At 42.3% G+C, this 144,179-nt stretch overlaps 3 protein-coding genes across 3 annotated transcripts; 2 read left to right on the top strand and 1 right to left on the bottom strand.

The window, feature by feature from the left end:
• Positions 1 to 25,177: 25,177 nt before the first annotated feature.
• LOC311128921 (trace amine-associated receptor 13c-like) lies at positions 25,178 to 26,134 on the bottom strand (the record flags this gene model as incomplete). The annotated part of the gene is made up of 1 exon (XM_084161156.1): positions 25,178 to 26,134. One exon carries the CDS (start codon positions 26,132 to 26,134, stop codon positions 25,178 to 25,180), a length of 957 nt encoding a protein of 318 aa, XP_084017282.1.
• A 17,696-nt stretch (positions 26,135 to 43,830) lies between these two features.
• Positions 43,831 to 44,781, top strand: LOC311129487 (trace amine-associated receptor 13c-like; the record flags this gene model as incomplete). The annotated part of the gene is made up of 1 exon (XM_084161777.1): positions 43,831 to 44,781. One exon carries the CDS (start codon positions 43,831 to 43,833, stop codon positions 44,779 to 44,781), a length of 951 nt encoding a protein of 316 aa, XP_084017903.1.
• A 24,835-nt stretch (positions 44,782 to 69,616) lies between these two features.
• On the top strand, positions 69,617 to 129,664 carry LOC311128725 (trace amine-associated receptor 13c-like; the record flags this gene model as incomplete). Its single annotated transcript, XM_084160970.1, has 2 exons — positions 69,617 to 69,941; positions 129,027 to 129,664. The coding sequence occupies 2 exons, from the start codon at positions 69,617 to 69,619 to the stop codon at positions 129,662 to 129,664; spliced, it is 963 nt and encodes a 320-aa protein (XP_084017096.1).
• Positions 129,665 to 144,179: the final 14,515 nt, after the last annotated feature.

The raw sequence follows: 144,179 nt of genomic DNA, 5'->3' as shown, positions 1-144,179 counted from the left end.
ATTATTATTATTATAAATCACAGACAGTGTCACCAACAAAGCACCCACACACCATAACACCTACTCCATCATGCTTTACGGTGGGAAATACACATGCAGAGATCATCAGTTCACCCACACTGCGTCTCACAAAGACACGCGGTTGGAATCAACAATCTCCAATTTGGACTCATCAGACCAAAAGACACATTTCCACCAGTCTAACGTCCATTGCTCGTGTTTCTTGGCCCAAGCAAGTCTCATCTTCTTATTGGTGTCCTTCAGTCATGGTTTCTTTGCAGCAATTCGACCCTACACCCAAACGAGGGCACTACGTTCATCCACCTTTGGCCTTCTAGCTCCCCTACCTCTACGGAAGCACAGTTCCCGCTCAGCCCAGTCAAAGATTTTCGCTGCTCTGGCACCCCAATGGTGAAACAAGCTCCCCCTACCCCCCCCCCCCCCCCCCCATAATAAAAAAAAGTGGTTGTCCCACTGGCTATCATAAGTTGAATGCACCAATTTGTAAGTCACTCTGGATAAGAGTGTCTGCTAAATGATGTAAATGTAAATGCAAATGTAATGAAGGCCTGATTCACACAGTCTCCTCTAAACAGTTGATGTTGAGATGTGTCTGTTACTTGAACTCTGTGAAGCATTTATTTGGGCAGCAATTTCTGAGACTGGTAACTCTGATGAACTTATCCTCTGCAGTAAAGTTAACTCTGTGTCTTCCATTCCTGTGGCGGTCCTCATCAGAGCCAGTTTCATCATGTTTCACATGACTGGGCAGGGGTGCAGCCATGAGTGGTCCTTGGAGGGCATAGGCCCACTCACTTGGGAGCCAGGCCCATCCACTTGGGGGCCAGGCCCAGCCATTCAGAATGAGTTTTTTCCCACAAAAGGGCTTTATTACAGACAGAAATACTCCTCAGCACCCCCCATCCCCCTTAGACGGTCCCGCGGGTGAAGAAGCCGGATGTGGAGGTCCTGGGCTGGCATAGTTACATGTGGTCTGCGTTTGTGAGGCCGGTTGGACGTACTGCCAAATTCTCTAAAACAACATTGGAGGTAGCTTATGGTAGAGAAATTAACATTCAATTGTTTGGTAATAGCTCTGGTGGACATTCCTGCAGTCAGCATGCCAATTGCATGCTCCCTCAAAACTTGAGACATCTGTGGCATTGTGTTGTGACAAAACTGCACATTTTAAAGTTGCCTTTTTTGTCCCCAGCACAAGGTGCACCTGTGTAATGATCATGCTGTTTAATCTCTAAAGGATCGGGAACTTTTATTCAATTTTCGCCTAGGACGACATACCCAAATCTAACTGCCTGTAGCTCAGGACCTGAAGCAAGGATATGCATATTCTTGATACCATTTGAAAGGAAACACTTTGACCTTTGTGGTAATGTGATATTAATGTAGGAGAATAAAACACATTACATCTGGTAAAAGATAAATCAATCAAAAAAACATGTTTTTTAGTTTAGTTTTTTTAATCGTCTTTGAAATGCATGTTAAAGGCCACAATATAATATTGCAGTTGAGGCGCAATTTCGATTTTGGCCACTAGATTGCAGCAGTGTGTGTGCAAAGTTTCAGATTAATCCAGTGAAGCATTGCAATACTGGACTATTTTGTATCAAGTCTGCTCAAATGTGCCGAATTGGTCAATTGATACATTTTCAAGTACATAACTATAGAGAACATACAAAAATGATATGGCAATACAAAATGTATGTTTACACATTCCCAGGAATGTCATACATGATGGATCATTAGCTTATACACTAACTTTCACACATCTAGATGGCCGGGCGGGGTGGTTGTGGAGCCAGAGACAGCAGGGGTTCAAACTGTAGAACCCAGTTCCTACATTTGAATATAACAATTGATTTTATCAAACAAAACTATGCTACATTTTATCTCTGGGACCCTTAGGATGACAGATCAGAGCAAGATTACTGAATATAAGTACATTATTTACCTTCAGAGGTGATTGTATCAAACCAGTTGCTGTGATAATTGTTGTTGTTGTTGTGCACTCTCCTCAAACAATAGCATGGTATGTATTCACTGTAATAGCTACTGTAAATTGGACATTGCAGTTAGATTAACACGAAGTTAAGCTTTCTGCCCATATAAGACCTGTCTATGTCCTGGAAAATTTGCTGTTACTTACAACAGTCATGCTAATTACATTAGCGCACGTTAGCTCAACTGTCCCGTATACGGGACACCGATCCCGTAGAGGTTAATCAGCTTCTTGATATGCCACACCTGTCAGGTGGATTATCTTGGCAAAGGAGAAATACTCTCTAACAGGGATTTGTGCACAACATTTGAGAGAAATAAGCTTTTTGTGAGTGTGAAAAATTTCGAATAATGTTTTATTTCAGCTCATGAAACATGGGACCAACAAAAATATAAACGCAACATATAGTGTTGGTCCCATGTTTCATTAGCTGAAATAAAAGATCCCAGAAATTATCCATACACACAAAAATATATTTTCTTTCAAATTCTGTGCACAATTTTGTTTTAATCCCTGTCAGTGAGCATTTTATTGTGTTGTCTCAAGTGCAGGATGGGACTGGATCATCGCCTATGGCAGACTGATTCTGAACTGGACTCCATATGCCTCTCTACCCGCACCCGACAGTGCGGACAAATAGCTCTCCGGTGGCCGCCTGCTCCTAGAACGCACAGAGCCCGTATATCCACGCCTGTCTCTGAACACTTGTCTGCCTATGAACACTCGTCGCTCCAACACAAACATTGAACTAAATTTAAGGACTCTTTTCCTTTTACCCTCAAAGTTATCATCTACAGATCAACGTCACTTCTGTAATGATGCACTTTGGATGCGTTATGATTATGCAGGATATGAGAACATTGTGCTGAACATATAGAAGTAAAAGGGAATTAATATGGGGAAACTGTGACACCTACCTGTCTCTGATATTTACGTTGCATTCTTGTTCCCTAGGATGGACTTTAACATTCAATTATCTGGCAACAGCTCTGGTGGCATTCCTGCAGTCAGCATGCCAATTGTACACTCCCTCAAAACTGACTGACTGCAGGAATGTCCACCAGAGCTGTTGCCAGAGAATATGATGTTCATTTCTCTACCATAAGCCGCCTCCAACGTCGTTTTAGAAAATTTGACTATTTATCAGTCTGATGACCTGGAGATATAAGCTGTTTGTCAGTCTCTCTGTCCCAGCTTTGACACACCTGTACTGTCTCCTCCTTCTAGATGGTAGTAAATAAATAAATTGGTCATTTAGCAGACGCTCTTATCCAGAGCGACTTACAGGAGCAATTAGGGTTAAGTGCCTTGCTCAAGGGCACATCGACAGATTTTTCACCTAGTCGGCTTGGGGATTAGAACCAGCGACCTTTCGGTTACTGATACAACGCTCTTAACCACTAAGCTACCTGCCGCCCCATAGCGGGTAAACAGGCCATGACTCAGGTGGCTGAGGTCCTTGATGATAATAATTTAGTTCAGTTACCTTCGCTTTCTTGGGTACAGGAACAATGGTGGACAACAGACTGGGATAGGGAGAGTTTGAATATATCCGTAATCACTCCTGGGCAAAAACCAAAAAACGTTCACCCAGGACCGAGTTTGGGAAACCCTGATCTAGAGCATATTATAAATAATATATTAACAAGATGTTTGAATGTTAATTTTAAGTGGATGGCGTATAAAACATATCTTCATGAGAAGGCCATAAACAGTACCTAGAAATGCCTTATACTGTTAGAAAGTTCAGATTTGTTGCTTTTTTTTGTTATTTATTATTTATCTATAATTTATCTATGACGTTTTGCACTATTATGCACTGCTATAGTAAATAGTATGCAAAATAGTACATCATAGATTTCATTTTCAAATGTCATATGCTATGAAAAACCTATTCCTGAAAAATGGGGGAATAGGGTTTGAACGTTTTTTTAAATAATATACATATACTCACAATCAACTATAGAAATGACATGCTATAAGACTTCAGCTGCCTTAATACTGTAATCATCTTTTATATGAGTGGTCAGTTAAAATCCGACTCATTTCCTGAGGCACTGCTCTCATTCATTGCTGTCTCTATCCCGCTGTGAACGCACCACAAGAGTTGATTACTCTACTGATTCGTCACGATCTCAGCTTTCATTTAATTCTAATATAAAGTTTGTCACTCAGTGATGAAACAAAAAGTGGTTTTGTATCACATCTTCAAATTGTATCCGATGTATTTATTTTTATTAAATTCGATGTACATCGATGTGTTTTTTGTCATAGAACGATGGGACTACTTCCTCTCGCTGCAGTATACTCTTAGCTTTGCAGCGCAATTCAGCTTGTGTCTCTGTAAGGTACCGTTCCGCCACAAATTGACGGACAGTCTGATCAGCGAATGAGCGTTAAGACGGGACTCCCGAGCCTCCAATGGCTGTGGATATCATTGGAGGGCAATTGATTTGAAGCTGGGAAGCGGGGCTGTCAGTCAGAACTGTCGTGAAGCGATTTGGCTTTACATAACTTGATATGCCTTGATAAAACTGTTACATTAAAACGAAAAAAAAAGGCCCCTATATGGGGGAATTAACATTTAAGAGGTTTTAATACGAGATCATTTCAGTATCACGTATTAATGTGATCATTATTTATTTTATTTTTATTTTACTAGGCAAGTCAGTTAAGAACAAATTCTTATTTACAACGACGGCCTACACCGACCAAACCCGGACGACGCTGGGCCAATTGTGCGCCGCCCTATGGGACTCCCAATCACGGCCGGTTGTGATACAGCCTGGAATCGAACCAGGGGGTCTGTAGTGACGCCTCAAGCAGTGAGATGCAGTGCCTTAGACCACTGCGCCACTCGGGAGCCCAACATGTTTTTTTGTGTGTGTATGGCAGCACTGCACCACCATACTTTGAAGACCCAACAGTTGAAATGTTTCCTACCTGCCAAATGTTTCAGATACAAATTGTGTCTAGTACACATCAAATATGAACTTCAATTGAAAGCACAACTAGGGACAGTTCAAAAATTACTGGGTGGGGGGGGTGTAACTTTTTTTTTGTTGATTGGGGGAGGGTTGTGTGGATAATTTTTATGTCACAGGGGAGGGTAGTACGTTTTTTCCCTGGTTTACATTCTGCATTTTGCAGGTTTTCACATGACACAGATAATATAGAGCTGGCTGGGTTTTCCGTGCATCGGCAGGACAGAGCAGCTACGTCTTGTAAGACGAGGAGTGGGGGTGTGTCTCTTTTTGTCAATAACAGCTGGTTCGCGATGTCTAATATTAAAGAAGTCTCGGTATTGCTCGCCTGAGGTAGAGTACCTCATGATAAGCTATAGACCCACTATCTACCAAGAGAGTTTTCATCTTTATTATTCGTAGCTGTCTATTTGCCTCCACAAACCAATGCTGGCACTAAGACCGCACTCAACGAGCTTTATAAGGCCATAAGCATACAAGAAAATGCTCATCCAGAAGCAGCGCTCCTACTGGCCGGGGACTTTAATAAAGGCACATTTTAATCAGTTTTACCTAATTTCTACCAGCATGTCACATGTGCAACCAAAGGGGGAAAAAAACTATAGACTACCTTTACTCCACCCACAGAGACGCATACAAAGCTCTCCCTCGCCCTCCATTTGGCAAATCTGACCATAATTCTATACTCCTGATTCCTGCTTATAAGCAAAAACTAAAGCAGGAATTACCACCGACTCACTCAATACGGAAGTGGTCAGATGACGCGGATGCTACGCTACCAGGACGTGTACTCAGAGCGTGCGCGGACCAACTGGCAAGTCTCTTCACTGACATTTTCAACCTCTCCCTGACTGAGTCTGTAATACCTATATCACCAAAAAACTATCATGGTCCAAACACACCAAGACAGTCGTGAAGAGGGCACGACAACGTCTATTCCCCCTCAGGAGACTGAAAAGATTTGACATGGGTCCCCACATCCTCAAAAAAATCTACAGCTGCACCATCGAGAGCATCCTGACTGGTTGCATCACTGCCTGGTATGGCAACTGCTCGGCATCCGACCGCAAGGCGCAACAGAGGGTAGTGCGTACGGCCCAGTACATCACTGGGGCCAAGCTTCTTGCCATCCAGGAACTATATACTAGGTGGTGTCAGAAGGCCCAAAAAATGGTCAAAGACTCCAGTCACCCAAGTCATAGACTGTTCTCTCTGCTACCACACGGCAAGCGGTACCGGAGCGCCAAGTCTAGGTCCAAAAGGCTCCTTAACAGCTTCTAACCCCAAGCCATAAGACTGCTGAACAATTAATCAAATGGCCACCCGGACTATTTCCATTGACACCCCTCCCGCCTTTGTTTTTACACTGCTGCTACTCGCTGTTTATTATCTATGCATAGTCACTTTACCCCTACCTACATGTAAAAATGACCTTGACTAACCTGTACCCCCGCACATTTACCTGGTACCGGCACCCCCTGTACCTAGCCTCATTATTTATATTTTATAGTGTTACTTTATATTATATTTTATTTTTTACTTTAGTTTATTTAGTAAATATTTTCTTAACTCTATTTATTGAACTGCATTGTTGGTTAAGGGCTTGTAAGTAAGCATTTCACGGTAAGATCTACACCTGTTGTATTCGGCGCATGTGACAAATATTTTATTTCATTTTATTTTATTTGGGGAGTTTCTCCCATTCTGCTCCGCAGATCCTCTCAAGCTCTGTCAGGTTGGATGGGGAGCGTCGCTGCACAGCTATTTTCAGGTCTCTTAAGAGACTTGTCCCAAAGCCACTCCTGCATTGTCTTGGCTGTGTACTTAGGGTAGTTGTCCTGTTGAAAGGTGAACCTTCGTCCCAGTCTGAGAAACGGAGCGCTCTGGAGCAGGTTTTCATCAAGGGTCTCTCTGTACGTTGCTTCGTTCATCTTTCCCTCGTTCCTGACTAGTCTCCCAGTCCCTGCCACTGAAAAACATCCCCACAGCATGATGATGCCACCACCATGCTTCACTGTAGAGTTGGTGCCATGTGTCCTGCAGACGTGACGCTTGGCATTCAGGTCACAGAGTTCAATCTTGGTTTCATCAGACCAGAGAATTTTGTTTCTCATGGTCTGAGTCCTTTAGGGGGCTTTTGGCAAACTCCAAGCGGGCTGTCATGTGTCTTTTACTGAGGAGTGGCTTGCGTCTGGCCACACCACCATAAAGGCCTGATTGGTGGAGTGCTGCAGAGATGGCTGTCCTTCTGGGAGGTTCTCATATCTCCACAGAAGAACTCTGGATCTCTGTCAGAGTGACCATCGGGTTCTTGGTCACCTCCCTGACCAAGTCCCTTATCCTCCGATTGCTCAGTTTGGCCAGGTGGCCAACTCTAGGAAGAGTAGTGGTGATTCCAAACTTCTTCCATTTAAGAATGATGGAGGCCACTGTGTTCTTGGGAATCTTCAATGCTGCAGAAAAGTTTTTGGTACCCTTCCCCAGATCTGTGCCTCGACACAATCCGGTCTCAGAGCTCTACGGACAATTCCTTTGACCTCATGGCTTGGTTTTTAATCTAACATGCACTATCAACTGTGGGACTGTCACGCCCTGGCTCTGGGACTCTGTTATGTTGAGCCAGGGTGTGTTGTTTCTATGTGTTTTGTGTGCTAGGGTGATTGTCTAGTTCATTTGTTTCTATGTTGGCCGGTGTGGTTCTCAATCAGAGGCAACGTGTATCAGCTGTTACTTGTTGTCTCTGATTGGGAACCATACTTAGGCAGCCTGTTTTCCACAGTGCGTTGTGGGATCTTGTTCCGTGTTGGTTTGGTGTTGTAGACCAAGGACTTCACGTATCGTTTGTTGTTTTGTTCGTGTGGTGACTCTAATAAAAGAAGTATGTTCACTTATCACGCTGCGCATTGGTCCACTGTATTCGACGAGCGTGACAGAAGATCCCACCCTAACTGGACCAAGCATCGTGTCCAGGAGCCAACGCCAGAGGTGAATCTAGCGGATATCCACCTCGACTGGGTCAAGCCGCGGGAGGAGGAGAGAGGCTGGACTTGGGAGCAGAGGAGCGAGAGTCTGGCGAGAGCCATGGAGGCCTGGCCCACGGAGAGGAGAGACGCCCAGATTTTTTTTTAGGGGGGGGCTCACGCCGTGGACGACGGGGCAGCAGGAGGCCGCCAGGTTACGGGAGTCACTGGTCACCAGGGGGAAGGAGGATGTAGAGGCACAGCGAGAGGTACTGGGGTGTGTTGCCAGTCCGGTCCGGCCCGTTCCTGATCCCCGCGTAGGGCCAGTGGTGTGTGTCCCCAGTACGGTCCGGCTTGTTCCTGTCCCTCGCACCGAGCCTGTGGTGCGCGTCGCCAGCCCGGTCCGGCCTGTTCCTGCCCCTCGCACCAAGCCAGTGGTGCTTGTCGCCAGCCCGGCCCGTTCCTGCTTCCCGCACCAAGCCAGTGGTGCGCGTCGTCAGCCCGGTCCGGCCCGTTCCTTCTTCCTGCACCAAGCCAGTGGTGCGCGTCGTCAGCCCGGTTCGGCCCCTCCCTGCTCCCCGCACCAAGCCTGTGGTGCGCGTTGTTAGCCCGGTCCGGCACGTCCCTGCTCCCCGCACCAAGCCAATGGTGCGCGTCGTCAGCCCGGTCCGGCCTGTTCCTGCTCCCCGCACCAAGCCAGTGGTGCGCTTCGTCAGCCCGGTTCGGCCCGTCCCTGCTCCCCGCACCAAGCCTGTGGTGCGTGTCGTCAGTCCGGCACAGCCTGTGCCTGTTCAACCGGTGCCTGGTCCGGCATTGGTCAGCTGCTCCACTCCGGAGCTAGAGCAATCCACTCGACCAGTGTTCAGTCCAGCTCCGGCCAGCAGGGCCAGACCGGACCAGGGGTACTTTGGGGGGTTAGAGAGGGAGTGGGGGTCATGCCCGGAGCCGGAACCGCCTCCTAGGAGGAATAACCACCCGGCCCTCCCCTGTTCGGTTTATGTTTGGCACGGTCGCAGTCCGCGCCTTTGAGGGGGGGGGGGGGGGTACTGTCACGCCCTGGCTCTGGGACTCTGTTATGTTGAGCCAGGGTGTGTTGTTTCTATGTGTTTTGTGTGCTAGGGTGATTGTCTAGTTCAATTGTTTTTATGTTGGCCGGTGTGGTTCTCAATCAGAGGCAATGTGTATCAGCTGTTGCTTGTTGTCTCTGATTGGGACCATACTTAGGCAGCCTGTTTTCCACAGTGCATTGTGGGATCTTGTTCCGTGTTGGTTTGGTGTTGTAGACCAAGGACTTCACGTATCGTTTGTTGTTTTGTTCGTGTGGTGACTCTAATAAAAGAAGTATGTTCACTTATCACGCTGCGCATTGGTCCACTGTATTCGACGAGCGTGACAGGGACCTTATATAGACAGGTGTGTGCCTTTCCAAATAATGTCCAATGTATTGAACTTACCACAGGTGCACTCCTATCAAGTTGTAGAAACATCAAGGATGATCAATGGAAATAGGATGCACCTGAGCTCAATTTCGAGTCTCATAGCAAATAGTCTAAATACTTATGTAAATAAGGTTTTTCTGTTTTAATTTTTTTAATAAATTTGCTAAGATTTTAAAAATATATATTTTCGCTTTGGCATTATGGGGTATTGTGTGTAGATTGATGAGGAAAAACATAAATCCATATGTGTTATTTCATAGGTTTGATGTCTTCACTATTATTCTACACGGTAGAAAATATTTAAAATAAAGAAAAACCCTTGAATGAGTAGGTGTCTCAAACATTTGACTGGTACTGTATATACAGTGCATTCGCGAAGTATTTGCTAAAATCTATAAAAACCTATTTTCGTTTTGGCATTATGGGGTATTGTGTGTAGATTGATGAGGAAAAACATACATTTTCCACACTTTGTTACGTTACAGCCTTATTCTAAAATTGATTACATTTGTTTTTCCTCATTTACCCAAATATGTATGGGGATCGGAAATGATGCAGACAATTACATTGATGGAAGCTACAATCTATCTGCAATATTAAAGCTGATCTACGATTTTTTTTTTATTATTGTTATTATAACAATTCCTATTATTTTTTAAACAATTACGAGACAGCCTACAGGGAGGAGGTAAGCACTCTGACGGCGTGGTGCCTGGTAAACTACCTCTCCCTCAATGTTAGCAAAACAAAGGAGCTGATTGTGGACTTCAGGAGGAACCAGGCTGGACACGCCCACATCCTCATTAACGAGGCCGCCGTGGAGACGGTCAGTAACTTCAAATTCCTCTGCATACACATCTCAGACAAGCTGAAATGGTCTAACCACACAGACACTGTGGTGAAGAAGGCACGACAGCGACTCTTCAACCTCAGGATGATGAAGAAATTTGGCCTGTCCCCGAGGGCCCTCACAGTATTCTACAGAAGCACCATCGAGAGCATACTGTCGGCTGTATCACAGCCTGGTACGGAAACTCCACCGCCACGGACCACATGGCACTTCAGAGGGTGATGAGAACCATTGGGTGCACTCTGCTTGCCCTAGAAGACACCTACAACACCAGGTGTCGCAGGAAGGCCAAGAAGATCATTAGGGACCTCAGCCACCACCCATGCCCTGTTCTCCCTGCTTCAATCACTCAGACGCGGGCATCACGGCAAAAAGGAGCATCACGGCAAAAACTGGGAGACTGTCCAATAGTTTCTACACTCAGACCATCAGCCTGCTGAATAGCCACCACTAGTCAGCTACCTAATCCTCCTCCCCCCTCCCCCCTGGAGCCACCACTAGTCAGCTACCTGCTCCCCCCTCCCCCCTGGAGCCACCACTAGTCAGCTACCTCCTCCCCCCTCCTCCTTGGAGCCACCACTAGTCAGCTACCTTTTGCCCCTCCCCCCTTGAGACACCACTAGTCAGCTACCTTCTCCCCCCTCCTCCCTGGAGCCACCACTAGTCAGTTATCAATCAATCAATCAATTTTATTTTATATAGCCCTTCTTACATCAGCTAATATCTCGAAGTGCTGTACAGAAACCCAGCCTAAAACCCCAAACAGCTAGTAATGCAGGTGTAGAAGCACGGTGGCTAGGAAAAACTCCCTAGAAAGGCGAAAACCTAGAGAGGAACCAGGCTATGAGGGGTGGCCAGTCCTCTTCTGGCTGTGCCGGGTGGAGATTATAACAGAACCATGCCAAGATGTTCAAAAATGTTCATAAGTGACAAGCATGGTCAAATAATAATCAGGAATAAATCTCAGTTGGCTTTTCATAGCCGATCATTAAGAGTTTGAAAACAGCAGGTCTGGGACAGGTAGGGGTTCCATAACCGCAGGCAGAACAGTTTAAACTGGAATAGCAGCAAGGCCAGGCGGACTGGGGACAGCAAGGAGTCACCACGGCCGGTAGTCCCGACGTATGGTCCTAGGGCTCAGGTCTCTCAGTTGGCTTTTCATAGCCGATCATTAAGAGTTGAAAACAGCAGGTCTGGGACAGGTAGGGGTTTCGTAGCCGCAGGCAGAACAGTTGAAACTGGAATAGCAGCAAGGCCAGGCGGACTGGGGACAGCAAGGTGTCATCATGCCCGGTAGTCCTGACGTATGGTCCTAGGGCTCAGGTTCTCAGAGAGAAAGAGAGAACGAGAGAATTAGAGAGAGCATACTTAAATTCACACAGGACACTGGATAAGACAGGAGAAGTACTCCAGGTATAACCAACTAACCCCAGCCCCCCGACACATAAACTACTGCAGCATAAATACTGGAGGCTGAGACAGGAGCGGTCCGGAGACACTGTGGCCCCATCCGAAGAAACCCCCGGACAGGGCCAAACAGGAAGGATATAACCCCACCCACTCCGCCAAAGCACAGCCCCCGCACCACTAGAGGGATATCCCCAACCACCAACTTACAATCCTGAGACAAGGCCGAGTATAGCCCACAGAGGTCTCCACCACAGCACAAACCTGGGGGGGGGCGCCAACCCAGACAGGAAGATCACGTCAGTAACTCAACCCACTCAAGTGACGCACCCCTCCCAGGGACGGCATGAAAGAGCACCAGCAAGCCAGTGACTCAGCCCCTGCAACAGGGTTAGAGGCAGAGAACCCCAGTGGAGAGGGGAACCGGCCTGGCAGAGACAGCAAGGGCTGTTCGTTGCTCCAGCCTTTCCGTTCACCTTCACACTCCTGGGCCAGACTACACTCAATCATATGACCTACTGAAGAGATAAGTCTTCAGTAAAGACTTAAAGGTTGAGACTGAGTCTGCGTCTCTCACATGGGTAGGCAGACTGTTCCATAAAAATGGAGATCTATAGGAGAAAGCCCTGCCTCCCGCTGTTTGCTTAGAAATTCTAGGGACAATTAGGAGGCCTGCGTCTTGTGACCGTAGCGTACGTATTGGTATGTACGGCAGGACCAACTCGGAAAGATAGGTAGGAGCAAGCCCATGTAACGCTTTATAGGTTAACAGTAAAACCTTGAAATCAGCCCTTGCCTTAACAGGAAGCCAGTGTAGGGAAGCTAGCACTGGAGTAATATGATCAAATTTCTTGGTTCTAGTCAGGATTCTAGCAGCCGTATTTAGCACTAACTGAAGTTTATTTAGTGCTTTATCCGGGTAGCCGGAAAATAGAGCATTGCAGTAGTCTAACCTAGAAGTAACAAATGCATGGATTAATTTTTCTGCATCATTTTTGGACAGAAAATTTCTGATTTTTGCAATGTTACGTAGATGGAAAAAAGCTGTCCTTGAAACAGTCTTGATATGTTCGTCAAAAGAGAGATCAGGGTCAAGAGTAACGCCTAGGTCCTTCACAGTTTTATTTGAGACGACTTTACAACCATCAAGATGAATTGTCAGATTTAACAGAAGATCTCTTTGTTTCTTGGGACCTAGAACAAGCATCTCTGTTTTGTCCGAGTTTAAAAGTAAAAAGTTTTCAGCCATCCACTTCCTTATGTCTGAAACACAGGCTTCTAGCGAGGGCAATTTTGGGGCTTCACCATGCTTCATTGAAATGTACAGCTGTGTGTCATCCGCATAGCAGTGAAAGTTAACATTATGTTTTCGAATAACATCCCCAAGAGGTAAAATATATAGTGAAAACAATAGTGGTCCTAAAACGGAACCTTGAGGAACACCGAAATGTACAGTTGATTTGTCGGAGGACAGACCATTCACAGAGACAAACTGATATCTTTCCGACAGGTAGGATCTAAACCAGGCCAGAACTTGTCCGTGTAGACCAATTTGGGTTTCCAGTCTCTCCAAAAGAATGTGGTGATCGATGGTGTCAAAGGCAGCACTAAGGTCTAGTAGCACGAGGACAGATGCAGAGCCTCGGTCTGACGCCATTAAAAGGTCATTTACCACCTTCACAAGTGCAGTCTCAGTGCTATGATGGGGTCTAAAACCAGACTGAAGCATTTCGTATACATTGTTTGTCTTCAGAAAGGCAGTGAGTTGCTGCGCAACAGCTTTTTCTAAAATTTTTGAGAGGAATGGAAGATTCGATATAGGCCGATAGCTTTTTATATTTTCCGGGTCAAGGTTTGGCTTTTTCAAGAGAGGCTTTATCACTGCCACTTTTAGTGAGTTTGGTACACATCCGGTGGATAGAGAGCTGTTTATTATGTTCAACATAGGAGGGCCAAGCACAGGAAGCAGCTCCTTCAGCAGTTTAGTAGGAATAGGATCCAGTATGCAGCTTGAAGGTTTAGAGGCCATGATTATTTTCATCATTGTGTCAAGAGATATAGTACTAAAACACTTAAGTGTCTCTCCCGATCCCAGGCCCTCGCAGAGCTGTGCAGATCCAGGACAGCTAAGCCCTGGAGGAATACGCAGATTCAAAGAGGAGTCCGTAATTTGCTTTCTAATGGTCATGATCTTTTCCTCAAAGAAGTTCATGAATTTATCACTGCTGAAGTGAAAGCCATCCTCTCTTGGGGAATGCTGCTTTTTAGTTAGCTTTGCAACAGTATCAAAAAGAAATTTTGGATTGTTCTTATTTTCCTCGATTAAGTTGGAAAAGTAGGATGATCGAGCAGCAGTGAGGGCTCTTCGGTACTGCACGGTACTGTCTTTCCAAGCTAGTCGGAAGACTTCCAGTTTGGTGTGGCGCCATTTCCGTTCCAATTTCCTGGAAGCTTGCTTCAAAGCTCGGGTATTTTCTGTATACCAGGGAGCTAGTTTCTTATGACAAATGTTTTTCGTTTTTAGGGGTGCAACTGCATCTAGGGTATTGCGCAAGGTTAAATTGAGTTCCTCAGTTAAGTGGTTAACTGATTTTTGTCCTCTGACGTCCTTGGGTAGGCAGAAGGAGTCTGGAAGGGCATCAATGAATTTTTGTGTTGTCTGAGAATTTATAGCACGACTTTTGATGCTCCTTGGTTGGGGTCTGAGCAGATTATTTGTTGCGATTGCAAACGTAATAAAATGGTGGTCCGATAGTCCAGGATTTTGTGGAAAAACATTAAGATCTACAACATTTATTCCATGGGACAAAACTAGGTCCAGAGTATGACTGTGGCAGTGAGTAGGTCCAGAGACATGTTGGACAAAACCCACTGAGTCGATAATGGCTCCGAAAGACTTTTGGAGTGGGTCTGTGGACTTCTCCATGTGAATATTAAAATCACCAAAAATTAGAATATGATCTGCTATGACTACAAGGTCTGATAGGAATTCAGGAAACTCAGAGAGGAACGCTGTATATGGCCCAGGAGGCCTGTAAACAGTAGCTATAAAAAGTGATTGAGTAGGCTGCATAGATTTCATGACTAGAAGCTCAAAAGATGAAAACGCCATTTTTTTTTTTGTAAATTGAAATTTGCTATCGTAAATGTTAGCAACACCTCCGCCTTTGCGGGATGCACGGGGAATATGGTCACTAGTGTAACCAGGAGGTGAGGCCTCATTTAACACAGCAAATTCATCAGGCTTAAGCCATGTTTCAGTCAGGCCAATCACATCAAGATTATGATCAGTGATTAGTTCATTGACTATGACTGCCTTTGAAGTGAGGGATCTAACATTAAGTAACCCTATTTTGAGATGTGAGGTATCACAATCTCTTTCAATAATGGCAGGAATGGAGGAGGTCTTTATCCTAATAAGATTGCTAGGGTGAACACCGCCATGTTTAGTTTTGCCCAACCTAGGTCGAGGCACAGACACAGTCTCAATGGGTATGGCTGAGCTGACTACACTGACTGTGCTATTGGCAGACTCCACTAAGCTGGCAGGTTGGCTAACAGCCTGCTGCCTGGCCTGCACCCTATTTCACTGTGGGGCTAGAGGAGTTAGAGCCCTATCTATGTTGGTAGATAAGAGGAGAGCACCCCTCCAGCTAGGATGGAGTCCGTCACTCCTCAGCAGGTCAGGCTTGATCCTGTTTGTGGGTGAGTCCCAGAAAGAGGGCCAATTATCCACAAATGTTATCTTTTGGGAGGGGCAGAAAACAGTTTTCAACCAGCGATTAAGTGCTGAGACTCTGCTGTAGAGCTCGTCACTTCCCCTAACTGGGAGGGGGCCAGAGACAATTACTCGATGCCGACACATCTTTCTAGCTGATTTACACGCTGAAGCTATGTTGCACTTGGTGACCTCTGACTGTTTCATCCTAACATCGTTGGTGCCGACGTGGATAACAATATCTCTATACTCTCTACACTCGCCAGTTTTAGCTTTAGCCAGCACCATCTTTAGATTAGCCTTAACGTCGGTAGCCCTGCCCCCTGGTAAACAGTGTATGATCGCTGGGTGATTCGTTTTAAGTCTAATACTGCGGGTAATGGAGTCGCCAATGACTAGGGTTTTCAATTTGTCAGAGCTAATGGTGGGAGCCTTCGGAGTCTCAGACCCCGTAACGGGAGGAGTAGAGACTAGAGAAGACTCAGACTCAGACTCCGACTCGCTACATAATGGGGAAAACCGGTTGAAGGTTTCTGTCGGCTGAATGAGCGACACCGGTTGAGCATTCCAACAGTATTTCCCTCCAGAAGCCATGAGAAAGTTGTCCGGCTGCGGGGACTGTGCGGGGGGATTTATACTAACGTTACCGTCTGTACTTACTGGTGGCACAGACGCTGTTTCTTCCTTTCCTACACTGATATTGCCCTTGCCTAACGATTGCGTCTGAAGCTGGGCTTGTAGCACAGCTATTTTCGCCGTAAGGCGAGAATTCTCCTGTATATTATGAGTACAGCGACTGCAATTAGAAGACATCATGTTAATGTTACTACTTAGCTTCGACTGTTGAAGATGTTGAAGATGTTGATGAACCACGTCCAGATAAAGCGTCCGGAGTGAAAAAGTTGAATAAGGGAAAAAAGTTGCGATGGAAAATAACGTAAAGTTGGCAGCTAAAACGCACAGGAAAATGACTCTTCTGTCTCGGGATAAACGTCCGGGGTGAAAAAGTTTAACGAAAAAAGATGAGTGAGGACAAAACTAAAAAGTTGGTAAATTTGTTGAACACAGAGATTGATTAAACGTTTATTAAAAGTAAAACGTGAATAGTTTGGCAGGTAGCCAAGTAGCAACAAACAGCACAGCAACAACAATCAACTTACTGCTCCCCCCTCCCCCCTGGTGTCACCACTAGTCATCTACCTGCTGCCCTCTCCCCCCTGGAGCCACCACTAGTCAGCTACCTACTCCCCCCTCCCCCCTAGTGCCACCAATAGTCAGCTACCTCCTCCCCCTCCCCCTCGAGCCACCACTAGTCAATTACCTACTCCCCCCTCCCCACTGTAGCAACCACTAGTCAGATCCCTGCTACCCCCTCCCCCCTCCCCCCTGGAGCCACCACTAGTCAGCTATCTGCTCCCCTCCCCCCTGGAGCCACGACTAGTCAGATCCCTGCTACCCCCTCCCCCCTCCCCCCTGGAGCCACCACTAGTCAGTTTCTGCTCCCCCCTCCCCCTCCGGAGCCACCACTAGTCAGCTACCTTTTGCCCCTCCCCCTTGGAGCCACCACTAGTCAGCTACATTTTGCCCCTCCCCCTGGAGCCACCACTAGTCAGCTACCTCCTCCCTCCTCCCCCCTGGAGCCACCACTAGTCAGCTACCCCCCCCCCCCCTCCTCCCCTCTGGAGCCACCACTAGTCAGCTATCTGCTCCCCCCTCCCCCCTGGAGCCACCACTAGTCAGCTATCTGCTCCCCTCTCCCCCCTGGAGCCACCACTAGTCAGCTACCTCCTCCCCCCTCCCCCCTGGAGCCACCACTAGTCAGCTACCTCCTCCCCCCTCCCCCCTGGAGCCACCACTAGTCAGCTACTTGCTCCCTCCTCCCCCCTGGAGCCACCACTAGTCAGCTACCTACTCCCCCCTCCCCCCTGGAGCCACCACTAGTCAGCCACTGCTCCCCTCTCCCTCCGGAGCCACCACTAGTCAGCTACCTCCTCCCCCCTCCCCCCTGGAGCCACCACTAGTCAGCTATCTGCTCCCCCCTCCCCCCTGGAGCCACCACTAGTCAGCTACCCCCGCCCCTCCCCTCTGGAGCCACCACTAGTCAGCTACCTACTTCCCCCCTCCTCCTTGGAGCCACCACTAGTCAGCTATCTGCTCCCCCCTCCCCCCTGGAGCCACCACTAGTCAGCTACCTCCTCCCCCCTCCCCCCTGGAGCCACCACTAGTCAGCTATCTGCTCCCCCCTCCCCCCTGGAGCCACCACTAGTCAGCTACCTCCTCCCCCCTCCCCCCCTGGAGCCACCACTAGTCAGCTACCTCCCCCCTCCCCCCCCTCTCCCTCCGGAGCCACCACTAGTCAGCTACCTCCTCCCCCCTCCCCCCTGGAGCCACCACTAGTCAGCTACCTCCTCCCCCCTCCCACCCTGGAGCCACCACTAGTCAGCTACCTCCTCCCCCCTCTCCCTCCGGAGCCACCACTAGTCAGCTACCTCCTCCCCCCTCCCCCCTGGAGCCACCACTAGTCAGCTACCTACTCCCCCCTCCCCCCTGGAGCCACCACTAGTCAGCTACCTCCTCCCCCCTCCCCCCTGGAGCCACCACTAGTCAGCTACCTACTCCCCCCTCCCCCCTGGAGCCACCACTAGTCAGCTACCTCCTCCCCCCTCCCCCCTGGAGCCACCACTAGTCAGCTACCTCCTCCCCCCTCCCCCCTGGAGCCACCACTAGTCAGCTACCTACTCCCCCCCCCCACCCTGGAGCCACCACTAGTCAGCTACCTCCTCCCCCCTCCCCCCTGGAGCCACCACTAGTCAGCTACCTCCTCCCTCCTCCCCCCTGGAGCCACCACTAGTCAGCTACCCGCTCCCCACTCCCCCCTGCTACTCCCCCAATAGGGGAGGAGGGTGTAACTTTTGTTTTGTTTGGGGGAGGGTTGTGTGGATATTTAGTGGGCACGGGGGAGGGTGGTACGTTTTTACCCTGGTTTACATTCGCCGTTTTGCAGGTTTTCCTATATAATTTATTCCATCCTAGACAACTTTCCCCGTCTGCTTGCATGCGTCTCCCCTATCAAGGGGTTTTGGTAGGCTACTCTCCTTATACACTAGCCTACGCCACAGTACCCACATGGGTTGCCACTGTCTGCTCTGGGCTAATTTTCATAACACTCACACCTTTGATGTTTGCCTCTACAAAGGCCAAGTAACAACATGTTTCATTGCCCATGATGAGGCTTTTTTATCAGAATTATTGACTTCACAATAAGCCAGATTTTAGTAACCGTGACAACTTTGTGGTGCTGAAACGTGACGACGCAGCCACGGCACAATCAAACGGGAGATGGACAACACATAGTGCTGAAACTAGGCTAAGTCGAGTAATTCATTTCAACAGTCTTCATTTTAATTTAAATTAACTAACAACTGGAGGTCTTTATTTCGGAGCCTATTTCTTCCTATTTAAGAAAGAAGAGGTATGCCTACCTGTTTGACAGATGAAATTATACACTATCAATAGATTTGTCGGTCAATTCCTCCAATAGTGTCACCACTCCTTAAATACCTCTGTGTCCATGAAGGGCTTGGTGTGTTAAGTTAAAACCAGGGTTCTAATGAGGGGGTAGGTCTATGTGAGGGTATACCATAGCCTACGTTTTGATAAAGAAAATGTCAAAAAGCATACCCCTTGTTAGCTTAAGGTTTTGAAGAAACTAAAACGGGTTCTGATTATATAAAGTGATCTATAACAACGTCTTTCCTCCGCGATGCCTAATGCTAGAAATTAGCTGCAAAATGCACAAGAAAGACGTGACTCCGATGCTCATTAGGATATCTCTTTCTGTTTCATCTCTATTACATTCAGAGGCTGAGCAAATTACCTTTATTGGAAAGTGATCTAATAGGTCTACAATGTGTAACTCTGTCGCTGTCACGATCGTCTTGAAAAGTAGCGGGCCAAGGCGCAGCGTGAGATGCGTACATATAATTATTTTATTGTACACCACAGTGAACAAAACACCAAACGAAACGTGAAGTCCTTCGACACAAACACAAATCAAAAGGAACAAGAAACCACAAACACAAAGTGAAAACAGACAGTTTAAATATGGCTCCCAATCAGAGACAACCAGCAAACAGCTGACACTCGTTGCCTCTGATTGGGAGTCACTTAGGCCAACACAGAAAACAACAACCTAGAAAACCCAACATAGAAACAACCCACACAGAACGGACACACCCTGGCTCAACATACAGAGTCCCGGAGCCAGAGCGTGACAGTACCCCCCCCTAAAGGCGCGGACTGCGACCACGCCTCAAAAATAGCAAAACAGGGGAGGGCTGGGTGGGCATACCTCCTCGGTGGCGGCTCCGGGCTTGACCACCACCCCTCCATAATCCCCCCGTAGCGCCCCTGGTCCGGTCTGACCCCGCTGGCTGGATCTAAACTGGACATCGACGGAGCAGATTGCTTAAGCTCCGTTGTGGAGCAGCTGACCTGTACCTGATCAGGCACCGGACTGACGACGCGCACCGCTGGCTTGGCGCGTGAGGCAGGAACGGACCGGACCTGGCTGACGATGCGCACCCCTGGCTTGGTGCGTGGAGCAGCAACGGACCGGACCGGGCTGACAATACGCACCCCTGGCTTGGTGCGTGGAGCCGGAACGGGCCTCACCGGACTGACTACTCGCATCCCTGGCCTGGCTTGGTGCGAGTAGCAGGAACAGGCCGGGTCAGGCTGGCGACGCGCACCGTAGGTTTGGTGCGAGTGGCAGGAACAGGCCGGACCGGGCTGGCGACGCGCACTGTAGGTTTGGTGCGAGTGGCAGGAACAGGCCGGACCGGGCTGGCGACGCGCACCGTAGGTTTGGTGCGAGTGGCAGGAACAGGCCGGGTCTGGCTGGCGACGCGCACCGTAGGTTTGGTGCGAGTGGCAGGAACAGGCCGGGTCGGGCTGGCGACGCGCACCGTAAACTTGGTGCGGGTGGCAGGAACAGGCCGGACCGGCTGGTGACGCACACCGTAGGCTTGGTGCGTGGAGCAGGGACAGGCCGGGCTGGGCTGTCGACGCACACCGTAGGCTTGGTGCATGGAGCAGGAACAGGCCGGGCTGGGCTGGCGACGCACACCGTAGGCTTGGTGCGTGGAGCAGGGACAGGCCGGGCTGGGCTGTTGACGCACACCGTAGGCTTGGTGCGTGGAGCAGGAACAGGCCGGACAGGGCTGACGAAACGCACCACAGACTTGGTGCGGGGAGCAGGAACAGGCCGGGCCGGGCTGGCGACGCGCACCATAGGCTTGGTACGGGGAGCAGGAACAGGCCGGGCCGGGCTGATGACACGCACCACAGGCTCGATGCGAGGAACAGGAACAGGCCGGACCGTACTGGGGACACACACCACTGGCCCTACGCAGGGATCAGGAACGGGCCGGACCGGACTGGTAACACACCCCAGTACCTCTCGCCGTGCCTCCACACTTTCCCTCTCCTCTGTGACCGGTGGCCCCCTTAACCTGGCGGCCTTCTCTGCCAACCTTCTGCACCACTCTATCCCGTACTCCTGCTGCCCCGTCGTCCACGGCGTGAGCCCCCCCTTAAAAATGTTCTGGGCTTGTCTCTCCCCCGTGGACCAGGCCTCCATGGTTCTCGTCCAATTCTCTCTCCACTTTTCGTAATTCCAGCCCTTCTCCTCATCACGCTGCTTGACCCAGTCGTGGTGGTTTCTTCTGTCACGATCGTCTTGAAAAGTAGCGGGCCAAGGCGCAGCGTGAGATGCGTACATAATTATTTTATTGTACACCACAGCGAACAAAACACCAAACGAAACGTGAAGTCCTTCGACACAAACACAAATCAAAAGGAACAAGAAACCACAAACACAAAGTGAAAACAGACAGTTTAAATATGGCTCCCAATCAGAGACAACCAGCAAACAGCTGACACTCGTTGCCTCTGATTGGGAGTCACTTAGGCCAACACAGAAAACAACAACCTAGAAAACCCAACATAGAAACAACCCACACAGAACGAACACACCCTGGCTCAACATACAGAGTCCCGGAGCCAGAGCGTGACAGTCGCTATCAATTGAGCTATTCACTTTCTGTAAAAGAGACGATCTTTAAACCCAGGCAGCTTTTAGGGACGCACTTGTGACCTTCTCTTGTTGGGTTAAGCCACAGAAGAGTAGCCATCAGTTAAGTTTAAATTGTTCTGCGTCAGGCCTCTGTCTATGGTGGAAAGGTAATGTGTCTCTGTCCGTTCTTCCCTCAAACTTCTTTTTTCCAAATCCGCCTTTCTTTTGGGTCTTTTTGTGAGCGCCATTTTCTCTTGCAAACAAGCTGAATTGTTTTGAGCTAATAAAATGTAGGATAAGCTCCCTGTTTATAGATAGACATAGGCTACAAAACCCATTTACTAGAGACATTGTGATTTTATATAAATTATTATGTAATTGTCATTGAATTGATTATGTATTATCCAGATGTGTTCAAAATGGTGTTCAAAACAGTTTAGATCTATGAATTGCACTGCTATCATATTATGTTCTGGCATGCCGACTACTAGCTCAGAAAAACTGTGGTATTAAAAAATATATTGTTCTAATGTCTTCAGAATTAGATTAAATCTGTTTAGAAAAGGCCTTTTTTCCAGGACCCACAAATAAGATGATAGATGGATGCAATGCGGTATTATAAAGGTGATTTAATTTTTTCACCCCCTGATCATAGTAAGGAGGTAGGCCTACTGTCTCACTGTGACTGGTCATAATCATGATTGAGTTAATTGAATGAAGGTGGAGGGTATTGTAACTTTTCTTCAAGTAAAAGGGGAGGGTCATATGAAAATATGTTTTAAGCTGGGGAGGGGTGTGCATCTCGAGTCTACCCACCCTCCCAGTAATTTTTGGAAGGTGGTTTAAAACTATCATTTTGATTTCATGGATGGTCAGTCCTTGCATAGCCCATTTTATGAATTTGAGAATGGTTATATTTCCCCAGCCCCATTCTTAAGCGATTTACCTAAAAAGGTGGCAGTGTACCCGCTTTGTTGTTGTTTAAACTGCAGATTGCCCCTTTAAGATCAGTGGATGACAGAGGAATATCTGGATTTTAAATATTCTCAAAATTACAATTTGAGATCAAGTCATTATTTAGCTACATAGGCATACAAAATCCATTTTTGAACATGTATGGTATTTAAGAGATTCCATTTGGTTGTTGAAAACAATTGCATCTGGAGTTCATTCACTCCCATTGTTTTTGGGCCAAAACATTTTTTGGGCCTATATTGACTGTGACATTCCAAATACTGTCCAAATACTGTCATCTAGGTCCTAGTTCTAGAGTCCAAAGTAAAATTAAATATAATAAATATTATAAGTTAAATATATTAGGAGGTGTGAAAAGGGGATTTATATTAAATTTAAATGTAAGAGAGTGGCTGGTTGGTGGAGTGGATTTTAGGAAAGTTTCATTTGCCATGTTTTTTTTTTCATCACTCATGAATAAAACCCATTTATTTACATTTTAGTCATTTAGCAGACGCTCTTATTCAGAGCGACTTACAGGAGCAATTAGGGTTAAGTGCCTTGCTCAAGGGCACATTGACAGATTTTTCACCTAGTCGGCTCTGGGATTAGAACCAGCGACCTTTCGGTTACTGGCACAACGCTCTTAACCACTAAGAACAGACATACTTCTCTTTGATTTGAGGCAAGTTATCCCTCTCTGTCCTCTCTGTTTCACTTTGCATTTTTAATAACAATGTACCCCTTAAGGTCGATGTCCTTGCCCCCGTGGAAATCTAATGAGCATTGTTTTTAAATCCCCTTAAATCTGTCAGTTTAAGTTAGAGTTATCAGTTTTTTTGCATAGGATGCATCTCAATCCACCGCATCCTCCTATGTCGCACTTCCACATCTGCGGTGAAAGGTGACAGAGTTAGAGTGGTGCTTGTCAGTTCATGAGACATCCCCAAAATCATCTGTAGCGTCCGAACGGTTTGGCCTACGTCAAAGGCTGCACTGAAATCTAACAATACATCTCCAACTATCCTTTAATTATTCATTTATTTTAGCCAATCATCAGTCATCTGAGTCAGTGCACTACAAGTTGAGTGCCCGTCTCTATATGCATGCTGAAAGTCACTAGCTAACCTGTTCTCTGAAAGATATCATTGTATTTGGCCAAACACAATCCTTTCCATAAGTTCACTAAGAACAGCCAGTGGTTCAAAATTCAGTTCAGATGGACATTTTTTTAAGTCTATGGGGATGTTCCTATGGAATGCCACTATTCATTTTGATTGAATTTGCTGTAGCGAATACACCATGAAATGATGCCCTCTCATTAACTTCCCTACTGCCAAATTTCCTACACAATAGCACGCTGACATGTGGCATGCCGTCTTGTCTCCTGAGGTTCAGGATTATGGTCCAAACTGAGCACTGACATCACCCAAAACAGTTAAATTTGGCTCGTTACTCCAGCATTTTGGATTTTACATCAAATGTTTAATATGAGGCCACATTATAGAATGCCACCTTTTATTTTAGGATATTTTCATACACATCTGTTTTACCGTTTAGAAATGAAAACACCTTATGTATCTAGTCCCCCCATTTGAAGAAGTCATAAGTATTTGGACAACTTAACTTGTGGTGTATTAATGGTAGTAACCCATTAAACGTAATGTTCAGCGAAATGAAATGTTTATAAATTGGTTCCCTTACCCTGTAAGCAGTCTATGAACTGCTCTAATGAGTGACTACAATCCACCCTTTGGTTTTGGTAGTCACTGCCAATAAACACAAATGTTAGCATTTTCAGACAAAACACGTTACTTCTTTCAGCACACTACTACAACAGTGTGACTGTTTTGGAATAAAATGTTCATACATTTCCTTTAACATCCTCTGTGTTGTGTGCTTATTGTTTAACCATTGATATGTTCTAGGTCATTTTGAGACCTTAAGGAGCATCAGGTACTGCTGGAATGTCTACCAATGGCATGTCCATCTTTTTGTGAGAAATTACACTGGTCACTCAAAACATTTATAAAGTACTAATAAAGCATGATGAGTCTTCACTTTAGATTAGGAACTGCAAAAATACTTTACTAATGATTTGTAAATGGTTTATAAGGACATTTATTAAACATCTTATGAATAATCTTAAAAAGTTATTTAGAAATGTGAGAATACCTAGATTGCTAAATTTAACAAGTGTGGGAGTAATTATTAATAAATTGTGAGCAAACTGTAAATGCCTTACAAATGGTTTATTACTGAACGTTATTATTAAGTTTTACACATAATTGCATATTCTTACATTTTACCATCAACTATTAAAATACACCATTGAGTGAGACTTGGACGTTATCCGTTATCTTGCAGTATTGTACATTTCAACTTTACCACAAAGGCGTTGTGTCCCAATTGAGCCACTAGAGGGTGATGTTAAACAACATATAGAATGATCCATGACGTCCTCAATATGTACTTTTAGAATAATTACATACTATTTATAATTACATTTCATAGAATAACCACAGACTTTGGTATTTGGAATATACAACCCTAAATGACTATAATGTATTTTATAAAACAATCTTATGTCTTCTTATTCCTTCTCCAAGTCATTCCATTCCAATCCATCCAAATCATTCTGTATCACAACCATATGTATCAATGATGACAACACTGAGATGAGTAATGTCAGTGTATTGTTACATGAACGAAGCAATTACAAAAAAAAAGTATAACATAACTATTTCAAACTAGGGAATAAAAACATAGGAACTATGAACGTCTTAACTTCAGAGTTAAAATATGTTTAGCTGTTACTTTGAACCATGGATAAAAGAAAGCATAAATTATTGGATTAATTAAGGAATTAACAAGTGGCAGAAAGCTGATGATAAATGATGATAGATTATCAATTAAAAGAAAAAATAAATACAAATGAAATGGAATCCAACAAATGAGATAGTTGAAAACAACAATAGCTAGAGTTTTTGCTGCTTTTCTCTCAGACTTATTTGCCTGTACAGTTTTAACACCAGACACACTGGCAGCCTCTTTTGAAAATACCTTTCTGGCCTGTGATCTGGCCACCACAAATATTTTCAAATAAAGTGTTATAATAATAGAGCACGGGACAAGCATTGTAATTACAAAGTCAATTATATTACCCCAGACTGACCCTTCTATAGTAAAACATTCTTTCAAACACCTACTGGGTACCTGTACATTTACAAAGATTTTTGCAATAGCAGCATCGTATATGATACAACAACACCAGGTAATGGATATACAATACATCATTCTTGTTATTGTTATTTTAGAGTGGTACAATAAGGGATCACACACAGCAACATAACGGTCAATAGATATCAAGACCAAATTGCCCAGAGATAATGAAACGCATAAACAAGTGACGTAGAAATAAAACACACAGAAATATACTCCAAAATCCCAGCATGGTTCCATTATTGCTACAGTCGTTACTGGTATCACAATCAGTCCCACCAGGAGATCTGACACAGCCAGAGAGAGGATGAGCAGGTTGGTTGGAGTGTGGAGCTTCTTGAAGTGAGAGATGGAGATGATCACCAGTATGTTCAGAAATACTGTAACTGCTGAAATCAATGAGAAGAAGATGTACAGTGTTATATAGATAGATGTCGATAGCGAAGACTTTCTGCAAGAAGAGTTTCTGTCTTGAAAACAGTATTGAACATCTTCCTGTTCCTCCATTTGTAATAAAGGGTCCAAATGCTGAGGTCCTGCTCCTGCTTGGTCCTGTGTGTGACCCTGTCAGGTCAGCCTTCTGACAAACTCTGAGCTCTGCCTCTCTATTTATCTCTGAATGACTGACACACACTCCCCTCCCCAGTGTCTCTCTGCACACTCACACGCGCACGCACACACACACACACACACACACACACACACACACACACACACACACACACACACACACACACACACACAAGCCCACAAATGAACAAATGGTTAGATAAACAAATTATTTGTCAAAACATGATGTAATGTATTACAAGTTTGTATGTTGCTATGGCCACCTAGCCTGTCCTTCACTCTTACTGATAGTTAGAGATGAGAGAAAAAGGTACGTTTTATCAACTGAGGATTTAAATGGGGAAAATATAGTATGGGTGATGATTTGGTCACCCAAAGGCTATTTTACATGGGAAATAGGATAACTGTTCAAGACTAACTGTTTTGATTGATGTCAGTGCTCAGATTGGACCATAATCCACAACCTCAGGAGACATAGCCTCGGAAGCCGAGACTCCAAACAGAGGTTGTGTTTCTGATAAATGTTCTGACTTGCAACAAGCTAGCTATCATAAGACACAAAACTAACGGTGAGTGTAAGCAGCCAGCCAGCACCTCCCCTTCAAACCCCATCCTTAAACTCCTCCATCCTTCCAGTCGAGAGAACGAAACAAGATTTGGAAGGAAGGCCTTGAGAAACTACAGGACAGATCACAGCATATGTCATTTGGACAGTGCATAAGAAAATTGATAGTCAGGCAGTTGATGAGATGGCATATCTTTAAGGTGGATGCACTAATGGCATTCCATAGGAACATTACATAGACTTGTAAAAATGTCCATCTAAACTGAATTATGAAGTAATTATTCAGGTTGATGGAGCCAGTCACATTGTAGGGGACACATAATATTTGGCAGACATCACGCTACAGTATTCTGACCCAGTCATCCCCCTTGATGTTTTTCAGCCAGCCTGCTACCTTGAGAGTAATGCCCCATGTAACCTCTCACCATTACCAATAATAGGGGAGGTTAGCAGTTTTGGGGAGGTATGATCTTTGACCTTCTGTAACTTCCTCACTCATCACCCTGAGGACCAACCTGTATAGTCTACCACACCCTCTCTCATTAGCACCACCAGCTGAAGAGAGTTTTCTCTCTGTCTAATTGTCTTCCCCGTACCCTGTGTGAACTTGTCCATTCCCTTTGTGTGATTATTCTGATGAAGGCCATTGAAGGCTGAAACGTTTACCTCTTAACCTTGCTTAAATAAAACAAATCATTTTTAATGGCGAGGAAGTGTTGTGCCTTTTCCTTTGCAATGATGATTACATTTTTTGCACCTCGACTCACGTTGGTTGAGCACCCTCCTCTTCTTTCGATACAGTCATTATTTCTCAGCTTCATCAAGGTTGTCAAACATTTGATTATATTTTTATTTTAATAAATCTAGTTAGATGCTGTTCTGTCAGATTCCAGAGGGTCCTGTTTAAGCTACGATACCATATACTTTATTGTCCATTAACATGGAAATTCATTTAGAGACGTCAGCATAGAAATACACAAACACAACCCAATATATTACACGACGTACGGAAAACTGGAACGTTAGTACACAAGTCACACATTAACATATTCACATATTGGAAACATGCAGGGCTCTGTCATAATGACACTTATATCACTCTACCAATGAAAGGTGTCAACCACACACTCAAATACATCTACTACATTTAGATATATATATATATTGTACTTTTATTTCTACAGGGTGGGTCACCATTGAGACCAGGGTCTCATTTGCAAGGAAGCCCTGTGAACATGAACATACAATAAATACAACAATATTAATCAAAACAAACACAATTCTCAAACACCGGCGACAGGTAACCTAGCGGTTAAGATGTTGGGCCAATAATCGAAAGGTTGCTGGTTCGAATCCACGAGCCAACTAGGTGAAAAATATGATTCCACCTCTGCATGATTCCTAAAGAGCATATTACATCAGCAAAACTCAACCTGTTACTGGGACTATATTGTCTCTACTGTGTAAGTGAACAACTCTTCAATGATATTAGTTTGATTTGTTTAAGTTTCTCACATCGAGGGTCCTGTTATTAGTTGTAGTAATCATGGTCAAATTACCAACAGGGGTACCCCATTGATTTTGTTAGGCACTCTAACTCAGATATCATATTCAAAACTGCAAACATTTCTCTTCACCCTAAGACAAAATTAGTAGAATTGCAGGAAATTAGCTGTAAAACTGCAAAAAAATATTCTCAGCCCCATGGCAAAATGAGTAGAATTGCAGGAAACTTGCTTTAAAACTGCAACATTTTCTTTACTTCCTATGGCAAAATGTGTAGAATTGCAAGAATTTACAGTGCATTCGGAAAGTATTCAGACCCCTTGACTTTTTTCACATTTTGTTACGTTACAGCCTTATTTTAAAATTGATTAAATTGTTTTTTCCCCCTCATCAATATACACACAATACCCCATAATGACAAAGCAAAAACAGGATTTTATGAATTTTTTTAAATTTATGAAAATATAGAAATAGAAATATCACATTTCCATAAGTATTCAGACTCTTTACTCAGTACTTTGTTGAAGCTCCTTTGGCAGCGATTACAGCCTCGAGTCTTCTTGGGTATGACGCTACAAGCTTGGCACACCTGTATTTGGGGAGTTTCTCCCATTCTTCTCTGCAGATCCTCTCAAGATCTGTCAGGTTGGATAGGGAGAATCGCTGCACAGCTATTTTCAAGTCTCTCCAGAGATGTTAGATCGGGTTCAAGTCTGGGGTCTGGCTGGGCCACTCAAGGACATTCAGAGACTTGTCCCAAAGCCACTCCTGCGTTGTCTTGGCTGTGTGCTTAGGTTCGTTATCCTGTTGGTAGGTGAATATTCGCCCCAGTCTGAGGTCCTGAGTGCTCTGGAGCAGGTTTTCATCAAGGATCGCTCTGTACTTTGCTCCGTTCATCTTTCCCTTGATCCTGACAGCTGAGTTCCAGAAAACAGACAGGGCAGCTATTCTGAAGTTGCCCATACCTGCATTTCCAGCTGTCTCTTCAGATGTAGAAGAGATACTGTAGTATGTGATCAGCTGAAGTGTGTATATGCACACTAAAAACAAATGGTTCTACATGGTGCCAGATAAGGATTCTTTCTCTTGTAACCATAGCGGATCCCTTTTTGGTGCTATATGGAACAATTTTTGAAGGTTCTACCCTTTTTCTTTTCTTCTTTTCTTTTATTTCACCTTTATTTAACCAGGTAAGCCAGTTGAGAACAAGTTCTCATTTACAACTGCGACCTGGCCAAGATAAAGCAAAGCAGTGCGATAAAAACAACAACAACACAGAGTTACATATGGAATAAACAAAACATTCAGTCAATAACACAATAGAAAATCTATATACAGTGTGTGCAAATGTAGTAAGTTATGGAGGTAAGGCAATAAATAGGCCATAGTGCAAAATAATTACAATTTAGTATTGACACTGGAGTGATAGATGTGCATAATATGATGTGCAAATAGAGATACTGGGGTGCAAATGACCAAAAATAAATAATAATGTAAATAACAATATGGGGATGAGGTAGTTGGGTGGGCTAATTACAGATGGGCTGTGTACAGGTGCAGTGATTGGTAAGCTGCTCTGACAACTGATGCTTAAAGTTAGTGAGGGAGATATGTGTCTCCAGCTTCAGAGATTATTGCAGTTCGTTCCAGTCATTTGCAGCAGAGAACTGGAAGGAATGGCGACCAAAGGAGGTGTTGGCTTTGGGGATGGCCAGTGAGATATACCTGCTGGAACGCATACTACGGGTGGGTGTTGCTATAGTGACCAATGATCTAAGATAAGGCGGGGATTTGCCTAGAAGTGATTTATAGATGACCTGGAGCCAGTGGGTTTGGCGACGAATATGTAGTGAACCCTGTTCTCAACCAGCTTGTAGGGCATGTTTTGACAATAGATTTAGAAGTGGATATGAAAAAAACCATCACTTGAACCTGATTGGTCAACTCCCCCAGCCCTCCTGCATCAATTAACATAATTTGTATGATTTTGGGTTGCTGCAGATCAGTGTTGTGGCACTCTAACTTTGCCCATTCAGAGGGCTGTAAGAAAACTCAAAATCAGTCACCAAAGTTGTTGTACAAAAGTCAGGAATTCAATTAGTGAGGGATTAATATAGCACCATTCCTGTCAGTAGAGACCTAGAATAGTAGGAATATGTAAATACAAAAGTTTCAATGTAAAAAGGTTCAAAAGCAAGAATTTCGTAAAAATGAGCTTACCCAGGCGGTTGATACAGTGCATTGGGAAATTATTCAGACCCGTTGACTTTTTCCACATTTTGTTAGGTTACAGCCTTATTCTCAAATGGATTAAAGAAATGTTTTTCCTCATCAGTCTACAAACAATACCCCATAATGACAAAGCGAAAACAGTTTTTTTGCAAATTTCGGCAGATAAAAAAACAAGAACCTTATTCAGATAAGTATTCAGACACTTTGCTATGAGACTCGAAATTGAGCTCAGGTGCATCCTGTTTCCATTGATCATCCTTGAGATGTTTCTACAACTTGATTGGAGTCCACCTGTGGTAAATTCAATTGATTGGACATGATTTGGAAAGGTCCCCAAGAACACAGTGGAACCACCAAGACTCTTCCGAGAGCTGGCCGCCCGGCCAAACTCAGCAATCGGGGGAGAAGGACATTGGTCAGGAAGATGATGGTCACTCTGACAGAGCACCAGAATTCCTCTGTGGAGATGGAAGATCCTTCCAGAAGGACAATCATCTCTGCAGCACTCCACCAATCAGGCCTTTATGGTAGAGTGGCCAGACGGAAGCCACTCCTCAGTAAAAGGCACATGACAGCCCGCTTGGAGTTTGCCAAAAGGTACCTAAAGGACTCTCAGACCATGAGAAACAAGATTCTCTGGTCTGATGAAACCAAGATTGAACTCTTTGGCCTGAATGCGAAGCGTCCCGTCTGGAGGAAACCTGGCACCATCCCTACGGTGAAACATGGTGGTGGCAGCATCATGCTGTGGGGATGTTTTTCAGTGGCAGGCACTAGGAGACTATTCAGGATTGAGGGAAAGATGAACAGAGCAAAGTACAGAGAGATCCTTGATGAAAATCTGCTCCAGAGCTCTCAGGACCTCAGACTGGGGCGAAGGTTCACCTTCCAACAGGACAACGACCCTAAGCACACAGCCAAGACAACGCAGGAGTGGCTTCGGGACAAGTCTATGAGTAGCCCAGGCAGAGCCCTGTCTTGAACCTGATCGAACATCTCTGGAGAGACCTGAAAATAGCTGTGCAGCGACGCTCCCCATCCAACCTGACAACGCTTGAGAGGATCTGCAGAGAAGAATGGGAGAAACTTCCCAAATACAGGTGTGTCAAGCTTGTAGCGTCACACAAGACTTGAGGCTGTAATCGCTGCCAAATGTGCTTTAACAAAGTACTGAGTAAAGGGTCTGAATATTTTTACATTTACATTTTAGTCATTTAGCAGACGCTCTTATCCAGAGCGACTTACAGTTAGTGAGTGCATATATTTTTCATACTGGCCCCCCGTGGGAGTCGAACCCACAACCCTGGCGTTGCAAGCGCCATGCTCTACCAACTGAGCTACAGGAGGCCCATGTAAATAGATTATTTCCTGGTTTTAAAAATAATACATTTGCTAACATTTCTAAAAACCTGTTTTTGCTTTGTCATTATGGGGTATTGTGTGTAGATTGATGAGGATATTGTTTTATTTAAACCAAAAGGCTGTAACGTAACAAAATGTGAAAAAGTCAATGGGTCTGAATATTTTCAGAATGCACTCAGTAAAAAGTACGGTGGAATAAGAATAGGGTACATCTATTTCTTCTTTTGGTGAAAACCATGATTTCATTGTTGACAAGACACTACATTCGGCAACATACATTGGTTTAACAACATTTCATGACCCATGGGATTAATTAATCAATATTCAGACTTAAGGTCGCCTATAAAATAATGCCTATAATAGTAATAAAAACTGCACTTTGTCATATATTATCTCAAAATGTAGTTTGAACATGTATGAAACATTGTGGAAGGACCTGGACTAATTGAAATTTAAGAAAACCAACACCACCTGAATACGCATTCATTTAATACATACATATGCAATTAACGTCATTTATTAAAATGTGACATCAGTCCTCATTTAACAATGCTTACCTGCATACAGTATAAAAGCCATTGAAGCAGACCTAAAGTAATTTTTGTAATATTGTTGAGATGAGTAAAAATGCTATGCAAATTGCCATTCTAATATGGTATCGCTGGTACGACCCTCTTGACTTCTCAACTGCCAGGTAGAGTAAACAGCAAGTTAAAGAAAAACACTATTGGAAATTCCTATTTGAGTTGTTAGTAACAGGAATTTAAGATGAAATAATTGTTTCTACATGTTTTTCTAGAAGAGACAGTTAAAGAGATAATTGAAACCTATGTGGTTTTATAAAGATCCTATGTGGTCCTCTGTAGCTCAGCTGGTAGAGCACGGCGCTTGTAACGCCAAGGTAGTGGGTTCGAACCCCGGGACCACCCATACACAAAAAAAATTATGCACGCATGACTGTAAGTCACTTTGGATAAACGCGTCTGCTAAATGGCATATTATTATTAAAGAACCCTTTCCTAAGTTTCTATAAAGGTTCTGGGAACTAGTGACAGGTTGCCACTTATCAAACATTTTGCATAGATGGAGCTCCAAACAGAGGGTGTGTTTCTGGAAAATGTTCAGCAGTAAGCTAGCTATCATAAGATACAAAACTACCGGTGAGCGTTAGATGCCAGCCCTGCGATTCAAATGCTAAATCTCATATTGAAGTTCTTTAGACTTCCAATACTCAAGACAATGAATTTAGATTTGGAAGGAAGGCCTTGAGAAACTACAGGACAGATCACAGTATATGTCATTTGGCCAGTGCATAAGAAAATTGACAGTCAGGCAGTTGATAAGATGGCATATCTTTATGGTGGATGCATTAATGCATTCCATAGGAACATTCCATAGACTTGTAAAAATGTCCATCTGAACTGAATTATGAAACAATTATTCAAGTTGAGGGAGACAGTTACATCATTGGGAAACATATTTGCAGTATTCTGACCCAATCATATTTTTTGTCTGGTTTGTTGTGCTCTCAGATTCCAGAGGGACCTGTTAGCACTAACATGCAAGGCTCTGTAATAACGACACATACATCACTCTACCAATTAAAGGTGTCAAACAACACACACACACACACACACACACACACACACACACACACACACACACACACACACACACACACACACACACACACACACACACACACAGTCAGTCAGTCACACAAACACACACACACACACACACACACACACACAGTCAGTCAGTCACAAAAACACACACACACACACACACACACACACACACGATTCTCAAAAAGCATATTTCATCAGCAAAACTCAACCTGTGCTTTGTGACTGATGTCACTGGGACTATATTGTCTCTACCGTGTAAGTGAACAACTCTTTAATGATGTTAGTTTGACTTGTTTAAAGTTTCTCACATCAGAGGGTCCTGTTATCACCTGTATGCAAGGCTCTGGAATAATGAAATGGCATTAATCAAGACACTCATGAAGAGGTAGGTTTTCAGACTACACCTCCCCCTAACCTCACTCAAGTCTCAATGCTACACCCCTCTCTATAGTGTTTTAGACAAATAACAAATAATTTTACAAATACAGTTTTTGATATGGCCTCTCTGAGTGGAACATTCTGATTTCATTGGGCATGATCCAGGATTAATACAGCTAAACAACAATCCAGGATCAACACTGTTATATGACAATCCAGGATCAACACATACATAATATGATCCAGGATCAACACATACATAATATGATCCAGTGTTAACACAACTAAATAATGATCAAGGATCAGCACAGATATAATATGATCCAGTGTTAACACAACTAAATAATGATCAAGGATCAGCACAGATATAATATGATCCAGGATCAATATAGACACATCTTACATGCTAAATGCTTCTTTCACAAATGAAGCACTGATTTCACGACTTGAATCAGGCATCTGATAAGGCCTTCCCAAGCTGTGAACTCAAAGTAGCCATTAATTAGCTTTTTGAGATGTTACAACCTTCATAGTGTAACCCTAACTGGTAGCACTTGATAATAACACATTGTAATAAAGCATTTATAATTGGTTAGTAAATCGTTTATGTATCACTTATTAATCATTGCTCCCACATTTGTGACTTGTTTCAGGAAACTAGGCGTATGTCGCAAGTCACTACTTCACAGGAGATTTTTTATCGAAATGCGTTTTTTGGCAGAAACGCCTTTGGGAACATGTGAACTTTCATGTGCCATAATAACAAATGTGTATGCCATCTGTAAATACGAATTAAATTGTTAAATTACGAGCCTAGTTTGTTTAGCCACGGAAAAAGACAGGAACTTCCCGCTAGCCATGATTGGCAGAGATAAAGGATGGGCTGGACATGCTGAGAGATTGGTCTGCCATGTAGCATGCTTCTGTCTATAACATGAGCTGCTCAGTATGAGTAGGTAATCCTTTTGACAGCGGGTTTTTTAACAGATATCACGAAGAACTGCAAAAGTGTTGCTAATGCTCTCCACTTTCTGGAGGACGATCATGCCATGCTGACTCTCTCTGACTCTGAAAATTAATCAGACGTTGAGGAAATCCCTGATTTAGGTCAAAACATTTTCATTGAACCAGACATTGTAGAGTCTTCTGAAACGACGATCAAGATTGTTGTTGTCAAGTAAGAAGTTGACCGAGTTTAGAAATCAGTGGAATTCCTGGTGGAAGCAGAGTTTGATATCTAAGGAGATGGAGAAAATTCTGGCGTTTGATTGCATAAATGCAGAGGGAGTCGAAAAGAGAACACTCAGAAGGCTGTTGTATAAAACACCTGTCTCTGGATTACATCTTCAAACTAAGGGCAACCATGGCATCCGTGACAGAGAGGGAGAAGGGTTCATCCATGTATGCGGGTAAGAGAGTCTAGCTAGTTACATTTTCAGTTATTATACATTTCAAATTTTGTCAGAAAGTCATTTCCAGTGTAAGTTAAAGCATACTGTTAGCTAGCTAGCTAATGTTAGCTGGCTGGCTCACTAGCTAACGTTACATGTATGATCTGTGTAGTAATATTGTTTGTATCTCAGAAAGCCAATTGCATTGCTATTTGGTTAGCTTTAGCTTCCTGCAGAGTCATGCATGGTGGCTAGCTATGACAATCAGTTTGTATTGCTAGTAGTATGGGTTGGGATTATTGCCGCATTCAAAACAACTGGGAACTCGGAACTATGAAATCGCCGACTTCAGTGTGTTCAAGAAAACTGGGAACTCATAAAACAATGAGTTCCAACAGGGAAAAATCGATTTGAACGGTCATCCAACTTGTAATTTCAACTCGGGAACTCGGGCCTATTTATAGAGCCCCAACTTTCCGACCTGAAGATCACTGACGTCATGATTTGAAAGCACCATTAGGTTAATTGTTTAGCTAGCTAACTAGCTACATGTCTAAACAAAAGATTCCACTTTGCCAGATGATTACATGACCCTTTAAGGTAGCCAGGTGTGTCTGGGGGTGATTATGGTCATCTATTGTATTTCATGAACATGACCCATCCACTTACAGTGGCTTGCGAAAGAATTCACCCCCCTTGGCATTTTTCCCATTTCGTTGCCTTACTACATGGAATTAAAATGGATTTTTGGGGGGTTTGTATCATTTGATTTACACAACATGCCTACCACTTTGAAGATGCAAAATATTTTGTCTTGTGAAACAAACAAGAAATAAGACAAAAAAACAGAAAACTTGAGGTAGCATAACTATTCACCCCCCCAAAGTCAATACTTTGTAGAGCCATGTTTTGCAGCAATTACAGCTGCAAGGGATGTAGAGCATGGCGTTTGCAATGCCAGGGTTGTGCGATCGATTCCCACGGGGGGTATGAAAAATTAAAAAATTATGTATGCTCTGGATAAGAGCGTCTGCTAAATGACAAAAATGTAAATGTAAAATGTAAGTCTCTTGGGGTATGTCTCTATAAGATTGGCACATCTAGCCACTGGGATTTTTGCCCATTCTTCAAGGCAAAACTGCTCCAGCTCCTTCAAGTTGGTTGGGTTCCGCTGGTGCACAGCAATCTTAAAGTCATACCACACATTCTCAATTGGATTGAGGTCTGGGCTTTGACTAGGCCATTCCAAGACATTTAAATGTTTCCCCTTAAACCACTCAAGTGTTGCTTTAGCAGTATGCTTAGGGTCATTGTCAAATCAAATCAAATGTTATCTGTCACATACATGTGTTTAGCAGATGTTATAGCGGGTGTAGCGAAATGCTTGTGCTTCTAGCTCCGACAGTGCATCAATATCTAACAATTTCACAACATATACCCAATACACACAAAACTAGTAAGGAATGGAATTTAAGAATATATACATATATGGACAACCAATGACAGAGCGGCATGGACTAAGATACAGTAGAATATTATAGAATAGAATGCAGTATATACATATGAGATGAGTAGTGCAAGATATGTAAACATTATTAAAGTGACTAGTGTTCCATTTCTTAAAGTGGCCAGTGATTTCAATAGGCAGCAGCAGCCTCTAATGTGCTAATGATGGCTATTTAACAGTCTGATGTCCTTGAGATAGAAGCTGTTTTTCATTCTCTCGGTCCCAGCTTTGATGCACCTGTACTGACCTCGCCTTCTGGATGATAGCGGGGTGAACAGGCAGTGGCTAGGGTGGTTGAGGTCCTTGATGATCTTTTTGGCATTCCTGTGACATCGGGTGTTGTATGTGTCTTGGAGGGCGGGTAGTTTACCCCAGCTAATGCGTTCGGCAGACCGCACCACCCTCTGGAGAGCCCTGCGGTTGTGGGCGGTGCAGTTGCCCTACCAGGCGGTGATACAGCCCGACAGGATGCTCTCAATTGTGCATCTGTAAAAGTTTGTGAGGGTTTTAGGTGTTAAGCCGAATTTCTTCAGCCTCCTGAGGTTGAAGAGGCTCTGTTGCGCCTTCTTCACCACACTGTCTGCGTGGGTGCACCATTTCAGTTTGTCTGTGATGTGTACGCCAAGGAACTTGAAGCTTTCCACCTTCTCCACTGCGGTCCCTTTAATGTGGATAGGGTGGGTGCACCCTCTGCTGTTTCCTGAAGTCCACGATCATCTCCTTTGTTTTGTTGACGTTGAGTGAGAGGTTATTTTCCTGGAACTACACTCCCAGAGCCCTCACCTCCTCCCTGTAGGCGGTCTCGTCATTGTTGGTAATCAAGCCTACTACTGTTGTGTCGTCAGCAAACTTGATGATTGAGTTGGAGGCGTGCTTGGCCACGCAGTCATGGGTGAACAGGGAGTACAGGAGGGGGCTGAGCACGCACCCTTGTGGGGCCCCAGTGTTGAGGATCAGCGAAGTGGAGATGTTGTTTCCTACCTTCACCACCTGGGGGCGGCCCGTCAGGAAGTCCAGGAATCAGTTGCACAGGGCGGGGTTCAGACCCAGGGCCTCGAGCTTAATGATGAGCTTGGAGGGTACTATGTTGTTGCATGCTGAGCTATAATCAATGAACAGCATTCTTACATAGGTATTCCTCTTGTCCAGATGGGATAGGGCAGTGTGCAGTGTGATGGCGATTGCATCGTCTGTGGATCTATTTGGGCGGTAAGCAAATTGAAGTGGGTCTAGGGTGACAGGTAAGGTAGAGGTGATATGATACTTGACTAGTCTCTCAAAGCACTTCATGATGACAGAGGTGAGTGCTACAGGGCGAGTCATTTAGTTCAGTTACCTTTGCTTTCTTGGGTACAGGAACAATGGTGGCCATCTTGAAGAATGTGGGAACAGCACACTGGGAAAGGGAGAGATTGAATATGCATGCTCTGAGGACGCGGCTAGGGATGCCGTCTGGGCCGGCAGCCTTGCGGGGGTTAACATGCTTAAATGTCTTAATCACGTCCGCCATGGAGAAGGAGAGGCCACAGTCCTTGGTAGTGGGCCTCGTCAGTGGCACTGTGTTATACTCAAAGTGGGCGGAGAAGGTGTTTCGCTTGTCTGGAAGCGAGACGTCGGTGTTGGCTGGTTTTCTTTTTGAAGTCCGTGATTGTCTGTAGACCCTGCCACATATGTCTCGTATCTGAGCCGTTGAATTGCGACTCCACTTTGTCTCTATACTGATGTTTTGCCAGTTTAATTGCCTTGCGGAGTGAGTAGCTACACTGTTTGTATTCTGCCATATTCCCAGTCATCTTGCCATGGTTGAATGCGGTGGTTCGCGCTTTTAGATTTGCGCGAATGCTGCCGTCTATCCACGGTTTCTGGTTACGGTAGGTTTTAATAGTCACAGTGGGCACAACATCACCTATTCACTTCCTGATAAACTCAGTCACTGTTTCAGTGTATTCGTCTAAATTATTTTCGGAAGCTACCCGGAACATATCCCAGTTCGCGTGATCAAAACAATCCTGCTCGAAGGTGAACCTCCATCCCAGTCTCAAATCTCTGGAAGGCTGAAATAGGTTTCCCTCAAGAATTTCCCTGTATTTAGCACCATCCATCATTCCTTCAATTCTGACCAGTTTCCCCGTCCCTGCCGATGAAAAACATCCCCACAGCATGATGCGGCCACCACCATGCTTCACTGTGGGGATGGTGTTCTCAGGGTGATGAGAGGTGTTGGGTTTGCGCCAGACATAGCGTTTTCCTTGATGGCCAAAAAGCCCAATTTTAGTCTCATCTGACCAGAGTACCATCTTCCATATGTTTGGGGAGTCTCCCACATGCCCTTTGGCAAACACCAAACGTGTTTGCTTTTTTTTTATTAAAGCAATGGCTTTTTTTTATGGCCATTCTTCCGTAAAGCCCAGCTCTGTGGAGTGTACAGCTTAAAGTGGTCTTATGGACAGATACTCCCATCTCTGCTGTGGAGCTTTGCAGCTCCTTCAGGGTTATCTTTGGTCCCTTTGTTGCCTCTCTGATTAATGCCCTCCTTGCCTGGTCCGTGAGTTTTGGTGGGCGGCCCTCTCTTGGCAGGTTTGTTGTGCTGCCATATTCTTTCAATTTTTAAATAATGCTCCGTGGGATGTTCAAAGTTTCGGATATTTTTTTATAACCCAACCCTGATCTGTACTTCTCAACAACTTTGTCCCTGACCTGTTTGGAGAGCTCCTTGGTCTTCATGGTGCCGCTTGCTTGGTGGTGCCCCTTGCTTAGTGGTGTTGCAGACTCTGGGGCCTTTCAGAACAGGTGTATATATACTGAGATCATGTGACAGATCATGTGACACTTAGATTGCACACAGGTGGACTTTATTTAACTAATTATGTGACTTCTGAAGGTAATTGGTTGCACCAGAACTTATTTAGGGGCTTCATAGAAAAGGGGGTGAATACATATGCACACACCACTTTTTCTTTATTGATTTTCTTGCAAAAAATTTAACAAGTTATTTTTTTCATTTGACTTCACCAATTTGGACTGTTTTGTGTATGTCCATTACATAAAATCCAAATAAAAATGAATTTAAATTACAGATTGTAATTCAACAAAATAGGAAAAACACGAAGGGGAATGAATACTTTTGCAAGGCACTTTACATTTTCAAGTACATAACTATAGAGAACATACAAAAATGATATGGTAATTCAAAATGTAAGTTTACACACTCCCAAGAATGTCATACATGATGGATCATTAGCTTATACACTAACTTTCACACATCTAGATGGCCGGGTGGGGTGGGTGTGGAGCCAGAGACAGCAGGAGTTCAAACTGATTTTATCAAATAAATATATACAACATTTTATCTCTGGGACCCTTAGGATTACAAATCAGAGCAAGATTACTGAATGTATGTACATAATTTACCTTCAGAGGTGAATGTATCAAAGCAGTTGCCATGATACGTTTTTGTTGTTGTTGTGCACTCTCCTCAAACAATAGCATGGTACTCTTTCACTGTAATAGCTACTGTAAATTGGAGAGTTCTGTTAGATTAACAAGACTTTAAGCTTTCTGCACATATAAAACATGTCTATGTCCTGGAAAGTTTGCTGTTACTTACAACAGTCATAATAATCACATTAGCGCACGTTAGCTCAACCGTCCTGTATACGGGACATCGATCCCGTAGAGGTTAACTTCTTCTCTTTTGGCTAATGCTGTTGGTTTATTGTGCTTGGCATCACTGATTGTGCAACGTGCAGCATGTGAGACACTTCCAAACCATGCCTTAGTATAGAGCTTCACAAAGCCCTTGGCATTCTTTATCAACTCATTATCATCAGACATTATTGACAGACATTCCAACATTTCTGCCTCGTCTTTTAGGGAACTGCCTAACTTCACAACAAGTGTAGGAAATCCATAGGTATTTTCACTTTCGTTGAACTTACCAGTTTCTTTGACAGCTTCAATAACTTCATAAAAATTGTCTGGCTTGATGGATTCTGCTACAGTGATGAGTGATATTGACTTTCTCAAGGTGACCAACAACCACCCCAAGTTCCCAGATTTTTTCTGAAATATATTGGTGCTGTGTCTTATCGTATCCAAGCCTCTTGAATGAGAACTTTGCATACTCCAAGGTCTCATTGTGATGAACATCTTGACAAGTCCTTCAGGTGTATCTTTTGGGAGATGAGCCACATCAGCCATGGCCAAAGCTCTTTGCCTCCAAAATGCCTCCTGACCTGATGGACCATCTGATTTGGTGATACATCTTTTCATATGACTCCATAGCTCCAAGCAGACAACCATGCTTTTGCAATGAGGGAAATATTAATATTTTCCTGTTTCTCCTTTCTTTAATAGTATTTTCACCTTTAGGGCCCATGTTCCACCGTTGAGAACTTTATTGTTGTGAAGAAACTTTCCTCTATTCCGAAGTTGTTCAAGCTGTCTTGTCTTCGAACCTGGAGAGGTCTATTTCTATTTCTGAGTTGTCTTTTTCATGCTTTTTGAAATGCCTTGTGATTTTTTGCTGTGGCTTGTCGCAAACAAAACAGAAGTTGGAGGATGAGGTGGAGGATGAGAATACAGGTGCCATAGAGAACATCATAGTGAAGAATGAGCCAGAGGCTGAGCAGGCTGCCATAGAGGTGGTGGTTGAGCAGTCAGAGGAGGCAGAGGCAGGGGTGGCGCTGCCTGTAGTAGAGTCCAACGGAGATCTCACCCCTGAGATGATCCTCAGCATGATGGACCGGTGATCTAGCCCACACAGACAGCTCAAGGACTTCCCCCTTCTCTCAACCTTTCCCTTCAAGTCCACCCTCTTAATATGATCTGCCATATTACAAACCACTCCGCTTTACTCTTTATTTTCATAATTTGTTTTTAACAAATCTGTGTTTCTTTTCACTCTCAAACCCACATCCTTCCATGCATTCACTGTAACAGTTTAAGTTCCAATTGCTTTGGTCTGGGGCGGCAGGTAGCTTAGTGGGTAAGAGCGTTGTGCCAGTAACCGAAAGGTCACTGGTTCTAATCCCTGAGCCGACTAGGTGAAAAATCTGTCGATGTGCCCTTAAGCAAGGCACTTAACCCTAATTGCTCCTGTAAGTCGCTCTGGATAAGAGCGTCTGCTAAATGTAAGTTGTGCTTGTTTTCTTTCGACAGTGAAGATTCTGTATTTAGGTAGGCCTGGGATTGCGACGGTTCACAGTCTACTTGAATTGTAGACTATTTTGTTTGTATTGTGTCTTCTTGACCTTCATCTGATTCCTGAACTTCATCAGAAATTCAAAATTCAGATCTTTAAAAAATCACATTTTCAGAGTCTTCAATATCATTAGTATAGTCTAGCACGTACTCCTCATCAGATGTACAGGTTTCTTCTCTGCTGGATTCCTGGTATTAGTGGCAAGACAATTGAAGCCATATATTAGCAGAAACATAGAACCAATGGAATTGTATAGCCACAATGTTGCATTTGTTGTTTACAAGTGGCCCAACATTTCTAGATGGAAACTTACACTTGAATCCACCCTCTGCATATCCGTTGTTTTGGAGAAACAAGACTTATGCCAAACAGTGGAACAATCCGTAAGAAAACACAAAATGATTAGTGCTGTATGATCCTTTCAAAACTCAAGACTTCAAAGCATTAGAAGGCTCTTAGTAATCCTTCTTCCCCCACCCCCCATAAAAAAAACAAAAAAACAACAAAAGAAGGTGATTGTCCCACTGGCTATCATAAGTTGAATGCACCTATTTGTAAGTCGCTCTGGATAAGAGCGTCTGCTAAATGATGTAAATGTAAATGTAAATGTTGGAAATCTGATATCCCCCTAGCTGATCATTGTCTGCAGCCGGCTCTGATCGTATTGTAGGTCTAATGAAACATGCAGGGAGATTGAGCTCATCCGTGGTGGTCGACGAGCCCTCAACGTTCTGGCCCGTAGCCCTGCGTGGTATCGACTGTGCCACAAAAGCATGCCGAAGTGGCAAAGTCGATACCCACGTTTTTAAACACAGTTATTATTTATAGTCATAAGCATTATTTAGAGTTAATTCTATGAGGGGGGAGGGTGTGTACTTTCTTTTTACAGTACAAGGGGAGGGTCATGTGAAAATATTCCCAGTACATTTTGAACTGTCCCTAATTACTTAAAGTGCTTTTGAGATCATTGATCGATACAACTCAACTGAACTGGAAATCACATTTCATAGTCACCTTTTTTTTTTTCTTCAGATAAAACAAGAAAACACCAGAAATTGAATAAATACATCAGGGGTGATTGGGTCAGAATACAGTGTGGTTGTTCTGATGTCTGACAAATAGTATTTGTCCCCATGATGTAACTGAGACAAAGTCTCCCTCAACTATAAGAAGTATGGTTCATAATTCAGTTCAGATGGACATTTTTACAAGTCTACGGGACGTTCCTATGGAATGGCACAATTCATTTTGATTGCATGTGCTATAAGCGGGTACACCATGAAGTTATACCCTCTCATCAACTTCCTTACTGTCAGCTTTCCTCCACACTGACTAGCTGACATGTGGTGTGCTGTCATGTCTCCTGAGGTTGTGGATTATGGTCCAAACTGAGCACTGACATCACCCAAAACAGTTAGTCTTCAAGAGTTATCCTGTTTCCCATGTAAAATAGCCTTTGAGTGACCAAAACATCAACCATACTATATTTTCTCCAGTAAAATGCTCAGTTGAGAAAATGTACCTTTTCTCTGATGTCTAACTATCAGTAAGAATGAAGGACAGGCTAGATGGCCATAGCAACATACAATCTTGTTTTACATTACATCATGTTTTCACAAATTATTTATCTCACCGTTTGTTCATTTCTGTGCTCACTTGTGTGTGTGTGTGTGTATGTGTGTGTGTATGTTTGTGTGTGTGTGTGTGTGCAGAGAGACGCTGGGGAGGGGAGTGTGTGTCAGTCATTCAGAGATAAATAGAGAGGCAGAGCTCAGAGTTTGTCAGAAGGCTGACCTGACAGGGTCACACACAGGATCAAGCAGGAGCAGGACCTCAGCATTTGGACCCTTTATTACAAATGGAGACACAGGAAGATGTTCAATACTGTTTTCAAGACAGAAACTCTTCTTGCAGAAAGTCTTCGCTATCGACATCTATCTACATAACACTGTACATCTTCTTCTCATTGATTTCAGCAGTTACAGTATTTTTGAACATACTGGTGATCATCTCCATCTCTCACTTCAAGCAGCTCCACACTCCAACCAACCTGCTCATCCTCTCTCTGGCTGTGGCAGATCTCCTGGTGGGACTGATTGTGATACCATTAACGACTGTAGTATTAATGGAACCATGCTGGGATTTTGGGGAATATTTCTGTGGGTTTTATTTTTACATCAGTTGTTTGTGTTCTTCTTTATCTGTGGGCAGTTTGGTCTTGATATCTATTGACCGTTATGTTGCTGTGTGTGATCCCTTATTGTACCACTCTAAAATAACAATAACAAGAATGATGTATTGTATATCCATTAGCTGGTGTTTTTGTATCATATACGATGCTGCTATTGCAAAAATATTTGTAAATGTACCCAGTAGGTGTTTGAAAGAATGTTTTACTGTAGAAGGGTCAGTCTGGGGTAATATAATTGACTTTGTAATTACAGTGTTTGTCCCGTGCTCTATTATTATAACACTTTATTTGAAAATATTTGTGGTGGCCATATCACAGGCCAGAAAGGTATTTTCAAAAGAGGCTGCCAGTGTGTCTGGTGTTAAAACTGTACAGGCAAATAAGTCAGAGAGAAAAGCAGCAAAAACTCTAGCTATTGTTGTTTTCACCTATCTAAGTTGTTGGATTCCATTTTATTTTTATGTACTTTTATTTTTAATTGACCAATTTGTATCATTTATCATCAGCTGTCTGCCACTTGTTAATTCCTTAATTAATCCAATAATTTATGCTTTCTTTTATCCATGGTTCAAAGTAACAGCTAAACTTATTTTAACTCTGAAGTTAAGACGTTCATAGTTCCTATGTTTTTATTCCTAAATATGACACACATAGGTTTGATATGTTTTGTAATATATTTGTTGTAATTGCTTCTTTCATGTAACAATACACTGACATTATTCATCTCAGTGTTGTCATCATAGATACATGTGGTGGTGATACACAATGATTTGAATGGATTGCAGTCATTTAGGGTAGTACATTTCAAAAATAGTCATGGATCATTCTATATGTTGTTTAACATCTCCCTCTAGTGGCTCAATTGTGACACAATGCCTTCATCAAGTGTGGTAAAGTTGAAATGTACAATAATGCATGATATCAGATAACGTCCAAGTCTATCTCAATGGTGTATTGTGTAAGTAGTTGAGGGTAAAATGCAAGAATATGCAATCATGGGTAACACTTTATAGTGTTCCGTAATAAACCATTTGTAAGTCATTTACAGTTTGCTCAACATTTATTAATCATTACTCCCACATTTGTTAAATGTTAGTAAGCTAGGTATTTTCACGTTTATAAATAACTACTATATGCATTAATGATTAAACACAACAGCGCAGGAGACCGCAGCAGACACTTCAACCTCAACATACTGGGTATGAACACTACAAAAGTTGTTTAAAAATGTGTGAATAACTAACTAAAACAAATGTCTGTGTAATGATAAATTATGAAGAAAATATTTACTTTTTAAAGCTGCAATATGTAACTTTTTGAGTGACCCATCCAAATTCACATAGAAATATGAGTTATAGAGCTGTCATTCTCATTGAAAGCAGGTCTAAGAAGCGGTAGATCTGTTCTATGTAAGCTATTACTATGTTTCCCATTATTAAGTTTAGTTTTGTACTCCTTGGCTGCGTTGCCGGGGGCAGTGTAGATGGCTGAGTTAACTTCTTTAGAGCCTGTACCATGTACAAATCATTTTTGGATTTGACATCAAAAGTTTAATATGAGGCGACATTATAGAATGCCACCTTTTATTTGAGGGTATTTTCATACATAAATTAGAACACCTTATGTATCTAGTCCCCACATTTGAAGAAGTCATAAGAATTTGGACAACTTCACTTGTGGTGTATTAAAGGGAGTAACCCTTTAAACATAATGTTCAGTTAAATTATGTATTTAGATATTGGTTCCCTTACCCTGTAAGCAGTCTATGAACTGCTCTAATGAGTGACTACAATCCACCCTTTGGTTTAAGTAGTCACTGCCAACAAACACAAATGTTAGCATTTTCAGACAAAACATGTTACTTCTACTACTTTCAGCATACTACTACAACAGTGTGACTGTTTTGGAATAAAATGTTCATATATTTCCTTTAACATCCTCTGTGTTGTGTGCTTATTGTTTAACCATTGATATGTTCTAGGTCATTTTGAGACCTTAAGGAGCATCAGGTACTGCTGGAATGTCTACCAATGGCATGTCCATCTTTTTGTGTGAAATTACACTGGTCACTCAACATTTATTAAGGATGAATAGTCCTCACTTTAGGGACTGCAACACAACTTTACCAATGATTGGTAAATGATTTACAAGGACATTTATTAAACATCTTATGAATGATATTATTACATACTATAAAAGTTATTTATAAATGTGTGAACAACTTGCTTACTAACACAAATGTGGGAGTAATTATGAATAAATTAATAAACTATTTCTCAATCCATTAAATATTCTTTAATACAAGGTGTTTTATAAAGTGGTGCCAAATTTCTATATTCATTCAGACTCAACAGCATCTGAGAGCTGCTCTGGCATGTCCCCTGACCTGGCAGCAATCTGACACTATGAATCATTAATGCATTTAGTAGTTATTTATGAATGTGAAAATACCTAGCTGACTAACATTTAACAAATCTGTCAGTAATGATTAATATATGGTGAGCAAACTGTAAATGCCTTACAAATTGTTTATTACTGAATGTTAAAGTTTTATTCAAAATTGCATATTCTTACATTTTACCATGAACTACTACAATACACCATTGAGTTAGACCTTGAAGTTATCTGATATCATACATTATTGTGTATTTCAACTTTACTGCACTTGTTGAAGACGTTGTGTCCCAATTGAGCCACTAGAGGGTGATGTTAAACAACATACAGAATAATCCATGACTGATGTGGAAAATAATCACTATACTTTAATAAAAAAGTTTTTGTAGAGTCAAGATTGACTTATGTTATGTAGATAGATGTCGATAGCAAAGTCTTTCTGCAAGAAGAGTTTCTGTCTTGAAAACAGTATTGAACATCTTCCTGTTCCTCCATTTGTAGTAAAGCGTCATAATGTTGAGGTCCTGCTCCTGCTTGGTCCTGTGTGTGACCCTGTCAGGTCAGCCTTCTGACAAACTCTGAGCTCTGCCTCTCTATTTATCCTTGAGTGACTGACAGACATTCCCCTCCCCAGCGTCTCTCTCTCTACACACACACACACACACGTACAAAAATGAACAAACGTCGGATAAACAAATAGTTTGTGAAAACATGATGTAATGTATGACAGCATTGGATGTTGCTGTGCACACCTAGCCTGTCCTTCAGCCTTACTGATAGTTAGAGATCGGAAAAAATAAAAAAATTCTCAAATTCTGAGCATTTTCTAGGGGAAATATAGTATGGATGATGTTTTGGTCACTCAAAGTGGAGGGCTAAAGGACTGTATTATTCTTAGGTTGCTGGTTTGGTATGGGTAAGTTCGTCTCCTATAGGAGGAAGCAGATAACAAAAGTGCTATCAATATCAGGAACAATACACAGCTATTATACAATGACATTGCATGACACCACTGACAATATAAACTATAAGGGCATCACTTTAACAGATTACTACACATGAAGGGTTTAAACTAAAGCACCACTAGGTGGCAGTAATAAAAAATTAATGACTACACCATTACTAATAACTGAATGGATGGAATCTCAATGAATCCCATAAAGACACTGGAAAGGGTGGGTGGGACCCAACACAATTACTGAAGTAACATGCACAAACACAATTACTGAAGTAACATACACCAAAACAATTAATGAAGTAACATGCACCAACACAATTCCTGAAGTAACATGCACCAACACAATTCCTGAAGTAACATGCACCAACACAATTCCTGAAGTAACATGCACCAACACAATTCCTGAAGTAACATGCACCAACACAATTCCTGAAGTAACATGAACCAACACAATTCCTGAAGTAACATGCACCAACACAATTCCTGAAGTAACATGCACCAACACAATTCCTGAAGTAACATGCACCAACACAATTCCTGAAGTAACATGCACCAACACAATTAATGAAGTAACATGCACTGGCGCCATTTTCGGTTTGACTAACTAATGAATGCTAACGTTATTAACAAGCCTATTACACTAACCATGCTACAGATTCACCATGCTAGCTTACTTAGCTAATTAACACACATAGTTGCTGACATACACGGCATTACAGACTTACCAAAGTCTGAGGGAAATATAGTGTGCACATGAACAGGATTAATATAAGGTAAACAGTGACATGAAATACAACTTACTGTTTAACAATGCACACTTAATGGGAACACTGTAATGTACTAACAGCCAAGAGCACCGATAACTTCTTGACTACTTGACCATGACTGATTTCATTTTGTTTACCTCTACCATGTGCATTTGCATCATTCTGATTGGTCGAGAGAGTCAAGAGCATTTAAAAATATATATAATTTTCTTTTAAAATTTCGACTATCCGGATATCTGGACAAATGTCATGATATTATTTGAATAATAAAATAATTTCAATTTCAGTTTCATCCCTAATAAGGAGAGATTCATGAAATGTCATGATGCTCATCCTTAGTTGAAGGTATGATTTAGTAAGGTGATGTACTCAACCTTTTAAGTGGGAAAAGTTCTTGCAGATTTGATGTTTTCAGAATAATACATTTCACAATTTTCTCTACAGTGCCCAAAGCGTGACACAGTTGAAAAAGAAATGAGAAGAGAGAAGTGTGTCACTTGGCTACACCTCTAATGTGGCAGGGACTGAGGTGAAAACGTGAGTATCAATAAAACATGGACACATTGATGTTGTTTTAATGTGTTCTTTTAGACTTTTTACCTTGGGTAGTATAGGCCAAGCAATAAATATTTTTCATAACATATTTTAACCTTCTGCCTATTTAAAGGAAAAATCCACCCAAAACCACTCATTCCTTTAATTTACAGTGTTAAATAACACTAATATGTTAAAACAATATTTTTTTGTAAACAATGTTTCATTTTGGAATTTTAATAAGGTGTCCAGAACGTTGAGAGACGGGTCAGACCAAGGTGCAGCGTGGTATGCGAACATGTTTATTTAAACTGGATAAACACTCGACAAAACAACAAAAGGCAATGAAACGTGATGTCGGAAGGCTATACACAAACAAGCCAAACACACCGAAACACAAACAAGATCCCACAACCCAGGCAGGATAACTGGCTGCCTAAGTATGATCCCAAATCAGAGACAACGAGCGACAGCTGCCTCTGATTGGGAATCACACCCGGCCAAAACATAGAAGTAGAACAACTAGACACTAAACATAGATATACAACAACATAGAACTAAACATGCATACCCTGACCAAAAGTATTCATCCCCCTTGGCGTTTCTCGTATTTTGTTGCATTACCACCTGTAATTTAAATTGATTTTTATTTGGATTTCATGTAATGGACATACACAAAATAGTCAAATTGGTGAAGTGAAATGAAAAAAATAACTTGTTTCAAAAATAAATAAAAAATCAACAACGGAAAAGTGGTGCGTGCATATGTATTCACCCCCTTTGCTATGAAGCCCCTAAATAAGATCTGGTGCAAACAATTAGCAAACGAGAAGTCACATAATTAGTTAAATAAAGTCCACCTGTGTGCAATCTAATCTTAGTGTCACATGATCTGTCACATGATCTCAGTATATATATACACCAGTTCTGAAAGGCCCCAGAGTCTGCAACACCACTAAGCAAGGGGCACCACCAAGCAAGCTGCACCATGAAGACCAAGGAGCACACCAAAATTCATGTCCCAGGTAATAATAATAATAATAATAATAATAATAATAATAATAATAAGGAGGGCATTAATCAGAGAGGCAACAAAGAGTCCAAAGATAACCCTGAAGGAGCTGCAAAGCTCCACAGCGGAGATTGGCGTATCTGTCCATAGGACCACTTTAAGCTGTACACTCCACAGAGCTGGGCTTTAAGGAAGAGTGGCCAAAAAAAAGCCATTGCTTAAAGAAAAAAAAAGCAAACGCGTTTGGTGTTCGCCAAAAGGCATGTGGGAGACTCCCCAAACATATGGAAGAAGGTACTCTGGTCAGATGAGACTAAAATTGAGCTTTTTGGCCATCAAGGAAAACGCTATGTCTGGCGCAAACCCAACACCTTTCATTACCCCGAGAACACCATCCCCACAGTGAATCATGGTGGTGGCAGCATCATGCTGTGGGGATGTTTTTCATCGGCAGGGACTTGGAAACTGGTCAGAATTGAAGGAATGATGGATGGCGCTAAATACAGGGAAATTCTTGAGGAAAACCTGTTTCAGTCTTCCAGAGATTTGAGACTGGGTAGGAGGTTCACCTTCGAGCAGGACAATGACCCTAAGCATACTGCTAAAGCAACACTTGAGTGGTTTAAGGGGAAACATTTCAATTATTTCAATGTCTTGGAATGGCCTAGTCAAGGCCCAGACATCAATCCAATTGGGAATGTGTGGTATGACTTAAAGATTGCCGTACACCAGCGGAACCGATCAAACTTGAAGGAGCTGGAGCAGTTTTGCATTGAAGAATGGGCAGAAATCCCAGTGGCTAGATGTGCCACGCTTATAGAGACATGCCCCAAGAGACTTGCAGCTGTAATTGCTGCAAAAGGTGGCTCTACAAAGTATTGACTTTGGGGGGTTGAATTGTTATACACGCTCAAGTTTTCAGTTTTTTTGTCTTATTTCTTGTTTGTTTCACCCCAAAAAATATTTTGCATCTTCAAAGTGGTAGGCATGTTGTGTAAATCAAATAATACAAACCCCCCCAAAAAATCAATTTTAATTCCAGGTTGTAAGGCAACAAAATAGGAAAAATGCCAAGGGGGGTGAATACTTTCGTAAACCACAGTAAGTGGATTGGTCATGTTCATGAAATAGATGACCGTAATCACCCCCAGACACACCTGGCTAACTTGATGGGTCATGTAATCATCTGGCAAAGTGGAATCTTTTGTTTAGACAATGAACCTAATGGTGCTTTCAAGACAACTGGGAACTTGGAAAAATACTGAGGTCAAATCATGACGTCAGTGATCTTCAGGTCGGAAATCGGGGCTCTATTAATAGGACCGAATTCCCAAGTTGTAATTACGAGTTGGATGACCGTTCAAAGCGATTTTTCCTTGTCGGAACTTGTTTTTTTACGACTTCCCAGTTGACTTGAACACACTGAAGTCGGAGATTTCAGAGTTCCCAGTTCCCAGTTGTTTTGAATGCGGCAATAATCCCATCCCATACTACTAGCAATACAAACTGATTGTCATTGCTAGCCACCATGCATGACTCTGTAGGTAGCTAAAGCTAACCAACTAGGTTCAATGTTAGCTACTACACAAACTGAGCAGCTCATGTTATAGACAGAAGCATGCTACATGTCAGACCAATCTCTCAGCATGTCCAGCCCATCCATTATCTCTGTCAATCATGGCTAGCGGGAAGGTTCCTGTCTTTTTCCGTGGCTAAACAAACTAGGCCCGTAATTTAACAATTTAATGCGTATTTACAGATGGCATACACATTTGTTATTATGGCATATGAAAGTTCACATGTTCCCAAAGGCATTTCTGCCAAAAAACGCATTTTGATAAAAAATACATGTTTACGTTCAAATGGCTCTGTGAAGTAGTGACTTGCAACATACGCCTAGTTTCCTGAAACAAGTCACAAATGTGGGCGCAATGATTAATAAGTGATACATAAACGATTTACTAACCAATTATAAATGCTTTATTACAATGTGTTATTATCAAGTGCTACCAGTTAGGGTTAACTCTGTAGCTCAGCTGGTAGAGCACGACGCTTGTAACGCCAAGGTAGTGGGTTCGATCCCCGGGACCACCCATACACAAAAATGTATGCACGCATGACTGTAAGTCGCTTTGGATAAAAGCGTCTGCTATATGGCATATTATTATTATATTATTATTACTATGAAGGTTGTAACATCTCAAAAAGCTAATTAATGGCTACTTTGAGTTCACAGCTTGGGAAGGCCTTATCAGATGCCTGATTCAAGTCGTGAAATCAGTGCTTCATTTGTGAAAGAAGCATTTAGCATGTAAGACGTGTCTATATTGATCCTGGATCATATTATATCTGTGCTGATCCTTGATCATTATTTAATTGTGTTAACACTGGATCATATTATATCTGTGCTGATCCTTGATCATTATTTAGTTGTGTTAACAGGGTTTAATGCCTGTGCCATTAAACCCCTACAACTTATCCAGAACGCTATAGCCCGTCTGGTGTTCAACCTTCCCAAGTTCTCTCATGTCACCCCGCTCCTCCGCACACTCCACTGTCTTCCAGTTGAGGCTCGCATCTACTACAAGACCATGGTGCTTGCCTACGGAGCTGTGAGGGGAACGGCACCTCCTTACCTTCAGGCTCTGATCAGACCCTACACCCAAACGAGGGCACTACATTCATCCACCTCTGGCCTGCTAGCTCCCCTACCACTACGGAAGCACAGTTCCCGCACAGCCCAGTCAAAGCTATTCGCTGCTCTGGCACCCCAATGGTGGAACAAGCTCCCCCACGACGCCAGGACAGCGGAGTCACTGACCACCTTCTGGAGACACTTGAAACCCTACCTCTTTAAGGAATACCTGGAATAGTATAAAGTAATCCTTCTTCCCCCACCCCCCATAAACAAAAAAAGGAAAAAAAAAGGTGGTTGTCCCACTGGCTATCGTAAGTTGAATGCACCAATTTGTAAGTCGCTCTGGATAAGAGCGTCTGCTAAATGATGTAAATGTAAATGTTAACACTGGATATTATATCTGTGTTGATCCTAGATCATATTATATCTGTGTTGATCCTGGATCATCATATATCTGTGTCCATCCTAGATTATATTACATCTGTGTTGATTCTGGATTGTCATATAACAGTGTTGATCCTGGATCGTTGTTTAGATGTATTAATCCTGGATCATGCCCCATGAAATCAGGATGTTCCACTCAGAGAGTCCATATAAAAAACGGTATTTGTAGAATTGTTTGTTATTTGTCTAAAACACTATAGAGAGGGTTTTAGCATAGAGACTTGAGTGAGGTTAGGGGGAGGTGTAGTCTGAAAACCTACTTCTTCATGAGTGTCTTGATTAATGCCACAACCCCCACCCCCACTCCCCTCCCCCACCCCCACCCCCCATCTGCCAAATGACTCAAATGTAAAATATGTAACAGAGGTGAGTCAGACTCATGCTCTCGTGATGAGGTAGCCCTGCCTGGTACTTCAAAATCAGTGTCACCATCGGTCCAAGAGGTACTTCCTTCTTGGGCTATTGGTTAAGGTGTTGGTTTTCCACTCAGGATACCAGGGTTCAGATCCCACCTGTGACAGAGTCATGATTCAGAGGTGGGATTCTTGACCTGTGCAGGGTGGACTTGTTTAGGGGTGAGGGTTGTACTCAGGCAGAGGCCTAATGGAAGTTGTACTCATGTTCATGTACACAAAAGACAGTAGAGGTGTACTCAGGTTCACTTCCAATGTTTATGCTGTATTAGGGCTTTACTGGGGCCCTGGAGTAAAGCATTTGTGTTTCTCCAACACCTTTCATTGGTAGAATTCATTATTCCAGAGCCTTGCATATAGGTATTAACAGGACCCTCTGGTGTGAGAAACTTAAACAAGTCAAACTAACATCATTAAAGAGTTGTTCACTTACCCACAAGAGACAATATAGTCCCAGTGACATCAGCCACAAAGCACAGGTTGAGTTTTGCTGATGCAATATGCTTTTGAGAATCATGTGTGTGTGTGTGTTTGTGTGACTGACTGACTGTGTGTGTGTGTGTGTGTGTGTGTGTGTGTGTGTGTGTGTGTGTGTGTGTGTGTGTGTGTGTGTGTTTGTGTGACTGACTGACTGACAGTGTGTGTGTGTGTGTGTGTGTGTGTGTGTGTGTGTGTGTGTGTGTGTGTGTGTGTGTGTGTGTGTGTGTGTGTGTGTGTGTGTGTGTGTTGTTTGACACCTTTAATTGGTAGAGTGATGTATGTGTCGTTATTACAGAGCCTTGCATGTTAGTGCTAACAGGTCCCTCTGGAATCTGAGAGCACAACAAACCAGACAAAAAATATGATTGGGTCAGAATACTGCAGGGTGATGTCTGGCAAATATGTGTCTCAATGATGTAACTGTCTCCCTCAACTTGAATAATTATTTCATAATTCAGTTCAGATGGACATTTTTACAAGTCTATGTAATGTTCCTATGGAATGCCATTAGTGCATCCACCATAAAGATATGCCATCTCATCAACTGCCTGACTGTTAATTTTCTCATGCACTGGCCAAATGACATATACCGTGATCTGTCCTGTAGTTTCTAAAGGCCTTCCTTCCAAATCTAATTTAATTGTCTTGAGTATTGGAAGTCTAAAGAACTTCAGTATGAGATTTTGCATTTGAATCCGTCTATGCAAAATATTTGATGGGTTTGATAAGTGGCAACCTGTCACTAGTTCCCAGAACCTTAATAGAAACTTAGGAAAAGGTTATTTAAAGCACCATAAAGGTTTCAATTAGAACCTTACGATCATGGTTCTTTTCTCTTTAACTGTCTCTTCTAGAAAAACATGTAGAAACAATTATTTCATCTTAAAGTCCTATTACTGACAACTCAAATAGGAATGTCCAATAGTTTTATTCTTTAACTTGCTGTTTACTCTACCAGGCAGTTGAGAAGTCAAGAGGGTCATACCAGCGATACCATATTAGAATGGCAATTTGCATAGCATTTTTACTCATCTCAACAATATTACAAAAATTACTTTAGGTCTGCTTCAATGGCTTTTATACTGTATGCAGGTTAAGCATTGTTAAATGAGGACTGATGTCACATTTTAGTAAATGACGTTAATTGCATATGTATGTATTAAATGAATGCGTATTCAGGTGGTGTTGGTTTTCTTAAATTTCAATTAATCCAGGTCCTTCCACAATGTTTCCCACATGTTCAGACTACATGTTGAGATAATATATGACAAAGTGCAGTTTTTATTACTATTATAGGCATTATTTTATAGGCGACCTTAAGTCTGAATATTGATTCATTAATCCCATGGGTCATGAAATGTTGTTAAACCAATGTATGTTGCCTAATGTAGTGTCTTGTCAACAATGAAATCATAGTTTTCACCAAAATAAGTATTATTTTATAAAAAATAGATGTACCCTATTCTTTTTCCACCATACTTTTTACTGAGTGCATTCTGAAAATATTCAGACCCATTGACTTTTTCACATTTTGTTACGTTACAGCCTTTTGGTTTAAATAAAACAATATCCTCATCAATCTACACACAATACCCCATAATGACAAAGCAAAAACAGGTTTTTAGAAATGTTAGCAAATGTATTTTTTTTTAAACCGGGAAAACATCTATTTACATAGGCCTCCTGTAGCTCAGTTGGTAGAGCATGGCGCTTGCAACGCTAGGGTTGTGGGTTCGACTCCCATGGGGGGCCAGTATGAAAAATGTATGCACTCACTAACTGTAAGTCGCTCTGGATAAGAGCGTCTGCTAAATGACTAAAATGTAAATGTAAAAATATTCAGACCGTTTACTCAGTACTTTGTTAAAGCACATTTGGCAGCGATTACAGGCTCAAGTCTTCTTGGGTGTGACGCTACAAGCTTGGCACACCTGTATTTGGGAAGTTTCTCCCATTCTTCTCTGCAGATCCTCTCAAGCGCTGTCAGGTTGGATGGGGAGCGTCGCTGCTCAGCTATTTTCAGGTCTCTCAAGAGATGTTCGATCAGGTTCAAGTCCGGGCTCTGCCTGGGCTACTCAGAGACTTGTCCCGAAGCCACTCCTGCGTTGTCTTGGCTGTGTGCTTAGGGTCGTTGTCCTGTTGGAAGGTGAACCTTCACCCCAGTCTGAGGTCCTGAGAGCTCTGGAGCAGATTTTCATCAAGGATCTCTCTGTACTTTGCTCTGTTCATCTTTCCCTCAATCCTGAATAGTCTCCTAGTGCCTGCCACTGAAAAACATCCCCTCAGCATGATGCTGCCACCACCATGTTTCACCGTAGGGATGGTGCCAGGTTTCCTCCAGACGTGACGCTTCGCATTCAGGCCAAAGTGTTCAATCTTGGTTTCATCAGACCAGAGAATCTTGTTTCTCATGGTCTGAGAGTCCTTTAGGTGCCTTTTGGCAAACTCCAAGCGGGCTGTCATGTGCCTTTTACTGAGGAGTGGCTTCCGTCTGGCCACTCTACCATAAAGGCCTGATTGGTGGAGTGCTGCAGAGATGGTTGTCCTTCTGGAAGGTTCTTCCATCTCCACAGAGGAATTCTGGTGCTCTGTGAGAGTGACCATCACCTTCCTGACCAAGGTCCTTCTCCCCCGATTGCTGAGTTTGGCCGTGCGGCCAACTCTCGGAAGAGTCTTGGTGGTTCCACTGTGTTCTTGGGGACCTTTCAAAATCATGTCCAATCAATTGAATTTACCACAGGTGGACTCCAATCAAGTTGTAGAAACATCTCAAGGATGATCGATGGAAACAGGATGCACCTGAGCTCAATTTCGAGTCTCATAGCAAAGTGTCTGAATACTTATCTAAATAAGGTTCTTGTTTTTTTTATCTGCCAAAATTTGCAAGAAACTGTTTTCGCTTTGTCATTATGGGGTATTGTTTGTAGACTGATGAGGAAAAACATTTATTTAATCCATTTGAGAATAAGGCTGTAACGTAACAAAATGTGGAAAAAGTCAACGGGTCTGAATAATTTCCCAATGCACTGTATCAACTGCCTGGTTAAGCACATTTTTACGAAATTCTTGCTTTTGAACCTTTTTACATTGAAACTTTTGTATTTACATATTCCTACTATTCAAGGTCTCTACTGACAGGAATGGTGCTATATTAATCCCTCACTAATTGAATTCCTGACTTTTGTACAACAACTTTGGTGACTGATTTTGAGTTTTCTTCCAGCCCTCTGAATGGGCAAAGTTAGAATGCCACAACACTGAACTGCAGCAACCCAAAATCATACAAATTATGTTAATTGATGCAGGAGGGCTGGGGGAGTTGACCAATCAGGTTCAAGTGATGGTTTTTTTCATATCCACTTCTAAATCTATTGTCAATACATGCCCTACAAGCTGGTTGAGAACAGGGTTCACTACATATTCGTCGCCAAACCCACTGGCTCCAGGTCATCTATAAATCACTTCTAGGCAAATCCCCGCCTTATCTTAGATCATTGGTCACCATAGCAACACCCACCCGTAGTATGCGCTCCAGCAGGTATATCTCACTGGTCATCCCCAAAGCCAACACCTCCTTTGGTTGCCATTCCTTCCAATTCTCTGCTGCAAATGACTGGAACGAACTGCAATAATCTCTGAAGCTGGAGACACATATCTCCCTCACTAACTTTAAGCATCAGTTGTCAGAGCAGCTTACCGATCACTGCACCTGTACACATACCATCTGTAATTAGCCCGCCCAACTACCTCATCCCCATATTGTTATTTACATTGTTATTTCTTTTTGATCATTTGCACCCCAGTATCTCTATTTGCACATCATCTTATGCACATCTATCACTTCAGTTTTAATACTAAATTGTAATTATTTTGCACTATGGCCTATTTATTGCCTTACCTCCATAACTTACTACATTTGCACACACTGTATATATATTTTCTATTGTGTTATTGACTGAATGTTTTGTTTATTCCATATGTAACTCTGTGTTGTTGTTGTTTTTATCGCACTGCTTTGCTTTATCTTGGCCAGGTCGCAGTTGTAAATGAGAACTTGTTCTCAACTGGCTTACCTGGTTAAATAAAGGTGAAATAAAAGAAAAGAAAAGAAAAAGGGTAGAACCTTCAAAAATGGTTCCATATTGCACCATAAAGGGATCTGCTATGGTTACAAGAGAAAGAACCCTTATCTGGCACCATGTAGAACCATTTGTTTTTAGTGTGCATATACACCAGGGGTGTCAAACGTGTACGGCCCGCGGGCCGGATCAGGCCCGCAAACGGGTTTAATCCGGCCCGCGAGATGATTTTTTTTTTTTTTTTTTTTTTTTTTTTTTTTTTTTGTAAAGTATAAAAATGCGCTGCAATTTTTCTATAAAATAAACTGCTGTTCCAATTGCGTCCACTGGATGGCGCAATAGCAATTGTGTTAAGCAAGCAAACTGTTTATACCGGGGCAGAGCAAGTAGGTCAAGCACGTGCAGCCAATGAGCTACTTTGTTTTGCCCGCGATATTTATTACGGCTTCTACTTTTAACATTATGTGCTTTGGCACCCTCATTGCCCCAATATGTCTCTGTCAAAAAAGAGAAAAGTGGACGCAGAATGCAGAGTGTTCCAAGAAAAATGGTCATCCTATTTATTCACGGAATTGAATGGGAAAGCTGTATGTTTGGTGTGTTCAGAGCATGTTGCAGTGCTGAAAGAATATAACCTTCATCGCCACTATGTGAGTCTTCATGCCGACAAATATGACAACTTTCAAGGACAGCGGAGATGAGAGAATGTGAATGAACTGTTGGCGGGTCTGAAGAAACAGCAGTCTGTGTTCACTCACAGCCGAGACATCAGTGACGCTGCAGTGAAAGCTAGCTACCTCATTGCTAATGAAATCGCAGTGGCTTCAAAACCATTTAGTGAGGGTGAATTTGTAAAAACATGCATGATGAAGGCAGCGGAGATTGTGTGCCCTGAAAAGCGGCAGGCTTTTGCAAATATCAGCCTGACAAGAAACACAGTTGCAGACAGGATTTCCGATCTTTCAGTGGATTTGGACAGCCAGTTTAAGCAAAAAGTAAAGTCATTTATTGCGTTTTCGGTTGCAATTGATGAAAGCACGGACATTACAGATGTTGCACAACTGGCCATTTTCATCCGCGGAGTTAATGACACATTGACCGTCACCGAGGAGTTCGTGGAGTTGGTGTCGATGACAGATACAACGACAGCAGCTGATATTTTTACCGCACTCGTCGGCGCGCTGGACAGGGTCGGAGTGGACTGGTCCCGCGCTGTCAGCCTGGCTACAGATGGTGCGCCCTCAATGATCGGGAAAAAAGCAGGCGTTGTGACAAAGTTCAGAGAGAAAGTGCAATCTGCAAATGGAGGACGTGATTTTTTGACTTTTCACTGTATTTTGCACCAGGAGGCTTTGTGTTGCAAGTCATTAAAGATGGATAACGTCATGAAGGTGGTCATCCAAACTGTTAATTTCATCCGATCCAGAAGCCTGAATCACCGTCAGTTTGACAGCCTTCTCAGAGAGAAAGACCATATCTATGGCCTGCCATACCACACTGAGGTAAAATGGTTAAGCCGAGGTGCTGTGCTGAGGCGTTTCTTTGATTTACGAGAAGAAATTGAACAGTTCATGGAAGAAAAGGGCAAACCAGTGTTAGAATTTCATTCCACAGAATGGATGCAGGACCTTGCATTTATGGTGGCTGTTACAGAGCACCTGAATAACTTGAACAAACAGCTGCAAGGGTGCAACAAAGTTGTCACGCAGTATTATGACAGCATACGTTCTTTCAAGTTGAAGCTGTCATTGTGGGAGACGCAACTTGCCGGTGGTGATGCAGCTCACTTCCCCTGTCTGAAAAATGTGTGCGCGACCCAACATGTGGCAGACATGAAGCGGTTCAAAGATAAAATAACGGGACTGTTACGGGAGTTTGAGCAACGCTTTCAGATTTATGTTTATATGTTTTTATGTTGATGTGCTATTGTTTTTAATTGATTTTATTTTATTTGTATATTTAACCTATTCTTGACTCTGTGGTTCTTGCACTTGTTTGGGGAACAGGATTTCATTATTTTTATCTACATTTCTGCCTGAGAAATGACACCCTGATATAGTTCTGTGATCTGTGAAACAGTTCTGTTAATCACTGAGGCATTGTGTGTTTGTGTGTTCTTTGTCCTCAGAACTTTCAAATAACTTGAGGTGTTTTATGATTAATAGTGATGTTGTGCTTTTGGACACTGTCCTCAGGCTCCAGCTTTATGTTTATATGTTTTTATGTTGATGTGCTATTGTTTTTAATTGATTTTATTTTATTTGTATATTTAACCTATTCTTGACTCTGTGGTTCTTGTACTTGTTTGGGGAACAGGATTTCATTATTTTTATCTACATTTCTGCCTGAGAAATGACACCCTGATATAGTTCTGTAATCTGTGAAACAGTTATGTTAATCACTGAGGCATTGTGTGTTTGTGTGTTCTTTTTCTTTAGAATTTTCAAATAAACTTGACGTGTTTTATGATTAATAGTGATGTTGTGCTTGCACTATTTTGGACACACTGTCCTCAGGCTCCAGCTTTATGTTGTATGTTGATCGTATTAAAACAAAGAAAACAATCTGAAGTTGTTGTTTTTAAGTTATATATACCATGATTTTTCCAGTCCGGCCCACTTGGGAATATATTTTCCTCCATGTGGCCCCTGAGCTAAAATGAGTTTGACACCCCTGCTATACACACTTCAACTGATCACATACTACAGTATCTCTTCTACATCTGAAGAGACAGCTGGAAATGCAGGTATGGGCAACTTCAGAATAGCTGCCCTGTCTGTTTTCTGGAACTCAGCTGTCAGGATCAAGGGAAAGATGAACGGAGCAAAGTACAGAAAGATCCTTGATGAAAACCTGCTCCAGAGCGCTCAGGACCTCAGACTGGGGCGAATAATAACCTACCAACAGGATAACGAACCTAAGCACACAGCCAAGACAACGCAGGAGTGGCTTTGGGACAAGTCTCTGAATGTCCTTGAGTGGCCCAGCCAGACCCCAGACTTGAACCCGATCTAACATCTCTGGAGAGACTTGAAAATAGCTGTGCAGCGATTCTCCCTTTCCAACCTGACAGAGCTTGAGAGGATCTGCAGAGAAGAATGGGAGAAACTCCCCAAATACAGGTGTGCCAAGCTTGTAGCGTCATACCCAAGAAGACTCGAGGCTGTAATCGCTGTCAAAGGTGCTTCAACAAAGTACTGAGTAAAGAGTCTGAATACTTATGTAAATGTGATATTTCTATTTCTATATTTTTATAAATGTACAAAAATAAAATAAAATCCTGTTTTTGCTTTGTCATTATGGGGTATTGTGTGTAGATTGATGAGGGGGGAAAACAATTTAATCAATTTTAAAATAAGGCTGTAACGTAACAAAATGTGGAAAAAGTCAAGGGGTCTGAATACTTTCCGAATGCACTGTAAATTCTTGCAATTCTACACATTTTGCCATGGGAAGTAAAGAAAATGTTGCAGTTTTAAAGCAAGTTTCCTGCATCCACCTTAAATACATGCCATCTCATCAACTGCCTGACTATCAATTTTCTTATGCACTGTCCAAATGACATACAGTATGCTGTGATCTGTCCTGTAGTTTCTCAAGGCCTTCTCAAGGCCAGTAACGACTGTAGCATTAATGGAACCATGCTGGGATTTTGGGGAATATTTCTGTGGGTTTTATTTCTGCATCACTTGTTTGTGTTCTTCTTTATCTGTGGGCAGTTTGGTCTTGATATCTATTGACCGTTATGTTGCTGTGTGTGATCCCTTATTGTACCACTCTAAAATAACAATAACAAGAATGATGTGTTGTATATCAATTACCTGGTGTTGTTGTATCATATACGATGCTGCTATTGCAAAACTATTTGTAAATGTACAGGTACCCAGCAGGTGTTTGAAAGAATGTTTTACTGTAGAAGGGTCAGTCTTGGGTAATAGAATTGACTTTGTAATTACAATGTTTGTCCCGTGCTCTATTATTATAACACTTTATTGTAAAATATTTGTGGTGGCCAGATCACAGGCCAGAAAAGTATTTTCAAAAGAGGCTGCCAGTGTGTCTGGTGTTACAACTGTACAGGCAAATAAGTCAGAGAGAAAAGCAGCAAAAACTCTAGCTATTGTTGTTTTCACCTATCTAAGTTGTTGGATTCCATTTTATTTTTATTTTATTTTTTCTTTTATTGACAATTTATCATTATTTATCATCAGCTGTCTGCCACTTGCTAATTCCTTAATTAATCCAATAATTTATGCTTTCTTTTATCCATGGTTCAAAGTAACAGCTAAACATATTTTAACTTTGAAATTAAGATGTTCATAGTTCCTATGTTTTTATTCCTAAATATGACACACATAGGTTTGATATGTTTTGTAATACATTTGTTGTAATTGCTTACATTATTCATCTCAGTGTTGTCATCATAGATACATGTGGTGTTGTTGCAGAATGATTTGGATGGATTGGAATGGAATGACTTGGAGAAGGCATAAGAAGGCATAAGCCTGTTTTATAAAATACATTGTGTCATTTAGGGTTGTAAATTCCAAATACCAAAGTCTGTGGTTGTTCCATGTTATTTAATGATAGAAAGTAAGTTTTCTAATAGTACATTCCGAGGACGTCAAGATTCATTCTATATGTTGTTTAACATCACCCTCTAGTGGCTCAATTGGGACACAATGCCTTCATCAAGTGTGGTAAAGTTTAAATGTACAACAATGCATGATATCAGATAACGTCCAAGTCTATCTCAATGGTGTATTGTGTAAGTAGTTGAGGGTAAAATGCAAGAATATGCAATCATGGTTAACACTTTATAGTGTTCAGTAATAAACCATTTGTAAGGCATTTACAGTTTGCTCACCATTTATTAATCATTACTCCCACATTTGTTAAATGTTAGTAAGCTAGGTATATTCACATTTATAAATAACTACTATATGCATTAATGATTAAACACAACAGCGCAGGAGATCGCAGCAGACACTTCAACCTCAACATTCTGGGTATGAACACTACAAAAGTTGTTTATAAATGTGTGAATAACTAACTAAAACAAATGTATGTGTAATGATAAATTATGAAGAAAATATTTAATATTTAAAGCTGCAATATGTAACTTTATGGGTGACCCGTCCAAATTCACATAGAAATATGAGTTATAGAGCTGTCATTCTCATTGAGGTAGATCTGTTCTATGTAAGCTATTACTATGTTTCCCATTATTAAGTTTCGTTTTGTACTCCTTGGCTGCGTTGCCGACGGCTGTGTAGATGGCTGAGTTAACTTCAGTTAAATTATGTATTTAGATATTGGTTCCCTTACCCTGTAAGCAGTCTATGAACTGCTCTAATGAGTGACTACAAGCCACACTTTGGTTTTGGTATTCACTGCCAATAAACACAAATGTTAGCATTTTCAGACAAAACATGTTACTTCTACTACTTTCAGCACACTACTACAACAGTGTGACTGTTTTGGAATAAAATGTTCATATATTTCCTTTAACATCCTCTGTGTTGTGTGCTTATTGTTTAACCATTGATATGTTCTAGGTCATTTTGAGACCTTAAGGAGCATCAGGTACTGCTGGAATGTCTACCAATGGCATGTCCATCTTTTTGTGAAAAATTAAACTGGTCACTCAACGTTTATTAAGGATGCATAGTCCTCGCTTTAGGGACTGCAACACAACTTTACCAATGATTGGTAAATGGTTTACAAGGACATTTAATAAACATCCTATGAATGATCTTATTACATACTATAAAAGTTATTTATAAATGTGTGAACAACTAGCTTACTAACACAAATGTGGGAGTATTTATGAATAAATGAATAAACAATTTCTTAAACTATTAAATATTCTTTATTACAAGGTGTTATTATGAAGTGGTGCCCAATTTCTATATTCATTCAGACACAACAGCATCTGATAGCTGATCTCGCATGACCCCTGACCTGGCAGCAATCTGACACTATGAATCATTAATGCATATACTAGTTATTTATAAATGTGAAAATACCTAGCTGACAAACAAGTAACACATATGTCAGTAATGATGAATAAATGGTGAGCAAACTGTAAATGCCTTACAAATAGTTTATTACTGAACATTAATGTTTTATCCATAATTGCATATTCTTACATTTTACCACGAACTACTACAATACACTGTTGAGTTAGACCTTGAAGTTATCTGATATCATACATTATTGTGCATTTCAACTTTCTGCACTTGTTGAAGACGTTGTGTCCCAATTGAGCCACTAGAAGGTGATGTTAAACAACATACAGAATTATCCATGATTGATGTGGAAAATAATCACTATATTTCACCTTCTTATGCCTTCTCCAAGTCATCCCATTCCAATCCAGCCAAATCATTCTGCATCAACACCACATGTATCTATGATGACAATACCGAGATGAGTAATGTCAGTGTATTCTTAAATGAAATAAGCAATTACAACAAAACAGTATAACATAACTATGTCAAACTAGGGAATAAAGACATAGGAACTATACATGCCTTAACTTCAGAGTTAAAATATGTTTAGCTGTTACTTTGAACCATGGATAAAAGAAAGCATAAATTATTGGATTGGTAAAATAATTAACAAGTGGCAGAAAGCTGATGAAAAGTGATGATGAATCTAAATTTGCTAAAGAAAAAACGAAAAACAAAATCCAACAACTTAGAAAGGTGAAAACAACAATAGCTAGAGTTTTTGCTGCTTTTCTCTCTGACTTATTTGCCTGTACAGTTTTAACACCAGACACACTGGCAGACTCTTTTGAAAATACCTTTCTGGCCTGTGCTCCGGCCACCAGAAATATTTTCAATTAAAGTGTTATAATAATAGAGCACGGGACAACCATTGTAATTACAAAGTCAATTATATTACCCCAGACTGACCCTTCTACAGTAAAACATTCTTTCAAACATTTATATTTAAGTATTAAAACGTATGAATAGTCCTCACTTTATATTAAGGTCTGCAAAACTACTTTACAAATTATTAGTAAATGGTTTATAAGGACATTTATTAAACATCTTATGAATGATCTTATCAATCAATCAATCAATCAAATATATTTATAAAGCCCTTTTTACATTAGCAGATGTCACAAAATGCTATACAGAAACCCAGCCTAAAACCCCAAAAAGCAAGCAATGCAGATGAATAATTATATAAAAGTTGTTTATAAATGTGTGAATAACTAGCTAGCTTACTAACATTTACAAATGTGACCGACCGGCTCGATTCGGTCCTACAGTGCCTTGCAAAAGTATTAATCCACCTTGGCGTTTTACCTATTTTGTTGCATTACAACCTATAATTTAAATAGATTTCAATTTGGATTTCATGTAATGGACATACACAAAATAGTTGGAATTGGTGAAGTTAAATAAAACAATTAAATTATTTCAAAAAATTCAAAAAAATCAATAATGGAAAAGTGGGGTGTGCATAGGTATTCACCCAATTTGCTATGAAGCCCCTAAATAAGATCTGGTGCAACCAATTACCTTCAGAAGTCAAATATTTAGGTTAAAAAAAGTCCACCTGTGTGCAATCTAAGTGTCATGCACCTGTGTAGTGCGCCTTTTGTTTTGTCGCCATCGTGCGTAGTTTCGCCTTCGGGCAAGTTTGTTCGATTTTCCTTGTTGGAAATTGCACTAAAGTCTTTTGGACTATACTTCGGTGTCCTGCGCTTGATTCCACCAATACACCCACCTACAGCATTACTGACACAAAGCCTCCTTCACTCATGCTGCCAAACATGCCCTCGTAAAACGGACTATCCTACCGATCCTTGACTTCAGCGATGTCATTTACAAAATAGCCTCCAACACTCTACTCAGAAAATTGGATGTAGTCTATCACAGTGCCATCCGTTTTGTCACCAAAGCCCCATATACTACTCACCATTGTGACCTGTACGCTCTTGTTGGCTGGCCCTCACTACATATTTGTTGCCAAACCCACTGACTCCAGGTCATCTATAAATCACTGCTAGGCAAATCCCCGCCTCATCTTAGCTCACTGGTAACCATAGCAACACCCACCCAGAGTCTGCGCTCCAGCAGGTATATCTCACTGGTCATCCCCAAAGCAAACCTCTCCTTTGGCCGCCATTCCTTCCAGTTCTCTGCTGCCAATTACTGGAAGGAACTGCAAAAATCTCTGAAGCCGGAGACTCTTATCTCCCTCACTAACTTTAAGCATCAGTTGTCAGAGCAGCTTACCGATCACTGCACCTGTACACAGCCTTTCTGAAATTAGCCCACCCAACTACCTCTTCCCCATATCGTTATTTACTTTGCTAATTTGCACCCCAGTATCCCTATTTGCACATCATCTTTTGCAAAGTATCAAGTACTCCTGATCAGATGTACAGGTTTCTTCTCCACTGGATTCCTGGTATTAGTGGCAAGACAATTGAAGTCATATATTACCAGAAACATAAAACTAATGGAATTGTATAGCCACAATGTTGGATTTGTTGGTATTTTACAAGTGGCCCAACATTACTAGATGGAAACTTACATTTGAATCCACCCTCTGTATATCCGTTGTTTTGGAGAAACAAGACTTATGCCAAACAGTGGAACAATCTGTAAGAAAACACAAAGTGATTAGTGCTGTATGATCCTTTCAAAACTCAAGACTTTGAAGCATTAGAAGGCTCTTAGTAATCCTTCTTCCCCCACCCCCCATAAAAAAAATAAGAAAAATAAATAAAGAAGGTGATTGTCCCACTGGCTATCATAAGTTTAATGTACCAATTTGTAAGTCGCTCTGGATAAGAGCATCTGCTAAATGATGTAAATGTAAATGTTGGAAATCTGATATCCCCCTAGTTGATCATTGTCTGCAGCCGGCTCTGATCTTATTGTAGGTCTAATGAAACATGCAGGGAGATTGAGCACGTCCGTGGTGGTCGGCGAGCCCTCAACCTTCTGGCCCGTAGCCCTGCGTGGCATCGACTGTGCCACAAAAGCATGCCGAAGTGGCAAAGTCGATATCCAGGTTTTTAAACACAGTTAATATTTATGGTCATAAGCATTATTTAGAGTTAATTCTATGAGGGGGGAGGGTGTGTACTTTCTTTTTTCTTTTTACAGTACAAGGGGAGGGTCATGTGAAAATATTCCCAGTACATTTTGAACTGTCCCTAATTACTTAAAGTGCTTTTGAGATCATTGATCGATACAACTCAACTGAACTGGAAATCACATTTCGTAGTCACTTATTTATTTTTTTTCCAGATAAAACACCAGAAATTGAATAAATACATCAGGGGTGATTGGGTCAGAATACAGTGTGGTTGTTCTGATGTCTGACAAATAGTATTTGTCCCCATGATGTAACTGAGACAAAGTCTCCTTCATAATTCAGTTCAGATGGACATTTTTACAAGTCTACGGGATGTTCCTATGGAATGGCAAAATTCATTTTGATTGCATGTGCTATAAGCGGGTACACCATGAAGTTATACCCTCTCATCAACTTCCTTACTGTCAGCTTTCCTCCACACTGACTAGCTGACATGTGGTGTGCTGTCATGTCTCCTGAGGTTGTGGATTATGGTCCAAACTGAGCACTGACGTCAACCAAAACAGTTAGTCTTACACAGTTATCCTGTTTCCCATGTAAACTAGCCTTTGAGTGACCAAAACATCAACCATACTATATTTTCCCTATTAAAATGCTCAGTTGAGAAAATGTACATTTTCTCTCATGACTAACTATCAGTAAGAATGAAGGACAGGCTAGGTGGCAATAGCAACATACAATCCTGTCATACATTACATCATGCTTTCACAAATTATTTGTTTATCACACCGTTTGTTCATTTCTGTGCCCACCTGTGTGTGTGTGTGTGTGTGTGCGTGTGTGTGTGTGTGCGTGTGTGTGTGTGCGTGTGTGTGTGTGTGTGTGTGTGTGTGTACAGTGGGGAAAAAAAGTATTTAGTCAGCCACCAATTGTGCAAGTTCTCCCACTTAAAAAGATGAGAGAGGCCTGTAATTTTCATCATAGGTACACGTCAACTATGACAGACAAATTGAGAAAAAAAAATCCAGAAAATCCCATTGTAGGATTTTTAATGAATTTATTTGCAAATTATGGTGGGAAATAAGTATTTGGTCACCTACAAACAAGCAAGATTTCTGGCTCTCACAGACCTGTAACTTCTTCTTTAAGAGGCTCCTCTGTCCTCCACTCGTTACCTGTATTAATGGCACCGGTTTGAACTTGTTATCAGTATAAAAGACACCTGTCCACAACCTCAAACAGTCACACTCCAAACTCCACAATGGCCAAGACCAAAGAGCTGTCAAAGGACACCAGAAACAAAATTGTAGACTTGCACCAGGCTGGGAAGACTGAATCTGCGATAGGTAAGCAGCTTGGTTTGAAGAAATCAACTGTGGGAGCAATTATTAGGAAATGGAAGACATACAAGACCACTGATAATCTCCCTCAATCTGGGGCTCCACGCAAGATCTCACCCCATGGGGTCAAAATGATCACAAGAACGGTAAGCAAAAATCCCAGAACCACACGGGGGGACCTAGTGAATGACCTGCAGAGAGCTGGGACCAAAGTAACAAAGCCTACCATCAGTAACACACTACGCCGCCAGGGACTCAAATCCTGCAGTGCCAGACGTGTCCCCCTGCTTAAGCCAGTACATGTCCAAGCCCGTCTGAAGTGCATTTGGATGATCCAGAAGAGGATTGGGAGAATGTCATATGGTCAGATGAAACCAAAATATAACTCTTTGGTAAAAACTCAACTCGTCATGTTTGGAGGACAAAGAATGCTGAGTTGCATCCAAAGAACACCATACCTACTGTGAAGCATGGGGGTGGAAACATCATGCTTTTGGGCTGTTTTTCTGCAAAGGGACCAGGACGACTGATCCGTGTAAAGGAAAGAATGAATGGGGCCATGTATCGTGAGATTTTGAGTGAAAACCTCCTTCCATCAGCAAGGGCATTGAAGATGAAATGTGGCTGGGTCTTTCAGCATGACAATGATCCCAAACACACCGCCCGGGCAACGAAGGAGTGGCTTCGTAAGAAGCATTTCAAGGTCCTGGAGTGGCCTAGCCAGTCTCCAGATCTCAACCCCATAGAAAATCTATGGAGGGAGTTGAAAGTCTGTGTTGCCCAGCGACAGCCCCAAAACATCACTGCTCTAGAGGAGATCTGCATGGAGGAATGGGCCAAAATACAAGCAACAGTGTGTGAAAACCTTGTGAAGACTTACAGAAAACGTTTGACCTGTGTCATTGCCAACAAAGGGTATATAACAAAGTATTGAGAAACTTTTGTTATTGACCAAATACTTATTTTCCACCATCATTTGCCAATAAATTCATTAAAAATCCTACAATGTGATTTTCTGGATTTTTTTTCCTCATTTTGTCTGTCATAGTTGACGTGTACCTATGATGAAAATTACAGGCCTCTCTCATCTTTTTAAGTGGGAGAACTTGCACAATTGGTGGCTGACTAAATACTTTTTTTCCCCACTGTATGTGTGTGTGTGTGTGTGTGTGTGTGCAGAGAGATGCTGGGGAGGGGAGTGTGTGTCAGTCATTCAGGGATAAATACAGAGGCAGACTTCAGAGTTTGTCAGAAGGCTGACCTGACAGGGTCACACACAGGATTAAGCAGGAGCAGGACCTCAGCATTTGGACCCTTTATTACAAATGGAGACACATGAAGATGTTCAATACTGTTTTCAAGACAGAAACTCTTCTTGCAGAAAGGCTTTGCTATCGACATCTATCTACATAACACTGTACATCTTCTTCTCATTGATTTCAGCAGTTACAGTATTTTTGAACATGCTGGTGATCATCTCCATCTCTCACTTCAAGCAGCTCCACACTCCAACCAACCTGCTCATCCTCTCTCTGGCTGTGGCAGATTTCCTGGTGGGACTGATTGTGATACCATTAACGACTGTAGCATTAATGGAACCATGCTGGGATTTTGGGGAATATTTCTGTGGGTTTTATTTCTATTTCACTTGTTTATGCGCTTCTTTATCTGTCTGCAATTTGGTCTTGATATCTATTGACCGTTATGTTGCTGTGTGTGATCCCTTAATGTACCACTCTAAAATAACAATAACAAGAATGATGTATTTTATATCCATTAACTGGTGTTTTTGTATCATATACAATGCTGCTATTATAAAAAACGTTGTAAATATACAGGTACCCAGTAGGTGTTTGAAATAATGTTTTATTGTAGAATAATTAAATTGGGTTGAAATCATTGGCCTTGTATTTTCAATGGTTGCCCCGTGCTCTTTTATTATCATTTACATTTACATTTACGTCATTTAGCAGACGCTCTTATCCAGAGCAACTTACAAATAGGTGCATTCACCTTATAGCCAGTGGGATAACCACTTTACAATGTTTTGTTTTTTTTCCTATCCCAGGTATTCCTTAAAGAGGTGGGGTTTCAAATGTCTCCGGAAGGTGGTGAGTGACTCCGCTGTCCTGGCATCGTGAGGGAGCTTGTTCCACCATTGGGGTGCCAGAGCAGCGAACAGTTTTGACTGGGCTGAGCGGGAACTATGCTTCCGCAGAGGTAGGGGAGCCAGCAGGCCAGAGGTGGATGAACGCAGTGCCCTCGTTTGGGTGTAGGGACTGATCAGAGCCTGAAGGTACGGAGGTGCCGTTCCACTCACAGCTCCGTAGGCAAGCACCATGGTCTTGTAGCAGATGCGAGCTTCAACTGGAAGCCAGTGGAGTGTGCGGAGGAGCGGGGTGACGTCAGAGAACTTGGGAAGGTTGAACACCAGACGGGCTGCGGCATTCTGGATGTGTTGTAGGGGTTTAATGGCACAGGCAGGGAGCCCAGCCAACAGCGAGTTGCAGTAATCCAGACGGGAGATGACAAGTGCCTGGATTAGGACCTGTGCCGCTTCCTGTGTAAGGCTGGGTTGTACTCTCCGAATGTTGTAGAGCATGAACCTACAGGATCGGGTCACCGCCTTGATGTTTTCGGAGAACGACAGGGTGTTGTCCAGGGTCACGCCAAGGCTCTTCGCACTCTGGGAGGAGAATGTGGCAAAGAGCTTCCTAGGGTTAGAGGCGGATGCTTGGAATTTAGAGTGGTAGAAAGTGGCCTTAGCAGCAGAAACAGATGAAGAAAATGTAGAGAGGAGGGAGTGAAAAGATGCCAGGTCTGCAGGGAGTCTAGTTTTCATCCATTTCCGCTCAGCTGCCCGGAGCTCTGTTCTGTGAGCTCGCAATGAGTCATCAAGCCACGGAGCTGGACGGAGGACCGGGCCGGCCGGGAGGATAAGGGACATAGAGAGTCAAAGGATGCTGAAAGGGAGGAGAGGAGGGTTGAGGAGGCAGAATCAGGAGATTGGAGGGAGAAGGATTGAGCAGAGGGAAGAGATGATAGGATGGAAGAGGAGAGAGTAGCGGGAGAGAGAGAGCGAAGGTTGCGACGGCGCATTACCATCTGTGTATGGGCAGAGTGAGTAGTGTTGGAGGAGAGGGAGAGAGAAAAGGATACAAAGTAGTGGTCGGAGACTTGGAGGGGAGTTGCAGTGAGATTAGTAGAAGAACAGCATCTAGTAAAGATGAGGTCAAGCGTATTGCCTGCCTTGTGAGTAGGGTGGGACGGTGAGAGGGTGAGGTCAAAAGAGGAGAAGAGTGGAAAGAAGGAGGCAGAGAGAAATGAGTCAAATGTAGACATAGGGAGGTTGAAATCCCCAAGAACTGTGAGGGGTGAGCCATCCTCAGGAAAGGAACTTATCAAGGCGTCAAGCTCATTGATGAACTCTCCAAGGGAACCTGGAGGGCGAAAGATGACAAGGATATTAAGCTTAAATGGGCTAGTGACTGTGACAGCATGGAATTCAAATGAGGAGATAAACAGATGGGTCAGGGGAAAATTGAGAATGTCCACTTGGGAGAGATGAGGATTCCTGTGCCACCACCCCGCTGACCAGATGCTCTCGGGGTATGCGAGAACACATGGTCAGACGAGGAGAGAGCAGCAGGAGTAGCAGTGTTTTCAGTGGTAATCCATGTTTCCGTCAGCGCCAAGAAGTCGAGGGACTGGAGGGTAGCATAGGCTGGGATGAAGTCTGCCTTGTTGGAAGCAGAACGGCAGTTCCAGAGGCTGCCTGAGACCTGGAACTCCACGTGGGTCGTGCGTGCAGGGACCACCAGGTTAGAGAGGCAGCAGCCACGCGGTGTGAGGCGTTTGTATAGCCTGTGCGGAGAGGAGAGAACAGGGATAGGCAGAGGCATAGTTGACAGGCTGCAGCAGATGGCTACAATAATGCAGAGGAGATCGGAATAAAATGAACTAAACATCTGGGAAAGGAGAGAGCGGGGCCTCCCTCACCACAACTCCCAAATATAACTCTCCCAACTTCCACCTCAGACACTATAATTGTTGTAAACTACAGCGGTTCAATGTTTTCTAGGAATAGACAAACCTAGTTTATTCAGCTAGCTAACTAGGTGCAGTATTATTCCGTGAAAAACGTCCGGGCACCTCATCATAAGACGCCACAGCCAGCTAGCATGCCGGTCTCCAACAGCAGGGTTTAGCGCCAATACTCAGCCACAACAACCACCAGTGTATCAACATGCAAGCAGATCGTTCGTGTCCGTGTCTAACGTTGTGGGTTAGTCCCGACAGCTTGAGCGAGTCCGTCGTCAACTTATTCAGCCAGTTAGTTAGCTAGAATAGTTAGCAAACTAGCTAGCCATTGCTTTCAGACAAAGAAGAACCCCTCCTTTCACGGCACGATGTCACGGTGTTAGAAATGGTGAGGTGTGGAATCAGGCGCAGAAGCAGATGTACAGTCCAACAAGACTTTACTAGCGAGTGCAAAATAATCCAAAAACGGCCAGAGGCCAACAGACGCACACAGGCGTCAAAACGAGCGCACAAACACAGGGCGCAAAAACTCTCCTCAACCGAGGACGAAGTAAATCGTAACTGGCGTACCGAAACACGGGTAACGCACAAACACCTGACACGAAACAATTACACACAACACTACACTAACAACAAGGAAACTAAATAGGGTGCTTAATGAGACATAACACAAGACAGGTGTGGCTAACAGACAAAACTAATCAAACAGGAAACATGGAACATGCAACGGTGGCAGCTAGAATTCCGGAGACGACGAACGCCGAAACCTGCCCGAACAAGGGAGAGAGGCAGCCTCGGCCGAAACCGTGACACACGAACACACAGAGAGAGCCAAACTAACGTTAACTAGTCACCCATGTCCCGAATTCCTTGAGCGACTCGGGCTATCAATATGTAAAAAACAAAACACAAGTGTAGGTTATGACTTACCCCTAGCAGCTACTGTTAGCTAGCCAAGTGCAAAGCTAGCCACTGAATTGACTCAGCCAGTTCGCGTCTGTTCGCTCGGTCGTTCCAGCTATTGTTTACAAGTAGCTACCCAGGTTGCAACAAGCTAGCTAATTTTCAAGCACAGTAGCCACTTGCTACCTAACGTTAACGGTTCAGACAATGAGGTTAGAAAACAGCTGAATGGTAGGCAATTATTGTATGTAATCATTGTAGACAGCCAGCTGGCGTAATTACAGGCACTCTCAGGCGTGAAACAACTATACCGTTGCTAATAGCTACTCGCCAGCTAGTCCAGGTGGTGAGTTAGCTAGCTAGCTAGCTTCGTGCTACACCCGGCGCCGCCGAATACAATACTAACCTACAATAATTACATACAATAACTACCTACAGCAACCCACGATACCTACCTACAATACCTAACTACAATCTAAATACATAGTTTAAGCCTTACTCGACAAAGCCCAAGCTATGTATAAAGCCAAACTTACCAGACGCCAAGCTTACGTCCCAGCTCTCATGAGGAAGGTGAGGGATCAGCCCAGAACTACACGGCAGGACCTGGTCAATTATAACACTTTATTTGAAAATATTTGTGGTGGCCAGATCACAGGCCAGAAATGTATTTTCAAAAGAGGCTGCCAGTGTGTCTGGTGTTAAAACTGTACAGGCAAATAAGTCAGAGAGAAAAGAAGCAAAAACTCTAGCTATTGTTGTTTTCACCTATCTAATTTGTTGGATTCCATTTTTGTTGATAGATCTTTTTTTGTGTGTGTGTGACAATTTATTATTGATCACCGGCTTTCTGCCACTTGTTAATTCCTTAATTAATCCAATAATTTATGCTTTCTTTTATCCATGGTTCAAAGTAACAGCTAAACGTATTTTAACTCTGAAGTTAAGGCATGTATAGTTCCTATGTTTTTATTCCCTAGTTTGACATAATTATGTTATACTGTTTTGTTGTAATTGCTTCTTTCATGTAACAATACACTGACATTACTCATCTCAGTGTTGTCATCATAGATACATATGGTGTTCATGCAGAATGATTTGGATGGATTGGAATGGGATGACTTGGAGAAGGAATATGAAGGCATAAGCTTGTTTTATAAAATACATTGTAGTCATTTTGGTTTGTATATTCCAAATACCAACGTCTGTGGTTGTTCCATGTTTTTTAATGATAAATAGTATGTAAGTATTCATTTTGAGGATGTAATATATCATTACGCACTGAGTGTACAAAACATTAGGAACAAGTTCTTAATATTGAATTGCACCTCCTTTCGCCATCAGAACAGCCTCAATTCGTCGGGGCATGGACTCTACAAGGTGTCGAAAGCGTTCCACAGCGATGCTGGCCCATGTTGACTCCAGTTCTTCCCACAGTTGTGTCAAGTTGGCTGGATGTCCTGTGAGTTGTGGACCATTCTTGATACACACGGGAAACTGTTGAGCGTGAAAAACCCAGCACCGTTGCAGTTCTTGACACACTCAAACCAATTCCCCTGGCACCAACTACCATACCCCTTTCAAAGGCACTTAAATACTTTGTCTTACCCATTCACCCTGCGAATGGCACACATACACAATCCATGTCTCAATTGTTTCAAGGCTTAAAAATCCTTATTTAACCTGTCTCCTCACCTTCATCTACACTGATTGAAGTGGATTTAACAGGTGACATCAATAAGGGATTATAAGTTTCACCTTGATTCACCTGGTCAGTCTAAATCATGTTCTGTACACTCAGTGTATATGTTGTTTAACATCCCCCTCTAGTGGCTGAAATAAGACACAACGCCTTCAACAAGTGCAGTAAATATGAAATATACAATACAGAATGAGATCAGATAACGTCCAAGTCTAACTCAATGGTGTATTGTAGTAAGTAGTTGATGGTCAAATGTATGAATATGCAATTATGTGTAACACTTTATAATAATGTTTAGTAATAAACCATTTGTAAGGCATTTACAGTTTGCTCACCATTTATTAATCATTACGCCCACATTTGTTAAATGTTAGTAAGCTGTAGGTATTCTCACATTTATACATAACTACTACAGCATATGCATTAATTATTCAACACAACAGCGAAGGAGACTGCAGCAGACACTTTAACCTCAACATATTGGTTACTTTTGTTAAAAAAAAATGTTTTCTACTTAAGTTAATTTAGTAAATATTTTCTTAACTGTATTTTCTGAAAACTGCATTGTTGGTTAAGGGCTTGGGGTTCCCCCGGTTGGTAATTTGACCATGATTTCTACAAGTTTAGATAGCTGGCTATACTAATTTACGAATCTAAAGAATGTTAACTGACATAACAAGGGAAAAACTGCTGATGCACAACGAAATTTCGAAATTTTACCTTGTGTATTCTACTATTCTAACTCTTACCATCAAGTTGAGACCCTGACTGAGTTCCTAATCATATAATGAAATAATATTTATATTTTTTTATGCTGAGATCCGCATAAGGTGAAACAGCACCACTGAGGAGCATCTTGCATTGTGGCAAAAGAAAATGTATAGTACATACTGTTCATTGATGTCTGAGTGGAAAAAAAACAATCTTCCTTGTTTGAAGTAACTTTGTTGTTGTAATATCGCAAACGGAGGTGGCAGTTTCACCGCTATGGTTTCCAGCTTTAAAGGATAATTTCACTGGAAAACATGAATCAAAGTGTCACCTGCCACATCATCATATGATGCAAAATGAATCATATGATGCAAAACGCATGTACATGATGATGTGGCAGGTGACACTTTGCTTCTTGAAAGTCCACTATCTTAGAAACTTGACAACAGACATGCAAAACACACCCGCCCAGCGGTCACATGGTTGAAGGACGGTCGACTAATCACAGGCCAGTGTGGGGCTCAAGTGCTGAACAAGGGGCGTCTGCTGCAGATAAAGGACGCCAAGGTGTTGGACACAGGACTCTACACGTGTGGCTGTGAATGTGGCGGGACAGGCCAACAGCAAGCATGACATCAACATCCATGGTGAGACTCACCAACGTACCATAACATAACATAGAGAGTGGGAGGGGCTATCATCTATGAAATGGAGTGTATGTCAGAAAGTCAAACTTCAAATCACCTACACCTGCTAATCTTATCTATAGTATGATGTCTTCATGCCTTCATGTTTATCTGCCATTTGGGTCCACATTCTGTACGTGATGTGTTTCTATATGTGTGTTAATATACGTATGTGTTTTGTCCCTCCAGTCTCCCCCAGGATCTGTGGTCAGAACCAGGTCCCAGAAAATGTGAGTGTGGTGGTGAACAACCCTGTGTCTCTAACCTGTGAGGCCTCTGGCATCCCTCTTCCTGCTATCACCTGGCTGAACGATGGAAACACAGCAGCACAGGAGACCGCAGCAGACACTTCAACCTCAACGTACTGGGTATGAACACTACCACTACTCTCACTACATTAATGTCAGAGTGCTGCCAGGTCAGGGGTCATGCCAGAGCAGCTCTCAGATGCTGTTGAGTCTTTTGGTATGTAAGATATGTCTATGTTGATTCTGGATCATATTATATATGTGTCGATCCTGGATCATGCCCCATGAAATCAGGATGTGCCAACTAACATTATTTTTTACATTTTAGTCATTTAGCAGATGCTCTTATCCAGAGCGACTTCCAGTGAGTGCATACATTTTTCATACTGGCCCCCGTGGGAATCGAACCCACAACCCTTGCGTTGCAAGCGCCATGCTCTACCAACTGAGCTACAGGAGGGCCAAACTAAGAGAGGCTATATATAAAAAAATGACATTTCAGTTCTGTACTTGTGAAAATGTATTGTTATTTGTCAAAAACGCTATAGAGAGGGGTGTAGGATTGAGACTTGAGTGAGGTTAGGGGGAGGTTTGGTCTGAAAACCTACTTCTTCATGAGTATCTTGATTAATGCCACAACAGTCAGACTCACGCTTTTGTGTTGAGGTAGCCCTGCCTGATACTTCAAAATCAGTGTCAACCTCGGTCCAAGAGATACTTCCTTCTTGGCCAATTGGTTAAGATGTTGTTTTTCAACTCAGGATACCAGGGTTCAGATCCCACCTGTGACAGAGTCATGATTCAGGGGTGGGATTCTTGATCTGTGCAGGGTGGACTTGTTTAGGGGTTGAGGGTTGTACTCAGTCAGAGGCCTAATGGAAGTTGTACTCATGTTCATGCACACAAAGACAATAGAGGTGTACTCAGGTTCACTTCCAATGTTTATGCTGTATTACTGGGGCCCTGGAGTAAAGCATTTGTGTTTCTCCAACACCTTTCATTGGTAGAATGCCTTACAGTTTTGGACCTCATTATTCCAGAGCCTTGCATACAGGTAATAACAGGACCCTCGAGGTGAGAAACTTAAACAAGTCAAACTAATATCATTGAAGAGTTATTCACTTACACGGTAGAGACAATATAGTCCCAGTAACAGGTTGAGTTTTGCTGATGTAATATGCTCTTTAGGAATCATGCAGAGGTGGAATCATATTTTTCTGGTCTGTCATTTAACAGAGGCTCTTATCCAGAGCAACTAGGGTTAAGTGCCTTGCTCCAGGGCACATTAACAGATTTTTCACCTAGTTGGCTCGTGGATTCGAACCAGCAACCTTTCGATTATTGGCCCAACATCTTAACCGTTAGGTTACCTGTCGCCGGTGTTTGAAAATTGTGTTTGTTTTGATTAATATTGTTGTATTTATTGTATGTTCATGTTCACAGGGCTTCCTTGCAAATGAGACCCTGGTCTCAATGGTGACCCACCCTGTAGAAATAAAAGTACAAAATATATATATATCTAAATGTAGTAGATGTATTTGAGTGTGTGGTTGACACCTTTCATTGGTAGAGTGATATAAGTGTCATTATGACAGAGCCCTGCATGTTTCCAATATGTGAATATGTTAATGTGTGACTTGTGTACTAACGTTCCAGTTTTCCGTACGTCGTGTAATATATTGGGTTGTGTTTGTGTATTTCTGTGCTGACGTCTCTAAATGAATTTCCATGTAAATGGACAATAAAGTACATGGTATCGTAGCGCAAACAGGACCCTCTGGAATCTGAGAGAACAGCATCTAACTAGATTTATCAAAATAAAAATCTAATCAAATGATTGACAACCTTGATGAAGCTGAGAAATAATGACTGTATCGAAAGAAGAGGAGGGTGCTCAACCAACGTGAGTCGAGGTGCAAAAAATGTAATCATCATTGCAAAGGAAAAGGCACAACACTTCCTCGCCATTAAAAATGATTTGTTTTATTTAAGCAAGGTTAAAAGATAAACGTTTCAGCCTTCAATGGCCTTCATCAGAATAATCACACAAAGGGAATGGACAAGTTCACACAGGGTACGGGGAACACAATTAGACAGAGAGAAAACTCTCTTCAGCTGGTGGTGCTAATGAGAGAGGGTGTGGTAGACTATAAAGGTTGGTCCTCAGGGTGATGAGTGAGAAAGTTACAGAGGGTCAAAGATCATACCTCCCCAAAACTGCTAACCTCCCCTATTATTGGTAATGGTGAGAGGTTACATGGGGCATTACTCTCAAGGTAGCAGGCTGGCTGAAAAACATCAAGGGGGATGACTGGGTCAGAATACTGTAGGGTGATGTCTGCCAAATATTATGTGTCCCCTACAATGTGACTGTCTCCATCAACCTGAATAATTACTTCATAATTCAGTTTAGATAGACATTTTTACAAGTCTATGTAATGTTCCTATGGAATGCCATTAGTGCATCCACCTTAAAGATATGCCATCTCATCAACTGCCTGACTGTCAATTTTCTTATGCACTGTCCAAATGACACATGCTGTGATCTGTCCTGTAGTTTCTCAAGGCCTTCCTTCCGAATCTTGTTTCGTTCTCTCGACTGGAAGGATGGAGGAGTTTAAGGATGGGGTTTGAAGGGGAGGGTTGGCTGGCTGCTTACACTCACCGTTAGTTTTGTGTCTTATGATAGCTAGCTTGTTGCAGGTCAGAACATTTATCAGAAACACAACCTCTGTTTGGAGTCTCGGCTTCCGAGGCTATGTCTCCTGAGGTTGTGGATTATGGTCCAATCTGAGCACTGACATCAATCAAAACAGTTAGTCTTGAACATTTATCCTGTTTCCCATGTAAAATAACCTTTGGGTGACCAAATCATCACCCATTCTATATTTTCCCCATTTAAATCCTCAGTTGATAAAACATACCTTTTTCTCTCATCTCTATCTATCAGTAAGAGTGAAGGACAGGCTAGGTGGCCATAGCAACATACAAACTTGTAATACATTACATCACGTTTTTGTCATGAGCCGTCGTGGATGTGGTGGAGGAGTCAAGCGCAGGAAGCAGAGGTAAATCCAACAAGACTTTTAATAGTGTCCAAAGCAAGTGTACAAGCCCCGACCTTGAAAACAAGAAGAGGCGAGGAACAATACGCACACGCGTAAAACACTACAACACGGAAAAATGACACGGAAAAATAACAACGTATCATAACAACGTGGCAACGGACAACAACACACAAAAACCCTAGATTACAACATGGAACTTATAAGACACGTAATCAACACTAAAACAAACACAGGTGTGATAGACAGACCAAAGCAATGGAACACAGAAACATAGAGCGGTGGCAGCTAGTACTCCGGGGACGGCGAACGCCGAAGCCTGCCCGAACCAGGAGGAGGAGCAGCCTCGGCCGAAACCGTGACAGTACCCCCCCCTTGACCCCGGCCTCGGGGACGGCCAGGAGGACGCGGACCCGGGTGCGTGGGATGCCCATGGTGAAACTCAGTCAGGAGGGATGGATCTAGTATGTCCCTCCTGGGCACCCAGCACCGTTCCTCCGGACCGTACCCCTCCCACTCCACGAGATACTGGAGACCACTCATCCGGCGTCTCGAGTCCAAGATGGTCCGGACTCTGTACGCCGGGGCCCCCTCGATGTCCAAAGGGGGTGGAGGGGTCTCTCCTATCTCATCCTCTTGGAGTGGGCCAGCTACCACCGGCCTGAGAAGAGACACATGGAACGAGGGGTTAATATTTTTATACTCTATAGGCAGTTGTAATCTGTAACACACCTCGTTCAATCTTCTCAGGACTTTGAAGGGCCCCACAAACCGCCGACCCAGCTTCCGGCAGGGCAGGCGGAGGGGCAGGTTTCGAGTCGAGAGCCAGACTCGATCTCCCGGTGCGTACACCGGTGCCTCACTGCGGTGACGGTCGGCGCTCGCCTTTTGGTGACGGATGGCACGCTGCAGATGGACATGGGCAGCGTCCCACGTCTCTTCCGAGCGCCGAATCCACTCGTCCACCGCAGGGGCCTCGATCTGGCTCTCGTGCCACGGAGCCAGGACCGGCTGATAACCACACTGGAAAGGTGTTAAGTTGGTGGAGAAGTGGCGGAGAGAGTTCTGGGCCATCTCTGCCCAGGGGATGAACCTCGACCACTCCTCCGGCCGGTCCCGGCAATAGGACCTCAAAAACCTACCCACATCCTGGTTGACTCGTTCCACCTGCCCATTACTCTCTGGGTGGTACCCCGAGGTAAGGCTTACCGAGACCCCCAACCGTTCCATGAACGCTCCCCAAACTCTGGAAGTGAACTGGGGACCTCGGTCAGACACAATATCCTCGGGGACCCCATAGTGCCGGAACACATGGGTAAAGAGAGCCTCAGCGGTTTGTAGGGCAGTAGGGAGACCCGGCATGGGAAGGAGACGACAGGCCTTGGAAAACCGATCCACAACGACCAATATGGTGGTATTCCCCTGGGAGGGGGGTAGGTCAGTTACGAAATCCACCGATAGGTGGGACCATGGTCGTTGTGGAACGGGCAGGGGATGTAGCTTACCCCTGGGCAAATGTCTAGGCGCCTTACACTGGGCACACACCGAGCAGGAGGAGACATAAACCCTCACATCCCTGGCTAACGTTGGCCACCAGTATTTCATGCTAAGACAGTGCACTGTCCGGCCAATACCTGGATGTCCAGAGGAGGGTGATGTATGAGCCCAATAAATAAGACGATCGCGGACCTCGAGCGGAACGTACGTCCGCCCCACAGGACACGCGGGGGGAGTAGGGTCGGTACGCAGTGCCCGCTCGATTTCCGTATCGACCTCCCATACTACCGGAGCCACCAAACAAGATTCCGGCAATATGGAAGTAGGCTCGTTAGACCTCTCCTCCGTGTCATATCGCCGGGACAGTGCGTCTGCCTTAACATTCTGGGACCCAGGGATGTATGTGATCTTAAAAACAAACCGGGTTAGGAACATATTCCACCTAGCCTGACGAGGGTTCAATCTCCTAGCTGCCCGGATGTACTCCAGGTTACGGTGATCAGTCAGAATGAGAAAAGGGTGTTGAGCCCCCTCAAGCCAATGCCTCCACACCTTTAGGGCTTGGACTACGGCTAACAACTCCCTATCCCCAACATCATAGTTGCGCTCCGCCGAGCTGAGCTTCTTCGAGTAGAAAGCACAGGGGCGGAGTTTAGGTGGCGCGCCGGACCGCTGTGACAGGACTGCCCCAATACCGGTCTCGGACGCGTCCACCTCAACCTGGAATGGTAAAGAGGGATCCGGATGCGCCAGCACCGGAGCCGAGGTGAACAGGTTCTTAAGCTTGATAAATGCCCTGTCCGCCTCAGCCGACCACAGCAAACGAACCGGACCCCCCTTTAGCAGGGACGTAATGGGAGCTGCAACCTGTCCAAAACCCAGAATAAACCTCCGGTAGTAATTAGCAAAACCCAAGAACTGCTGCACCTCTTTTACAGTGGTTGGAGTTTGCCAATTACGCACGGCCGATACCCGGTCTACCTCTATCTCCACACCAGCCGAGGACAACCGATAACCCAAAAAGGAGACGGACTCCTGGAAGAACAGGCATTTCTCTGCCTTGACATACAAGTCATGCTCCAACAGTCTTCTCAATACTCGTCGCACCTGGGCTACATGCTCGGCTCGTGTAGAAGAGTACACCAGGATGTCGTCGATGTAAACTACTACACCCTGCCCATGCATGTCCCGGAAAATCTCGTCAACAAAGGATTGGAAGACTGACGGAGCATTCATTAACCCGTATGGCATGACGAGATACTCGTAATGACCCGAGGTGGTGCTAAATGCTGTCTTCCATTCATCCCCCTCCCTAATACGCACCAGATTGTACGCGCTCCTGAGATCCAACTTTGTGAAGAATCGCGCTCTGCGTAATGATTCCGTCATCGTCGCAATCAGTGGCAGTGGGTAGCTGTATTTAACTGTGATCTGATTGAGACTACGATAATCAATACACGGGCGCAATCCCCCGTCCTTCTTCTTCACAAAGAAGAAACTCGAGGAGACTGGGGAAGTAGAGGGCCGTATGTATCCCTGTGTCAAGGACTCGGCTATGTATGTCTCCATAGCCGCTGTCTCCTCTTGAGACAGGGGATACACATGACTCCGAGGAAGAGCCGCTCCTGTTTGGAGATTTATCGCACTGTCCCCCTGTCTATGAGGAGGTAGCCGTGCTGCCCTTGCTTTACTAAACACGAGTGCTAAATCCTCATACTCGGGGGGAATGCGCAGTGCGGGCACTTGGTTCGGACTCTCTACCGATGTTGCCCCTACGGAAACACCTAGACATCTCCCTACACACTGAGCAGACCACTCCATAAGAGCCCTCTGTTGCCACGCTATAGTAGGATCATGGGTGCTTAACCAGGGAAGGCCCAACACCACGGGATACGCAGGAGAGTCAATCAGATAAAACTGAATGCTCTCCTCATGACCCCCCTGCGTCGTCATAGTCAGTGGTGCTGTGACCTCCCTGATCAGGCCCGACCCCAACGGCCGGCTGTCTAGTGCGTGGACAGGAAATGGATTGTCTACCGGCCGAAGGGGAATCCTTAACCTACTACAAAATGCCCGATCAATAAAGTTCCCAGCTGCGCCTGAATCTACTAGCGCCTTATGCTGGGAATGAGGTGCCACCTGTGGAAACCTCACAGGAATACTCATGTGATCAACAGAGAGCTCTGGGTGAGTGGGGCGTCTACTCACCTGAAATGACTCCCCAGTGCGTGGCCTGTTGTCACCTCCCCTAGGAGACCCTCCCCAGCACCTGGCCGCAGTGTGTCCTCCACGACCGCAGGTGGTGCAGTGGATGGCCCCCCTCGGGTTCCCTCTCCTCCTCTCTCTAGCGCCAGCACCCCCTAGCTCCATGGGAATCGGCTCGGGGGCGCTGGAGGGTGGACTGGACGACCCCCACTCGGGACGTCCGCGGGTAGCCAGCAGGGTATCCAGACGGATGGAAACGTCCACCAACTGGTCAAACGACAGGTTGGTGTCCCTGCAGGCCAGCTCCCTACGAACGTCCTCACGTAGACTACATTGGTACTGGTCGATGAGGGCCCTCTCATTCCACCCCGCATCCGCCGCTAGTGTCCGGAACTCCAGTGAGAACTCCTGTGCGCTCCTCTTCCCCTGTCGGAGGTGGAATAGACGCTCTCCCGCCGCTTTCCCCTCCGGGGGATGATCGAAAACAGCCCTGAAGCGGCGAGAGAACTCCGCGTAGGTGATGGTAGCGGCGTCTATTCCCCTCCATTCGGCGTTGGCCCATTCCAACGCCTTGCCGGAGAGACAGGAGATGAGGGCGGAGACGCTCTCATATCCCGAGGGCGCCGGGTGTATAGTGGCAAGGTACAGTTCTACCTGCAGGAGGAATCCCTGACACCCGGCTGCAGAACCGTCATATGCCCTCGGGAGTGAGAGCCGAATGCCACTGGGTTCCGGTACTGAGAGAGGAGGATTGGCCGTTGGTGATGCGATGTTGTAAGGGTCCTCAGAGTTCACCAAACGGCGCAGGGTGTTGGACACCTTGTCCATAGTGGTCCCGAGTTGCTGGATCATAGCGTCCTGGAAATTAATCCGATCCAGCAGGGATTCGGGAGACGCCGCTGATCCTGCTGACTCCATGATGGTGTGTTGTTCTGTCATGAGCCGTCGTGGATGTGGTGGAGGAGTCAAGCGCAGGAAGCAGAGGTAAATCCAACAAGACTTTTAATAGTGTCCAAAGCAAGTGTACAAGCCCCGACCTTGAAAACAAGAAGAGGCGAGGAACAATACGCACACGCGTAAAACACTACAACACGGAAAAATGACACGGAAAAATAACAACGTATCATAACAACGTGGCAACGGACAACAACACACAAAAACCCTAGATTACAACATGGAACTTATAAGACACGTAATCAACACTAAAACAAACACAGGTGTGATAGACAGACCAAAGCAATGGAACACAGAAACATAGAGCGGTGGCAGCTAGTACTCCGGGGACGGCGAACGCCGAAGCCTGCCCGAACCAGGAGGAGGAGCAGCCTCGGCCGAAACCGTGACAGTTTTGACAGAATGTTTTACTATAGAAGGGTCAGTCTTGGGTAATATAATTGACTTTGTAATTACAATGGTTGTCCCATGCTCTATTATTATAACACTTTATTTGAACATATTTGTGGTGGCCATATCACAGGCCAGAAAGGTATTTTCAAAAGAGGCTGCCAGTGTGTCTGGTGTTAAAACTGTACAGGCAAATAAGTCAGAGAGAAAAGCAGCAAAAACTCTAGCTATTGTTGTTTTCACCTATCTAAGTTGTTGGATTCCATTTTATTTTCATTTACTTTTTTTTTCCATTGAGAATTTATCATTATTTATCATCAGCTGTCTGCCACTTGTTAATTCCTTAATTAATCCAATAATTTATGCTTTCTTTTATCCATGGTTCAAAGTGACAGCTAAACTTATTTTAACTCTGAAGTTAAGACGTTCATAGTTCCTATGTTTTTATTCCTAAATATGACACACATAGGTTTGATATGTTTTGTAATACATTTGTTGTAATTGCTTCTTTCATGTAACAATACACTGACATTATTAATCTCAGTGTTGTCATCATAGATACATGTGGTGTTGTTAGTCAGAAAACATTCATGCCCTGTCTCCTCTCCCTCTCTTCTCCTTCTCTCCCTCTCCCTCACCTCCTCTCCCTCTCTTCTCCTCCTCCTCCTCTCCCTCTCTTCTCCTCCTCCTCTCCCTCTCTTCTCCTCCTCCTCTCCCTCTCTTCTCCTCCTCCTCTCCCTCTCTTCTCCTCCTCCTCTCCCTCTCTTCTCCTCCTCTCCTCCTCTCCCTCTCCTAACCTCTTAGAGATGTTGATGGTTACTATATACAATTGGTAGAGCATGGCGCTTGTAACGCCAGGGTAGTGGGTTCGATCCCCGGGACCACCCATACGTAAAAATGTATGCACACATGACTGTAAGTCGCTTTGGATAAAAGCGTCTGCTAAATGGCATATTATTATTATTTATTATTATTGTTGCAGAATGATTTGGATGGATTGGAATGGAATGACTTGGAGAAGGCATAAGAAGACATAAGCTTGTTTTATAAAAGACATTGTAGTCATTTAGGGTTGTATATTCCAAATACCAAAGTCTGTGGTTGTTCCATGTTATTTAATGATAAAAAGTAAGTATTCCAATAGTACATTCCGAGGACGTCAAGATTCATTCTATATGTTGTTTAACATCACCCTCTAGTGGCTCAATTGGGACACAATGCCTTCATCAAGTGTGGTAAAGTTGAAATGTACAATAATGCATGATATCAGATAACGTCCAAGTCCATCTCAATGGTGTATTGTGTAAGTTGTTGAGGGTAAAATGCAAGAATATGCAATCATGGTTAACACTTTATAGTGTTCAGTAATAAACCATTTGTAAGTCATTTACAGTTTGCTCACCATTTATTAATAATTTCTCCCACATTTGTTAAATGATAGTAAACTAGGTATTTTCACATTTATAAATAACTACTATATGCATTAATGATTAAACACAATAGCGCAGGAGACCGCAGCAGACACTTCAACCTCAACATACTGGGTATGAACACTACAAAACTTGTTTATAAATGTGTGAATAACTAACTAAAACAAATGTGTGTGTAATGATAAATTGTGAAGAAAATATGTACTTTTGAAAGCTGCAATATGTAACTTTTTGCGTGACCCGTCCAAATTCACATAGAAATATGAGTTATAGAGCTGTCATTCTCATTGAAAGCAGGTCTAAGAAGCGGTAGATCTGTTCTATGTGCGCTATTACTACGTTTCCCATTCTTAAGTTTAGTTTTGTACTCCTTGGCTGCGTTGCCGACGGCTGTGTAGATGGCTGAGTTAACTTCTTTAGAGCCTGTACCATGTACAAATCATTATTGGATTTGACATCAAAAGTTTAATATGAGGCGACATTATAGAATGCAACCTTTTATTTGAGGTTATTTTCATACATAAATTAGAACACCTTATGTATCTAGTCCCCCCATTTGAAGAAGCAATAAGAATTTGGACAACTTCACTTGTAGTGTATTAAAGGGAGTAACCCTTTAAACATAATGTTCAGTTAAATTATGTATTTAGATATTGGTTCCCTTACCCTGTAAGCAGTTTATGAACTGCTCTAATGATAATCTTCTGACGATGCACAGCGCGCTGGAGGTGAACGTGGGCAGCGTCCCACGTCTCCTCTGCACTCCTCTGCACGCCGAAACCAGTCATCCACTGCAGGAGCCTCGGTCTGGCTCTGGTGCCACGGTGACAGAACTGGTTGGTAACCTAAAACACATTGGAATGGTGTTAGGTTAGTAGAGGAGTGGTGGAGAGAGTTCTGGACATATTCTGCCCATGGCAAGAACACCGACCACTCCCCCAGCCAGTCCTGGCAGTAGGACCGCAGGAACCTACACACATCCTGATTTACCCGTTCCACCTGCCCATTTGACTCAGGGTGGAACCCAGAGGTCAGGCTGACTGAGACCCCCAGACGTTCCATGAACGGCTTCCAAACCTTGGACGTGAACTGGGGACCTCGGTCAGACACTATATCCTCTGGAACCCCGTAGTGCCGGAAGACGTGAGTAAACAGGGCCTCCGTAGTCTGCAGGGCCGTGGGGAGACCGGGCAGAGGAAGGAGGCGGCAGGACTTGGAGAAGCGGTTCACAACGACCAGGATGGTGGTGTTACCTTGGGAGAGGGGAAGATCAGTCAAAAAATCAATACTAAGGTGAGACCATGGTCGTTGTGGAACTGGTAACGGTTGTAGCTTTCCCGCCTAGGTGCCTTACTCTGGGCGCACACCGAGCATGAGGAGACGTACACCCTCACGTCCTTAGACAAGGTAGGCCACCAGTACTTTCCGATCAAGCAGCGCACTGTACGACCGATACCTGTGTGACCAGAGGAGGGTGACGTGTGTGCCCAGAAGATCAGATGATCACGGATAAGAGCAGGCATGTACCACAGCCCAGCTGGACACTGAGGTGGAGATGGATCTGTGCGTAATGCCTGCTCTATATCTGCGTCCATCGTCCATACTACCGGCGCCACAATGCAGGAGGCCGGGATTATCGGGGTGTTGTCTCTGGGCATCTCCTCTGTGTCATACAGCCGGGACAGTGCGTCTGCCTTCACGTTCTTTGTACCCGGAATGTATGACAGTGTAAAATCAAACCGGGTGAAGAATAGCCTCCTCGCTGCCCAGATGTACTCCAGGTTACGGTGGTCCGTCCAGACGAGGAAAGGGTGTTTCGCCCCTTCGAGCCAAAGCCTCCACACGGTCAAGCCTCAGACAACAGCCAACAGCTCCCGATCACCATCGTCGTAGTTCGGTTCCGCCGGGCTGAGCTTCTTAGAGAAGAAGGTACAGGGGCGGAGCTTGGGTGGCGTGCCCGAGCGTTGGGACAGGACAGCGCCTATCCCTACCTCGGACGCCTATCCCTACCCGATAGTAGCTGGCAAAGCCAAGGAAATGCTGCACCTCCTTAACCGTGGTTGGAGTCGGCCAATTACGCATGGCTGAAATGCCATCTCCCTCCATCTCCACACCTGAGGTGGTAATGTGGTATCCGAGGAAGGAGACGGATTGCTAGAAAAACATACACTTCTCTGCCTTGGCATAAAGGTAATTTTCCAACAGTCGGGCCAGCACTTTGCGAACCAGGGACACTTGCTTGGCGTGAGTAGCGGAATACACCAAGATGTCATCGATGTAGACCACCACACCGCGACCAAGCATGTCCCGAAACACCTCGTTCACAAAGGACTGGAAGACGGATGGAGCATTCATCAAACCATAGGGCATAACCAGGTATTCATAATGCCCCGTGGTTGTGCTGAATGCTGTCTTCCACTCATCCCCCTCCCGAACACGCATTAGGTTGTATGCACACCTGAGATCTAGTGTATTGCTAGTAGTATGGGTTGGGATTATTGCCACATTGAAAACAATTTGGAACTCGGAACTTGGAACTCTGAAATCTCCGACTTCCGACTTCAGTGTGTTCAAGACAACTGGGAGCTTGTAAAAAAACGAGCTCCGACAGGGAAAAATCGCTTTGAACGGTCATCCAACTCGTAATTACAACTCGGGAACTCTGGCCTATTTCTAGAGCCCCAACTTTCCGACCTGAAGATCACTGACGTCATGATTTGACCTCAGTATTTTTCCAAGTTCCCAGTTGTCTTGAAAGCACCATTAGGTTCATTCTTTAGCTAGCTAACTAGCTACATGTCTAAACAAAAGATTACACTTCGCCAGATGATTAAATGACCCATCAAGTTAGCCAGGTGTATCTGGGGGTGATTATGGTCATCTATTGTATTTCATGAACATGCGTACATGTCAAGACAACAGTGACCCATCCACTTACCTAGATGTGGCTGGGGGGTGGTTATAGCATTTCTTTCACATGACCCATCAATTTAGACAAGTGTGTCTAGGTTAGAATAATCTAATAATTATATAATATTTATACAATATGGACACTTTTTTTTATATATTGCTACTATGCAAATATGCAAGTAACCATTTCACTGTACCGTTTACACCTTCTGTATCATGTGCATGTGACAAATAAACGTTGATTTTATTTGAGAGACGGTAATGTGAAGAACAAAGTGAGCTACACCAAAGTCAGATTAGGATATAGGCCAAGGACTAGATAAAGTGTATTTTTGCTACTACTTTCACCACTTTTAGTCTTGAAATCTTTGGTTGCTTACTACCCTACCTTACTCTGTTTAGCACATGGCCTTACGTGAATCCTTAAAGAGATGGGTAGGGCTTAATTAAGAGGGTGTGAAAGATGCTGGGTGTAGACAAAGAAGAGCTCTCCAGTAGGTGTACCAAAACATTCAAGGGCCATTTTCTCAAAAGTGGGTTTACAAGTTTATCAACTTTCAAAGCAGAATTACTTTCCCATTGTTCCTCAACTGCAGTGCATGACATCCCATTTTTTAGCTCTCTACTTTTATCCAATGTAAATAAACACTATTTCAAATTTTGCTACATACAGTGGCTTGCAAAAGTATTCACCCCCCTTGGCATTTTTCATATTTTGTTGCCTTACAGCCTGGAATTAAAATGGATTTTTTTGTGGGTTTGTATCATTTGATTTACACAACATGCCTACCACTTTGATGATGCAAAATATATTTTATTGTCAAACAAACAAGAAATAAGACAATAAAACAGAAAACCTGAGCGTGCATAACTATTCACCCCCCCCCCACCCCCCACCCCCCACCCCCCAAAGTCAATACTTTGTAGAACCACCTTTTGCAGCAATTACAGCTGCAAGTCTCTTGGGGTATGTCTCTTAAAGCTTGGCACATCTAGCCACTGGGATTTTTGCCCATTCTTCAAGGCAAAACTGCTCCAGATCCTTCAAGTTGGATGGGTTCCGCTGGTGTACAGCAATCTTTAAGTCATACCACAGATTCTCAATTGGATTGAGGTCTGGGCTTTGACTAGGCCATTCCAAGACATTTCAATGTTTCCCCTTAAACCACTCCAGTGTTGCTTTAGCAATATGCTTAGGGTCATTGTCCTGCTGGAAGGTGAACCTCCGTCCCAGTCTCAAATTTCTGGAAGACTGAAACAGGTTTCCCTCAAGGATTTCCCTGTATTTAGCGCCATCCATCATTCCTTCAATTCTGACCAGTTTCCCAGTCCCTGCCAATGAAAAACATCCCCACAGCATGATGCTGCCACCACCATGCTTCACTGTAGGGATGGTGTTCTCGGGTGATGAGAGGTGTTGGGTTTGCGCCAGACATAGCGTTTTCCTTGATGGCCAAAAAGCTCAATTTTTGTCTGATCTGACCAGAGTACCTTCTTCCATATGTGTGGGGAGTCTCCCACATGCCTTTTGGCAAACACCAAACTTGTTTGCTTATTTTTATTTTTTTAAGCAATGGCTTTTTTCTGGCCATTCTTCCGTAAAGCCCAGCTCTGTGGAGTGTACAGCTTAAAGTGGTCCTATGGACAGATACTCCCATCTCCGCTGTGGAGCTTTGCAGCTCCTTCAGGGATATCTTTGGTCTCTTTGTTGCCTCTCTGATTAATGCCCTCCTTGCCTGGTCCATGAGTTTTGGTTGGTGGCCCTCTCTTGGTAGGTTTATTGTGGTGCCATATTCTTTCCATTTTTTAATAATGCTCCGTGGGATGTTCATAGTTTCTGATATTTTTTATAACCCAACCCTGATCTGTACTTCCCCACAACTTTGTCCCTGACCTGTTTGTAGAGATCCTTGGTCTTCATTATTATTATTATTACTATTTTATTTTATTTCACCTTTATTTAACCAGGTAAGCCAGTTGAGAACAAGTTCTCATTTACAACTGCGACCTGGCCAAGATAAAGCAAAGCAGTGCGATAAAAACAACAACACAGAGTTACATATGGGGTAAAACAAAACATAAAGTCGAAAATACAACAGAAAATATATATACAGTGTGTGCAAATGTAGCAAGTTATGGAGGTAAGGCAATAAATAGGCTATAGTGCAAAATAATTACAATTAGTATTAACACTCGAATGATAGATGTGCAAGAGATGATGTGCAAATAGAGATACTGGGGTGCAAATGAGCAAAATAAATAACAATATGGGGATGAGGTACTTGGGTGGGCTAATTTCAGATGGGCTGTGTACAGGTGCAGTGATCAGTAAGCTGCTCTGACAACTGATGCTTAAAGTTAGTGAGGGAGATAAGAGTCTCCAGCTTCAGAGATTTTTGCAATTCGTTCCAGTCATTTGCAGCAGAGAACTGGAAGGAATGGTGGCCAAAGGAGGTGTTGGCTTTGGGGATGACCAGTGAGATATACCTGCTGGAGCGCATACTACGGGTGGGTGTTGCTATGGTGACCAATGAGCTAAGATAAGGCGGGGATTTTTCTAGAAGTGATTTATAGATGGCCTGGGCCAGTGGCGACGAATGTGTAGTGAGGACCAGCCAACAAGTGCGTACAGGTCACAGTGGTGGGTAGTATATGGGGCTTTGGTGACAAAACGGATGGCACTGTGATAGACTACATCCAATTTGCTGAGTAAAGTGTTGGAGGCTATTTTGTAAATGACATCTCCGAAGTCAAGGATCGGTAGGATAGTCAGTTTTACGAGGGCATGTTTGGCAGCATGAGTGAAGGAGGCTTTGTTGCGAAATAGGAAGCTGATTCTAGATTTAACTTTGGATTGGAGATTCTTAATGTGAGTCTGGAAGGAGACTTTACAGTCTAACCAGACACCTAGGTATTTGTAGTTGTCCACATACTCTAGGTCAGACCCGTCGAGAGTAGTGATTCTAGTCGGGTGGGCGGGTGCCAGCAGCGTTCGATTGAAGAGCATGCATTTAGTTTTACTAGTGTTTAAGAGCAGTTGGAGGCTACTGAAGGAGTGTTGTATGGCATTGAAGCTTGTTTGTAGGTTTGTTAACACAGTGTCAAATGAAGAGCCAGATGTATACAAAATGGTGTCGTCTGCGTAGAGGTGGATCTGAGAGTCACCAGCAGCAAGAGCGACATGTTGATATACACAGAGAAAAGAGTCGGCCCAAGAATTGAACCCTGTGGCACCCCCATAGACACTGCCATAGGTCCAGACAACAGGCCCTCCGATTTGACACATTGAACTCTATCTGAGAAGTAGTTGGCGAACCAGGTTAGGCAGTCATTTGAGAAACAAAGGCTATTTAGTCTGCCAATAAGTATGCGGTGGTTGACAGAATCAAAAGCCTTGGCCAGGTCGATGAAGACGGCTGCACAGTACTGTCTATTATCGATCGCGGTTATAATATCGTTTAGGATCTTGAGCGTGGCTTAGGTGCACCCATGACCAGCTTGGAAACCGGATTGCATAGCGGAGAAGGTACGGTGGGATTCGAAATGGTCGGTGATCTGTTCGTTAACTTGGCTTTCAAAAACCTTCGAAAGGCAGGGCAGGATGGATATAGGTCTGTAACAGTTTGGTGCCGCTTGCTTGGTGGTGCCCCTTGCTTAGTGGTGTTGCAGACTCTGGGGCATTTCATAAAAGGTGTATATATACTGAGATCATGTGACAGATCATGTGACACTTAGATTGAACACAGGTGCACTTTATTTAACTAATTATGTGACTTCTGAAGGTAATTGGTTGCACCAGATCTTGGTTATGGGCTTCAGAGCAAACCATTTAGTGTATGTCCATTACATGAAATCAAAATAAAAATCCATTTAAATTACAGGTTGTAATGCAACAAAATAGGAAAAACGCCAAGGGGGATGAATACTTTTGCAAGGCACTGTAGGACCGAATCGAGCCAGTCGGTTACATTTGTAAATGTTATTAAGCTAGCTAGTTATTCACACATTTATAAACAACTGTTATAGTATGTATTAATTATCTGCATTGCTTGCTGTTTGGGGTTTTAGGCTGGGTTTCTGTGTAGCATTTTGTGACATCTGTTGATGTAAAAAGGGCTTTATAAATACATTTGATTGATTGATTGATTGATTCATAAGATCATTCATAAGATATTTAATAAGACGTTTAAATGTCCTTATAAACCATTTACTAATAATTTGTAAAGTAGTTTTGCAGACCCTAATCTAAAGTGAGGACTATTCATACTTTCTTAATACTTAAATATAAATGTTTGAAATAATGTTTTATTGTAGAAGGGTCAGTCTGGGCTAATATATTATTATAACACTTTAATTGAAAATATTTGTGGTGGCCAGATCACAGGCCAGAAAGGTATTTTCAAAAGAGGCTGCCAGTGTGTCTGGTGTTAAAACTGTACAGGCAAATAAGTCAGAGAGAAAAGCAGCAAAAACTCTAGCTATTGTTGTTTCACCTATTTAAGTTGTAGGATTTCCTTTTTCTTTTTTTCGTTAGCAAATTTAGATTCATCATCACTTTCCATCAGCTTTCTGCCACTTGTTAATTATTTTATCAATCCAATAATTTATGCTTTCTTTTATCCATGGCTCAAAGTAACAGCTAAACATATTTTAACTCTGTTAAGGCATGTATAGTTCCTATGTTTTTATTCCCTAGTTTGACATAATTATGTTATACTGTTTTGTTGTAATTGCTTCTTTCATGTAACAATACACTGACATTATTCATCTCAGTGTTGTCATCATAGATATATGTGGTGTTGATGCAGAATGATTTGGATGGATTGGAATGGAATGACTTGGAGAAGGCATAAGAAGGCATAAGCTTGTTTTATAAAAGACATTGTAGTCAATTTGGTTTGTATATTCCAAATACTAAATTCTGTGGTTGTTCCATATTATTTAATGATAAAAAGTACGTATTCTAAATTTTACATTTTGAGGACGTCATGGATCATTCTATATGTTGTTTAACATCACCTTCTGTGCAGACTAGCCCGGCTTTGTTGAATTGAAATAAAGTCAATCTTGATTCTACAAAAACTCTGGAAGAACATTGATTTTTATTAAAGTATAGTGATTCTTTTCCACATCAGTCACGGATCATTCTGTATGTTGTTTAACATCACCCTCTAGTGGCTCAATTGGGACACAACGTCTTCAACAAGTGCAGTAAAGTTGAAATGCACAATAATGTATGATATCAGATAACTTCCAGGTCTAACTCAATGGTGTATTGTAGTAGTTCATGGTAAAATGTAAGAATATGCAATTATGGACAAAACTTTAATGTTCAGTAATAAACCATTTGTAAGGCATTTACAGTTTGTTCACCATTTATTAATCATTACTGACAGATTTGTTAAATGTTAGTCATCTAGGTATTTTCACATTTATAAATAACTACTATATGCATTAATGATTCATAGTGTCAGATTGCTGCCAGGTCAGGGGTCATGCCAGAGCAGCTCTCAGATGCAGTTGAGTCTGAATGAATATAGAAATTGGGCACCACTTTATAATAACACCTTGTAATAAATAATATTTAATGGATTAAGAAATAGTTTATTCATTTATTCATAATTACTCCCACATTTGTGTTAGTAAGCAAGTTGTTCACACATTAATAAATAACTTTTATAGTATGTAATAAGATCCTTCATAAGATGTTTGATAAATGTCCAAGATGGCGTAGTAGTGCAGTTGTGTTTTTATCGTCTGTCTGTAAATAGCCTGTAAATACCCTATTTTTCGTACATATTTCCCTATCAGACTTTTCATCCTTCTACAAGATATACTTTCCTGCAACCCGCCTCACTCAATGTGGAACGGATTCTATTATTGACTTACCTTTATCTAGAATCTAGAATCTCCAGTTGAAACTAGCTAGCCAGCTAACTAGCTACTTGCTATTTGCTATTAGCCACAGCTAGCGGTGTTTCACCCAGAACATTGGATTTTTTTCTGCGGGATTAATTTTAATCACTGGACATTGATCACCGGATATTCGGCCAGTCTGCACAGCGCGTTATCGACCCAGAACATATCAGTTTTTCCGCCGGAATCACTGAATCACTGGACCTTTAACTCTGGATTCATCGCTACCAGCTAGCTACCACCAGCCAGCTACAACAAAACGGACGCTGTGGTCTGGCTAATCATCCTGAGCTAGGCCCATCGCCCATCTCCCGGCTATCTACCTCTCTGTCAACCGGACGGGACCACCTAGTGTTGACACGGAGCCCCGCCGATCCTACACGACTGGTCTGCCGACGAAATCGTCTGATGTGGTTACGACGTTAACCACGAAGATTCCATCCATCTGCTAGCCCTGGCCCGCTAGCACACGCTAGCCGTGGCCTCTTACTAGTGCTTCACCACCGGACCTTATGATAACTCAGCTATACAGCTGATATCTGCTGGACTGTTCCTTTTTACGGTACTACATCCTGTTTATGTTTAGCCTCAGCCCAAACATGGTTAGTTTATTGTTGTTTCGGTTATTTCTAATTGTACTATATCACTGTAGACCCCCCAGCCTAGCTAAACCTGCCTTAGATAGCTCCTTTGCCCCTCCCCCTATACACGCGGAGACCGACTCAATTGATGACTCTAGCGATGCTATCTCTTTCATTGTTACCCAACGCTTAGGGTTACCTCCACTTTACTCATATCCTTCCATGTCCTTGTCTGTACATAATGCCCTGAATCTTTTCTATAACACCCGGAAATCTGCCCCCTTTATTCTATGTACCCAACGCACTAGAAGACCAGTTCTTAAAGCCTTTAGCCGTATCCTTATTCTAGTCCTCCTCTGTTCCTCTGGTGATGTAGAGGCTAACCCAGGCCCTGCAGCCCTCAGTATCACTCCTACTCCCCAGGCGCTATCATTTGATGACTTCTGTAATTGCAAAAGTCTTGGTTTCTTGCACATAAATATCAGAAGTCTACTTCCTAAGTTTGAGTTATTCACTGCGTTAGCACACTCTGCCAACCCTGATGTTCTAGCAGTGTCTGAATCCTGGCTCAGGAAGGCCACCAAAAATTCTGAAATTTCCATCCCCAACTATAACATTTTCCGTCTAGATAGAACTGCCAAAGGGGGTGGAGTTGCAATCTACTGTAGAGATAGCCTGCAGAGCTCTATCATACTATCCAGGTCTGTGCCCAAACAGTTTGAGCTTCTACTTCTAAAAATCCACCTTTCCAGAAATAAGTCTCTCACTGTTGCCGCTTGCTACAGACCCCCCTCAGCCCCCAGCTGTGCCCTGGACACCATATGTGAATTGATTGCCCCCCATTTATCCTCAGAGTTTGTACTGCTTGGTGACCTAAATTGGGATATGCTTAATACCCCAGCCATCCTACAATCCAAGCTAGATGCCCTCAACCTCACGCAAATTATCAACGAACCTACCAGGTACAACCCTAAATCCGTAAACATGGGTACCCTCATAGATATCATCCTGACTAACATACCCTCTAAATACACCTCAGCTGTCTTCAACCAGGATCTCAGCGATCACTGCCTTATTGCCTGCGTCCGTAACGGGTCCGCGGTCAAACGACCACCCCTCATCACTGTCAAACGCTCCCTAAAACACTTTAGCGAGGAGGCCTTCCTAATTGACCTGGCCCAGGTATCCTGGATGGATATAGATCTCATTCCGTCAGTAGAGGATGCCTGGTTGTTCCTTAAAAGTAATTTCCTCTCAATCTTAAATAAACATGCCCCATTCAAAAAATACAGAACTAAGAACCGATATAGCCCATGGTTCTCCTCAGACTTGACTGCCCTTGACCAGCACAAAAACATCCTGTGGCGTACAGCATTAGCATCAAATAGCCCCCGCGATATGCAACTTTTCAGGGAAGTTAGGAACCAATATACACAAGCAGTCAGGAAAGCAAAGGCTAACTTTTTCAAACAGAAATTTGCATCCTGTAGCACTAACTCCAAAAAGTTTTGGGACACTGTAAAGTCCATGGAGAATAAGAGCACTTCCTCCCAGCTGCCCACTGCACTGAGGCTAGGAAACACTATCACCACCGATAAATCTACAATAATCGAGAATTTCAACAAGCATTTTGCTACAGCTGGCCATGCTTTCCATCTGGCTACCACTAACCCGGCCACCAACTCTGCACCCTCTGCTGCAACTTGCCCATGCCCCCCCCCGCTTCTCCTTCACACAAATCCAGACAGCTGATGTTTTGAAAGCGCTGCAAAATCTGGACCCCTACAAATCAGCTGGGCTAGACAATCTGGACCCTTTCTTTCTAAAACTAGCCGCCGAAATTGTCGCTACCCCTATTACTAGTATGTTCAACCTCTCTTTCATAACGTTTGAGATCCCCAGAGATTGGAAAGCTGCCGCGGTCATCCCCCTCTTCAAAGGGGGTGACACTCTAGATCCAAATTGCTACAGACCTATATCCATCTTGCCCTGCCTTTCGAAAGTATTCGAAAGCCAAGTTAACAAACAGATCATCGACCATTTCGAATACCACCGTACCTTCTCCGCTATGCAATCCGGTTTCCGAGCTGGTCACGGGTGCACTTCACCCACGCTCAAGGTCCTAAACGATATTATAACCGCGATTGATAATAGACAGTACTGTGCAGCCGTCTTCATCGACCTGGCCAAGGCTTTCGACTCTGTCAACCACCGCATTTTTATTGGCAGACTAAATAGCCTTGGTTTCTCAAATGACTGCCTCGCCTGGTTCACCAACTACTTCTCAGATAGAGTTCAGTGTGTCAAATCGGAGGGCCTGTTGTCTGGACCTATGGCAGTCTCTATGGGGGTGCCACAGGGTTCAATTCTTGGGCCGACACTTTTCTCCGTGTATATCAATGATGTCGCTCTTGCTGCTGGTGACTCTCAGATCCACCTCTACGCAGACGACACCATTTTGTATACATCTGGCCCTTCATTGGAGACTGTGTTAACAAACCTCCAAACGAGCTTCAATGCCATACAACAATCCTTCAGTAGCCTCCAACTGCTCTTAAACACTAGTAAAACTAAATGCATGCTTTTCAATCGAACGCTGCTGGCACCCACCCACCCGACTAGAATCACCACTCTCGACGGGTCTGACCTAGAGTATGTGGACAACTACAAATACCTAGGTGTCTGGTTAGACTGTAAACTCAACTTCCAGACTCACATAAAGAATCTCCAATCCAAAGTTAAATCTAGAATCGGCTTCCTATTTCGCAACAAAGCCTCCTTCACTCATGCTGCCAAACATGCCCTCGTAAAACTGACTATCCTACCGATCCTTGACTTCGGCGATGTCATTTACAAAATAGCCTCCAACACTCTACTCAGCAAATTGGATGTAGTCTATCACAGTGCCATCCGTTTTGTCTCCAAAGCCCCATACACTACCCACCACTGTGACCTGTACGCTCTTGTTGGCTGGTCCTCACTACATGTTCGTCGTCAAACCCACTGGCTCCAGGCCATCTATAAATCACTGCTAGGCAAATCCCCGCCTTATCTTAGCTCATTGGTCACCATAGCAGCACCCACCCGTAGTCTGCGCTCCAGCAGGTATATCTCACTGGTCATTCCCAAAGCCAACACCTCCTTTGGCCGCCATTCCTTCCAGTTCTCTGCTGCCAATGACTGGAACGAATTGCAAAAATCTCTGAAGCTGGAGACTCTTATCTCCCTCAATAACTTTAAGCATCAGTTGTCAGAGCACCTTACCGATCACTGCACCTGTACACAGCCCATCTGAAATTAGCCCACCCAACTACCTCATCCCTATATTGTTATTTATTTTGCTATTTTGCACCCCAGTATCTCTATTTGCACATCATCTCTTGCACATCTAGCATTCCAGTGTTAATACTATTGTAATTATTCTGCACTATAGCCTATTTATTGCCTTACCTCCATAACTTGCTACATTTGCACACACTGTATATATATTTTCTGTTGTATTTCTGACTTTATGTTTTTTACCCCATATGTAACTCTGTGTTTTATTTTTATTTTTATTGCACTACTATGCTTGATCTTGGCCAGGTCGCAGTTGTAAATGAGAACCTGTTCTCAACTGGCTTACCTGGTTAAATAAAGGTGAAATTAAAATTTAAAAAAAGTAACCCATTTACCAATCATTGGCAAAGTTGTGTTGCAGTCCCTAAAGTGAGGACTATTCATCCTTAATAAACGTTGAGTGACCAGTGTATTTTCTCACAAAAAGATGGACATGCCATTGGTAGACATTCCAGCAGTACCTGATGCTCCTTAAGGTCTCAAAATGACCTAGAACATATCAATGGTTAAACAATAAGCACACAACACAGAGGATGTTAAAGGAAATATATGAACATTTTATTCCAAAACAGTCACACTGTTGTAGTAGTGTGCTGAAAGTAGTAACGTGTTTTGTCTGAAAATGCTAACATTTGTGTTTGTTGGCAGTGACTACCAAAACCAAAGTGTGGCTTGTAGTCACTCATTAGAGCAGTTCATAGACTGCTTACAGGGTAAGGGAACCAATATCTAAATACATAATTTAACTGAAAATTATGTTTAAAGGGTTACTCCCTTTAATACACCACAAGTGAAGTTGTCCAAATTCTTATGACTTATTCAAATGGGGGGAGTAGATACATAAGGTGTTCTAATTTACATATGAAAATACCCTCAAATAAAAGGTGGCATTCTATAATGTCGCCTCATGTTAAACATTTGATGTCAAATCCAAAAATTATTTGTACATGGTACAGGCTCTAAAGAAGTTAACTCAGCCATCTACACAGGCGTCGGCAACACAGCCAAGGAGTACAAAACTAAACTTAAGAATGGGAAACATAGTAATAGCACACATAGAACAGATCTACCGCTTCTTAGACCTGCTTTCAATGAGAATGACAGCTCTATTACTCATATTTCTATGTGAATTTGGACGGGTCACCCAAAAAGTTACATATTGAAGCTTTAAAAAGTAAATATTTTCTTCATCATTTATCATTACACACACATTTGTTTTAGTTAGTTATTCACACATTTATAAACAACTTTTGTAGTGTTCATACCCAGAATGTTGAGGTTGAAGTGTCTGCTGCGATCTCCTGCGCTGTTGTGTTTAATAATTCATGCATATAGTAGTTATTTATAAATGTGAAAATACCTAGCTTACTAACATTTAACAAATGTGGGAGTAATGATTAATAAATGGTGAGCAAACTGTAAATGCCTTACAAATGGTTTATTACTGAACACTATAAAGTGTTAACCATGATTGCATATTCTTGCATTTTACCCTCAACTACTTACACAATACACCATTGAGATGGACTTGGACGTTATCTGATATCATGCATTATTGTACATTTCAACTCTACCACACTTGATGAAGGCATTGTGTCACAATTGAGCCACTAGAGGGTGATGTTAAACAACATATAGAATTAATCTTGACGTCCTCGGAATGTACTATTAGAATACTTACTTTCTATCATTAAAAATCATGGAACAACCACAGACTTTGGTATTTGGAATTTACAACCCTAAATGACTACAGTGTATTTTATAAAACAAGCTTATGCCTTCTTATTCCTTCTCCAAGTCATTCCATTCCAATCCATCCAAATCATTCTGCATCAACACCACATGTATCTATGATGACAACATTGAGATGAATAATGTCAGTGTATTGTTACATGAAAGAAGCAATTGAACATGAACATACAATAAATACCACAATATTAATCAAAGCAAACACAATTCTCAAACACCGGCGACAGGTAACCTAGCGGTTAAGATGTTGGGCCAATAATCGAAAGGTTGCTGGTTCGAATCCACGAGCCAACTAGGTGAAAAATCTGTTAATGTGCCCTGGAGCAAGGCACTTAACCCTAGTTGCTCTGGATAAGAGCCTCTGTTAAATGACAGACCAAACAAATATGATTCCACCTCTGCATGATTCCTAAAGAGCATATTACATCAGCAAAACTCAACCTGTTACTGGGACTATATTGTCTCTACTGTGTAAGTGAACAACTTTAATGATATTAGTTTGACTTGTTTAAGTTTCTCACATCGAGGGTCCTGGTATTACCTGTATGCAAGGCTCTGGAATAATGAGGTCCAAAACTCTAAGGCATTCTACCAATGAAAGGTGTTGGAGAAACACAAATGCTTTAATCCAGGGCCCCAGTAAAGACCTAATACAACATAAACATTGGAAGTGAACCTGAGTACACCTCTATTGTCTTTGTGTGCATGAACATGAGTACAGCTTCCATTAGGCCTCTGCCTCAGTACAACCCTCACCCCTAAACAAGTCCACCCTGCACAGGTCAAGAATCCCACCCCTGAATCATGACTCTGTCACAGGTAGGATCTGAACCCTGGTATCCTGAGTGGAAAACCAACATCTTAACCAATTGGCCAAGAAGGAAGTATCTCTTGGACCGAGGGTGACACTGATTTTGAAGTATCAGGCAGGGCTACCTCATCACAAAAGCGTGAGTCTGACTGTTGTGGCATTAATCAAGATACTCATGAAGAAGTAGGTTTTCAGACCAAACCTCCCCCTAACCTCACTCAAGTCTCAATCCTACACCCCTCTCTATAGCGTTTTTGACAAATAACAAGACATTTTCACAAGTACAGAACTGAAATGTCATTTTTTTATATATGGCCTCTCTTAGTTTGGCCCTCCTGTAGCTCAGTTGGTAGAGCATGGCGCTTGCAACGCAAGGGTTGTGGGTTCGATTCCCACGGGGGCCAGCATGAAAAATGTATGCACTCACTAATTGGAAGTCGCTCTGGATAAGAGCATCTGCTAAATGACTAAAATGTTTAAAAAAAATTAGTTGGCACATCCTGATTTCATGGGGCATGATCCAGGATCGACACATATATAATATGATCCAGAATCAATATAGACACATCTTACATACCAAAAGACTCAACAGCATCTGAGAGAGCTGCTCTGGCATGACCCCTGACCTGGCAGCACTCTGACATGAATGTAGTGAGAGTAGTGGTAGTGTTCATACCCAGTACGTTGAGGTTGAAGTGTCTGCTGCGGTCTCCTGTGCTGCTGTGTCTCCATCGTTCAGCCAGGTGATAGCAGGAAGAGGGATGCCAGAGGCCTCACAGGTTAGAGACACAGGGTTGTTCACCACCACACTCACATTTTCTGGGACCTGGTTCTGACCACAGATCCTGGGGGAGACTGGAGGGACAAAACACATACGTATATTAACACACATATACAAACACATCACGTACAGAATGTGGACCCACATGGCAGATAAACATGAAGGCATGAAGACATCATACTATAGATAAGAATAGCAGGTGTAGGTGATTTGAAGTTTTACTTTCTGACATATACTCCATTTCATAGATGATAGCCCCTCCCACTCTCTATTTTATGTTATGGTATGTTGGTGAGTCTCACCATGTATGTTGATGTCATGCTTGCTGTTGGCATGTCCCGCCACATTCACAGCCACACGTGTAGAGTCCTGTGTCCAACACCTTGGCGTCCTTTATCTGCAGCAGACGCCCCTTGTTCAGCACTTGAGCCCCACACTGGCCTGTGATTAGTCGACCGCCCTTCAACCATGTGACCGCTGGGCGGGTGTGTTTTGCATGTCTGTTGTCAAGTTTCTAAGATAGTGGACTTTCAAGAAGCAAAGTGTCACCAGCCACATCATCATGTACATGCGTTTTGCATCATATGATGATGTGGCAGGTGACACTTTGATTCATGTTTTCCAGTGAAATTATCCTTTAAAGCTGGAAACCATAGTGGTGAAACTCCGTTTGCGATATTACAACAACAAAGTTACTTCAAACAAGGAAGAACGTTTTTTTCCCCTCAAACATCATTGAACAGTATGTACTATGCAATTTACCACGATGCAGGATGCTCCTCAATGGTGCTGTTTCACCTTATGCGGATCTCAGCATAAAAATATATATATATATTATTTCATTATATGATTAGGAACTCAGTCAGGGTCTCAACTTGATGTTGAGAGTTAGAATAGTAGAATACACAAGGTAAAATTTTGAAATTTCGTTGTGCATCAGCAGTTTTTCCCTTGTTATGTCAGTTAACATTCTTTAGATTTGTAAATTAGTATAGCCAGCTATCTAAACTTGTAGAAATCATGGTCAAATTACCAACCGGGGGAACCCCAAGCCCTTAACCAACAATGCAGTTTTCAGAAAATACAGTTAAGAAAACATTTACTAAATTAACTTAAGTAGAAAAAAAAAAAAGTTTACAAAAGTAACCAATATGTTGAGGTTAAAGTGTCTGCTGCAGTCTCCTTCGCTGTTGTGTTGAATAATTAATGCATATGCTGTAGTAGTTATGTATGAATGTGAGAATACCTACAGCTTACTAACATTTAACAAATGTGGGCGTAATAATTAATAAATGGTGAGCAAACTGTAAATGCCTTACAAATGGTTTATTACTAAACATTATTATAAAGTGTTACACATAATTGCATATTCATACACTTGACCATCAACTACTTACTACAATACACCATTGAGTTAGACTTGGACGTTATCTGATCTCATTCTGTATTGTATATTTCATATTTACTGCACTTGTTGAAGGCGTTGTGTCTTATTTTAGCCACTAGAGGGGGATGTTAAATAACATATACACTGAGTGTACAGAACATGATTTAGACTGACCAGGTGAATCAAGGTGTAATTTATAATCCCTTATTGATGTCACCTGTTAAATCCACTTCAATCAGTGTAGATGAAGGTGAGGAGACAGGTTAAATAAGGATTTTTAAGCCTTGAGACAATTGAGACATGGATTGTGTATGTGTGCCATTCGCAGGGTGAATGGGTAAGACAAAGTATTTAAGTGCCTTTGAAAGGGGTATGGTAGTTGGTGCCAGGGGAATTGGTTTGAGTGTGACAAGAACTGCAACGGTGCTGGGTTTTTCACGCTCAACAGTTTCCCGTGTGTATCAAGAATGGTCCACAACCCACAGGACATCCAGCCAACTTGACACAACTGTGGGAAGAATTGGAGTCAATATGGGCCAGCATCGCTGTGGAACGCTTTCGACACCTATTTGTCAGACATCAGAACAACCACACTGTATTCTGACCCAATCACCCCTGATGTATTTATTCAATTTCTGGTGTTATCTTGTTTTACGAAATGTGATTTCCAGTTCAGTTGAGTTGTATCGATAAATGATCTCAAAAGCACTTTAAGTAATTAGGGACAGTTCAAAATATACTGGGACTATTTTCACATGACCCTCCCCTTGTACTGTAAAAAGAAAGTACACACCCTCCCCCCTCATAGAATTAACTCTAAATAATGCTTATGACTATAAATAATAACTGTGTTTAAAAACGTGGATATCGACTTTGCCACTTCGGTATGCTTTTGTGGCACAGTCGATGCCACGCAGGGCTACGGGCCAGAAGGTTGAGGGCTCGTCGACCACCACGGATGAGCTCAATCTCCCTGCATGTTTCATTAGACCTACAATACGATCAGAGCCGGCTGCAGACAATGATCAGCTAGGGGAATATCAGATTTCCAACATTTACATTCACATTTACATCATTTAGCAGACGCTCTTATCCAGGGTGACTTACAAATTGGTGCATTCAACTTATGATAGCCAGTGGGACAATCACCTTCTTTTGTTTTTTTTTTGTTTTTTTTTATGGGGGGTGGGGGAAGAAGGATTACTAAGAGCCTTCTAATGCTTTGAAGTCTTGAGTTTTGAAAGGATCATACAGCACTAATCATTTTGTGTTTTCTTACGGATTGTTCCACTGTTTGGCATAAGTCTTGTTTCTCCAAAACAACGGATATACAGAGGGTGGATTCAAGTGTAAGTTTCCATCTAGAAATGTTGGGCCACTTGTAAACAACAAATGCAACATTGTGGCTATACAATTCCATTGGTTCTATGTTTCTGCTAATATATGGCTTCAATTGTCTTGCCACTAATACCAGGAATCCAGCAGAGAAGAAACCTGTACATCTGATGAGGAGTACGTGCTAGACTATACTAATGATATTGAAGACTCTGAAAATGTGATTTTTTAAAGATCTGAATTTTGAATTTCTGATGAAGTTCAGGAATCAGATGAAGGTCAAGAAGACACAATACAAACAAAATAGTCTACAATTCAAGTAGACTGTGAACCGTCGCAATCCCAGGCCTACCTAAATACAGAATCTTCACTGTCGAAAGAAAACAAGCACAACTTACATTTAGCAGACGCACTTATCAAGAGCGATTTACAGGAGCAATTAGGGTTAAGTGCCTTGCTTAAGGGCACATCGACAGATTTTTCACCTAATCGGCTCAGGGATTAGAACCAGTGACCTTTCGGTTACTGGCACAACGCTCTTACCCACTAAGCTACCTGCCGCCCCAGACCAAAGCAATTGGAACTTAAACTGTTACAGTGAATGCATGGAAGGATGTTGGTTTGAGAGTGAAAAGAAACACAGATTTGTTAAAAACAAATTATGAAAATAAAGAGTAAAGCGGAGTGGTTTGTAATATGCCAGATCATATTAAGAGGGTGGACTTGAAGGGAAAGGTTGAGAGAAGGGGGAAGTCCTAGAGCTGTCTGTGTGGGCTAGATCACCGGTCCATCATGCTGAGGATCATCTCAGGGGTGAGATCTCCGTTGGACGCAACCTCTGCTACAGGCAGCGCCACCCCTGCCTCTGCCTCCTCTGACTGCTCAACCACCACCTCTATGGCAGCCTGCTCAGCCTCTGGCTCATTCTTCACTGTGATGTTCTCTATGGCACCTGTATTCTCATCCTCCACCTCATCCTCCAACTTCTGTTTTGTTTGCGACAAGCCACAGCAAAAAATCACAAGGCATTTCAAAAAGCATGAAAAAGACAACTCAGAAATAGAAATAGACCCCTCCAGGTTCGAAGACAAGACAGCTTGAACAATTTCGGAATAGAGGAAAGTTTCTTCACAACAATAAAGTTCTCAACGGTGGAACATGGGCCCTAAAGGTGAAAAGACTATTAAAGAAAAGAGAAACAGTAAAATATTAATATTTCCCTCATTGCAAAAGCATGGTTGTCTGCTTGGAGCTATGGAGGCATATGAAAAGATGTATCACCAAATCAGATGGTCCATCAGGTCAGGAGCCATTTTGGAGGCAAAGAGCTTTGGCCATGGCTGATGTGGCTCATCTCCCAAAAGATACACCTGAAGGACTTGTCAAGATGTTCATCACAATGAGACCTTGGAGTATGCAAAGTTCTCATTCAAGAGGCTTGGATACGATAAGACACAGCACCAATATATTTCACAAAAAATCTGGGAACTTGGGGTGGTTGTTGGTCACCTTGAGAAAGTCAATGTCACTCATCACTGTAGCAGAATCCATCAAGCCTGACAATTTTTATGAAGTTATTGAAGCTGTCAAAGAAAATGGTAAGTTCAACGAAAGTGAAAATACCTATGGATTTCCTACGATTGTTGTGAAGTTAGGCAGTTCCCTAAAAGACGAGGCAGAAATGTTGGAATGTCTGGCAATAATGTCTGATGATAATGAGTTGATAAAGAATGCCAAGGGCTTTGTGAAGCTCTATACTAAGGCATGGTCTGGAAGTGTCTCACATGCTGCACGTTGCACAATCAGTGATGCCAAGCACAATAAACCAACAGCATTAGCCAAAAGAGAAGAAGTTAACCTCTACGGGATCGATGTGTCGTATACAGGACGGTTGAGCTAACGTGCGCTAATGTGATTAGTATGACTGTTGTAAGTAACAGCAAACTTTCCAGGACATAGACATGTTTTATATGTGCAGAAAGCTTAAAGTCTTGTTAATCTAACAAAACTCTCCAATTTACAGTAGCTATTACAGTGAAAGAGTACCATGCTATTGTTTGAGGAGAGTGCACAACAACAAAAAACGTATCATGGCAACTGGTTTGATACATTCACCTCTGAAGGTAAATAATGTACATACATTCAGTAATCGTGCTCTGATTTGTAATCCTAAGGGTCCCAGAGATAAAATGTAGTATATATTTGTTTGATAAAATCAGTTTGAACTCCTGCTGTCTCTGGCTCCACACCCACCCCACCCGGCCATCTAGATGTGTGAAAGTTAGTGTATAAGCTAATGATCCATCATGTATGACATTCTTGGGAGTGTGTAAACTTACATTTTGTATTACCATATCATTTTTGTATGTTCTCTATAGTTATGTACTTGAAAATGTAAAGTGCCTTGCAAAAGTATTCATCCCCCTTCGTGTTTTTCCTATTTTGTTGAATTACAATCTGTAATTTAAATTGATTTTTATTTGGATTTCATGTAATGGACATACACAAAACAGTCCAAATTGGTGAAGTTGTTAAAACATTTTCAAAAAAATCTATAAAGAAAAAGTGGTGTGTGCATATGTATTCACCCCCTTTGCTATGAAGCCCCTAAATAAGATCTGGTGCAACCAATTACATTCAGAAGTCACATAATTAGTTAAATAAAGTCCACTTGTGTGCAATCTAAGTGTCACATGATCTGTCACATGATCTCAGTATATATACACCTGTTCTGAAAGGCCCCAGAGTCTGCAACACCACTAAGCAAGGGGCACCACCAAGCAAGCGGCACCATGAAGACCAAGGAGCTCTCCAAACAGGTCAGGGACAAAGTTGTTGAGAAGTACAGATCAGGGTTGAGTTATAAAAAAACATCCGAAACTTTGAACATCCCACGGAACATTATTAAAAAATTGAAAGAATATGGCAGAACAACAAACCTGCCAAGAGAGGGCCGCCCACCAAAACTCACGGACCAGGCAAGGAGGGCATTAATCAGAGAGGCAACAAAGGGACCAAAGATAACCCTGAAGGAGCTGCAATGCTCCACAGCAGAGATGGGAGTATAGACCACTTTAAGCTGTACACTCTACAGAGCTGGGCTTTATGGAAGAATGGCCATAAAAAAAGCCATTGCTTTAATAAAAAAAAGCAAACACGTTTGGTGTTTGCCAAAAGGCATGTGGGAGACTCCCCAAACATATGGAAGATGGTACTCTGGTCAGATGAGACTAAAATTGGGCTTTTTGGCCATCAAGGAAAACGCTATGTCTGGTGCAAACCCAACACCTCTCATCACCCTGAGAACACCATCCCCACAGTGAAGCATGGTGGTGGCAGCATCATGCTGTGGGGATGTTTTTCATCGGCAGGGACGGGGAAACTGGTCAGAATTGAAGGAATGATAGATGGTGCTAAATACAGGGAAATTCTTGAGGGAAACCTATTTCAGTCTTCCAACGATTTGAGACTGGGACGGAGGTTCACCTTCGAGCAGGATTGTTTTGATCACGCGGACTGGGATATGTTCCGGGTAGCTTCCGAAAATAATTTAGACGAATACACTGAAACAGTGACTGAGTTTATCAGGAAGTGAATAGGTGATGTTGTGCCCACTGTGACTATTAAAACCTACCCTAACCAGAAACCGTGGATAGATGGCAGCATTCGCGCAAATCTAAAGGCGCGAACCACCGCATTCAACCATGGCAAGATGACTGGGAATATGGCAGAATACAAACAGTGTAGCTACTCACTCCGCAAGGCAATTAAACTGGCAAAACATCAGTATAGAGACAAAGTGGAGTCGCAATTCAACGGCTCAGACATGAGACATATGTGGCAGGGTCTACAGACAATCACGGAATACAAAAAGAAAACCACCCAACACCGACGTCTCGCTTCCAGACAAGCGAAACACCTTCTTCGCCCACTTTGAGTATAACACAGTGCCACTGACGAGGCCCACTACCAAGGACTGTGGCCTCTCTTTCTCCATGGCCGACGTGATTAAGACATTTAAGCATGTTAACCCCCGCAAGGCTGCCGGCCCAGACGGCATCCCTAGCCGCGTCCTCAGAGCATGCATATTCAATCTCTCCCTTTCCCAGTGTGCTGTTCCCACATTCTTCAAGATGGCCACCATTGTTCCTGTACCCAAGAAAGCAAAGGTAACTGAACTAAATGACTCGCTCTGTAGCACTCACCTCTGTCATCATGAAGTGCTTTGAGAGACTAGTCAAGTATCATATCACCTCTACCTTACCTGTCACCCTAGACCCACTTCAATTTGCTTACCGCCCAAATAGATCCACAGACGATGCAATCGCCATCACACTGCACACTGCCCTATCCCATCTGGACAAGAGGAATACCTATGTAAGAATGCTGTTCATTGATTATAGCTCAGCAAGCAACAACATAGTACCCTCCAAGCTCATCATTAAGCTTGAGGCCCTGGGTCTGAACCCCGCCCTGTGCAACTGATTCCTGGAATTCCTGACGGGCCGCCCCCAGGTGGTGAAGGTAGGAAACAACATCTCCACTTCGCTGACCCTCAACACTGGGGCCTCACAAGGGTGCGTGCTCAGCCCCCTTCTGTACTCCCTGCTCACCCATGACTGCGTGGCCAAGCACGCCTCCAACTCAATCATCAAGTTTGCTGACGACACAACAGTAGTAGGCTTGATTACCAACAATGACGAGACCGCCTACAGGGAGGAGGTGAGGGCTCTGGGAGTGTAGTTCCAGGAAAATAACCTCTCACTCAACGTCAACAAAACAAAGGAGATGATCGTGGACTTCAGGAAACAGCAGAGGGTGCACCCACCCTATCCACATTAAAGGGACCGCAGTGGAGAAGGTGGAAAGCTTCAAGTTCCTTGGCGTACACATCACAGACAAACTGAAATGGTGCACCCACGCAGACAGTGTGGTGAAGAAGGCGCAACAGAGCCTCTTCAACCTCAGGAGGCTGAAGAAATTCGGCTTAACACCTAAAACCCTCACAAACTTTTACAGATGCACAATTGAGAGCATCCTGTCGGGCTGTATCACCGCCTGGTACGGCAACTGCACCGCCCACAACCGCAGGGCTCTCCAGAGGGTGGTGCGGTCTGCCGAACGCATTAGCTGGGGTAAACTACCCGCCCTCCAAGACACATACAACACCCGATGTCACAGGAATGCCAAAAAGATCATCAAGGACCTCAACCACCCTAGCCACTGCCTGTTCACCCCGCTATCATCCAGAAGGCGAGGTCAGTACAGGTGCATCAAAGCTGGGACCGAGAGAATGAAAAACAGCTTCTATCTCAAGGCCATCAGACTGTTAAATAGCCATCACTAGCACATTAGAGGCGGCTGCTGCCTATTGAAATCACTGGCCACTTTAAGAAATGGAACACTAGTCACTTTAATAATGTTTACATATCTTGCACTACTCATCTCATATGTATATACTGCATTCTATTCTATAATATTCTACTGTATCTTAGTCCATGCCGCTCTGTCATTGGTTGTCCATATATGTATATATTCTTAAATTCCGTTCCTTACTAGTTTTGTGTGTATTGGGTATATGTTGTGAAATTGTTAGATATTAATGCACTGTCGAAGCTAGAAGCACAAGCATTTCGCTACACCCGCTATAACATCTGCTAAACACATGTATGTGACAGATAACATTTGATTTGATTTGACAATGACCCTAAGCATACTGCTAAAGCAACACTTGAGTGGTTTAAGGGGAAACATTTAAATGTCTTGGAATGGCCTAGTCAAAGCCCAGACCTCAATCCAATTGAGAATGTGTGGTATGACTTTAAGATTGCTGTGCACCAGCGGAACCCAACCAACTTGAAGGAGCTGGAGCAGTTTTGCCTTGAAGAATGGGCAAAAATCCCAGTGGCTAGACGTGCCAATCTTATAGAGACATACCCCAAGAGACTTGCATTTCACATTTACATTTTAGTCATTTAGCAGACGCTCTTATCCAGAGCGACTTACAGTTAGTGAGTGCATACATAATTTTTTTATTTTTCATACCCCCCGTGGGAATCGAACCCACAACAATCGAACCTACATCCCTTGCAGCTGTAATTGCTGCAAAACATCGCTCTACAAAGTAATGACTTTGGGGGGGTGAATAGTTATGCTACCTCAAGTTTTCTGTTTTTTTGTCTTATTTCTTGTTTGTTTCACAAGACAAAATATTTTGCATCTTCAAAGTGGTAGGCATGTTGTGTAAATCAAATGATACAAACCCCCCAAAAATCCATTTAAATTCCATGTTGTAAGGCAACAAAATGGGAAAAATGCCAAGGGGGGTGAATACTTTCGCAAGCCACTGTAAGTGGATGGGTCATGTTCATGAAATACAATAGATGACCATAATCACCCCCAGACACACCTGGCTACCTTAAAGGGTCATGTAATCATCTGGCGAAGTGGAATCTTTTGTTTAGACATATAGCTAGTTAGCTAGCTAAATAATGAACCTAATGGTGCTTTCAAGACAACTGAGAACTTGGAAAATACTGAGGTCAAATCATGACGTCAGTGATCTTCAGGTCGGAAAGTTGGGGCTCTAGAAATAGGCCCGAGTTCCCGAGTTGAAATTACAAGTTGGATGACCGTTCAAATCGATTTTTCCCTGTTGGAACTCGTTGTTTTATGAGTTCCCAGTTTTGTTGAACACACTGAAGTCGGCGATTTCATAGTTCCGAGTTCCCAGTTGTTTTGAATGCGGCAATAATCCCAACCCATACTACTAGCAATACAAACTGATTGTCATAGCTAGCCACCATGCATGACTCTGCAGGAAGCTAAAGCTAACCAACTAGCAATGCAATTGGCTTTCTGAGATACAAACAATATTACTACACAGATCATACATGTAACGTTAGCTAGTGAGCCAGCCAGCTAACATTAGCTAGCTAGCTAACAGTATGCTTAAACTTGCAATGGAAATGACTTTCTGACAAAATTAGAAATGTATAATAACTGAAAATGCAACTAGCTAGACTCTCTTACACGCATACATGGATGAACCCTTCTCCCTCTCTGTCACGGATGCCATGGTTGCCCTTAGTTTGGAGATGTAATCCAGAGACAGGTGATTTATACAACAGCCTTCTGAGTGTTCTCTTTTCGACTCCTGAGTGGCGACTCCTGAGTGGCGCAGTGGTCTAAGGCACTGCATCGCAGTGCTAACTGTGCCACTAGATCCTGGTTCGAATCCAGGCTCTGTCGCAGCCGGCCGCGACCGGGAGACTCATGGGCGGCGCACAATTGGCCCAGCGTCGTCCAGGGTAGGGGAGGGAATGGCCGGCAGGGATGTAGCTCAGTTGATAGAGCATGGCGTTTGCAACGCCAGGGTTGTGGGTTCGATTCCCACGGGGGGCCAGTATAAAAAAAAAATATGTATTCACTAACTGTAAGTTGCTCTGGATAAGAGCGTCTGCTAAATGACTAAAATGTAAATGTAAATGTAAAATGACTCCCTCTGCATTTATGCAATCAAACGCCAGAATTCTCTCCATCTCCTTAGATATCAAACTCTGCTTCCACCAGGAATTCCACTGATTTCTAAACTCGGTCAACTTCTTACTTGACAACAACAATCTTGATCGTCGTTTCAGAAGACTCTACAATGTCTGGTTCAATGAAAATGTTTTGACCTAAATCAGGGATTTCCTCAACGTCTGATTCATTTTCAGAGTCAGAGAGTTGATCGTCCTCCAGAAAGTGGAGAGCATTAGCAACACTTTTGCAGTTCTTCATGATATCTGTTAAAAAAGCAGCTGTCGAAAGGATTACCTACACATACACATGGTCCTACACATGGACCTCTGTAGCTCAATTGGTAGAGCATGGCGCTTGTAACGCCAGGGTAGTGGGTTCGATCCCCGGGACCACCCATACGTAAAAATGTACGCACACATGACTGTAAGTCGCTGTGGATGAAATCGTCTGCTAAATGGCATATTATATATTGTTATATACATACTGAGCAGCTCATGTTATAGACAGAAGCATGCTACATGGCAGACCAATCTCTCAGCATGTCCAGCCCATCCTTTATCTCTGCCAATCATGGCTAGCGGGAAGTTCCTGTCTTTTTCCGTGGCTAAACAAACTAGGCTCGTAATTTAACAATTTAATTCGTATTTACAGATGGCATACACATTTGTTATTATGGCACATGAAAGTTCACATGTTCCCAAAGGCGTTTCTGCCAAAAAACGCATTTCGATAAAAAATCTCCTGTGAAGTAGTGACTTGCGACATACGCCTAGTTTCCTGAAACAAGTCACAAATGTGGGGGCAATGATTAATAAGTGATAGATAAACGATTTACTAACCAATTATAAATGCTTTATTACAATGTGTTATTATCAAGTACTACCAGTTAGGGTTACACTATGAAGGTTGTAACATCAAAAAAAGCTAATTAATGGCTACTTTGAGTTCACAGCTTGGGAAGGCCTTATCAGATGCCTGATTCAAGTCGTGAAATCAGTGCTTCATTTGTGAAAGAAGCATTCAGCATGTAAGATGTGTCTATATTGATCCTGGATCATATTATATCTGTGCTGATCCTTGATCATTATTTAGTTGTGTTAACACTGGATCATATTATATCTGTGTTGATCCTAGATCATTATTTAGTTGTGTTAACACTGGATCATATTATATATGTGCTGATCCTTGATCATTATTTAGTTGTGTTAACACTGGATCATATTATATCTGTGCTGATCCTTGATCATATTATATCTGTGTTGATCCTAGATCATATTATGTATGTGTTGATTCTGGATTGTCATATAACAGTGTTGATCCTGGATTGTTGTTTAGCTGTATTAATCCTGGATCATGCCCCATGAAATCAGGATGTTCCACTCAGAGTCCATATAAAAAATTGTATTCGTAAAATTGTTTGTTATTTGTCTAAAACACTATAGAAAGGGTTTTAGCATAGAGACTTGAGTGAGGTAAGGGGGAGGTGTAGTCTGAAAACCTACTTCTTCTTGAGTGTCTTGATTAATTATTCCAGAGCCTTGCATACAGGTGATAACAGGACCCTCTGGTGTGAGAAACTTAAACAAGTCAAACTACCATCATTAAAGAGTTGTTCACTTACCCACTAGAGACAATATAGTCCCAGTGACATCAGTCACAAAGCACAGGTTGAGTTTTGCTGATGCAATATGCTTTTTGAGAATCGTGTGTGTGTGTGTGTTTGTGTGACTGACTGACTGTGTGTGTGTGTGTGTGTGTGTGTGTGTGTGTGTGTGTGTGTGTGTGTGTGTGTGTGTGTGTGTGTGTGTGTGTGTGTTGTTTGACACCTTTAATTGGTAGAGTGATGTATGTGTCGTTAATACAGAGCCTTGCATGGTAGTGCTAACAGGTCCCTCTGGAATCTGAGAGCACAACAAACCAGACAAAAAATATGATTGGGTCAGAATACTGCAGGGTGATGTCTGGCAAATATGTTTCCCAATGATGTAACTGTCTCCCTCAACTTTAATAATTGTTTCATAATTCAGTTCAGATGGACATTTTTACAAGTCTATGTAATGTTCCTATGGAATGCCATTAGTGCATCCACCATGAAGATATGCCATCTTATCAACTGCCTGACTGTCAATTTTCTTATGCACTGGCCAAATGACATATACTGTGATCTGTCCTGTAGTTTCTCAAGGCCTTCCTTCCAAATCTAATTTCATTGTCTTGGGTATTGGAAGTCTAAAGAACTTCAGTATGAGATTTTGCATTTGAATCGCAGGGCTGGCATCTAACGCTCACCGGTAGTTTTGTATCTTATGATAGCTAGCTTATTGCTGAACATTTTTCAGAAACACACCCTCTGTTTGGAGCTCCATCTATGCCAAATATTTGATGGGTTTGAAAAGTGGCAACCTGTCACTAGTTCCCAGAACGTTTATAGAAACTTAGGAAAGGGTTCTTTAAAGCACCATAAAGGTTTCAATTAGAACCTTACGATCATGGTTCTTTATCTCTTTAACTGTCTCTTCTAGAAAAACATGTAGAAACAATTATTTCATCTTAATTCATGTTACTAACAACTCAAACAGGAATTTCCAATAGTGTTTTTCTTTAACTTGCTGTTTATTCTACCAGGCAGTTGAGAAGTCAAGAGGGTCATACCAGCGATATCATATTAGAATGGCAATTTGCATAGCATTTTTACTCATCTCAACAATATTACAAAAATTACTTTAGGTCTGCTTCAATGGCTTTTATACTGTATGCAGGTAAGCATTGTTAAATGAGGACCGATGTCAAATGTTAATAAATGACGTTGATTGCATATGTATGTATTACATGAATGTGTTTTCAGGTGGTGTTGGTTTTCTTAAATTTCAATTAATCCAGGTCCTTCCACAATGTTTCCCACATGTTCAGACTACATGTTGAGATAATATATGACAAAGTGCCGTTTTTATTACTATTATAGGCATTATTTTATAGGCGACCTTAAGTCTGAATATTGATTCATTAACCCCATGGGTCAAGAAATGTTGTTAAACCAATGTATGTTGCCTAATGTAGTGTCTTGTCAACAATGAAATCATAGTTTTCACCTAAATAAGTATTATTTTATAAAAAATAGATGCACCCTATTCTTATTCCACCATACTTTATACTGAGTGCATTCAGACCAAATATTCAGACCCTTTGACTTTTTCCACATTTTGTTACGTTACAAATGGTTTAAATAAAACAATTTCCTCATCAATCGACACACAATACCCCATAATGACAAAGCAAAAACAAGCTTGGCACACCTGTATTTGGGAAGTTTCTCCCATTCTTCTCCGCAGATCCTCTCAAGCGCTGTCAGGATGGATGGGGAGCTTCGCTGCACAGCTATTTTCAGGTCTCTCCAGAGATGTTCGATCATGTTCAAGTCCGGGCTCTGGCTGGGCTACTCAGAGACTTGTCCCGAAGCCACTCCTGCGTTGTCGTTGGCTGTGGGCTTAGGGTCGTTGTCCTGTTGGAAGGTGAACCTTCACCCCACTTTGAGGTCCTGAGAGCTCTGGAGCAGGTTTTCATCCTTCTGCACTTTGCTCCGTTCATCTTTCCCTCGATCCTGAATAGTCTCCTAGTGCCTTCCGCCTAAAAACATCCCCACAGCATGATGCTGCCACCACCATGTTTTACCTTAGGGATGGTGGCAGGTTTACTCCAGACGTGACGCTTCGCATTCAGGCCAAAGAGTTCAATCTTGGTTTCATCAGACCAGAGAATTTTGTTTCTCATGGTCTGAGAGTCCTTTTGGTGCCATTTGGCAAACTCCATGCGGGCTGTCATGTGCCTTTTACTGAGGAGTGGCTTCCGTCTGGCCACTCTACCATAAAAGCCTGATTGGTGGAGTGCTGCAGAGATGGTTGTCCTTCTGGAAGTTCTCCCATCTCCACAAAGGAACTCTAGAGCTCTGTCAGAGTGACGATCGGGTTCTTGGTCACCTCCCTGACAAGGCCCTTCTCCCCCGATTGCTCAGTTGGCCTCGGCGGCAAGCTTTAGGAAGAGTGTTGGTGGTTCCAAACTTCTTCCATTTAAGAATGATGGAGGCCACTGTGTTCTTGGGGACCTTCAATGCTGCAGACATTTTCTGGTACCCTTCCCCAGATCTGTGCCTTGACGCAATGCTGCCTCTGAGCTCTACGGACAATTCCTTGCAAAAAACTGTTTTCGCTTTGTCATTATGGGATATTGTGTGTAGACTGACGAGGAAAAACATGTATTTAATCCATTTCAGAATAAGGCTGTAACGTAACAAAATGTGGAAAAAGTCAACGGGTCTGAATAATTTCCCAATGCACTGTATCAACCACCTGGTTAAGCACATTTTTACGGAATTCTTGCTTTTGAACCTTTTTACATTGAAACTTTTTTATTTACATATTCCTACTACATACTACATACTACAGGTCTCTACTGACAGGAATGGTGCTATATTAATCCCTCACTAATTGAATTCCTGACTTTTGTCCAACAACTTTGGTGACTGATTTTGAGTTTTCTTACAGCCCTCTGAATGGGCAAAGTTAGAGTGCCACAACACTGAACTGCAGCAACCCAAAATCATACATATTATGTTAATAGATGCAGGAGGGCTGGGGGAGTTGACCAATCAGGTTCAAGTGAAGATTTTTCTCATATCCACTTCTAAATCTATTGTCAAAACATGCTCTACCAGCTGGTTGATAACAGGGTTCATTAAAGGGTAGAACCTTCAAAAATGGTTCCATATAGCACCAAAAAGGGATTCAAGACACAGAACATCTTATCTGCCACCATGTAGAACCATTTGTTTTTAGTGTGCATATACACACTTCAGCTGATTACATACTACTGTATCTCTTCTACATCTGAAGAGACACCTGGAAATGCAGGTATGGGCAACTTCAGAATAGCTGCCCTGTCTGTTTTATGGAACTCAGCTGTCTGAGCTGATCATCGAGGGGATAGAGGGCCCTCTTTGCCCAAAGCCTGTTTTAGCATGGGCAGCACCATTGAGGTCTTTCACCATTTTTTATAAGTCTGTTGCCAATTAGATGGAAAACCTAGCTATAGACACCTTAAAGACTCTGGCAAGTGCTCTAGTCTAGTGTCCCTTTGATTATGCCTGCACATCATAGCTCACCAGCAGCCCCAAACACCTAAAGAATAAGCTACAGACCAGCCAAAAATCTTGTAAGAATATAACTTAAACCCCCCCCATCATACTCATCTGGTTTGCGCTTAGTGGGACTATCATTTGTTTTTCAACAGGACAATTACCCAAAACACACCTCCAGGCTGTGTAAGAGCTATTTGACCAAGAAGGAGAGTGATGGAGTGCTGCATCAAATGACCTGGCCTCCACAATCAACCGACCTCACCCCAAATGAGATGGTTTGGGATGAGTTGGACTGCAGAGTAAAGCAAAAGCAGCCAACAAGTGCTCAGCATCTGTGTGAACTTCTTCAAGACTGTTGGAAAAGCATTCCCCATGAAGGTGGTTGAGAGAATGCAAAGCTGTCATCAAGGCAACGGGTGGCTACTTTGAAGAATCTAAAATCTAAAATATATTTTGATTTGTAGAACAGTTTTCTGGTTACTACATGATTCCAAATGTTTTCTTCCATAGTTTAGATGTCTTCACTATTATACTACAATGTAGAACATAGTAAAAATAAAAGAAAACCCTTGAATGAGTAGGTGTTCTAAAACATTTGACTGGTGGTATATATGGGGCGGCAGGTAGCTTAGTGGTTAAGAGCGTTGTGCCAGTAACCGAAAGGTCGCTGGTTCTAATCCCCAAGCCGACCAGGTGAAAAATCTGTCGATGTGCCCTTGCACTTAACCCTAAATGCTCCTATAAGTCGCTCTGGATAAGAGTGTCTGCTAAGTGACTAAAATGTCCAAAAATATATATTTATATACAGTGGGTAAAAAAATTATTTAGTCAGCTGCCAATTGTGCAAGTTCTCCCACTTAAAAAGATGAGAGAGGCCTGTAATTTCCATCATAGGAGAACTTGCACAATTGGTGGCTGACTAAATATTTTTTTCCCCACTGTATGTACAGTATGTGTGAACATATATATACACTACCGTTCAAAAGTTTGGGGTCACTTCGAAATGTCCTTGTTTTCGAAAGAAAAGCAATTATTTTGTCCATTAAAATAACATAAAATTGATCAGAAATACAGTGTTGTTGTTAATATTGTAAATGGCTATTGTAGCTGGAAATGGCTGATTTTTAATGGAATATCTACATAGGCGTACAGAGGCCGATTATCAGCAACCATCAGTCCTGTGTTCCAATGGCACGTGTTTGCTAATCCAAGTTTATCATTTTAAAAGGCTAATTGATCATTAGAAAACCCTTTTGCAATTATGCTAGCACAGCTGAAAACTGTTTGCTAATTAATTAAAGTGCTTTTGAGATCATTGATCGATACAGCTGAACTGAACTGGAAATCACATTTTGTAGTCACTTTTTTATTTTAATCAGAGAAAACAAGAAAACACACCAGAAATGAAAAAATAATCATCATCAAGGGGTGATTGGGTCAGAATACAGTGTGGTTGTTCTTATGTCTGACAAATAGTATTTGTCCCCATGATGTAACTGAGACAAAGAAGTATGGTTCATAATTCAGTTCAGATGGACATTTTTACAAGTCTACGGGATGTTCCTATGGAATGGCACAATTCATTTTGATTGCATGTGCTATAAGCGGGTACACCATGAAGTTATACCGTCTCATCAACTTCCTTACTGTCAGCTTTCCTCCACACTGACTAGCTGACATGTGGTGTGCTGTCATGTCTCCTGAGGTTGTGGATTATGGTCCAAACTGAGCACTGACATCACCCAAAACAGTTAGTCTTACACAGTTATCCTGTTTCCCATGTAAAATAGCCTTTGAGTGACCAAATCATCAACCATACTATTTTTTCTCCATTAAAATGCTCAGTTGAGAAAATGTACCTTTTCTCTGATGTTTAACTATCAGTAAGAATGAAGGACAGGCTAGGTGGCCATAGCAACATACAATCCTGTCATACATTACATCATGCTTTCACAAATGATTTGTTTATCACACCGTTTGTTCATTTCTGTGCTCACGTGCGTGTGTGTGTGTGTGTGTGTGCAGAGAGACGCTGGGGAGGGGAGTGTCTGTCAGTCATTAAGGGATAAATATAGAGGCAGAGCTCAGAACATATCAAACCTATGTGTGTCATATTTAGGAATAAAAACATAGGAACTATGAACATCTTAACTTCAGAGTTAAAATATGTTTAGCTGTCACTTTGAAACATGGATAAAAGAAAGCATAAATTATTGGATTAATTAAGGAATTAACAAGTGGCAGAAAGCTGATGATAAATTATGATAAATGGTCAATTAAAATAAAAAAGATATACAAATAAATGGAATCCAACAACTTAGAAAGCTGAAAACAACAATAGCTAGAGTTTTTGCTGCTTTTCTCTCTGACTTATTTGCCTGTACAGTTTTAACACCAGACACACTGGCAGCCTCTTTTGAAAATACCTTTTTGGCCTGTGATCTGGCCACCACAAATATTTTCAAATAAAGTGTTATAATAATAGAGCACGGGACAACCATTGTAATTTCAAAGTCAATGATAAAACCCCACATAAATACTTCAACAAATAAACATTCATTCAAACACCTACTGGGTACCTGTACATTTACAAAGATTTTGACAATAGCAGCATCGTAAATGATGCAACAACACCAGTTAATAGATATACAACACATCATTCTTGTTATTGTTATTTTAGAGTGGTACATTAAGGGATCACACACATTGGAATGGTGTTAGGTTAGTAGAGGAGTGGTGGAGAGAGTTCTGGACATATTCTGCCCATGGCAAGAACACCTACAACTCCCCCGGCCAGTCCTGGCAGTAGGACCGCAGGAACCTACACACATCCTGATTTACCCGTTCCACCTGCCCATTTGACTCGGGGTGTTACCCAGAGGTCAGGCTGACTGAGACCCCCAGACGTTCCATGAACGCCTTCCAAACCTTGGACGTGAACTGGGGACCTCGGTCAGACACTATATCCTCTGGCACCCCGTAGTGAAGGAAGACGTGAGTAAACAGGGCCTCCATAGTCTGCAGGGCCGTGGACAGACCAGGCAGAGGAAGGAGGCGGCAGGACTTGGAGAAGCGGTCCACAACGACCAGGATGGTGGTGTTACCTTGGGAGAGGGGAAGATCAGTCAAAAAATCAATACTAAGGTGAGACCATGGTCGTTGTGGAACTGGTAACGGTTGTAGCTTTCCCGCCGAGGTGCCTTACTCTGGGCGCACACCGAGCAGGAGGAGACGTACACCCTCAAGTCCTTAGCCAAGGTAGGCTACCAGTACTTTCTGATCAAGCAGCGCACTGTACGACCGATACCTGTGTGACCAGAGGAGGGTGACGTGTGTGCCCAGAAGATCAGATGATCACTGATAAGAGCAGGCACGTACCAAAGCCCAGCTGGACACTGAGGTGGAGATGGATTTGTGCGTAATGCCTGCTCTATATCCGCGTCCATCGTCCATACTACCGGCGCCACAATGCAGGAGGCCCGGAGTATGGGGGTGTTGTCTCTGGGCATCTCCTCTGTGTCATACAGCCGGCACAGTGCGTCTGCCTTCACGTTCTTCGTACCCGCAATGTATGACATTGTAAAATCAAACCGGGTGAAGAATAGCCTCCTCGCTGCCCAGATGTACTCCAGGTTACGGTGGTCCGTCCAGACGAGGAAAGGGTGTTTAGCCCCTTCGAGCCAATGCCTCCACACGGTCAAGCCTCGGACAACAGCCAACAGCTCCCGATCACCAATGTCGTAGTTCTGCTCCGCCGGGCTGAGCTTCTTAGAGAAGAAGGTACAGGGGCGGAGATTGGGTGGCGTGCCCGAGCGTTGGGACAGGACAGCGCCTATCCCTACCCGATAGTAGCTGGCAAAGCCAAGGAAACGCTGCACCTCCTTAACCGTGGTTGGAGTCGGCCAATTACGCACGGCTGAAATGCAATCTCCCTCCATCTCCACACCTGAGGTGGTAATGCGGTTTCAGTGGAAGGAGACGGACTGCTAGAAAAACATACACTTCTCTGCCTTGGCATAAAGGTCATTTTCCAACAGTCGGGCCAGCACTTTGCGAACCAGGGACACTTGCTTGGCGCGAGTTGCGGAATACACCAAGATGTCATCGATGTAGACCACCACACCGCGACCAAGCATGTCCCGAAACACCTCGTTCACAAAGGACTGGAAGACGGATGGAGCATTCATCAAACCATAGGGCATCACCAGGTATTCATATTGCCCCGTGGTTGTGCTGAATGCTGTCTTCCACTCATCCCCCACCCGAACACGCACTAGGTTGTATGCACTCCTGAGATCTAGTGTATTGCTAGTAGTATGGGTAGGGATTATTGCCGCATTGAAAACAATTGGGAACTCGGAACTTGGAACTCTGAAATCTCCGACTTCCGACTTCAGTGTGTTCAAGACACTGGGAACTTGTAAAAAAAAATAGCTCCGACAGGGAAAAATCGCTTTGAACGGTCCTCCAACTCGTAATTACAACTCGGGAACTCTGGCCTATTTCTAGAGCCCCGACTTTCCGACCTGAAGATCACTGACGTCATGATTTGACCTCAGTATTTTTCCAAGTTCCCAGTTGTCTTGAAAGCACCATTAGGTTCATTGTTTAGCTAGCTAACTAGCTACATGTCTAAACGAAAGATTCCACTTTGACAGATGATTACATGACCCATCAAGTTAGCCAGGTGTGTCTGGGGGTGATTACGGTCATCTATTGTATTTCATGAACATGCGTACATGTCAAGACAACAGTGACCCATCCACTTAGCTAGATGTGGCTGGGGGGTGGTTATAGCATTTATTTCACATGACCCATCAATTTAGACAAGTGTGTCTAGGTAAGAATCATCTAATAATTATATAATATTTATACAATATGGACACTTTTTTTTTTGAGGTCTGGACTTTGACTAGGCCATTCCAAGACATTTCAATGTTCCCCCTTAAACCACTCGAGTGTTGCTTTAGCAATATGCTTAGGGTCATTGTCCTGCTGGAAAGTGAACCTCCGTCCCAGTCTCAAATTTCTGGAAGACTGAAACAGGTTTCCCTCAAGACTTTCCCTGTATTTAGCGCCATCCATCATTCCTTGAATTCTGACCAGTTTCCCAATCCCTGCCAATGAAAAACATCCTCACAGCATGATGCTGCCACCACCATGCTTCACTGTGGGGATGGTGTTCTCGGGTGATGAGAGGTGTTGGGTTTGCGCAAGACATAGCGTTTTCCTTGATGGCCAAAAAGCTAAATTTTTGTCTGATCTGACAAGAGTACCTTCTTCCAAATGTTTGGGGAGTCTCCCACATGCCTTTTGGCGAACACCAAACGTGTTTGCTTATTATTGTTTTAAGCAATGGCTTTTTTCTGGACATTCTTCCGTAAAGCCCAGCTCTGTGGAGTGTACAGCTTAAAGTGGTCCTATGGACAGATACTCCCATCTCCGCTGTGGAGCTTTGCAGCTCCTTCAGGGATATCTTTGGTCTCTTTGTTGCCTCTCTGATTAATGCCCTCCTTGCCTGGTCCATGAGTTTTGGTGGGCGGCCCTCTCTTGGTAGGTTTATTGTGGTGCCATATTCTTTCCATTTTTTAATAATGCTCCATGGGATGTTCATAGTTTCTGATATTTTTTTATAACCCAACCCTGATCTGTACTTCTCCACAACTTTGTCCCTGACCTGTTTGGAGAGATTATCCTTGGAATAATCCTTTTTTATTATTATTTTATTTTATTTCACCTTTATTTAACCAGGTAAGCCAGTTGAGAACAAGTTCTCATTTACAACTGCGACCTGGCCAAGATAAAGCAAAGCAGTGCGATAAAAACAACAACACAGAGTTACATATGGGGTAAAACAAAACATAAAGTCGAAAATACAACAGAAAGTATATATACAGTGTGCAAATGTAGCAAGTTATGGAGGTAAGGCAATAAATAGGCTATAGTGCAAAATAATTACAATAGTATTACCACTGGAATGCTAGATGTGCAAGAGATGATGTGCAAATAGAGATACTGGGGTGCAAATGAGCAAAATAAATAACAATATGGGGATGAGGTAGTTGGGTGGGCTAATTTCAGATGGGCTGTGTACAGGTGCAGTGATCGGTAAGCTGCTCTGACAACTGATGCTTAAAGTTAGTGAGGGAGATAAGAGTCTCCAGCTTCAGAGATTTTTGCAATTCGTTCCAGTCATTTGCAGCAGAGAACTGGAAGGAATGGTGGCCAAAGGAGGTGTTGGCTTTGGGGATGACCAGTGAGATATACCTGCTGGAGCGCATACTACGGGTCGGTGTTGCTATGGTGACCAATGAGCTAAGATAAGGCAGGGATTTGCCTAGAATTGATTTATAGATGGCCTGGAGCCAGTGGGTTTGGCGACGAATGTGTAGTGAGGACCAGCCAACAAGAGCGTACAGGTCACAATGGTGGGTAGTATAGGGGGCTTTGGTGACAAAACGGATGGCACTGTGATAGACTACATCCAATTTGCTGAGTAAAGTGTTGGAGGCTATTTTGTAAATGACATCGCCGAAGTCAACGATCGGTAGGATAGTGAGTTTTACGAGGGCATGTTTGGCAGCATGAGTGAAGGAGGCTTTGTTGCGAAACAGGAAGCCGATTCTAGATTTAACTTTGGATTGGAGATTCTTAATGTGAGTCTGGAAGGAGAGTTTACAGTCTAACCAGACACCTAGGTATTTGTAGTTGTCCACATACTCTAGGTCAGACCCGTCGAGAGTAGTGATTCTAGTCGGGTGGGCGGGTGCCATCAGCGTTCGATTGAAGAGCATGCATTTAGTTTTACTAGTGTTTAAGAGCATTTGCAGGCTACTGAAGGAGTGTTGTATGGCATTGAAGCTTGTTTGTAGGTTTGTTAACACAGTGTCCAATGAAGGGCCAGATGTATACAAAATGGTGTCGTCTGCGTAGAGGTGGATCTGAGAGTCACCAGCAGCAAGAGCGACATGTTAATATACACAGAGAAAAGAGTCGGCCCAAGAATTGAACCCTGTGGCACCCCCATAGACACTGCCATAGGTCCAGACAACAGGCCCTCCGATTTGACACATTGAACTCTATCTGAGAAGTAGTTGGTGAACCAGGTTAGGCAGTCATTTGAGAAACAAAGGCTATTTAGTCTGCCAATAAGTATGCGGTGGTTGACAGATTCAAAAGCCTTGGCCAGGTCGATGAAGACGGCTGCACAGTACTGTCTATTATCGATCGCGGTTATAATATCGTTTAGGATCTTGAGCGTGGCTGAGGTGCACCCATGACCAGCTCGGAAACCGGATTGCATAGCGGAGAAGGTACGGTAGGATTCGAAATGGTCGGTGATCTGTTCGTTAACTTGGCTTTCAAAAACCTTCGAAAGCCAGGGCAGGATGGATATAGGTCTGTAACAGTTTGGTGCCGCTTGGTGGTGCCCCTTGCTTAGTGGTGTTGCAGACTCTGGGGCCTTTCAGAACAGGTGTATATATACTGAGATCATGTGACAGATCATGTGACACTTACATTGCACACAGGTGGACTTTATTTAACTAATTATGTGACTTCTGAAGGTAATTGGTTGCACCAGATCTTAGTTATGGGCTTCACAGCAAACCATTTAGTGCATGTCCATTACATGAAATCCAAATAAAAATCCATTTAAATTACAGGTTGTAATGCAACAAAATAGGAAAAACGCCAAGGGGGATGAATACTTTTGCAAGGCACTGTAGGACCGAATCGAGCCAGTCGGTTACATTTGTAAATGTTAGTAAGCTAGCTAGTTATTCACACATTTATAAACAACTGTTATAGTATGTATTAATTATCTGCATTGCTTGCTGTTTGGGGTTTTAGGCTGGGTTTCTGTGTAGCATTTTGTGACATCTGTTGATGTAAAAAGAGCTTTATAAATACATTTGATTGATTGATTGATTGATAAGATCATTCAGTCTGCGCTCCAGCGGGTATATCTCACTGGTCATCCCCAAAGCCAACACCTCCTTTGGCCGCAATTCCTTCCAGTTCTCTGCTGCCAATGACTGGAACAAATTGCAAAAATCTCTGAAGCTGGAGACACTTATCTCCCTCACTAACTTTAAGCATCAGTTGTCAGAGCACCTTACCGATCACTGCACCTGTACACAGCCCATCTGAAATTAGCCCGCCCAACTACCTCATCCCTATATTGCTATTTATTTTGCTCATTTGTACCCCAGTATCTCTATTTGCACATCATCTCTTGCACATCTATCATTCCAGTGTTAATACTAATTGTAATTATTTTGCACTATAGCCTATTTTATTGCCTTACCTCCATAACTTGCTAAATTTGCACACACTGTATATTATATGTATTTCTGTTGTATTTTTGACTTTGTTTTGTTTTACCCCATATGTAACTCTGTGTTGTTGTTTTTATCGCACTGCTTTGCTTTATCTTGGCCAGGTCGCAGTTGTAAATGAGAACTTGTTCTCAACTGGTTTACCTGGTTAAATAAAGGTGAAATAAAAATATAAATAAAATAAGATGTTTAATAATGTCCTTATAAACCATTTACTAATAACTTGTAAAGTAATTTTGCAGACCCTAATCTAAAGTGAGGACTATTCATACTTTCTTAATACTTAAATATAAATGTTTGAAAGAATGTTTTATTGTAGAAGGGTCAGTCTGGGGTATTATATTATTATAACACTTTAATTAAAAATATTTGTGGTGGCCAGATCACAGGCCAGAAAGGTATTTTCAAAAGAGGCTGCCAGTGTGTCTGGTGTTAAAACTGTACAGTTTTTTGATCATCGGCTTTCTGCCACTTGTTAATTATTTTATCAATCCAATAATTTATGCTTTCTTTTATCCATGGTTCAAAGTAACAGCTAAAGCATGTATAGTTCCTATGCTTTTATTCCCTAGTTTGACCTAGTTATGTTATACTGTTTTGTTGTAATTGCTTCTTTCATGTAACATTACTCATCTCAGTATTGTCATCATAGGTACATGTGGTGTTGTTGCAGCATGATTTGGAATGATTGGAATGACTTGGAGAAGGCATAAGAAGGCATAAGCTTGTTTTATAAAATACATTGTAGTCAATTTGGTTTGTATATTCCAAATACTAAATTCTGTGGTTGTTCCATGTTATTTAATGATAAAAAGTACGTATTCTAAAGTGTACATTTTGAGGACGTCATGGATCATTCTGTATGTTGTTTAACATCACCCTCTAGTGGCTCAATTGGGACACAACATCTTCAACAAGTGCAGTAAAGTTGAAATGCACAATAATGCATGATATCAGATAACTTCCAGGTCTAACTCAATGGTGTATTGTAGTAGTTCATGGTGAAATGTAAGAATATGCATTTATGGATAAAACTTTAATGTTCAGTAATAAACCATTTGTAAGGCATTTACAGTTTGTTCACCATTTATTCATCATTACTGACAGATTTGTTAAATGTTAGTCAGCTAGGTATTTTCACATTTATAAATAACTACTATATGCATTAATGATTCATAGTGTCAGATTGCTGCCAGGTCAGGGGTCATGCCAGAGCAGCTCTCAGATGCTGTTGAGTCTGAATGAATATAGAAATTGGGCACCACTTTATAATAACACCTTGTAATAAAGAATATTTAATGGATTAAGAAATAGTTTATTCATTTATTCATAATTACTCCCACATTTGTGTTAGTAAGCAAGTTGTTCACACATTTATAAATAACTTTTATAGTATGTAATAAGATCCTTCATAAGATGTTTAATAAATGTCCTTGTAACCCATTTACCAATCATTGGCAAAGTTGTGTTGCAGTCCCTAAAGCGAGGACTATTCAACCTTAATAAACGTTGAGTGACCAGTGTAATTTCTCACAAAAAGATGGACATGCCATTGGTAGACATTCCAGCAGTCCCGGATGCTCCTTAAGGTCTCAAAATGACCTAGAACATATCAATGGTTAAACAATAAGCACACAACACAGAGGATGTTAAAGGAAATATAGTGAACATTTTATTCCAAAACAGTCACACTGTTGTAGTAGTGTGCTGAAAATAGTAGAAGTAACGTGTTTTGTCTGAAAATGCTAACATTTGTGTTTGTAGGCAGTGACTACTTAAACCAAAGGGTGGATTGTAGTCACTCATTAGAGCAGTTCATAGACTGCTTACAGGGTAAGGGAACCAATATCTAAATACATAATTTAACTGAACATTATGTTTAAAGGGTTACTCCCTTTAATACACCACAAGTGAAGTTGTCCAAATTCTTATGACTTCTTCAAATGGGGGGACTAGATACATAAGGTCTTCTAATTTCTGTATGAAAACACCCATTCTATAATGTCGCCTCATATTAAACTTTTGATGTCAAATCCAAAAATGATTTGTACATGGTACAGGCTCTAGAGAAGTTAACTCAGCCATCTACACTGCCGTCGGCAACACAGCCAAGGAGTACAAAACTAAACTTAATAATGGGAAACGTAGTACTAGCTTACATAGAACAGATCTACCGCTTCTGAGACCTGCTTTCAATGAGAATGACAGCTCTATTACTCATATTTCTATGTGAATTTGGACGGGTCACCCAAAAAGTTACATATTGAAGCTTTAAAAAGTACATATTTTCTTCATCATTTATCATTACACACACATTTGTTTTAGTTAGTTATTCACACATTTATAAACAACTTTTGTAGTGTTCATACCCAGTATGTTGAGGTTGAAGTGTCTGCTGCGGTCTCCTGCGCTGTTGTGTTTAATAATTCATGCATATAGTAGTTATTTATAAATGTGAAAATACCTAGCTTACTAACATTAAAAAAATGTGGGAGTAATGATTAATGAATGGTGAGCAAACTGTAAATGCCTTACAAATGGTTTATTACTGAACACTATAAAGTGTTAACCATGATTGCATATTCTTGCATTTTACCCTCAACTACTTACACTATACACCATTGAGATAGACTTGGACGTTATCTGATATCATGCATTATTGTACATTTCAACTTTACCACACTTGATGAAGGCATTGTGTCACAATTGAGCCACTAGAGGGAGATGTTAAACAACATATAGAATTAATCTTGACGTCCTCGGAATGTACTATTAGAATACTTACTTTTTATCATTAAATAACATGGAACAACCACAGACTTTGGTATTTAGAATATACAACCCTAAATGACTACAATGTCTTTTATAAAACAAGCTTATGCCTTCTTATGCCTTCTCCAAGTCATTCCATTCCAATCCATCCAAATCATTCTGTATCAACACCACATATATCTATGATGACAACACTGAGATGAATAATGTCAGTGTATTGTTACATGAAAGAAGCAATTACAACAAATGTATTACAAAACATATCAAACCTATGTGTGTCATATTTAGGGATAAAAGCATAGGAACTATGAACATATTAACTTCAAAGATACTTGTTTATGCGCTTCTTTATCTGTGGGCAGTTTGGTCTTGATATCTGTTGACCGTTATGTTGCTGTGTGTGATCCCTTATTGTACCACTCTAAAATAACAATAACAAGAATGATGTGTTGTATATCCATTACCTGGTGTTGTTGTATCATATACAATGCTGCTATTGCAAAAATAATTGTAAATGTACAGGTACCCAGTAGGTGTTTGAAAGAATGTTTTACTATAGAAGGGTCAGTCTTGGGCGATATAATTGACTTTGTAATTACAATGTTTGTCCCGTGCTCTATTATTATAACACTTTATTTGAAAATATTTGTGGTGGCCAGATCACAGGCCAGAAAGGTATTTTCAAAAGAGGCTGCCAGTGTGTCTGGTGTTAAAACTGTACAGGCAAATAAGTCAGAGAGAAAAGCAGCAAAAACTCTAGCTATTGTTGTTTTCACCTATCTAAGTTGCTGGATTCCATTTTATTTTTATGTACTTTTTTTTTTCATTGACAATTTATCATTATTTATCATCAGCTGTCTGCCACTTGCTAATTCCTTAATTAATCCAATAATTTATGCTTTATTTTATCCATGGTTCAAAGTAACAGCTAAACTTATTTTAACTTTGAAGTTAAGATGTTCATAGTTCCTATGTTTTTATTCCTAAAAATGACACACATAGGTGTGATATGTTTTGTAATACATTTGTTGTAATTGTTTGTTCATGTAACCATTAACTGACATTATTCATCTCAGTGTTGTCATCATAGATACATGTGGTGTTGATGCATAATGATTTGGATGGATTGGAATGGAATGACTTGGAGAAGGCATAAGAAGGCATAAACTTGTTTTATAAAAGACATTGTAGTCATTTAGGGTTTTAAAGTCCAAATACCAAAGTTCAGTAATAAACCATTTGTAAGGCATTTATAGTTTGCTCACCATGTATTAATCATTACTCCCACATTTGTTAAATGTTAGTAAGCTAGGAATTTTCACATTCATAAATAACTACTATATGCATGAATTATTAAACACAACAGCGCAGGAGACCGCAGCAAACACACTACAAAAGTTATTTATAAATGTGTGAATAACAAGCTTACTATAAATAAATGTGTGTTTAATGATAAATTATGAAGAAAATATTTACTATTTAAAGCTTCAATATGTAACTTTTTGCGTGACCCGTCCAAATTCACATAGAAATATGACTTATAAAGCTGTCATTCTCATTGAAAGCAGGTCTAAGAAGCGGTAGATCTGTTCTATGTAAGCTATTACTATGTTTCCCATTATTAAGTTTAGTTTTGTACTCCTTGGCTGTGTTGCTGACGGCTGTGTAGATGGCTGAGTTAACTTCTTTAGAGCCTGTACCATGTACAAATCATTTTTGGATTTGACATCAAATGTTTAAAATGAGGCGACATTATAGAATGCCACCTTTTATTTGAGGGTGTTTTCATACATAAATTAGAACACCTTATGTATCTAGTCCCCACATTTGAAGAAGCCATAAGAATTTGGACAACTTCACTTGTGATGTATTGAAGGGAGTAACCCTTTAAACATAATGTTCAGTTAAATTATGTATTTAGATATTGGTTCCCTTACCCTGTAAGCAGTTTATGAACTAATCTAATGAGTGACTACAATCCACCCTTTGGTTTTGGTAGTCACTGCCAATAAACACAAATGTTAGCATTTTCAGACAAAACATGTTACTTCTACTACTTTCAGCACACTACTACAACAGTGTGACTGTTTTGGAATAAAATGTTCATATATTTCCTTTAACATCCTCTGTGTTGTGTGCTTATTGTTTAACCATTGATATGTTCTAGGTCATTTTGAGACCTTAAGGAGCATCAGGTACTGCTGGAATGTCTACCAATGGCATGTCCATCTTTTTGTGAGGAATTACACTGGTCACTCAACGTTTATTAAGGATGAATAGTCCTCGCTTTAGGGACACCAACACAACTTTACCAATGATTGGTAAATGGTTTACAAGGACATTTATTAAACATCGTAGTATTACATACTATAAAAGTTATTTATAAATGTGTGAACAACTAGCTTAGTAACACAAATGTGGGAGTAATTATAAATGAATGAATAAACTATTTCTTAATATATTAAATATTCTTTATTACAAGGTGTTATTATAAAGTGGTACCCAATTTCTATATTCATTCTGACTCAACAGCATCTGAGAGCTGCTCTGGCATGACCCCTGACCTGGCAGCAATCTGATACTATGAATCATTAATGCATATAGTAGTTATTTATGAATGTTAAAATACCTAGCTGACTAACATTTAACAAATCTGTCAGTAATGATTAATATATGGTGAGCAAACTGTAAATGCCTTACAAATGGTTTATTACTGAACATTAAAGTTTTATCCATAATTGCATATTCTTACATTTTACCATGAACTACTACAATACACCATTGAGTTAGATCTGGAAGTTATCTGATATCATGCATTATTGTACATTTCAACTTCACTGCACTTGTTGAAGACGTTGTGTCCTAATTGAGCCACTAGAGGGTAATGTTAAACAACATACAGAATGATCCATGATGTACCCAAAATGTACAATTTAGAATACTTACTTTCTATCATTAAATAACATGGAACAACCACAGACTTTGGTATTTGGAATATACAAACCAAATTGACTACAATGTATTTTATAAAAGAAGCTCTTGCCTTCTTATGCCTTCTCCAAGTCATTCCATTCCAACCCATCCAAATCATTCTGTATCACCACCACATGTATCTATGACGACAACACTGAGATGAATAATGTCAGTTAATTGTTACATGAACAAACAATTACAACAAATGTATTACAAAACATATCAAGTCTAACACTTGCAACGGCAGATATACTTGTGAGGAAATGGGAAACGTTGTCCATATAATGTCAATGGGCTGCGCGGTGCATTCTGGGTGATTATGGGACAAGGAGCGCCCTCCTTCATGGAGTGAATGGGAGTCTATTGGGAGCTATGTTATAAACCCAACATTAGCAAGTATTTCGTCAACAGGAAGTACAACATTACAAATCTTTAATGACCTCGCTATCTGTAATATCGTGTAGCTTTGGAATCGTGACATTACGTACTTTTGAGGAGAATAGGCACATTTCTCGACATACAGTATACACTGACTTAGAGGAGGGGTTAAGTGACGATTAGCTTAGCAACCGCATGACGCAGCAAGACAATGTGAACGCGATTGGTTGACAGTCGGCTGGGTGGGGCGTTATACGTTCCATCATTCATTGGATTTCTATCTCCTTTCTATAATATCTCTGGCAACAGCACCATGCAATGCACCCTGGACTAAAGAGGCAGACTGATAGGAAAAATGTGCTAGACCCTCCGTTAAATTACACATTTCTCGAGGTAGGAATATCACTAAAATATGATCAATGGCTCATTCGAGAGAAGACATCCTCCCGAGTTATGACATCTGCCAGTATTGAAATTTGACATGTATGATAGACGTTTTCGCGATCTTAAAGAAGTATCGACTTGTGACGGCCGGCCGCCCAACAACCTGCCCGCTTGACCCTATCCCCTCCTCTCTTCTCCAGACCATCTCCGGTGACCTTCTCCCTTACCTCACCTCACTGATAAACTCATCCCTGACCGCTGGCTATGTCCCTTCCGTCTTCAAGAGAGCGAGAGTTGCACCCCTTCTCAAAAAAACAACACTCGATCCCTCTGATGTCAACAACTACAGACCAGTATCCCTTCTTTCTTTTCTCTCCAAAACTATTGAGGGTTCCGTCTATAGCCAACTCTCTTGCCATCTCTCTCAGAATGACCTTCTTGATCCAAACCAGTCAGGTTTCAAGACTGGTCATTCAACTGAGACTGCTCTTCTCTGTGTCACGGAGGCTCTCCGCACTGCTAAAGCTAACTCTCTCTCCTCTGTTCTTGTCCTTCTAGACCTGTCTGCTGCCTTTGATACTGTGAACCATCAGATCCTCCTCTCCACCCTCTCCGAGCTGGGCATCTCCGGCGAGGCTCACTCTTGGATTGCGTCCTACCTGACCGGTCGCTCCTACCAAGTGGCGTGGCGAGAAGCTGTCTCCGCACCACGTGCTCTCACCACTGGTGTCCCCCAGGGCTCAGTTCTAAGCCCTCTCCTATTCTCGCTATACACCAAGTCACTTGGCTCTGTCATATCCTCACATGGCCTCTCCTAACATTGCTACGCAGACGACACACAACTAATCTTCTCCTTTCCCCCCTCTGATAACCAGGTGGCGAATCGCATCTCTGCATGTCTGGCAGACATATCAGTATGGATGACGGATCACCACCTCAAGCTGAACCTTGGCAAGACGGAGCTGCTCTTCCTCCCGGGGAAGGACTGCCCATTCCATGATCTCGCCATCACGGTTGACAACTCCGTTGTGTCCTCCTCCCAGAGTGCGAAGAGCCTTGGCGTGACCCTGGACAACACCCTGTCGTTCTCCGCTAACATCAAGGCGGTGACCCGATCCTGTAGGTTCATGCTCTACAACATTCGGAGAGTACGACCCTGCCTTACACAGGAAGCGGCACAGGTCCTAATCTAATATAAATAAATAATAATAATAATAATAATAATAATAATAATAATAATAATAATAATAATAATAATTGTAAAGTGGTTATCCCACTGGCTATAAGGTGAATGCACCAATTTGTAAGTCGCTCTGGATAAGAGCGTCTGCTAAATGACGTAAATGTAAATGTATCCTTATTAACTTACAGTGTAGTGAGAGCGACTTTATCACAGTGCTACGTCATACCGGATGGATTTCTGCCTGCTTGAACGCCAATAACTCAAATACACATGAAAACATGAAATGACCAAGGGAATCGATAGAACATCACTCAGAGATGCACAAAAACAAAAATATTCAAAATGGTTGAACCTTTCCTTTAAGGGATATTTACTTCCCCAGAGTTAGATGAACTCTTAAATAAATGTTTTATGTCTCTGTGTTCAGTTTGAAGGAAGTTGCCGAATAGCGTTAGCACAATTGCCAAGTAGCATTAGTGCAATGACTGAAAGTCTACAGGAACAGTCAATTCCTACCTGTCAATTTGTGGAAGAATCACCCTGATTAACTCTTTAGTATTATCCCAGTTTATCTATTTGCTTATGGTCTTACCTACGCCTAGCGATCAGTTATTTGAATTATATGAGAAAAAATTATTCCATTTTATTTGGAACGGCAAGCCAGACAAAATTAAAAAAGGGCCCATTTGTATAATGAATATGAATTCGGAGGACAGAAATTATTAAATATTAAAGCATTAGACTTATCACTAAAAGCTTCAGTCATAAAAAAATATATACTTAAATCCGAACTGGTTCTCTAGCAAATTAGTAAGATTGTCTCAGCCCATGTTCAAGAATGGCCTTTTTCCCTTTATTCAGATTGCAACCTCTCACTTTCAGTTATTTGAAAAGGAAATAATCTCCCAAATATCACTATTTCTAAAACAAGCCATAGAAAGTTGGTTGCAATTTCAATTTAATCCTCCAGAAACTACAGAACAAATAATGCAACAAATATTGTGGTTAAACTCAAATATATTAATAATAAATAAAAAAAAATAAAAAAAAAAATGTTTTTTTTAAAGGTATAATCTTCATAAATGATATCATAGGTAGGACTGGTGGAGTTATGTCGCACATGCAGCTAACAAAAACATATGGAAATGTCTGCTCTACCCAAAATTACAACCAAATAATTGCATCATTACCGTAAAAATGGAAGAGGAAAGTGGAAGGGGGAAAGAGTAAGGAACTTGTCTGTCGGCCCTGCATTAAAGAACATCATTGGTTAAGGAAAACTGGGATAAATAAAAAAGTATACCAGTTTCATTTAAGGACCAAAGGATTGACAGCCGTCCCATATAGACTGCAAAATAGTTGGGAAGAGATTTTTGATGTACCGATTCCATGGCATAGTGTTTATGAACTGATACGCAAAACGACGCCGGATTCAAAACTTAGAATTTTTCAATTTAAATTATTATACAAAATTCTTGCTACCAACAGAATGTTATTTATATGGGGGATACAATCTTCCCAGCTCTGCAGATTTTGCTGTGAAGACACAGAATCATTACATCATTTGTTTAGGTACTGTCCATTTGTAGCCTGTTATTGGACAGGTCCAGGAATGGCTGAACGATTGCAATATTTACGTGGAGATAAACCTGCAGATAGCACTACTGGGTGATCTGAAAATTCATAGTCAATCGATCAATAATATAATAATACTTTTAGCAAAAAAAAATATTTTCAATATACAATCTGTAGAAACAATGAGAATAGAAGGGTTCAGAACTTTTGTAAAACATCACAGTACAGTTGAAAAATATATGGCGAATAGAAATCCAATATGGATGGTGTTAAGAGATAGATGGGTGTTGTTGAAAGGAGTTGAAGGATGGGACTAATAACAACTAACAACAACTAATAACAACAAGATAACTAATGTAAAGCAAACTGTGTAGCGTGTGTGGCAACCATCACACTGTGTGGCGAAAACCAAACTCTGCATTCCACAGTAAGGACATCATACCAAAGGTCAAGCATGGTGGTGGTGGTGGTGTGATGGTTTGGGGATGCTTTGCTGCCTCAGGACCTGGACGACTTGCCTTAATAGAAGGAACCATGAATTCTGCTCTGGTTCAGAGAATTCTACAGGAGAATGTCAGACCATCCATCTGTGAGCTGAAGCTGAAGCGCAGCTGGGTCATGCAGCAAGACAATGATCCAAAACACACAATCAAGTCTACATGAAAATTGCTAAAAAGCAACAAATTGGAAGTTTTGGAATGGCCTAGTCAAACTCCAGACCTAATCCCAATTGAGATCTGGCAGGACTTGAAACGAGCAGTTCATGCTTGAAAACCCACACGTCACTGAGTTAAAGCAGTTCTGCATGGAAGAGTGGGCCAAAATTCCTCCACAGCGACGTGAGAGACTGATCAACAACTACAGGAAGCATTTGGTTGGAGTCATTGCAGCTAAAGGTGGCACAACCAGTTATTGAGTGTAAGGGGGCAATTACTTTTTCACACAGGGGAATTGGGTGTTGCATAACTTTGTTTATGAAATAAATGAAATAAATATGTAATAGTTGTGTTATTTGTCCACGTATGTTCCCTTTATCTAATATTAGGTTTTGGTTGAAGATCTGATAACATTTGGTATCTCAAATATGCAAAAGTAGAGAAAATTAGAAAGGGGGAAAATACATTTTCATAGCACTGTAGGTTATAGGTTGACAGCTTTTGTGAAAGAGCACAGTTAGAAAGATAAGGCACATAGAAGCAAACCGGATGGACATCATGAAAATGATCGGAGAGGTTGAGGGTAGAGGAAGTTCAGGAGAGAAAACAAACAAAATATAATTATTGTAAAATTGACTGTGTCCATAAAATGTATATAGTATGTATGAGCTGGAAGTAGAGGCCTAAGCATTATTGTTCACTAGTTTACTCCAATTAGGGAAGGGGTTGGATAGTAATAAAGGGAAATATATATATTTTTAAAGGATATGTACAGTGGGGAGAACAAGTATTTGATACACTGCCGATTTTGCAGGTTTTCCTACTTACAAAGCATGTAGAGGTCTGTAATTTTTATCATAGGAACACTTCAACTGTGAGAGACGGAATCAAAAAATCCAGAAAATCACATTGTATGATTTTTAAGTAATTAATTTGCATTTTATTGCATGACATAAGTATTTGATACATCAGAAAAGCAGAACTTGATATTTGGTACAGAAACCTTTGTTTGCAATTACAGAGATCATATGTTTCCTGGAGGTCTTGACCAGGTTTGCACACACTGCAGCAGGGATTTTGGCCCACTCCTCCATACAGATCTTCTCCAGATCCTTCAGGTTTCGGGGCTGTCGCTGGGCAATACAGACTTTCAGCTCCCTCCAAATATTTTCTATTGGGTTCAGGTCTGGAGACTGGCTAGGCCACTCCAGGACCTTGAGATGCTTCTTACGGAGCCACTCCTTAGTTGCCCTGGCTGTGTGTTTCGGGTCATTGTCATGCTGGAAGACCCAGCCACGACCCATCTTCAATGCTCTTACTGAGGGAAGGAGGTTGTTGGCCAAGATCTCGCGATACATGGCCCCATCCATCCTCCCCTCAATACGGTGCAGTCGTCCTGTCCCCTTTGCAGAAAAGCATCCCCAAAGAATGATGTTTCCACCTCCATGCTTCACGGTTGGGATGGTGTTCTTGAGGTTGTACTCATCCTTCTTCTTCCTCCAAATACGGCGAGTGGAGTTTAGACCAAAAAGCTCTATTTTTGTCTCATCAGACCACATTACCTTCTCCCATTCCTCCTCTAGATCATCCAGATGGTCATTGGCAAACTTCAGACGGGCCTGGACATGCGCTGGCTTGAGCAGGGGGACCTTGCGTGCGCTGCAGGATTTTAATCCATGACGACGTAGTGTGTTACTAATGGTTTTCTTTGAGACTGTTGTCCCAGCTCTCTTCAGGTCATTGACCAGGTCCTGCTGTGTAGTTCTGGGCTGATCCCTCACCTTCCTCATGATCATTGATGCCCCACGAGGTGAGATCTTGCATGGAGCCCCAGACCGAGGGTGATTGACCGTCATCTTGAACTTCTTCCATTTTCTAATAATTGCGCCAACAGTTGTTGTCTTCTCACCAAGCTGCTTGCCTATTGTCCTGTAGCCCATCCCAGCCTTGTGCAGGTCTACAATTGTATCCCTGATGTCCTTACACAGCTCTCTGGTCTTGTCCATTGTGGAGAGGTTGGAGTCTGTTTGATTGAGTGTGTGGACAGATGTATTTTATACAGTTAACGAGTTCAAACAGGTGCAGTTAATACAGGTAATGAGTGGAGAACAGGAGGGCTTCTTAAAAAAAACTAACAGGTCTGTGAGAGCCGGAATTCTTACTGGTTGGTAGGTGATCAAATACTTATGTAATTCAATAAAATGCACATTAATTACTTAAAAATCATACAATGTGATTTTCTGTATTTTTGTTTTAGATTCCGTCTCTCACAGTTGAAGTGTACCTATGATAAAAATTACAGACCTCTACATGCTTTGTAAGTAGGAAAGCCTGCGAAATCGGCAGTGTATCAAATACTTGTTCTCCCCACTGTATATACTGTATATGTATTTATATGTATGTGTGTATGTATATATATATATATATATATATTTGCGAGAGAAAAAAAAACATATGGGGGATTGGAAGTGATGCAGACAATTACATTGATGGAAGTTACAATCTATCTGCAATTTTAAAGCTGATCTACCCCCCAAAAATAAAAAAAATAAAAAGTCTACATGAACAGCTAGCATGCTATTTTCATTGCCAAAATCCCCAACTATACCTTTAAGAGCCTTCTAATGCTTCGAAGTCTTGAGTTTTGAAAGGATCATACAGCACTAATCATTTTGTGTTTTCATACGGATTGTTCCACTGTTTGGCATAAGTCTTGTTTCTCCAAAACAATGGATATACAGAGGGTGGATTCAAGTGTAAGTTTCCATCTAGAAATGTTGGGCCACTTGTAAAATACCAACAAAAGCAACGTTGTGGCTATACAATTCCATTAGTTCTATGTTTCTACTAATAAATGACTTCAATTGTCTTGCCACTAATACCAGGAATCCAGTGGAGAAGAAACCTGTACAACTGATCAGGAGTATGTGCTAGACTCCACTAATGATATTGAAGACTCAGAAAATGTGATTTTTTAAAGTTCTGAATTTTGAATTTCTGATGAAGTTCAGGAATCAGATAAAGGTCAAGAAGACACCATACAAACAAAATAATCTACAATTCAAGTAGACTGTGAACCATCGTAATCCCAGGCCTACCTAAATACAGAATCTTCACTGTCGAAAGAAAACAAGAACAACTTCTGTTTTGTTTGTGACAAGCCACAGCAAAAAATCACAAGGCATTTCAAAAAGCATGAAAAAGACAACTCAGCAATAGAAATATACCCCTCCAGGGTCGAAGACAAGAAAGCTTGAACAACTTCGGAATAGAGGAAACTTCACAACAATAAAGTTCTCAACAGTGGAACATGGGCCCTAAAGGTGAAAAGACTATCAAAGAAAGGGGAAACAGGAAAATATTAATATTTCCCTCATTGCAAAAGCATGTTTGTCTGCTTGGAGCTATGGAGGCATATGAAAAGATGTATCACCAAATCAGATGGTCCATCAGGTCAGGAGCCATTTTGGAGGCAAAGAGCTTTGGCCATGGCTGATGTGGCTCATCTCCCAAAAGATACACCTGAAGGACTTGTCAAAATGTTCATCACGATGAGACCTTGGAGTATGCAAAGTTCTCATTCAAGAGGCTTGGATACAATAAGACACAGCACCAATATATTACACAAAACATCTGGGAACTTGGGGGGTTGTTGGTCACCTTGAGAAAGTCAATGTTACTCATCACTGTAGCAGAATCCATCAAGCCAGACAATTTTTATGAAGTTATTCTTGCTGTCAAAGAAGCTAACAAGTTAATTGAAAGTGGAAATACCTACGGATTTCCTACACTTGTTGTAAAGTTAGGCAGAAAAAGACGAGGCAGAAATGCTGGCATGTCTGTCAATAATGACTGATGATAAACTCCTGAGTGGCGCAGTGGTCTAAGGCACTGCATCGCAGTGCTAACTGTGCCACTAGAGATCCTGGTTCGAATCCAGGCTCTGTCGCAGCCGGCCGCGACCGGGAGACTCATGGGCGGCGCACAATTGGCCCAGCGTCGTCCAGGGTAGGGGAGGGAATGGCCGGCAGGGATGTAGCTCAGTTGATAGAGCATGGCGTTTGCAACGACAGGGATGTGGGTTCGATTCCCACGGGGGGGCAGTATAAAAATATATGTATTCACTAACTGTAAGTCGCTCTGGATAAGAGCGTCTGCTAAATGACTAAAATGTAAATGTAATAATGAGTTGATAAAGAATGCCAAGGGCTTTGTGAAGCTCTATACTAAGGCATGGTTTGGAAGTATCTCACATGCCAGTACTCCTGAGTGGCGCAGTGGTCTAAGGCACTGCATCGCAGTGCTAACTGTGCCACTAGAGATCCTGGTTCGAATCCAGGCTCTGTCGCAGCCAGCCGCGACCGGGAGACTCATGGGCGGCGCACAATTGGTCCAGGGTAGGGGAGGGAATGGCCGGCAGGGATATAGCTCAGTTGATAGAGCATGGCGTTTGCAACGCCAGGGTTGTGGGTTCGATTCCCACAGGGGGCCAGTATAAAAAAAATATATATATGTAATCACTAACTGTAAGTCGCTCTGGATAAGAGCGTCTGCTAAATGACTAAAATGTAAATGTAATGCCACACGTTGCACAATCAGTGATGCCAAGCACAATAAACCAACAGCATTAGCCAAAAGAGAAGATGTTAGCCTCTACGGGATCGGTGTCCCGTATACGGAACGGTTGAGCTAACGTGTGCTAATGTGATTAGCATGACTGTTGTAAGCAACAGAAAACTTTCCAGGACATAGACATGTCTTATATGGGCAGAAAGCTATCGATTAGGCCATTTGTATTTTAAAGGGATGGTACTACCACTGTTGGTGTATGAGCTAATGATGCATAATGTATGACATTCCTGGGAGTGTGTAAACTTACATTTTGTATTACCATATCATTTTTGTATGTTCTCTATAGTTATGTACTCTAAAATGTACAGTGCCTTGCAAAAGTATTCATCCCCCTTGGCGTTTTTCCTATTTTGTTGCATTACAACCTGTAATTTAAACATAAACAAAATAGATTTTTATTTGGATTTCATGTAATGGACATACACAAAATAGTTGGAATTGGTGAAGTGAAATGAAAAAAAGTACTTATTTCAAAAAATATAAAAAATCAATAACGGAAAAGTGGTGCGTGCATATCTATTCACCCCCTTTGCTATGAAGCCCCTAAATAAGATCTGGTGCAACCAATTACCTTCAGAAGTCACATAATTAGTTAAATGAAGTCCACCTGTGTGCAATCTAAGTGTCACATGATCTGTCACATGATCTCAGTATATATTCACCTGTTATGAAAGGCCCCAGAGTCTGCAACACCACTAAGCAAGCGGCACCATGAAGACCAAAGAGCTCTCCAAACAGGTCAGGGACAAAGTTGTGGAGATGTACAGATCAGGGTTGGGTCATAAAAAAATATCAAAAACCTTAAACATCCCACAGAGCATTATTTAAAAATGGAAAGAATATGGCACCACAACAAACCTGCCAAGAGAGGGCCGCCCACCAAAACTCACAGACCAGGCAAGGAGGGCATTAATCAGAGAGGCAACAAAGAGACCAAAGATAACCCTGAAGGAGCTGCAATGCTCCACAGCGGAGATGGGAGTATCTGTCCATAGGACCACTTTAAGCTGTATACTCCACAGAGCTGGGCATTACGGAAGAATGGCCATAAAAAAAGCCATTTCTTAAAAATAAAAAAAACTATCAAAAAGGTTTGGTGTTCGCCAAAAGGCATGTGGGAGACTTCCCAAACATATGGAAGAAGGTACTCTGGTCAGATGAGACTAAAATTGAGCTTTTTGGCCATCAAGGAAAACGCTGTGTCTGGCACAAACCCAACACTCTCATCACCCCGAGAACACCATCCCCACAGTGAAGCATGGTGGTGGCAGCATCATGCTGTGGAGATGTTTTTCATCGGCAGGGACCGGGAAACTGGTCAGAATTGAAGGAATGATGGATGCCGCTAAATACAGGGAAACTCTTGAATAGTTATGCACGCTCAAGTTTTCTGTTTATTTTGTCTTAGTTCTTGTTTGTTTCACAATAAAGATTATTTTGCATCTTCAAAGTGGTAGGCATGTTGTCTAAATAAAATGATACAAACCTCCCCAAAATCAATTTTAATTCCAGGTTGTAAGGCAACAAAATGGGAAAAATGCCAAGGGGGTGAATACTTGATACTAACACAAGATTATCAAACAAAGGGTCTGTTTCTCAAAATCAAATAATTGGTCATGGAGGCTCAAGCATTCATCGCCTAGCCTTTCTCTACCCTTCTGCAATTTTGAAAAATGCTTGAAAACTGGATCTGTTATGTTTTGAGAGTTTCATGCCAATCAGTAGATGTATTGATTAGGCCATTTCTATTTTTAAGGGATGGTACTACCACTGTGTGTGGACATGATCTTGTTAACAATGTTAATCATTTTTTTCCCTCCTGTCTGTTAATATTAGTGCACTCTGCAGATTTGTATTTGTATTTATTAGGGATCCCCATTTGCTGTTGCCAAGGCAGCAGCTACTCTACCTGGGGTCCAAACACATTAAGGCACTTACATTACACACAAAACAAAAGATAAAACAGTACATCATATAACATTATTACACCACTACATATCTACAATACAAAATGCATAATACCACCATACAACAATATTACAATGTAAGTGTGGGTGCTAGCGCAAGTGTGCACATGCGTGTGTCTGTACCTTTGTGTGTTTTATTATGGACAGACTTTTCCCCTTCTTAGCTGCTGTTGTATCAATATGTTTTGTCCATGACAGTTTACAATCCAGGGTTACTCCAAGCTGTTTAGTCACCTCAACTTGCTCAATTTCCACATTATTCATTAGGATAATTAGTTGAGGTTTAAGATTTAGTGAATGATTTGTCCCAAATACAATGCTTTTAGTTTTGGAAATATTTAGGAATACATTATTCCTTGCCACCCATTCTGAAACTAACTGCAGCTCTTTGTTAAGTGTTGCAGTCATTTCAGTTGCTGTAGTAGCTGACGTGTATAGTGTTGAGTCATCCACATACATAGACACACTGGCTTTGAGTAAAGCCAGTGGCATGTAGTTAGTAAAGATTGAAAAAAGTAAGAGGCGTAAACAGCTGCCCTGGGGAATTCCTGATTCTACCTGGATTATGTTGGAGAGACTTCCATTAAAGAACACCCTCTGTGTTCTGTTAGACAAGTAACTCTTTATCCACATTATAGCAGGGGGGTGTAAAGCCATAACACATATGTTTATCCAGCAGCATACTATGATCGATAATGTCAAAAGCCGCACTTAAGTCTAACAAAACAGCCCTCACAATCTTTTTATCATCAATTTCTCTCAACCAATCATCAGTCATTTGTGTAAGCGCTGTGCTTGTTGAATGTCCTTCCTTATAAGCATGCTGAATGTCTGTTGTGAATTTGTTTACTGTAAAATAGCATTGTATCTGGTCAAACACCATTTTTTCCAGAAGTTTACTAAGTGTTGGTAACAGGCTGATTGGTCGACTTTTTGAGCCAGTAAAAGGGGCTTTAGTATTATTGGGTAGCGGAATGACTTTTAATTCCCTCCAGGCCTGAGGGCACACACATTCTAGTAGGCTTAAATTGAAGATATGGCAACTAGGAGCGGCGTTTGTTGCTGTAATGTCATGCCTAAGTTTGCTAATCTTGCCAATGAAAAAAACTGTAGTTGGCAATATCAGTGGGTTTTGTGATGAATGAGCCATCTGATGCAATGAATGATGGAGCCGAGTTTGCCTTTTCCCCCAAAATTTCATTTAAGCTTTTTGCTATCATTCTTTATATCATTTATCTTTGTTTCATAGTGTAGTTTCTTCTTCTTTTTATTCAGTTTAGTCTCAAGATTTCTTAACATGCAGTACGTTTATTTGGCAGCGATGGGGTGAGGATGTGTTTCTCTAAGCGGGAGGTAAGGTTGGCTTCTTCTTTATATGGTGTCGAGTAAAGCTTAAACCATGTATTTAGATTGTAGGTAGGTATTGTAGTTAGGTATTGTAGGTAGTTTATCTAGGTAGTTATTGTAGGTAATTATTGTATTCGGCTGAGCCCGGTGAAGCACGAGGCTAGCTAACCCACTACCTGGACCAATAAAGCTAGCTAGCTAGCGGGTAGCTACTGGTAACTATTAGCAACTGTGGATAGTTGTTTCCAATGTTATTTCACGCTTAAGAGTACCTGTAATTATGCCAGTTAGCTACCTACCATTCAGCTGTTTTTCTAACCTCATTATCTGAAGCGTTAACGTTAGGTAGTTAGTAGCTACTGTACTCAAAATGTAGCTAGCTTGTT

The sequence above is a fragment of the Coregonus lavaretus genome, assembly GCF_964263955.1.
Source record: "Coregonus lavaretus genome assembly, chromosome: 5".
NCBI lineage: Eukaryota > Metazoa > Chordata > Actinopteri > Salmoniformes > Salmonidae > Coregonus > Coregonus lavaretus.
The sequence above is the reverse complement of the archived record's forward strand: the minus strand, read 5'-3'. Positions and strand labels throughout refer to the sequence as shown.